The sequence below is a fragment of the Pseudophryne corroboree genome, chromosome 7 (assembly GCF_028390025.1).
Source record: "Pseudophryne corroboree isolate aPseCor3 chromosome 7, aPseCor3.hap2, whole genome shotgun sequence".
NCBI lineage: Eukaryota > Metazoa > Chordata > Amphibia > Anura > Myobatrachidae > Pseudophryne > Pseudophryne corroboree.
In genome coordinates, this window is record NC_086450.1 from 441,525,558 (window position 1) to 441,669,736 (window position 144,179).

At 47.7% G+C, this 144,179-nt stretch overlaps 1 long non-coding RNA gene and 1 pseudogene across 1 annotated transcript; one reads left to right on the forward strand and one right to left on the reverse strand.

The window, feature by feature from the left end:
- The first annotated feature begins 26,933 nt into the window (after positions 1-26,933).
- LOC134943844 (uncharacterized) lies at positions 26,934-89,701 on the forward strand. The gene is made up of 3 exons (XR_010181783.1): positions 26,934-27,135; positions 89,030-89,109; positions 89,490-89,701. It is a non-coding gene; the product is annotated as an uncharacterized LOC134943844 (long non-coding RNA).
- On the reverse strand, positions 73,197-73,316 carry LOC134946349 (5S ribosomal RNA; annotated as a pseudogene).
- Positions 89,702-144,179: the final 54,478 nt, after the last annotated feature.

Genomic DNA, 144,179 nt, shown 5'->3' on the forward strand with positions numbered 1-144,179 from the left:
ATATCTTTTTTATGTGAAAACTATGTAAAAAATAATTTTTAACACAGTGTTCAAACTGTGATATTAAATCAATATTTTTTTACTAATTGGCCTTGGGCCTCTTGTTTGGGTGACTTTCTGGCATGGCCGGATTGGCCATCTGGCACTTCTGGCACATGCCAGAAGGGCCGATGGGCAGGTGGGCCGAATCGGTCGCTCAGATAGCCGGGAGGGCCGCGTGCAGTGCTGCCTCCGGCTCCCTGGTTCCATGGTCTCCATGGAATTGGGGGCATGCCGCGAGTCCACGCCCCTGGACTCGCGGCACGTCCCGCCCCCCAGCAATCTTTGCCATAGTAATGGTGGCGTGCCACGAGTCCACGCCCCCATGACTTGTGGCACGCCCCCATACGTCATGCGGCACCCCCCCCCTCCCCGAGACGCGCTTGCGTTCACATATGCCAGGGCCGCATAAAGGCCCCAGTCCGTCACTGCTTTCTGGTGAGGGGTTGACTGTTCCAGGTCCCCCAGGAACCATTATCCTCCAGTGCTTAGTAAACATCCACTTGGATTTAGTTTGAAAAATCGTTATAACTACCACAGCGCACTTGGGAACTGTGTTTTATATTGTTTGTAATTGAGCGCTATCAACAGAGATCTCTTCTGTAGCGCTGCTCCTGTACAGGCGCAAAATAAGGGTACTGTTGGTCTTTTTATATATATATATATATATATATATATATATATATTACATTTTATTTATAAGGCACCACATGTGTTTCGCAGCGCCGTACAAAGGACAGTACAGGGGACAAAACATTGCATTACAGTAAATAAATAACAGAAATAGAGTACAGGTAACAGAGCACCACACATTCTCAAGACATAGTACAGCTAAGATGTAAGTATTGAGGGAGTGATCATCGTACTACTAGAGGCTGGTGGTCATAGATGGAGATGAGCCTTTACTAGCAGGATAAAGATGGTCGTTGAGTAGGGGAGAGCTGTGAGTGAAATGTGCTGAGACGAGGGCTTAGATAACAAGAGGAAAGAGGGCCCTGCTCTGAAGAGCTAACAATCTATTGGGGAGGGGCGACAGACAGATGACAAGAGGTGCAGGCAAGTGGGAGGTAGCCTGATGGCAGTATGCAAGCAAAGCGGAGATGTTCACGGCATGAGGCAGGGGGGGTGGAGGCGCGGCTTCAGCTCTGGGTTATGCATCAGAAGGGTACGCTTTGATGAATAGGTGGGTTTTTAGTGCCCGTTTAAAGCTTTGCAAGGTTGGGGAGAGTCTAATGGAGCGGGGGAGTGCGTTCCACTGAAGGGGTGCAGCACGGGCAAAATCCTGAAATCGTGCATGGGAAGCAGTAACCAAGGCGGTGGAGAGGCGACGGTCATTAGTCGACCGTAGGGGGCGGGAGGGAGTATGAAGGGAAAGGAGGTTGGAGATGTAGGGAGCAGTGGAGATAGAGATGGCCTTGTATGTAAGGGTGAGGAGTTTGAAGAGGATTCTGTAGGGGAATGGGAGCCAGTGTAGATTTTGTTGAAGGGGAGTGGCAGATGTGGTGCGGCGTGAGAGGAAGATAAGCCTAGCTGCGGAGTTCAGGACAGATTGGAGGGGAGCAAGATGGGAGCAAGCGAGGCCAGTGAGGAGGACATTGCAGTAGTCAAGTCGTGAGATGACCAGTGAGAGGATGATGAGTTTAGTTGCACTCTGGGAGAGATATGGCCTGATACGAGCAATGTTGCGTAGCTGGAAACGACAGGATTGTGCCAGAGATTGGATGTGGGGTGCAAAGGAGAGGGAGGAGTCGAGAGTGACGCCCAGGCAGCGGAGTTGGGGAACGGGGGAGATGGTGGTGTTGTCAACAATGATGGAGATATTGGTCGGGGGTGTTGCTCTGGATGGGGGGAAGATGATGAGTTCCGTTTTTTCCATGTTGAGCTTTAGAGAGCGTTCAGACATCCAGGAGGAGATTGCAGAGAGGCAGCTCGAAACCTGAGAGAGGACAGAGGGGGACAGATCAGGAGATGAGAGGTAGAGTTGTGTGTCATCAGCATAGAGGTGGTATTGAAGGCCAAATGAGTTAATGAGCGCACCCAGGGAAGAGGTATACAGGGAGAACAGAAGGGGTCCAAGGACAGAACCCTGAGGGACACCAACAGGAAGGATGGAAGGGTGTGAGGTGGTGCTTGAGGCAGACACAGAGAAGGAGCGGTTAGTGAGGTAAGAAGAAAACCAGTCAAGGACGGTGCTAGAGAGGCCAGCGTTTTGGAGTGTGCCGAGGAGGAGCGGATGTTCTACGGTATCAAAGGCAGCAGAGAGGTCCAGAAGGATGAGCAGAGAGAAGTGGCCCCTGGATTTGGCCGAAAGCAGGTCATTGGTGACTTTCACCAGGGCAGTCTCAGTTGAGTGGAGTGGGCGAAAGCCAGATTGTAGTGGATCGAGGATGGAGTTGTCAGAGAGGTAGCTTGTGAGATGGCTGTAGACTAGTCGTTCAAGTAATTTGGAGGCGAAAGGGAGAAGAGAGATGGGGCGGTAGTTAGTGGGTGATGAGGGGTCAAGGTTGGGTTTTTGAGAATAGGTGAGACCAGAGCATGTTTGAATGGTGAGGGGAAGATGCCGGTGGAGAGGGACAGGTTAAAGAGGTGAGCAAGGTGGGAGCAGGCAGTGGGGGAGAGGGAGCGGAGAAGACGGGAGGGGAGGGGGTCCAGGGGGCAGGTGGTGGGGGGGGGGGATAAGATGAGGGAGTGGACTTCCTTTTCTGAAGTCGGATGGAAGGAGGACAGGGTGGGATAGATGGAGGGGAGGGATAGAGGGGGCAGGGGGGTAGCAGAGGGGTGACGGCGGGAGATGTCGATTCGGATATCTTCAATTTTGGAGATGAAGAAGGAGGCAAAGTCAGTGGCAGTGAGGGAGGATGGGAGGGGAGGAGGAGGGGGGCGAAGGAGAGTGTTGAAAGTTTCAAAGAGACGGCGTGGACAGGAGGACTGAGAAGAGATGAGTGCTTGGAAAAAGGATTGCTTGGCGAGGGAAAGAGCAGAGCTGTAGGAGGAGAGAATAAACTTGAAATGGAGGAAGTCCGCCAGAGAGTGAGATCTCCTCCAGGAGCGTTCAGCGGAGCGTGAGCATTTTTGTAAGAAACGTGTTAATTTGGTGTGCCAGGGTTGGGGTTTGGAGCGTCGGAGGGGGACAGAGGAGAGGGGGGCCACAGAGTCGAGAGCAGTGGTTAGGGAAGAGTTATAGAAGGTGGCTGCCTGGTTGGGACAAGTCATAGTGGAAAGAGGAGAGAGGAAAGTCTCGAGGGAGGACATGAAAGTGGGGATGAGAGACCCAAGATTGCGTCTGGTGGTGGTGGGTCTGGGCGTGGAGAGGAGGAGGGAGGATGAGAGGGTGAAAGAAAGCAGATGGTGGTCAGAGAGAGGGAAGGGAGAGTTTGAGAAATCAGAGAGATCACATCGGTGGGTGAAGACAAGGTCGAGGGAGTGGCCGAGATTGTGAGTAGCGGTGGAGGTCCATTGAGAAAGTCCAAAGGAGGTGGAAAGGGCGAGAAGATTAGTGGAAGCGGCATTAGTGATGTCAATAGGGATGTTAAAGTCTCCGAGGATGACAGAGGAGAGGTCAGAGGAGAGAAAGTGGGGAAGCCAGGCAGCAAAGTTGTCAAGGAAAGGTGAACAGTGGCCAGGGGGGCGGTAGATCACTGCCACAAGGAGGTGAATGGGGTAGAAGAGGCGGATAGTGTGGACCTCAAAGGTGGAGAAGATGAGAGAGGGCTCAGGTGGGATGACACGAAAGGTGCAGTTAGGGGAGAGAAGGACGCCCACGCCTCCACCCTGGCGACCATCAGTTCTGACTGTGTGGGTGAAGGAGAGGCCTCCGTAGGAGAGGGCAGCAGGGGAGGTGGTGTCAGAGGAGGAGAGCCAGGTTTCAGTGATGGCGAGAAGGTGAAAAGAGTGGGAGATAAAGAGGTCATGGATAGTTGGCAGCTTGTTGCAGATTGATCTAGCATTCCAGAGTGCACAGGAGAAAGGAAGGGAGGGGACAGGGGAGATAGGGATAAGGTTGGCTGGGTTCTGAGTGTTTGTGGGTGATTTTGAATTTGGGGGGTGAGACCTTGCAGTGAGGATTGGTATGTGACAGGATCGAGGAGCCATAATTTGGTACAGTAGTGTTAAGGGGAATAGAATGGTGTAGGTGTAATATAGAATGAACAAGGAGAATGTGGGGTGTAATGTAAGCAAAAGACCCAAAAATCGGGTGACCCTCCCGGCCCCCCGGAAGAGCAGGCAATTCTCCCGATTACAGGGGTCCCCCCCTGCCCGGCCGCCCACTTAGCGAGTAAAGTGGGCGGTCCGGGCAGGCGATGACGCGATTCTTGTTGAATCGCGTCATCATAGCCACGCCCCCTGCTGTATAATGCCGGTAATAGCGGCATTACACAGCGGGGGGCGGGGCTTACAACCGACGAACCCGTAGTCACGCCCCCGACCCGCCTGCGCCACGCCTCCTGAGCACCGGCGCCACGCCTCCGGCCTGCCCCCCTCTGCTCGCACAACGCAGCCCGCCCCCCTGCCGAGCCGACCTGGCTGCTCTCTCCCGGAGAGAGCAGCCAAATAGTCGGTAAGTATGGTGCAAACAGTATTTTAAGAAATAATGTTAGGAACGGAAAGGCTGAGATGGATACACAGTGGTTGTAGATTGTGTAAATGAGAGTGTGAGCAATGTGTGAAAGCAGTAGGGCTGCTACTCCTACCCCTTTTCCACTAGCTTAAAAAACACGGGTAAATGCACGGGGGCGCGCATTTACCCGTGTTTTTTGCAAGTGGAAAAGGGTAAACCCGGATCAAGTGACCCGTGAATCCTACCCGGCTATTTACCTGGGTAGGACACGGGACTGATCCGGGTAGGGTTGTAGTGTAAACGGGAGCCGTGTCGATGCGACACGGCTCCCATTTACACTGTATGGAAGGGCGGCGCTGGGAGATCATGTGATCTCCCTGCGCCGCCCCTGCCGCGTCACTAGAAGCGTCACCAACCCGGCATATGCCGGGTTGTGACTGCTGATGGGAAAGGGGCCGAGCACGGGTCGCAGCAGGGGGCAGCTCCCGTGTCAGGCTCCCGGCTGCGACCCGTGCTCGTAAGTGGAAAAGGGGTACTAATCAGAGAGGTTGTTCAGTGTCCAGGCTGTGCAGGCTGCAGGCATTACTGGTAGTGGTATGGGAAACTCACTGTAGTCTGTTGGTTGCAGTTCTTTTGTGGAGGTGGGGGGAGGTAGTCTGCTGTCCCTCTGTTTCTCTCCTGTTTATCTCCGTATATCTCCATAGATTATATCATCATACTTTGTACTAACATATTTAGTAACTAAAATGCTTGCAGCCTTGGTCAATACTAGTTAAATAACCATGCAGACATGGATGCAGGGTTAATTGATAGCAGCCCCCACCCTCTGAAAACTCCACCCACATCAAAAGGTTGCATCAAGGTGTGAACAAATCACTATACCCCCACTAATACATAGTGAGAACAGACTATAGTCTGGCCCAGAAACAACTAGCAAAATACAAAATTGTCAATACCTATCATAGTACAAAAAGCATGTAATGGGTGGATGTCAAAGTTGCAGCAGTGAGAGATTGTCAATACCTGAGGAAGACAAAGAGAGGGCAGAGGTCACATCAGCTGAGGCATCTCCGTATATCTCCATAGATTATATCATCATACTTTGTACTAACATACTTAGTAACTAAAATGCTAGCAGCCTAATATATATATATATATATATATATATATATATATATATAAAATGGAACCGTCACTCTGCGCTGGAAGAGTGAGATGGGTGCCTTCAGTAGGTAATTAACATAGGAAGACAAGAGAAACTGTGGCACTCCAGAGTAATATGAAAAAATGCTTTTAGTGGATTACATCCATGAACAAAAAGGCCCCTCTGGCCGACGTTTCGGTGCCGCAAGCACCGTTTTCAAGGCAGGCAATAAAACATACACAAGAAGGTTCATGTAGATCTTTTGATCCTGTCGACTTAATGTCTGCCTAACATATGGTGTCTATTGACTGTCTAACTAGACACTACCTCTCTATCTATCATCCCACACCCGGGTAATAAGAGGCTCTCACTCTGTATACAGTATATTAGCAGAGTAGCGATGATTCCGAGTTGATCACTAGCTGCCGCTGTTCACTGTGCAGCGATCATTTAATTAAACGGCACACGCAGCATACGGGTACAAAGAGCATCGTTGTTTTGCACTGCTCCTAGCGACGATTCCATTCGCACAGCCAATCGCAAGGAGCTTGACAGGAAGTGGGAGTGCATGGGTGTCAACTGACCATTTTCTGGGAGTGTTTGGGAAAACGCAGGCGTGTCCAGAGCGTTTGCAGGGCGGGTATCTGACGTCAATTCAGAGACCTTCGTCGCAGCAATCATCGCACAGAATAAGTAACTACAGGGTTGGTCTTGTTTTGCACAAAATGTTTTTGTAGCCGCTCGGCTGCACATGCGATCGCACTCTTGCAAAGCGAAAATATACTCCCCCGTGGGCGGCGTCTATGCGTTTGCACGGCTGCTAAAAGAAGCTAGCGAGTAATCAACTCGGAATGAGGGCCAAGGCATAGATTATCATAACGATATAAGGGGCTTATTCAGAGTCGCATGTTGAAATAATATGATGGGTGTCTAGACCTGCAGTTCCACCTATCCACCCCACAACACTTTCATTAATCAAGTACCCAAGCCGAATATGTTAAACTATGTGAATTTTCTTAATTTTGTGCTCAACTTCCTGTCATTATGATGGAATTCTCTAGCTTTCTATGCAAGGGCAGATAGCTCAATGAATAGATTGTCTGTCTGCAATGCCACAGGTAATGGGTTTGAATCCCGGGTATGTCAGCATCTTGAAACGTAATAAAGGACAGGGTGACTGAATAACAAAGAAATCTCAAGTTGATTTCATGAATGTTGGATAGGTATTAGCGACAGAAGGGGTCAGGGTAGGAGCAGTGCCGTTTCTAGCGGCGGGCGAGCCGTGCAACCGCACGGGGCGCCCGCCGCGGCACTTTGTGACTGCTTATCTCCTCCCTCTCTCTCCCCCCGAGCGCTCCTGCTCGGGGGGCGGGGCTTCGCGGAATGACGCGTTTGCGTCGTGATTTCACGACGCAAACGCGTCATTCCGCGAAGCCCCGCCCCCCAAGCAGGAGCGCTCGGGGGGAGAGAGAGGGAGGAGAGGAGTAAAGCATCGAAGGAGGAGGCGGCCGGCGCGAGGGACGTGAGTCGGCGGGACCTGAAGAGCGGGAAGATGCACGTATTCTCTCTCTCTCTCTCCCTTCCTCCCCCCCCCCCCACTTGACACCTGCCTGCCGCACTGTGTAAAATGGGGGCACCTGCCGCACTGTGTAAAATGGTATACCTGCCGCACTGTGTCAAATGGGGATACTTGCCGCACTGTGTAAAATGGGATACCTGCCGCACTGTGTAAAATGGGATACCTGCCGCACTGTGTAAAATGGGGATACCTACCGCACTGTCTAAAATGGGGATACCTGCCGCACTGTGTAAAATGGGGACACCTGCCTGCGTACTGTGTAAAATGGGGACACCTGCCTGCGTACTGTGTAAAATGGGGATATCTGCCTGCGCACTGTGTAAAATGGGGATACCTGCCTGCGTACTGTGTAAAATGGGGATATATTTCTGCGCAATGTGTAAAATGGGGATACCTGCCTGCGTACTGTGTAAAATGGGGACACCTGCCTGCGTACTGTGTAAAATGGGGATATCTGCCTGCACACTGTGTAAAATGGGGATACCTGCCGCACTGTGTAAAATGGGGATACCTGCCGCACTGTGTAAAATGGGGATACCTGCCTGCGTACTGTGTAAAATGGGACACTTGCCTGCGTACTGTGTAAAATGGGACACTTGCCTGCGTACTGTGTAAAATGGGGGCACCTGCCGCACTGTGTAAAATGGGGATACTTGACGCACTGTGTAAAATGGGGATACCTGCCGCACTGTGCAAAATGAGGACACCTGCCTGCGTACTGTGTAAAATGGGGACACCTGCCTGCGTACTGTGTAAAACAGGGACACCTGCCTGCGTACTGTGTAAAATGGGGACACCTGCCTGCGTACTGTGTAAAATGGGGATATCTGCCTACCGTACTGTGTAAAATGGGGACACCTGCCTGCCACGCTGTGTAATATGGGGACACTTGCCTGGTGTAATGTGTAAAAAGGGGACTTTTTTATTTTTTCCCCCTGTGGTGGGTGTGATGATATCAGACGCCCACTTTAATGAGGCCACACCCATTTTAATCAGGCCACACACCCTTGTCGGGAGCGCGCGCGCCTTAGGCGTGCGCATGCTTTTTCTTTTTCTGGCTATATGGGGGGGGGGGTGGCACGCAATTTTTTTTTTAGAGCAATGGAGGGGGGGGGGGGCGCATTTTGAAATCTCGCACTGGGAGCCAAATTGTCTAGAAACGGCCCTGGGTAGGAGACAGTGTGGTCAGGAGATGCTTGTCTTCAAACGTGGGGAAGCTGCAAGTGAAAGTAATTAAAAAGGATAATTGACAAGTTCCACCAACAGCGCCCCCTACCCTTCATCGCTATGTGCAGTGCTCCCTCAGCAAACACCTAGTAATGGCCCTGGTATTAAGACTGCATGTCACATACATATCTAAGGCATACTTGCCAATACCAAGCTGCTGGAGACTCCCGCTTTTTCAGGTAGTTCCCCCCCCCCCAGCCCCGGAAGGGTAGGTGGCTCTCCCACAGCTTCTGGAAGAGTAGGCAAGTATGCATAAAACCAATTCTTTCATTTGTTAGCTAGTATACATTTTATTATGTTCAGTCTCTGTGCCTGGAGATGGGAGCACGTATGGTTTTGGCTTCCGACATCCAACACAAAGTGAAATGTTTATCTCATGACTAAGAAAAGAAAAATGGCTAAGAAACGAGGAAGTGCAGGTCAGCTTCACACTGGCAAGCGAGGTCATTGTTCAGCTATCTCTCAGATACAGTACATAATGTCGGTCCTTAATGGCTTCATGTAAACCCAGGCTGGGTGCATTGGATTTTCTAACACAAGGAAGTGGATGTGATATTTAGCAGGTGGAACAGCAAACTCCTGCTGCCTTAAGCAAACACTGCCCGGTCTTTTATCTACGAGGAAGCAAAAAGTTCCAAAAATAAGAGGTGCATTGGTGAAGGGATGCCGGAATGTATTATTTTGAGGTCCAGGGTAACAAAAGAACAGAAAAACAACAAAGGAGGCTTTGTGTGATCACAGAGCAGAGGCCAAAATCTGTCTTCAGGAAGGAATATTAATATTAGAAGATCCTTACCAGAAGTGACTGCTGATGATATTTGATGACTTCGTTCCATTGTTATAGTACTCTAGCCAGCTTAAAGGCCAATCCTTATTAAACATCTAATACATAAATGTTTTAGCTACATTCAAATTCAGCAGTACGACACTGTTCCTAAATCGGAGATGTACATAATCTGATGGTCTGCGTATATTTCCAATGGTGGGGCACCTGCGCCTGCGTACCGTGCAAGACCTGTTCTACGCATGTGTAGAAGGCTCCTGAGTCATCACATACAGTCTCCCTTAGCTGCAGCCTGATTGACGTTTGGGGGCGAGGAGTGGCATGAGCTGGGCAGCATTCCCAAAAGTGGGAGTACTGAGGCAGAAGTGGGAGTGCCAAGGCAAACGAGGCAGAAGTGGGAGTGCAGAGGCAAACGTGGGAGTGTAGAAGGGGAGTGTAGAATTGGGAGTGCAGAGGCAAGTGTGGGAGTGCAGAGGTAGAAGTGGGAGTGCAGAGACCTTTCGTGGGAGTGCAGAGGCAAACATGGGAGTGCAGAGACAAACGAGGCAGAAGTGGGAGAGCAGAGGCAAACAAGGCAGAAGTGGGAGTGCAGAGGCAACGTGGGAGTGAAGAGGCAAAAGGGGGAATGCTGAGGCAAAAGTGGGAGAGCTGAGGCAAAAGTGGGAGTGCTGCAGCGGAAGTGGGAATGCAGAGGCAAACGTTGGAGTGAGGAGGCAGAAGTAGGAGTGCAGAGGTAAAAGTTGGAGTGCAGAGACAAATGGGGCAAAAGTTGGAGTGCAGAGACAAACGAGGCAGAAGTGGGAGTGCAAAGGCAAAAGTGGGAGTGCAAAGGCAAAAGTGGAAGTAAGGAGGCAGAAGTAGGAGTGCAGAAACAAACGAGGCAAAAATTGGAGTGCAGAGACAAACGAGGCAAAAGTGGGAGTACATATGCCGGGGTCTGCGTCTTCTGAGGCAAATTTTCTGGCCTCTATTACAGAGCTGCAAGGGCAAACCTGAGTAACCTCAGGGTTATCCAGGTCGCTGATGGTCTTGCATATGATTCAGTGCTGCGTCTTGGGGCTCAGTGGGATCTGCGATGCCTCAGGAGGCGTCTTGTCTCCCTCAGATGCCTTCTGCAGTATTAGCATATTTTCACATTGCTGCTTTGTCCACAGATGCAGCAGCGATGTCAACTGCATCCATCTCTGAATCAGCCAAACTGTTGTTACCTAGGAGCTGACACTTCACACCTTGGGGATAATCATTCTCAATATTTTGCTGTATGCTGTCATCTGCATCAGCAGCGTCCTCATCAGCAGCCGTCGCCCTGGTCTCTCTATCAGGTCACTTACAGTGTAATGTATCTCTCTCATCCAGCTCACTGCTTGGGGCACTTTACTACTTTCAGCCTTAGCTCACTATTGGGCCCAACATGCCTTTAAATGCACTCAGTAGGCTTGAGTCAGATGTATAGGTGCCCTTCCCCTGATGTACACCCAGGGCCGGCGACAGGGGAGTCAAAGGCGACACCTGTACCGGGCCCCAAGGATCACTGTGTCCCCAAGGATATGCCGCTTAGTGCGTGTATATATATATATATATATATATATATATGTGTCATGGACTGGCACACCCTCCCTCACGTGATCTTCAGAATGCTCTGGTGCCCTCAGTAACAAGTTGAATATCAGTCAACAAAGACAGCAGTGGCACTCAGAGTCTTAAATAAGTAACGTGTATTTCAAAGCATCACAGCTTTATCAAGGTGAAATAACAAAACAATGAGTGTGTAACTTACCTAAATACCTGGAGAAGCCCGCCAGCGCTCAGTGCCGCTCGGCATCCAGCTCCCTGGTCGTGTCATTGGAAATGCGGCTCCGGGTTGTCATTGAAACCCAGATGCCCGTTGCCACTACAACACCGTGCTGGAAGTGAAGAAACAAAGTGACAATTTACAGTATCCCAAAACCAACTCAGTCCAGGCGCCAGCACCGAGGAGCCTGACTGCCAACGGGGAGAGATGGTAAGTATCTATTTATCTGTCTCTATATCTCTCTCTCTCTATTCTGTCTGCCGCAATGTGTACGGGGACTAACTGCCGTAATGTGTAAAAGGGGGACGCTGTCTGCCATAATGTGTAAAAAGGGGATGCTATCTGCCGTAATGTGTAAAAAGGGGGACGCTGTCTGCCATAATGTGTAAAAAGGGGGAAGCTGTCTGCCATAATGTGTAAAAAGGGGGACGCTGTCTGCCGTAATGTGTAAAAAGGGGAACGCTGTCTGCCGTAATGTGTTAAAGGGGGATGCTGTCTGCCGTAATGTGTAAAAAGGGGATGCTCTCTGCCGTAATGTGTAAAAAGGGGGGCGCTGTCTGCCGTAATGTGTAAAAAGGAAAAAGGGGGTCGCTGTCTGCCGTAATGTGTAAAAAGGGGGACGCTGTCTGCCGTAATGTGTAAAAGGGTCTCTACCTGGTGTAGTGGCGCTACTGTGCAGTGTCATTTGAATAATGGAGACTACTGTGCACCGTAGTGTGAATTGGTATTATATTGTGGCCACGCCCCTTCCCCGTGAAGCCATGCCCTTATATATTTGCATGGGGGGGGGGGGGGGCGCCAATGCCGCTTCTTGCACACAGAGCTAAAATGCTTAGTTACGGCACTGTGTGTACCCAACCACTTGCGACCACTTGCAACAGGGCCGCAACACTCCCATAATACTCCCATAAAATGCAGCATCTGAGGGGTAAATGTAATAGCTGGCACGATGTAGGCGTTGCGAGTTTCTAGATGTAATAGTCTGCTTGATGTTTTAAAGGGGCAAACGTTTAAAAGGCAACTCGCTGGATGCCTGCAGCAATCACATTTACTCGACGATGCCTGCAGCAATCACATTTACCCCCGAATCATCACCACTCTGTCACCTTCCAGTCACCACCCAATATATTTCTAATGCCTTTCAGAGCCCGTGCTTCTCAGTCAGTGCTACAACAATCAGGATACATGATGCACATGGGTAAGGCTGTTTCGGAGACTGGGCTCGATTCGGACACTGGTCGCTTCCCTCACTTTGTTCTTGTGCCTCAGTTGAAGATGAGCAGTTGGATCATTCATCTCAGAACTCCGTAATATCAGCATTATATTTTATTTATAGCGCACAACACTGTACCATGAGACCATGAGGGAAACACAACACAAACACATAATTAACATGACACGGAAGATAAAATGCTCATGCCCAGATGGCCTTACAATCCAAGGGGTGTTGGGATGGGAACACTTGACACATAAGGTAGCAGACTAACATTTGTAGCTGGTGGTGAAGAAATCCCATAGTTCTGCGGTAAGTCAGCAGCATCTGTCATTGCGGACTTTCTGCGCAGCTACCACCACCATGGGAGGTACAGAGATGGCAGCAGCTCTGAGTTGTTGCTATATATTGGGTGGCATCATGCAGGCAGTGGAGGCCAGCAGAGATGGCATAGCACTGACAATAAGTCTCTTTGGGTCCAGTAGCTGAGTGGAGATTGAAGTTCAGTAGACTCTGCATTGGCACACAGACACTGCTCTGAGCTACCACGTAACTCTGACCACTTTAAGGGTTCTTTGACAATCTGTGCAGCTTTTTAATGCATCATACAATAATGGGAGATAAACATCATTAAAACACACTCTCCTATTTGAGTAAAAACATTCATTAATTTCCAGAAGGACGATTAATCTAATCTCCTGAAGGCACAGTTTACGCCCGGGATAATTACTGCAATATAAATTACACATTTAACACTGTTATAAAAATACAGTACAACTGTGCATATCATCACCATAAATCACTTCCTGGGATTCCCTGGTGTTACAAACACTCCCTCTGACACTCCAGGGGGTAAATTTACTAAGGTGGGAGATTTTTAGAACTGGTGATGTTGCCCATGGCAACCAATCAGATTCTACTTACCATTTATCTAGCTGCTTCTAGCAGATAATAGATATAATCTGATTGGTTGCTATGGGCAACATCACTAGTTCTAAAAATCTCCCACCTTAGTAAATTTCCCCCCAGCTAGGGTGTAGGTGGAAGGAGTTGGCCACACTGTTTTGATAATAGTGGACACTGGGGGGTATATTTAAGTGCAGCATTTTTAAAGGTGGAGATGTTGCCAATATCAGCCAATCAGATTCAACTTATCATCTATCTAGCGCCTTCTAGAAGATAATAGCTAGAGTCTGATTGGAGGTGATTTTTGACATGTGAGAACCCTTCCCAGTGCATCAGAGGTCCCTCGGAGTCTTGATTTCTTTTGCATGCCGGGTCGACCTCAAGGAGATTTATTTACAATGTGCCGGGTTGTAAAACGGCCTAAAATTTAAAAGGGCAATTATGTTACTAACAAAACAGTAAAATCATTGCCTTTTTTAAACATTATTATTATCAGCAGTTTCTTATATAGCGCAGCATATTGCGTTGTAGTTGGAACATGGTCAGAAGTTCCCGGTTTTACAACCTGATGCTAAGCAAGTAAACCCCATGGTCTGCGCAGTGTTGCTTTTCTGGATCTTTTGCATGTACTTACTAAGGGCTGATACACAGAGGGACACTATAGCACAGCTGCTGCCACTTTGTAGGCAGCAGCTGTGCAATAATATGCTAATTCCGCAGGAGGTGTCTTGTGTAAATAGAGGTCTCCTGACGCATTATTTGATCTGCTCCTGCTTCCAAAGACATAGCATCGGGTTATCTGAGGGTAGTCAGTGTTCTCACGCTGACAGGACTGGCTTCTACACCCATGTCTCAGTTGAAGATGAGCAGTTGGATCCTACACCCATGTACCTTCTCAGCAATGGCTTTTGTGGTGGTTTGTGGTGGCATTAGGTGATTTGCCACCACAAATCTGTACATACACACTGCCGCTATATATAATGGCTTCAAAAAACGCCATCTTGGTATAAGGATAAAAGGATAGTCCTCTCTTTGCCGTAGGATTGACTGATGGCATTTTTCCGCTGAGGCCATCCAACCAGTACTGAAGTATGTCTGATGGTAGTAAGTAGTCCTCTGTGGCACTCTGGTGGTTACCAGGTAGGTGACCTTCTAAGGTGTGTCTTTCTCTGTCCGCTTGTGACGCTATGACAGGGTAAGCACACGGGGTACTTTTAGGCTAGCTCATATTATTCACATCCTAAGCTTTGTGGTAGATAAGGGGCAAAGCACGCTTAGAAACTGGAAGATATCGGACTATAGTGAGTACATCAGTACAGCTCACAGTATAGTTGGTATAACTATGGGCCCACGTCAACTGTCTCTATTAAACACATGCTGGTTACTTAAGATGAAACTGAATAGTACAGTATACCAATGCCAAAAGCTGACACTTCATTCCTTAGGATAATCATTGTCACTGTCATCCATAGCTCCGCCCCAGCACTCATGAAGCCCCGCACCCGGTCTGTGATCGTCCCACAGGTCATTCACAGACATAACAGAGATGGCCATCGATGAGTGAAACCATCGATGGTCTCCCATAGCATAGTTAGTGACCATCGATGGCCACTCACAGTTTCGCCGTTGGTGGTTGCCATCACACTGATGGCCATCCCTAAAATATGCAGATGTGAGCGTGTGTATAGCATGTACTTCTGTTTTCCTTATAGTATTTTTTATCCTGCACCAGACCTAAAGACTTTTTTTTATTGTTTTTTTTTTAATAGTTAAAAAAGAACCAGCCGTCGAGATTCAACTCTTCCAAATAGTATTACCGTATTGTGAGGCTGGCGGGGCTCCAAGAATCATGAACTCGCCTCATTTTATCAAGATATTGCCTGCTGACAAAAAGTTGATTGCTTTTTTGTAGCACTATTTTATCATATACTGTATGATACAGTATCAGTATTTCAAAATGGTTATTACGTAATATTAAAACGTAACTTTTAATTTTTCTCATAGAACAGACGGGGTAAAGAGAAATATATCTATCATGTGACTCTGAAGAAAATTCAATGTTGGTCACCCCCTTAGTACTATAAATAAAACACGGGTATGGGCAGTGTCGGACTAGGGCATGAAGGGCACACTGGGGGAATGCAGTGATAGGGGCCCATACTTAGGGGTGTGGCCAGCCTACAAAGGGTGTGTGGCCAGCCTCCACAGAAATGCACGATAGTTTAGTGCAGTGTAATGCAACATATCTACCACGTACAATACAAGTGCACAGTCTGGAACCTGATCCCTAGAGGAGGAGGGCCCTCAGGCAGTGGGGCCTACTGGTGGGTTTCCCTGTACTCCTGTGGGCCAGTCTGACCCTGGATATGGGTCATTAGGTCAACCACACTTAGGTCGACAGTCATTATGTCGACCACTATTGGTCGACATGCATTTGGTCAACATGGTCACTAGGTCGACATGATCATTAGGTCAACTTGAACAAGATCGACATGGAAAAAGGTCGACATGAGTTCTTTTTACTTTTTTCTTCGTAAAGTCGACCTAATGGCCATGTTGTTTAAACATGGCCATGTTGACCTAATGCATGGCGACCAATAGTGGTCAACCTAATGACCGTATCCCATAAAACACATACATCATAGACATGCTATGTCTCTGTGTTCATGCTATGTCTCTGTGTTCATGCTATGTCTCTGTGTCTCTGTGTTCATGACTAAAGGACCCTGTACACTATAGCGACATGTAGAACCCTCATGTCTCATAAGATTTTCCTTGAACCGCCCGGCAGCCTCCTGGGTGGCAGGATCGTATAGGATACATCGTATGCGCTCCTTTTGCATACGCTGTATCTTATGCAATCCCAACCATACCTGTGGGATCCGAGAAATCATGAGTGCAGCACTAACGACCTAGGGGCTCCGATCCGATGCTTACGGGAACACGCATCAGATCGGATTGGATGTAAAACAAGTCCGATTTGCCACTTTCCATCCGATTTATGAAATCGGAGGAAATCTGGCATTATCGTTATAGTGTATGGGGCCCTTTAGGAATTAATTAATCAGTCATAGGACTTAAGAAAGAATTTATTCATACACTAAAAATTCACCACAGGACAAAGCTTGTCTATAATGTATATGATACCCCTTTTCCACTAGCTCCTTAAAACATGGATAAATGCGCGGGGGCGTGCATTTACCCGTGTTTTTCCCTAGTGGAAAAGGGTCCCCTTGCAAATTCCCGGATCAAGTGATCCGGGAATCCTACCCGGGTAGCTTGTCGGGTTGAACACGTGTTCAACCCGGCTAGCTGTCTAGTGTGAACGGGTGCTGTGTTGAGGCGACACGGCTCCTGTTCACAGTGTATGGGAGGGCGGCGCTGGGAGATCATGTGATCTCCCAGCACTGCCCCTGCCGCGTCACTAGCAGCGTCACCAACCTGGCATATTGCCGGGTTGGTGTGCGCTGTGGGAGAGGGGACTGTAGGACGGGTCACAGCCGTGTCAGGTGACACGGCTGCGACCCGTGCTACAGTGGAAAAGGGGTATAATTTATAATACTAAGGGGGTGACAAACATTGAAGTTTCTTCAGTGTCACATGATTGATATATTTCTCTTTCCCCCGTCTGTTTTATGAGAAAAATTAAAAGTTCCGTTTTAATATTAATAACCATTTTGAAACACTGATAACATATATGATAAAAGAGTGCTCCAAAAAAGCAATAATCTTTTTGTCAATTGCCAGTATTTTGATAAAGCTTCTGTTTCCTGTAAGTTGATGCATACATCTCTGTAGATTGGTGAGTATACACATTATTGTCCTTTACACATTTTTTTTAATGCGCAATTTACTTCCAACTCCCCATTGCCGCATTGTCTCTGCAATGCCCTCCTAGTTCTTGCTAGCCCCTTCCCCCCCTCCAACACTGCCTGACGGTCTTCGGCACACTAACAGTCAGCTTTCCAGTCAGCGGTCACGTTAGGATCATGTTTTGAGTGTAGTCCTCAGCTTCTCAGTATAAAGGCCCGTACACACTGGTCGATATATCAGCCGTTCTCTTGAACGGCCGATACATCGCGGGACCGTCGGCCAGTGTGTACGGGCGATACGTCTGTGAACTCCGTCTTTCACAGACGTATCGCGTCGGCTGCACAGCACAGCCGATGGCCAATATATCTAACGATATATTGGCGCGTCGCTGTGTGTGTACGGGGCGGTCGTCCGACCGCCCGTACACAAGCTGCGGCGGCCGGCGGTGATTGACAGGTGAACTGGGCGGGCGCCCGCCCGCCCAGTTCATGACGTCAGTCCCCCGGCGGATCGGGCAGTGTGTATGCACATCACACTGCCCGATCTGTACATAGATATATCTGCAGATCAATTGATCTGCAGATATATCTACTAGTGTGTACCCACCTTAACACACTGAGATAAAACACAATTAGAGTGACACGTGCCAGTATCCTTTGATTACAAGGAAATATTCTCATAGGGAAATGCATTTGTTTACGTAGGTAGGGCTGATTGTCAAGTAACAGAATGTATTAGTTTTTAGTCACTTGTGTTTCCTAACCCTGGAGAAAGCTGTAATTGGGTAATCTGGCTCTACATTACAGTATGACTTTCTGTAGAGATGATCATTATTGATTCCTTTGAAAGTGACACAATCCTGTAACAAGTTCATAAACTGATAAACACTAGGATTTAGTAAACATTTGGCTGTAGATTGTTTTGCACACAAATGCAATTTGTCTGTGAATTGTTACATTAGAGGACACGTAAACCTGCTATACGTGCCCTTTAATAACTTTATGGTATTCATTTCGTTTATGTAGTATTGGGTAAACAATGTGGCCCACGTAGATAAATTTAATGCTTGGTTTTAATTGGTTTATTAATGCAGGAGGATATTTATGACTCAGAGTGGAGCGTCCTATAGGGACCCATTTACCATGGATTGCATATTGAATCTTACAATGCGATCCTTTCGGGTGACTGTGTAAGAGGGGCGGCGGTGCGTGTGGTGGTGCCTGCTGCCGTGCAGGTGTAGTTTCGGTACTCACCAGGCACCGCTCTCTCTCACCTTCAGGTACCGGAACCTTCAACGGACCTGGCAAATCTTCCGTCGGACCCGGACACGACGACCTAGGAGGAAGGAGATTGCTGAGTGCCGTCCTCCTAACTGTGGACCGAAACGCCCTCCGGAGCCGATGAAAATAGTGCTTTTGGGCTAGGTGAGGGTCATCCCAGGCGTCCGCCTCAGAGCCCGAATTTCACCTATTGGCACTCTCGCACCAGGTGGAAATTCTACCTTGCACCGGCGTGCAAGGCTCACCGTTCGCCCTGAAGGAAGGGAGACAGATAGGGACACACACAGAAGGAACACACAGACCGATGTTACTCACCGTCCTACGTCTTGTACTCCGATCTTCTCCACTTACAGGTCCCTGTAAGGAGGCAAAGAGAGAAACAGCCGTGTAGGGCCTCACTCTAACCTAGTGTGCATCCGCCACACTAACTACATAAACAAAGCCCTCAAACTGGCTCAAGTGTGGGTGGTGCAACACAAACTATGCACAAACTCTAAACAACACTTTGCCCTGCACGGTAACAACACACATATCAGAGTACAACATCAAACGGTGCGGTTCCTTTAGATCACTACCTGCACTCTGGGGGGTGGACACCGCACAGCCTACCCACCTCCTGTACCCTCCGGGGGCTCAGGTTAAGCAGACCTGCCTACCTAATCACCTCAGGGTGGCCTGGACCTAGTGCCCAGTGCCACCTTTATTCACCTCGGGGGAACACTTCTTCACTGGGCCTAGCGCCCCCTGACTGCGCACAGGCCGTAGGCCTGACTTCACCCACGGGCCTAGTGCCCGCCTAACTCGTCACTCGTGGGTGACCTGGGCCTGGTGCCCAGGGTCACCTTATGTTACCCTATTTGGCCAAAGTACACTAGGGCCTAATGCCCTCTAATGTCCTACAGGCCTATTGCCTGATGTGCCCCTCGGGCCTAATGCCCGCCTAACCGGTGCCACAGGCCGGTGGCCTGACTATCCTTACGGGCCTAGTACCCGCTATGTGCCCTCGGGCTTAAAGCCCGCCTTCTGCGCCGTTGAGAGGGTGGCTTGGGCCTAACGCCCAAACCACTGTGACAGAGAATGACCCCCAAACTCCTATCTGCGCTCGGGCCTATTGCCCACCCGGTGGTCTAGGGAGGAAAAGGGAGGGGGGTGTAAGTTGCCTCACTGAGGCCTCACTTGCACCGGGGGTCTCCGGCGCCCTTTTCTGCCGCTGACCCGTCCTGACCAGCGGCGCCTCCTCCGCGTCCAGCCGCCGCTGGACAACTTCGTTCAGGAGCCCGACGTCTTCTGGCCTCTTCAGCGGCCACCGGAGCTCTTCTCCCCATGGCCGCCGTCTTCTTCTCCGCGCCGGACTCTCTTCTGCGCTCCGGCGCGCCGACTCCTCTCTCCAGGTCCCGGCTGCTTTCCTCGCGCTCTTCCGCGCGTGCGGTCTCTTCGGCTCCCGCCCGGCGTCTGACGTCAGACCCCGGGGGCGGGGCCTATGACGCGGCCAGCGCCGATTGGCTCACCACGCCCCTCTCTGATTGCCCACCGCTCCGGGAGCCGCGATTGGCTCCTGGAGGGCGCCAACATTTAAATGCCCCTGCAGCCTCCGGTCCGGTGCAGGGAAAAGGGTAATCCCTGCACCAGACACCCGCCGCCGCCACACACTGACAGGCGCTGGGGACAGACAAGCTGTCCCAGCGCTGTCAGAGACGTTGTCCCGCAGGGGACACAGACTCCCTGGCTGCCGCAGCTGGAATGTGTCCTGTAAAACAGGACACATCTCCACATTTCCCCCCCCTTTTTCCTTTGTAGTCCCTACAAAGGTCTGCACGGCGTCCATCGTCCGCGGGTCAGGGAATTCCGAGGTCCCTCCGGCGAGGTTGTGTTCGAGGGTCCAGCCCGGACAGACCGTGATCCCACACCTTTCCACCTCCGGGTTCCTCTTCTTACCTCCTGACCTCCGTTGGCGGATCCTCTGGGGGAGTGGCATCTCCTCACGGTCGCTCGACGTTGGCCACCAAGGGGAATCTTCCTCCACGGGGACAACAGTCACCCACTCTTGACCTCCCATGTCGTCTGTGGCATCGTCCCTGTCTTCAGGGTGTGGTACCGACCACCACCCAACAGCAGAATCCTCCGGGGCATCAATTTCCACCCGGGCAACAACCACCATCTGTCGCATCTCCGCGTGGGGCATCTCCAAAGGTCCCATGTCTTCCTCTGGAACGGGTCCTCCCATGGCATCTCGATCCTCTCCCCGTACGTCCGTCCATTTCGGCACTCCCAGCAGGTATTCTTGCTCCAGGACTATCTCCTCCGCTTCACGGAGGGCATTCAACTGGGAGCACGACTCCACCCGATCCTGCCAGTCACTCTCGTCGGCGCTTCCGATGCCAGAGTCGTCCTCCATCTGTTCTTGGAGGGATTCGTCGGCGGACAGCTCACCGTAGTCCGAGTCCTCCTCCGATATCTGGACTGGGGTATTATTTTCCTCCTCAGCATACTTAGTCTCTTCCGCTGGTATCTTTACTTCCTCAGCGTACTCCTTCACTTCCGCTGGCATCTCCAGGTACCCAGGACACATCTGTTCCGCATGTCCTGGACGTGGACGGTTCCATCGCGGGGAGATTCCGGACGTCTCCGTCACTGGGTCTTCACGCTTTTCTTCACAGCGTGGTCTCTTCACCTCCCAGTCGTCCACCTCCGCCTTATGCGGGAAAGGATTCTGCCTTACTGGGGTCACTTTCTTGGGACAAAGTACTGTAGGTCCGCGGCATCGTCCCAGGGGCACTCACTGGCCGCATGTCCTGGTCGCCGACACTTCCAACAAGGGAGGGCCACTACCACCTTCTCCAAGACGGGTTCTTTGTCCACCTCCTTCGCTGAGGAATCTTCACCCGTTGGTTCCGGCTCAGAGGAAATGGGCACCTGCGAACTAACTTCAAGCAGGGTCTTCCGCTCCATTTCCCTTGTTTCCTCCTCCCATCTCTGGGCACGACCATCCGCAATCATCCGGTCTTCATTCCACGGACAATCGGGAAGCGCATGTCCTCTCGCCTTGCAGAGCGCACACACGGGCTCTGCAGCAACCCGGTTCCAAAGTTGCTGACGAGACTCCGTCATCTGCTTCACCGTGGCCTCGTAGTCCGTCCTGTCTTCAGTCCATGGACATTCCAGGAGCCGATGTCGGGGATCTCCACAGCTTTCACACCAGGAATCAACCTCATCTTGGCTCAACTCTTCGTCCCAGGGACAACTGTTATGCTCATGCCCGTAGTTTCCGCAGAGCAAACACCAGGACTCCTTCGCTTGGCCCTTCTGACGTCTTCGGTCCGCTTCTTGGACCACCTTTTTTGGAGACGTCTCCCGCCAAGTACACTCGTCGGCAAAGTGCCCTGTTTGCCGACATTTCTTGCAGGGCGTCACAGCGGCCTTCTTGCGCCCCTTCTCCCGGCGCTCTTCCTTTTCACGCTGGACCGACCGCTGCACCATCTTCAGGAGGTCTGCCCCAGACACCGTCACCCAGTCGCTCTGGTCCGCATGCGTCCGTGGGTGAGTCTGTTCCGGAGCCGTCCGCAGGGAGGTCTTCTTGGTGGCGTTCCACATCGTGTCCGTGATTCGGTATCCTTGATTCTGCCGACTACGCCAAAATGTAAGAGATGGGGCGGTGCGTGTGGTGGTGCCTGCTGCCGTGCAGGTGTAGTTTCGGTACTCACCAGGCGCCGCTCTCTCTCACCTTCAGGTACCGGAACCTTCAACGGACCTGTCAAATCTTCCGTCGGACCCGGACACGACGACCTAGGAGGAAGGAGATTGCTGAGTGCCGTCCTCCTAACTGTGGACCGAAACGCCCTCCGGAGCCGATGAAAATAGTGCTTTCGGGCTAGGTGAGGGTCATCCCAGGCGTCCGCCTCAGAGCCCGAATTTCACCTATTGGCACTCTCGCACCAGGTGGAAATTCTACCTTGCACCGGCGTGCAAGGCTCACCGTTCGCCCTGAAGGAAGGGAGACAGATAGGGACACACACAGAAGGAACACACAGACCGATGTTACTCACCGTCCTACGTCTTGTACTCCGATCTTCTCCACTTACAGGTCCCTGTAAGGAGGCAAAGAGAGAAACAGCCGTGCAGGGCCTCACTCTAACCTAGTGTGCATCCGCCACACTAACTACATAAACAAAGCCCTCAAACTGGCTCAAGTGTGGATGGTGCAACACAAACTATGCACAAACTCTAAACAACACTTTGCCCTGCACGGTAACAACACACATATCAGAGTACAACATCAAACGGTGCGGTTCCTTTAGATCCCTACCTGCACTCTGGGGGGTGGACGCCGCACAGCCTACCCGCCTCCTGTACCCTCCGGGGGCTCAGGTCAAGCAGACCTGCCTACCTAATCACCTCAGGGTGGCCTGGACCTAGTGCCCAGTGCCACCTTTATTCACCTCGGGGGAACACTTCTTCACTGGGCCTAGCGCCCCCTGACTGCGCACAGGCCGTAGGCCTGACTTCACCCACGGGCTTAGTGCCCGCCTAACTCGTCACTCGTGGGTGACCTGGGCCTGGTGCCCAGGGTCACCTTATGTTACCCTATTCGGCCAAAGTACACTAGGGCCTAATGCCCTCTAATGTCCCACAGGCCTATTGCCTGATGTGCCCCTCGGGCCAAATGCCCGCCTAACCGGTGCCACAGGCCGGTGGCCTGACTATCCTTACGGGCCTAGTGCCCGCTATGTGCCCTCGGGCCTAAAGCCCGCCTTCTGCGCCGTTGAGAGGGTGGCTTGGGCCTAACGCCCAAACCACTGTGACAGAGAATGACCCCCAAACTCCTATCTGCGCTCGGGCCTTTTGCCCACCCGGTGGTCTAGGGAGGAAAAGGGAGGGGGGTGTAAGTTGCCTCACTGAGGCCTCACCTGCACCGGGGGTCTCCGGCGCCCTCTTCTGCCGCTGACCCGTCCTGGCCAGCGGCGCCGCCTCCGCTCCTCCGCGTCCAGCCGCCGCTGGACATCTTCGTTCAGGAGCCCTACGTCTTCTGGCCTCTTCAGCGGCCACCAAAGCTCTTCTCCCCACGGCCGCCGTCTTCTTCTCCGCGCCGGATTCTCTTCTGCACTCCGGCGCGCCGGCTCCTCTCTCCAGGTCCTGGCTGCTTTCTTCGCGCTCTTCCGCGCCCGCGGTCTCTTCGGCTCCCGCCCGGCATCTGACGTCAGACCCCAGGGGCGGGGCCTATGACGCGGCCAGCACCGATTGGCTCGCCGCGCCCCTCTCTGATTGGCCGCCGCTCCGGGAGCCGCGATTGGCTCCCGCAGGGCGCCAACATTTAAATGCCCCTGCAGCCTCCGGTCCGGTGCAGGGAAAAGGGTAATCCCTGCACCGGACACTCGCCGCCGCCACACACTGACAGGCGCTGGGGACAGACAAGCTGTCCCAGCGCTGTCAGAGACGTTGTCCCGCAGGGGACACAGACTCCCTGGCTGCCGCAGCTGGAATGTGTCCTGTAAAACAGGACACATCTCCACAACTGTATCATCCGGAACCCAAATGGACAGGGTTTCCGAAAGGAGTCCATCCCTGTGATGTGCTCTGCAGGCTGCCGAGGCTCCTGCCCGCGTGCGGTCATGTGCTATGAGGCCATATCTGGTGGAGGGTACGGGGAACCCAGCCGGAACTTCTTTCCCTGATCCGTAGCCCATGGGCTACAATGGGCTACTGCACACTGGTGTCACAAGGTGGGTGCGGGGGGTGTGGCCCGCACCCGGGTGTCATCCGCCGAGGGGTGAAACCAAAGTGCCGGCTCCTGCTCAGTGACAGGAGCCGGGTGCTGCACTGTAACATTACGTGCAGCAACCCGGCTCCTGTGACCATGTAGGAGCTGGCACTGCAGACACGTTAGTATCCGGGGGCAAGCAGCAACTCCCGGACCACCAGAGTGGCGAAAAATGGGGTCGGGGCGCCTAGCCACACACCCTCCGGAAGCCATGCCCCTCCCACGGGTCACCCCACGGAGCCACACACCCTTTGCGCCCACTGCCGCACCAGGTTCAGAAGAGGTGAGTGACGCCTCTGCTACTGCAATCAAAAGAACAATATCGTGAATGCGAATCGACACATCGGACAGCAGTTCATACCCCATAGAAACCTATGGGGATGCGGTTTCAGGCAGAAGTGAAGGGATCACAGCAGGTACTGGAGAGATCTGCTGTGATCCCTCCTTTATACATTCCAGGGATGTTAAGAGAGACAGGACCAGGTCTCTCTATCACAGCTGCAGACACGGCATACAGCATTTAATATTGTTGAGACCTCTGGATCATTTCCAGATAATTTATGATCCACCTCCTTTAGGGATCCATATATTACTTGATTATATTCTATATTGTTTTTTTCTATTTATTAATGTGATATTTGAATGAATGACAACCGGTTGTTACTATGTAAATTTTGTTTTTTATATATTTATAGTATGCTTTCATACCAGTACTTTCTCGTTAAAACAGCGCAGAGTTCCTAGTTGATTGATTTATTATACCCATCAAAAAGTATAATTATTGGTATGCAACTACAAGCATACTTATACTCTGCTGTTTGAAGGTTAAAATTGGTTATTTTTCTGATAAATATATTCAATCAATCAGCACCTCAAGAGTCTTTGCTTTTACTGACTGAAAATTGCATTTTTGTATATGAAGTGACTTTAGTCCAAATATCTCTATAAATAGCAAAAGCAGTGGTGCTACTGCCCATTTCTGATCTTTTCTTTTACTGGTGAAGACAGTGACATGATCTACAGTATGAGATACTTTTAGTTAGCAATGAAATGTTATAAAGCTAGCACAATTCAATTATCCGTCCAATCTGCCTGGTTGGAATGAAAATCTGGTAATATATGGGAGTAAGTGACAATCGATCATTTGCTCCCAAACACTGGAAAATTAACAAAAATGGTCGTTCAGGTCAATTGGTTAAATCAAATGGATTTGACCAATTTGTCTGAACAACTGTTTGACTGTTTTCCACTCTTTGGGGTACATTTACTAAGCAGTGATAAGAGCGGAGAAGTGAGCCAGTGGAGAAGTTGCCCATGGCAACCAATCAGCACTGAAGTAACATCTATAATTTGCATACTATAAAATGATACAGAGCTGCTGATTGGTTGATGGGGAAATTACTCCACTGGCTCACTTCTCCGCTCTTATCACTGCTTGGTAAATGTTCCTCATTAAGAACAAATGGTCAATTGTCACCGATACTGGCCATACACCAGAATGACCAGCATCCGATCTGATTACAGGCTCGATTTCCCTTCATTTCTCCCAGCAGCTCTGGATATATGATTTGATACTCTGGACACATAACGGGTCGTTAAATGATCAATGATGTGCCTCACCAAAAATAAAAATAAAATAAAAATCCAGGGAAATGCCACTCAAAATCGTACAATGCATCATATGTACATTAAACATGGTACAATGGGGGTAATTCAGGCCTGAGCGCTAGGCTGCGTTTTCTCACAGCCTGTGATGAGGTCCGAACTGCGCATGTGTATGCACCGCAATGGGTACAAAGCGGATCGCCATTCAGCGATGGGTTTGTGTGATGGATCCATTCGCACAGGCGATCGCAAGGAGATTGACAGGAAGAAGGCATTTGTGGGTGGCAACTGACCGTTTTCAGGGAGGGGTTGGAAAAATGCAGGCGTGTCCATTCATTTGCAGGGAGGGTTCCTGGCGTGAATTCCAGTCCCAGACAGGCTGATGTGATCGCAGCGGCTGAGTAAGTCCTGGGCTGTGCAGAGACTGCACAAAATCTGTCTGTACAGCTCTGCTACACATGCGATCGCACACTTGCACAGCGAAAATACACTTCCCTATGGGCGACGACTATCTGATCGCATCAGTGCAAAAATCACCTGCTAGCGATCAGGTCTGAATTAGGCCCAATGTGCATACGATTACGACGGATAATATGGGCTGCACGTATGATCATCTGATGCAATATGCGACCTGCGCACACAATGCGCCAATTGATGTGTCAATATTGTGTATTCGTACACAATATTGACCTGATGTTTGGCCAGCATTACTCCCATACATTATCAGATTTTCATTCCAACCAGCCAGATTGGACAGATAATTGTACAGTGTGTACCTAGCTTTATTCGGGAGAAAAAAAAGTAATGATGCTGCAAAATATTATAACAATATTGAAGAAGGAAGGTCTGGCAATGTTTGTGCAGCGGTTCTTGTAGTAGTAAGTGGTGCAGGGTACATACTTTTACATTAGCAGGGCAATACGGGAAGGACTTCAGAGTAGAAAGTTATAGTTATATAGGTGCTGTATACTTATTTATTATTTATTACCAGTTATTTATATAGCGCACACATATTCCGCAGCGCTTTACAGAGAATACTTAGCCATTCACATGAGTCTCTGCCCCAGTGGAGCTTACAATCTATTCCCTACCACATGTACACACATTCACGCTAGGGTTAATTTTGTTGGGATCCAATTAACCTACCAGGATATTTTTGGATTGTGGGAGGAAACCGGAGTCCACACAGTTACAGCCATGGTGGGAATCGAACCCATGACCTCAGTGCTGTGAGGCAGTAATGCTAACCATTACACCATCCGTACTGCCCCAACCGGTCAGGCTCCCTATGGACGGGATCCCGGCTGCTAAAATACAGATGCCGGGATCTCGACACAGCTAAGAAGACCAGCACCGGAATACCGGATGGAATCAGAATCCCGACACCCGGAATCTCAACACCCAGAATCCCGATTGTTTTATTCCTGACACAAAAGTCAGGTAATCCGCGGTGGTGTGTGTGTGGGAGGGGGGGGGGATCGGGAGGGAGAGTTAGGTTTAAGCTGTGGGAATGTAGGGGGTTAGGCACCCCCGGGGAGGTTTATGGGTAGGCTGCGGGGGAGGGAGGGTTAGGTTTAGGCTGCGGGGGAGGGTTAGGTTTAGGCTGCGGGAGGGGAGGTTTATGGGTAGGCTGCGGGGGAGGGAGGGTTAGGTTTAGGCTGCGGGGGAGGGTTAGGTTTAGGCTGCGGGAGGGGAGGTTTATGGGTAGGCTGCGGGGGAGGGTTAGGTTTAGGCTGCGGGAGGGGAGGGTTATGGGTAGGCTGCAGGGGAGGGAGGGTTAGGTTTAGGCTAAGGAGGAGGGTTAGGTTTAGGCTGCGGGGGAGGGTTAGGTTTAGGCTGCGGGAGGGGAGGGTTAGGGATGCATTGGTGGAACGTAAATATACTTACGTACTCCCTGTCAGGATTCTCACTGCCGGAATGCCGCAGTCGGTATTCTGACCACCGGCATCCCAACCGCCGGCATTACAAACCCAACCCGCTGTATACATAGATATAACATAGGCTAGTTACAACACTGCAGTTCTGTTGTTGCAGGGCCTTATGTATGAAAACACAAACGCTGGTGGTGCAATAAAGAAACACAATAATATTTTTATACCCTATATAATAAAAGGCTAATGCTGCTCCTCACCTCTATGGGGGATGTGGCCGGAGACCCTGGCGGCCACATGGTTAACGGCGGCCACTGCATGTAAGGGGTTAGCCCTTAAGTGCCCAGCGCCATGTTAAGGTCAACTGCTGCTAGGCACCATATTTGAAATGTTTCAAAATATGTTTAATGATGTGTTTTAACATGTCATATGTAGTGCTCTGCGCACAATTGTAGGATTGCATGTTTAAATGTATTTATATTTAAGATGTGCTCACATGTATTTTAAAGGGAAAAATGCACTTACTACTGTATATACGTCTGAATAAGCATACCCTATCTTCTGTGACTAGGATATGGCATGCTAATCGCCCTCTCCTAGCAGATCTGTGAATGACAAACCCTTTTGATGTTGGATAGTGCCTGGCAGGTAAATTCTGGTAGTGGGAGTTCCTCAGGGAAAGATGTTAATCATGGGGGATTTCCTTATTCCATATGTAAAGTGGTATGGATTGGTATGGGTTTGGAACCTGTATTTATTTATGTAGATGGTTCAGTTGATATACGAATCCTGAATGGTACATGCAGGTAGAAGGAACATTTGTTTGGGAAATCAAATACAAACCGTATTTTGAAGCTATGTAATAAATGTATATCAATGGCGAAGTGTAAACTACCAGGTGTAGAAATCGGAGCTTAAATGACACCAAACTTTGTGTGTGACAGGAAGGAGGAAATTGCTTCATGCACTTATATCCTTTTAAAATGTAAATGATTTATTTATATTTTGTAAGATATCCTGATTGGATGGAAAGGACTCAGGAGGTAAACTACCCCCTGAGAGTGTGGTTTTACTGTATAAAAAGAGGAGGCCTATAAGCTCCAGAGTTGTATTATACCAACTACTTTCTGCCGTAACATCTTGCTGTATTGCTGTTGCCCCTAGCAATAGGGAAGAGTCTTTTTGAATGCTATTTGAGCAAAAAAACATCATCTGCCTCAAGATGTCAGCTTCATCTTGTGACCTGCAGGGCTAGGCGAAACCTAGCTGTTTTCCGGCTGTCCGGGGTGTACCCAGCATCTCCAAGCTCTGCCTCCAGCCAGCTACCAGGTAGAGGCCAAGTGGGGATTCGTCAACACCACACAGGTGTGGTAAGGCGGCGTGTCGACACATACAGAGCAGAACCGTGTTTCCAGATGCTACAGCAGGTTAGGAGTTTGGTAGTAGCAGCATAAACCTGCCCACTGCACAGTGGGTGGAGTCAGTAAAAGCGGTTACTGACGGTAAGCAGGAATCCCCTTTGTGGCCAGGTCCCGTGTGACTTAAAACTCCCTTCTGTGTACTGGGGACAGGACGCGAAAGCTTTGGGGGCTTTTGTACGGGACTGTCCGGACACAGGGAAATGCAAGTGTTTTGCGCCTCTGGCGGCCACAAGATGGCGCTCAATGAAGCTATTCAATTGTTACTCCATTCGGGGCGTGCACAGCCACCGATGCTGACATTACTGTTATGGCGACTAGTAAATTTCTATCTGCCCCAATAATCCAGTAGTGCAAATAGGGTAGGAGGGGCAAATCCGATGACAACTATACAATTCACAGGGCATACAGAGAAACTTCATACAGTACAAAGAGTAGAAATCAATCCAGTGACCACCATACAACACAGAGGGTATCCCAGTGACTACCACACAATACACAGTGCACCCCATTGACTGGCATACAATACACAGAGCACCCCAGTAACCACCATACAATTCACGGAGCATCCCAGTAACATATATATATTACACAGAGATTCCCAGTGACCACAATACAGTACACAGGGCACACCAGTAACAGCCATAGAATCAGTGCCGTAACTAGACATTTTAGCACTGTGTGCTAGAAACAGCATCGCCCCCCCCCCCCCCCCCCCCCATATGGAAATAAAGGCCGGTGTGGGCCAGAAATATAGGGCCGTGGCTTCATGGGGAAGGGGCTTGGCCACAGAGCTCCCTTTTACACATCACAGCAGGCATAGCTCCCTTTTATACATTGTGGCAGGCAGAGCCACCTTTTACACAGTACGGCAGGCAGAGTCCCCTTTTACACAGCACGGCAGAGAGAGCTCCCTTTTATACATGACGGCAGGCAGAGCTCACGTTTGCACAGCACTGCAGGTAGAGTCCCCCTTTTTCACATTAAGCAGGTAAAGTCTCCCTTTTACACATTACGGCAGGCAGAGTACCCCATTTTTATACATTAGGCAGGCAGAATCCCCTATTTTTACACATTATGGCAGGCAGTCCCCCTTTTATGGGAAGGAGGGAGGGAAGGAGAGAGAGAGAGTTATACTCACCTGTGACCTGCGATCCGGCATCCATCTGCTGTGTTAATTCCGATGGCGCACATAAAGACAGGCAGTCAGGGTGAGTAAAAACATTGGAGCTGGGGAGCGATCTGGCATCCAGGGCAGATTGCAGGCAGGCTAAGTGTCAAGCCAGAGACCCCATGAGTTGGCGGCTGCTGCAGCGTTCCCGAGTCCCCTGCAGAGGCGGCGGCAGGAGACAGGTGGTGGGACTCAGAGACCTGAGGTTGCGCAGTACGGGGGAAATGTGGTGCTCGGAGTCCCTTTGACGGCTCTGGCAGGCGGTGGGAGACAGGCAGCAGCGCTGGACTCTATAGTGAGTACTGTTCTGACAGTGGCTGCGGATGTGTGGGGGGTGGAGTAGTTACTACCCTGCATAGAATACATGGGGCATCCCAATGACCACCATACAATACAGACAAGACCCACTAACATCCATATGATACAGAGAGCATCCCAGTGTCTTCCCTACAATATATAGGGCATCCCAGTGACTACTATAAAATGTGCAGCACATACTGTACCAGTGAAAGTTATAAAGTACACAGAGCATCACACAGGGGTACTTTTATCTCAGCATCAGCTTCTATATACTTAGATTGTAAGCTTTCAGCCAACTTATATCTATCTACAGTATGTAATATGCCAGAACTCCAGTACTTTCCTTACCAATGGCTAACACAGCACTGTGCTGCTGCTCACAAAGCCAAACCTGCTGGGCGACTGCTACTCACAGGATTTGGGTTTTTCGGAATTTCATGTGACCAGTCCGTATTGTTTTAGAACATCTGCTGTAATGGAAAACATTGCAATGTGCCTGTCACTTACTAAACGCCACGGAGGTCTCTGAGATGAAGGATGCAGCCTATCCGCTTACCAGGAAACAGGGACATTGTTCCCCGGTAATATCATAGAAGTTATTTGTAATTACAGCGTAACTTTAACACTGCAGATGACTGCCAAATGATCCACTGAGATGGTAGTGTGCACGTATGCTGGTATTTAATTACAAAAGCCAATTGTTTAATATCCTAAATGAATACGGTTCTTTATACTAAGCAGATAGGGTCAGTGGCACCTGTAGCTTTCATTATAGGTGCTGAAATGAGCGCAGTGACATCTCCCATAGCCCTGGGCTGATTAGCGCATCTGTCATGTTCTGCTGTTATCCACCCGTCCGCTCCCAAGTTCAAATATTATCCTATGTGTAGAATGAATGATGAATACTGGTGCAGGCCAGGGTGTCCGGGCTATAAAGCTACACTAACAAGGACTACAATCAATAGGCCTACCACTAATGGTAGACATGCATTAGGTCGGCAGGGTCAAAGGGTCGACAGGACAATGGTCTACACACATATGACAGACACAAGTTTGTTTTTTTAATCATTTTTTCAACTTCTTCATACTTTACCCTCCACGTGGACTACAATGGGAATAGTAACCTTGCCTGAAGCGTCCATACGAGGGGACGCAGTATACTAATGGGGCTTGTTTGTGGCAGAAAAGTGTCTACCTTTTTTGTGTCTACCCTTTCCATGTCAATCTTTTGTCCCTGTTGACCTTTTGACCCTGCATGCATGTCTACCATTAGTGGTAGACCTATTGACTGTAGATCCCTTGTTAGTGTAACTCTAATAATCCACACCTGCAGGCCAGTTGTGGTGTGACCAGGGGTGTAGCGAGGGTGGCTCAGGTGGAGCGCGAGCTCCGGGTGCGGTAAAAGTTAGTGGGCAGGCAGCCGCCTGCCCTACTCCCTCCGTCCACTGTACCGCGCGCCGCTGTACAGGCAGCTGCAGAGCAGGAGAAGGAGAAGCAGAAGGGCGCACACTGACTTGGACTCGGAGACTACAGTATGTAGGGAGGCGCAGGCCATAGGCGACAGCAAGAGACACTGGCAGCCAGCACATGCCAGAGCTCTGCCGCCCTCTTTATACAGTATGTCTCAATGTTTGCTTGTAGCTGTGCAGCAGGGTTACTTCTGTTCTTCTACACTACTCTCTGCTCCTGTTGCTGCAGCACTTCTTTCTTCTGCCCGGCTGCTGCAGCACCTCTCTCTGTCCCAGCTGCTGCTACTGCAGCACGTCTCCCTGCATTAGAAGCTGCAGAGCAACATGTATAAGTGGCTCTACTGTGGCATAACGTGTATAAGGGACTCTACTGTGATGTGTATCGTGTATAAGGGGCTTTACTGTGATGTGTATCGTGTATAAGGGGCTTTACTGTATGGCATAAAGTGACTAACGGACACTATTTTGGTGTAATGTGAATAACGGACAATAGTGTAAAGTGCAATCTGAATTGGAACTATTCTGTGGCCACACCCATTTCCCATGAAGCCAGGCCCCTATATTTTTGTTGCGCACGTTAGGTACGTACTGTCCCTATTTTAAACATGGGGGAATCTTTTGCCCTGAGCTCCACAAGGTCTAGAACTGACTCTGTCACCAATTTAGGATTTAAACAAAAATAATAATTTCAAATGTAACATGTCCACAATTCAGTACAGGGCAGGGGGTGCCGAAACATACCCTTGCTCCGGGTACCATGGCACCTAGCTACACCTCTGAGTGTGACTGTGGATATAAATAAAATACAGAGAAATATTGATATCAGTAAGTTTCATTTGAAGGGTGGTCTTCAGTATGCCGAATGTCGGGATCCCAGCGCACAGTATACCGGCGCCGGGATCCCGACACGCGGCATACCGACAGCTATTCTCCCTCGTGGGGGTCCACGACCCCCGTGGAGGGAGAATAAATAGTGTGACGCACGTAGCGTGCCACCGTGCCCGCAGCGAGCTCGCAAGGGTCTCCTTTGCGCTCGCCACACTGCCGGTATGCCGGCGGTCGGGCTCCCGGCGCCGGTATGCTGGTCGCCGGGAGCCCGGCCGCCGGCATACCATACTACACCCTCCTTTGAAGACTGACCTGTGTTTTGTTCTCTCTGTGTTATGTAGTGGATAATATGGCCTGATTCGTAGTTGTACACAAATCTGATGGTTTCTACGATGCTATCAGGAGTAATCTTTTCTCCTCAGACACCTCTCCTGCATCAGCAGCAGCAATGCTTTTAGCGTTCACCGCTGGATCAGGCCCTGTATGCACAGAAGTATTATTTTCTCATTTCACATAATACTGCAGCTATAGACTATGGAACGTAGGGACTAATATGTAGGGAGCATGTCTTGTTTCACTGTTATTTGAAAGTAGCAATTTTGGGGGTAATTCAGAGTTGATCGCAGCAGCAAATTTGTTAGCAGTTGGGCAAAACCAGGGGGGGTCATTCCGAGTTGATTGCTCGCTAGCAGTTTTTAGCAGCCGTGCAAACGCATAATCGCCGCCCACTGGGGAGTGTATTTTAGCTTTGCAGAAGTGCGAACGCTTGTGCAGCAGAGCGCCTGCAAAATCTTTTTGTGCAAAACAAGACCAGCCCTGTAGTTACTCTTCGTGTGCGTTGATTCTAATGACGGAGGGACGGCTTTTGACGTCACACACCCGCCCAGCCACGCCTGCGTTTTTTCTGCCACACCTGCGTTTTTCTAAGCACTCCATGAAAACGGTCAGTTGACACCCAGAAACGCCCACTTCATGTCAATCTTCCTGCGTTTAGCCGGGCGACAGGAATGTTCGTTACACTCTGTGCAATCCCACAATACTCATTGTACCTGTATGACGCCCTTGTGCATTGCAGTGCATACGCGTGTGCAGAAACGCCAATTTTTAGCCTGATCGCCGCGCTGCGAACAACAGCAGCTAGCGATCAACTCGGAATGACCCCCCATGTGCACTGCAGGTGTGGCAGATATAACATGTGCAGAGAGAGTTAGATTTGGGCGGGTTATTTTGTTTCTGTGCAGGGTAAATACTGGCTGCTTTATTTTTACACTGCAATTGAGATTTCAGTTTGAACACACCCCACCCAAATCTGACTCTCTCTGCACATGTTACATCTGCCCCCCCCCCCTGCAGTGCACATGGTTTTGCCCAGCTGCTAACAAATTTGCTGCTGCGATCAATTCTGAATTAGGGGGGTCATTCCGAGTTGATCGCTAGCAGCCGTTGTTCGCAGCGCAGCGGTCAGGCCTAAAAACGGCTTTTCTGCACATGCGTATGCACCGCAATGCGCACGCGCGTCGTACGGGTCCAAAGCCCGTTGTGGTTGTGCACAGGCTCTAGCGAAGTTTTCCCTCGCACTGATGGCCGCAAGAAGATTGACAGGAAAGGGGCGTTTCTGGGTGTCAACTGACCGTTTTCAGGGAGTGTTTGCAAAAACGCAGGCGTGGCTGGGCGTTCGCTGGGCGGGTGTATAACGTCAAATCCGGACACGAATAGGCTGAAGTGATCGCAAATGCTGAGTAGGTTCAGAGCTACTCAGAAACTGCATAAACTGTTTTTGCAGAACCTGGCTGCACAAGCGCTCGCACTTCTGCTAAGCTAAAATACACTCCACAGTGGGCAGCGGCATAGCGTTTGCACGGCTGCTAAAACTAGCTAGCGAGCGATCAACTTGGAATGACCCCCAAGGCCCTTTGTTGTGCAATTAGGTGACACACACAGTATGTTGAAATATATGTGATTTCTGAAAATCAACACTTTTTGGCTACAGAGGTCCTGATTGGCTGTTTCTTATCTTGAAAATAAGATATAGCACCTGATTAGCTGCCTGGCTATTAAATAGCCAGGCACCTTGATTTTAAATTACTGCATGGCCAGAGCTTTGTGTTTCCTTTTTCCCTTCCTAAGTCACATCCAGCCAGGAAAACATGCTTTTTAATTATTATTCTTTGTTTTTTAAAGAAATGGAATTGCAATTTTTTTTTTACCTTTAATAATAAGATTTTACTTACCGGTAAATCTATTTCTCGTAGTCCGTAGTGGATGCTGGGGACTCCATAAGGACCATGGGGATAGACGGGCTCCGCAGGAGACATGGGCACTTTAAGAAAGAATTTAGGTTCTGGTGTGCTCTGGCTCCTCCCTCTATGCCCCTCCTCCAGACCTCAGTTAGAGAAACTGTGCCCAGAAGAGCTGACAGTACAAGGAAAGGATTTTGGTAATCCAGGGCAAGATTCATACCAGCCACACCAATCACACCGTATAACATGAGTTTATAACAACCAGTCAACAGTATGACAACAACAGAGCATCAGGTCCAACCCTGATGCAACAATAACATAACCCTTATTGAAGCAATAACTATATACAAGCATTGCAGAAGAAGTCCGCACTTGGGACGGGCGCCCAGCATCCACTACGGACTACGAGAAATAGATTTACCGGTAAGTAAAATCTTATTTTCTCTAACGTCCTAGTGGATGCTCGGGACTCCGTAAGGACCATGGGGATTATACCAAAGCTCCCAAATGGGCGGGAGAGTGCGGATGACTCTGCAGCACCGATTGCGCAAACACAAGGTCCTCCTCAGCCAGGGTATCAAACTTGTAGAACTTTGCAAAAGTGTTTGAACCTGACCAAGTAGCCGCTCGGCAAAGCTGTAATGCCGAGACCCCTCGGGCAGCCGCCCAAGAAGAGCCCACCTTCCTAGTGGAATGGGCCTTAACTGATTTTGGCAGCGGCAATCCAGCCGCAGAATGAGCCTGCTGAATCGTGTTAGAGATCCAGCGAGCAATAGTTTGCTTTGAAGCAGGAGCACCAAGCTTGTTGGAAGCATACAGGAGAAACAAAGATTCTGTTTTCCTGACCCTAGCCATTCTGGCTACATAAACCTTCACAGCCCTGACCACATCAAGCAACTCGGAATCCTCCAAGTCAGTAGTAGCCACAGGCACCACAATAGGTTGGTTTATATGAAAGGATGAAACCACTTTAGGCAGAAATTATGGACGGGTACGCAATTCTGCTCTATCCGCATGGAAAACCAGAGAGGGGCTTTTATGTGACAAAGCCGCCAACTCTGACACACGCCTAGCCGAAGCCAAGGCTAATAGCATGACCACCTTCCATGTGAGATATTTCAACTCCACCGTTTTGAGTGGTCCAAACCAGTGGGATTTCAGGAACCTCAACACCACGTTAAGATCCCAAAGTGCCACTGGAGGCACAAAAGGGGGATGAATATGCAGCACTCCCTTTACAAACGTCTGAACTTCAGGTAGAGAAGTCAACTCCTTTTGAAAGAAAATGGATAGGGCCGAAATCTGGACCTTAATGGAACCCAATTTTTGGCCCAAATTCACTCCTGACTGTAGGAAGTGAAGGAACGGCCCAGCTGGAATTCCTCCGTAGGGGCATTCCTGGCCTCACACCAAGCAACATATTTTCGCCATATACGGTGATAATGTTGAGCTGTTACGTCCTTCCTAGCCTTTATCAGCGTAGGAATGACCTCATCTGGAATGCCTTTCTCTGCTAGGATCCGGCGTTCAACCGGCATGCCGTCAAACGCAGCCGTGGCAAGTCTTGGAACAGACAGGGCCCCTGTTGCAACAAGTCCTGTCTTAGAGGAAGAGGCCACGGGTCCTCTGTGAGCATTTCTTGCAGATCTGGATACCAAGTAATTCGTGGCCAATCTGGAACAATGAGTATTGTTCTCACTCCTCTTTTTCTTATTATCCTCAGCACCTTGGCTATGAGAGGAAGAGGAGGGAATACATAGACCGACTGGAAAACCCACTGTGTCACCAGGGCGTCTACAGCTATCGCCTGAGGGTCTCTTGACCTGGGGCATTACCTCTGTAGCTTTTTGTTGAAGCGGGATGCGATCATGTCCACCTGTGGCAGTCCCCACCGACTTGTAATCTGTGCGAAGACTTCCTGATGAAGTCCCCACTCTCCCGGGTGGAGGTCGTGTCTGCTGAGGAAGTCTGCTTCCCAGTTGTCCACTCCCGGGATGAACACTGCTGACAGTGCGCTTACGTGATTTTCCGACCAAGCGAAGAATTCTGGTGGCTTCCGCCATCGCCACTCTGCTCCTTGTGCCGCCTTGTCGGTTTACATGAGCCACTGCGGTGGTGTTGTCTGACTGAATCAGAACCGGTTGGTCGCGAAGCAAGTTCTCCGCTTGACGCAGGGCGTTGTATATGGCCCTTAGTTCCAGGATGTTTATGTGAAGGCAAGTCTCTTGACTTGACCACAGACCTTGGAAATCTCTTCCCTGTGTGACTGCTCCCCACCCTCGGAGGCTTGCATCCGTGGTCACCAGGACCCAGTCCTGAATGCCGAATCTGCGGCCCTCTAGAAGGTGAGCGCTCTGCAGCCACCACAGAAGAGACACCCTGGCCCTGGGGGATAGGGTGATTAACCGATGCATCTGAAGATGTGATCCGGACCACTTGTCCAGTAAGTCCCATTGAAAGGTCTTCGCATGGAACCTGCCGAAGGGAATGGCCTCTATGATGCCACCATCTTTCCCAGGACTCGAGTGCAGTGATGCACTGACACCTGTTTTGGTTTTAATAGGTTTCTAACCAGTGTCATGAGTTCCTGAGCATTCTCTATCGGGAGATAAACCCTTTTCTGGTCTGTGTCTAGAATCATGCCAAGGAAAGGCAGACTTGTCGTAGGAACCAACTGCGACTTTGTAATATTTAGAATCCAGCCGTGTTGCCGTAACACTTCCAGAGAAAGTGCTACGCTGATCTACAACTGCTCTCTTGATCTTGCCTTTATGAGGAGATCGTCCAAGTATGGGATAATTGTGACCCCTTGCTTCCTCAGGAGTACCATCATTTCCGCCATTACCTTGGTAAATATTCTCGGTGCCGTGGAGAGACCAAACGGCAACGTCTGAAATTGGTAATGACAATCCTGTACCACAAATCTGAGGTACGCCTGATGAGGTGGATAATGGGGACAGTTTAAAGAAAAAAGAGGAAGAAGGAATTCTGTATTGTCGACGCACAGGAAAAAACTAATTCTAAAATATAGCCTTTATTAGATATGTATTAAAATATGAATATGGTTAATTCATTCCCAACTACAGTGAAACATAGAATTAAAATCACAGACAAACAGGTAAGTGAATCTAGACAAAAGATTGAAAATTTGTGAATAAAGACTTTAAAAAGCGTGTCCACGTGTGTTTGTAAATATATCCTTGTATTCGGGGTTACTGTATTGGTGTAAATACCATCAATGTTTCTACATCCATCCAATATTATTCGACTACTATCAACATCAATAGTGTCGGTACATACATATAATGTCGACCACTATTAGTATCTATGATGTCTATATCAAATATTCTGAGTTCAAATACTTAGGGATCGTATATAATATAAATATTCAGGTTACTCAATTTTATTGATTATGGTGACTATAAATCATCTATAGATGTATTCACAGATCTGATTCCCTCTAAATTTATTTCTCATATATTGAGAGCCTCTCACACTGGCTATCAATATTATTGGAGTATCAATTTCTGCATGGAAACACGTTGCTTCAGAGGGTGTAGTATTCCCTGCTTACATGGAAAGCAACTATCTTATACAGTGATGAAGTTTAAATATATGGTGTCCAACTGTATTGCACAGATTTCAAAGATACTGCTTATATTAGGGGTATTGCAGCCCCAATTATACTTCCAAAGCAGACTGTTTATCAATACGGTTTATTCCTTATACATCAAATATTAGCCATACCATTAGTTGCCATAGTTTATCTCCTATCTATGGCAACAGAATAGGTTCATCTATGCTATGTACTCCTACATAACATAGACTTGTATATATCATAATGAATTACTTACTTAGTTGGCTAATAATGTTATTTATACTGTATAATGATCTCAATTTTTAAATAAGGTGATCCACATGCATAGTACTCTCAATTAACAGTGAGGGATAGATCCTATTTACCCATGTGGGTCAAAGAGTAATCGAAAATTATCAGAAAATAGTCAAAAAATATAGTAACCCATATACATGTTCATTAGATCCAAATTTATTAGACTCAGAATAGTGTGTGTTTTGTTACAGATATTTATTATTGGATAGAGTTTTGGGTTTACACTGTTCCCCAAATTCTAAGGTATCTGTAGTTGCTGGTAGTTATTGCATCACAATATGTTTAATATATATTGATAGAATTTGTGAGCTTCTCATACACTGCTTTAACAGTAGTTACTTCAGGTTACTAAGTCTGTCTGTTGATATGACAGACTTTTTTTGCTACAATGTATGGCACTTGATATATCTTATTCAGAGCATGCAGCTGCTATGCTCCTGAATGTTGCCAATTGTTGCAATGTAATACTTTGTAACATAGACTGCTTTACCAGTACTTGCTTCAAGTTGCTATTAGAGCCTGTATTTCAAAGTGGCTGACTTCTTTACTGCAACATATAATCTTTGATATATCTTATTCCGAGCATGTAGCCACTATACTGCTAGATGTTATCAATTGTTGCAGTATAGTAATTATTGCTATTTCTATTACAGCCACACTATTATCTATATAGATTGCAGTGATATGAAAGCGCTTTAGTATTCACAGTGGTTTGCAGCTACACATATACACTCTATCCTATAGCTCTGACTGTCTTTAATCATAACGGTCTGTGTAAACAAGTCTAGATGTGACATGCAGATATGAACATATGTCACTCTACTTAATACAGATGGCTACAATCTATTGTGACTAATTTGCTTTATCACTAAACTACCAGCTAACGTCTCATATTGATTTATGTATTTGCATCATAGCTTCAAACACTGTCCACGCGTTTTCAGTGTTTGAAGCTATGATGCAAATACATAAATCAATATGAGACGTTAGCTGGTAGTTTAGTGATAAAGCAAATTAGTCACAATAGATTGTAGCCATCTGTATTAAGTAGAGTGACATATGTTCATATCTGCATGTCACATTTAGACTTGTTTACACAGACCGTTATGATTAAAGACAGTCAGAGCTATAGGATAGAGTGTATATGTGTAGCTGCAAACCACTGTGAATACTAAAGCGCTTTCATATCACTGCAATCTATATAGATAATAGTGTGGCTGTAATAGAAATAGCAATAATTACTATACTGCAACAATTGATAACATCTAGCAGTATAGTGGCTACATGCTCGGAATAAGATATATCAAAGATTATATGTTGCAGTAAAGAAGTCAGCCACTTTGAAATACAGGCTCTAATAGCAACTTGAAGCAAGTACTGGTAAAGCAGTCTATGTTACAAAGTATTACATTGCAACAATTGGCAACATTCAGGAGCATAGCAGCTGCATGCTCTGAATAAGATATATCAAGTGCCATACATTGTAGCAAAAAAAGTCTGTCATATCAACAGACAGACTTAGTAACCTGAAGTAACTACTGTTAAAGCAGTGTATGAGAAGCTCATAAATTCTATCAATATATATTAAACATATTGTGATGCAATAACTACCAGCAACTACAGATACCTTAGAATTTGGGGAACAGTGTAAACCCAAAACTCTATCCAATAATAAATATCTGTAACAAAACACACACTATTCTGAGTCTAATAAATTTGGATTTAATGAACATGTATATGGGTTACTATATCTTTTGACTATTTTCTGATAATTTTCGATTACTCTTTGACCCACATGGGTAAATAGGATCTATCCCTCACTGTTAATTGAGAGTACTATGCATGTGGATCACCTTATTTAAAAATTGAGATCATTATACAGTATAAATAACATTATTAGCCAACTAAGTAAGTAATTCATTATGATATATATAAGTCTATGTTATGTAGGAGTACATAGCATAGATGAACCTATTCTGTTGCCATAGATGGGAGATAAACTATGGCAACTAATGGTATGGCTAATATTTGATGTATAAGGAATAAACCGTATTGATAAACAGTCTGCTTTGGAAGTATAATTGGGGCTGCAATACCCCTAATATAAGCAGTATCATTGAAATCTGTGCAATACAGTTGGACACCATATATTTAAACAACATCACTGTATAAGATAGTTGCTTTCCATGTAAGCAGGGAATACTACACCCTCTGAAGCAACGTGTTTCCATGCAGAAATTGATACTCTAATAATATTGATAGCCAGTGTGAGAGGCTCTCAATATATGAGAAATAAATTTAGAGGGAATCAGATCTGTGAATACATCTATAGATGATTTATAGTCACCATAATCAATAAAATTGAGTAACCTGAAGTTTCATATTATATACGATCCCTAAGTATTTGAACTCAGAATATTTGATATAGACATCATAGATACTAATAGTGGTCGACAATATATGTATGTACCGACACTATTGATGTTGATAGTAGTCGAATAATATTGGATGGATGTAGAAACATTGATGGTATTTACACCAATACAGTAACCCCGAATACAAGGATATATTTACAAACACACGTGGACACGCTTTTTAAAGTCTTTATTCACAAATTTTCAATCTTTTGTCTAGATTCACTTACCTGTTTGTCTGTGATTTTAATTCTATGTTTCACTGTAGTTGGGAATGAATTAACCATATTCATATTTTAATACATATCTAATAAAGGCTATATTTTAGAATTCGTTTTTTCCTGTGCGTCGACAATACAGAATTCCTTCTTCCTCTTTTTTCTTTAAACAGTCTTGACATACTGTAGTTGACTGCACCCCCTAATTAAATTAACACTGTGTACAATATTAAATAGGGGTCATATAAGTGAATGTATGGTGATGAATCATATACATTCACCTAAGATCATTACAATACTGATTTTCCGAGTGTGCAGATATCCAGTTCTGTGGATAATGGGGACATGAAGGTATGCATCCTTTATGTCCAGAGACACCATAAAATCCCCCCCCTTCCAGGCTTGCGATGACCGCTCTCAGCGATTCCATCTTGAACTTGAACCTTTTCAGGTATATGTTCAGGGATTTTAAATTCAATATGGGTCTGACCGAACCGTACGGTTTCGGGACTACAAACATGGTCGAATAATAACCTCTTCCCTGTTGAAGGAGGGGAACCTTGACCACCACCTGTTGAAGATACAATTTGTGAATTGCAGTTAACACTATTTCCCTCTCGTGGGGGGAAGCTAGTCGGGCCGATTTGAGGTATCGGTGAGGGGGCATCTCTTCGACTTCCAGCTTGTATCTCTGAGACACAATTTTTATTGCCCAGGGATCCATCTGGGAGTGAACCCACTTGTGGCTGAAATTTCGAAGACGTGCCCCCACCAGGCCTAGTTCCGCCTGCGGAGCCCCAGCGACCTGCGGTGGATTTTGTAGAGGCCGGGGAGGACTTCTGTTCCTGGGAACTAGCTGTGTTGTGCAGCTTCTTTCCTCTGCCCCTGCCTCTGGCAAGAAAGGACGCACCTCGGACTTTCTTGCTTTGTGATCGAAAGGACTGCATTTGATAATGTCGTGCTTTCTTAGGCTGTGCGGGAATATAAGGCAAAAGATCAGAATTACCAGCTATAGCTGTGGAGACCAGGTCCGAGAGCCCTTCTCCACACAATTCCTCAGCCTTGTAAGGTAAACCTTGAATATGCCTCTTTAAGTCGGCATCACCTGTGCATGTTCCACAGGACACGTCTAGCAGAAATCGACATAGCGTTGACTCTAGAACCCAGTAGACTAATGTCTCTTTGGGCATGTTTTATATATATATATATAAGACAGCATCTTTTATATATATATATATATATATATATATATATACATATGTATACACATACTAGGGTCTCAATGTGCACGCTGCTACAGCGCTATAACCCCATGCCGACACAATCGCCGGTCTGAGTAGTGTACCAGCATGTGTGTAAATGGACTTCAAAGTACTTTTACTGCATGCTATCTGCAGGATCCCTGAGGATAGCTGTTAAGTCAGCGCTACCATCATACCCTCCAACTGTACCTTTTTAATAGGTACAGTACCTTTTTTTCATGGTCTGTACCGATTTTTGCCTCTCCAAACTTCCATTGAAAGTATAGGAAAAGGGACGTGGCCACGCCCCCTTTACACGTGGCCACGCCCCTTTTTCAGCGTTGTACCGATTTTTCTGTGTAAAATGTTGGAGGGTATGTACCATTTGGGTAAACGTGACAAGCTTTGTCCACCCTAGGGGAAGATTCCCATCGTATCCTGGCCCCAGTAGGGAAAGGATACTCCCTGAGAATTCTTTGTGGGAAGCTGCAGCTTCTTGTCTGGAGATTCCCGCTCTTTTTCTTCATGAGAGGAGGGAAATTTACCTCAGCTTTCTTCCCCTTAAACATGTGTATCCTTGTGTCAGGGACAGATGAGTCATCAGTGATATGCAAAACATCTTTCATTACAATAATCATATATTGAATACTTTCCCTGCCATTTTGGCTGTAACTTTGCATTATCGTAGTCGACACTGGAGTCAGACTCCGTGTCGATATCAGTGTCTATTATTTTGGATAGTGAGCGTTGTGAGACTCTGAATGTCTCTGCGACATAGGGACAGACATGAGTAGATTCCCTGTCTGTTCTCTAATCTTTTGTGCAATAAATTTACCTCAGCACTTAATTTCACATATCCAAGCAGGTGTCGGCGTTGTCGACGGAGACACCACACACACACACATTTGCTCCATCACCTCCTTAGGAGAGCCTTTTACCTCAGACATGTCGACACACACGTACCGACACACCACACACTCAGGGAATGCTCATCTGAAGATAATTCCCCCACAAGGCCCTTTGGAGAGACAGAGAGAGAGTATGCCAGCACATACCCCAGCGCTATATGACCCAGGAAAAAACACAGCAATTTAATGTTTACCCGGCTTCTGTCTTCCGGCTCTGCGAGGGGGACGGCGGCGCGGCTCTGGGATCGGACGGCGAGGGTGAGATCCTGCGTACGATCCCTCTGGAGCTAATGGTGTCCAGTAGCCTAAGAAGCAGGACCTAGCTTCAGAGAGTAGGGCTGCTTCTCTCCCCTCAGTCCCACGATGCAGGGAGTCTGTTGCCAGCAGAGATCCCTGAAAATAAAAAACCTAACAAAATACTTTCTCTCAGCAAACTCAGGAGAGCTCACTGAAAAGCACCCAGCTCGCTCTGGGCACAGTATCAAACTGGAGGAGGGGCATAGAGGGAGGAGCCAGAGCACACCAGAACCTAAATTCTTTCTTAAAGTGCCCATGTCTCCTGCGGAGCCCGTCTATCCCCATGGTCTTTACGGAGTCCCCAGCATCCACTAGGATGTTAGAGAAAATATGTTGGCGCTATTTGAACACTTTTATTAGGTTTTTTTTCAAGCTAATGACCACAAAAGTACTTTAACAAACAGGTCCCTTAGAGAGATTCTGTATATAAAGCATACCTCCCAACTTTGTGAAGGCTGGAAGAGGGACACACGCGCAGCGAAGCCACGCGCGTGCTCCCGAAAAGGGGGCGGGGTCAATGAAAGGGAGCGTGGCTTCACGGAGGACCCGCGATTGTGAGCCACGCCCCCGTTTTCATCACTGAGGAGGCATGCCCAGCGCTCTGTGAGCCGCTGGCATGCCCCCTCTCCCTCTGAGTCCAGAGAATAGACGCTGTGCGCATGCGCACAGCGTCTATTCACCGCTGCTCTGCTAAGCATGGCAGCGAGAGACAGATCCTCCCAACTGCCCCCCCCACCGCGGGACATTGCGACCCGCGGGTGTGACAGCGGAACAGTCCCCAAAAAATGGGACTGTCCCACGAAAATCGGGACAGTTGGGAGGTATGTATAAAGATTCCCAAGAAGAACATATAGAGGGGCACATTTATTAGGCCTGATGAAGTGATAAAGTGGAAGGTGATAAAGCACCAGCCAATCAGCTCCTAACTGTCAAGTTCCAGGCTGGGTTTGAAAAATGACAGTTAGGAGCTGACTGGCTGGTCCTTTATCACCTTCCACTTTATCACTTCATCAGGCTTAATAAATCTGCCCCAGAGTGATAAATGATATTGGAGGCTTTGTGATTGCTCTTATTATTAGGGCCTTATTTAGATTTGTACATAAGCCTGCGCATGTGCAGAACGGGTCTTGGGATATCACTCACAGTCAGCTGCAGCACGATTGACATGCTGCAGCGTTTGGGGTGAGGAGCGGGGATGGCACCCAGTATCATTCTTCAAAAGAACTCCTTGAAGGCAGAGGCATTTCTATAATGGGTGCACACACTGCACCCATATAGTATACTTACCCCTCCGGAGTCCAGTGGCAGTGAGGGCACAAATCACTTGGAAAATGGTCACCTCGGCTATTTCCGAGTGATTTGCACATGCACACTGAAGATGTCCCCAGGAACAAGGCGTGGGCGCCATGTTCCCGGACACCTGCGCATGCGCAGTAGACGCTCGCATTATGCCAGAGTCCACTAGCTGCCGGAGAGGAGGGGGCCCACAACGGATGCACGTGGGTCCCCAACTCTCTTAAAACGCCCCTGTTTGAAGGAGTGACGGGTCAAGGGTCAGACTTACTGGACCTTGGTGTCCGGATCCGATGGCCTGCCTGAGTAAGCTTCAACTTATGCAGGCTGACCGGGGCATAAAAACATTGTGATTCAGACGCAGCACTCGGGTCTTGCAGATGTATGCAGGAGGCAGCTATCTCCTATGATGCCTTCTACTGTATTTGCATTTCTCTGACGTCCTAGTGGATGCTGGGGACTCCGTCAGGACCATGGGGATTAGCGGCTCCGCAGGAGACAGGGCACAAAAATAAAGCTTTAGGATCAGGTGGTGTGCACTGGCTCCTCCCCCTATGACCCTCCTCCAAGCCTCAGTTAGGTTTTTGTGCCCGTCCGAGCAGGGTGCAATCTAGGTGGCTCTCCTAAAGAGCTGCTTAGAAAAAGTTTTTAGGTTTTTTATTTTCAGTGAGTCCTGCTGGCAACAGGCTCACTGCATCGAGGGACTTAGGGGAGAGAAGTGAACTCACCTGCGTGCAGGATGGATTGGCTTCTTAGGCTACTGGACACCATTAGCTCCAGAGGGAGTCGGAACACAGGTCTCACCCTGGGGTTCGTCCCGGAGCCGCGCCGCCGACCCCCCTTGCAGATGCCGAAGATGGAAGAGGTCCAGAAGCAGGCGGCAGAAGACTTTTCAGTCTTCCTGAGGTAGCGCACAGCACTGCAGCTGTGCGCCATTGTTGTCAGCACACTTCACACAGCGGTCACGGAGGGTGCAGGGCGCTGGGGGGGCGCCCTGGGCAGCAATGTATAATACCTTTTTATGGCTAAAAATACATCACATATAGCCATTGAGGCTATATGGATGTATTTAACCCCTGCCAGATCTCACAAACTCCGGAGAAGAGCCCGCCGAAATAGGGGGCGGGGCTTATTCTCCTCAGCACACAGCGCCATTTTCCTGCTCAGCTCCGCTGTGAGGAAGGCTCCCAGGACTCTCCCCTGCACTGCACTACAGAAACAGGGTAAAACAGAGAGGGGGGGCACTTTGTTTGGCGATATTACTATATTTAAGCTGCTATAAGGATACAACACTTATATAGGGTTGTTCCCATATATATTATAGCGCTTGGGTGTGTGCTGGCAAACTCTCCCTCTGTCTCCCCAAAGGGCTAGTGGGGTCCTGTCTTCAATAGAGCATTCCCTGTGTGTCTGCTGTGTGTCGGTACGTGTGTGTCGACATGTATGAGGACGATGTTGGTGTGGAGGCAGAGCAATTGCCGGTAATGGTGATGTCACCCCCTAGGGAGTCGACACCGGAATGGATGGCTTTGTTTATGGAATTACGTGATAATGTCAGCACATTACAAAAATCAGTTGACGACATGAGACGGCCGTCAAACCAGTTGGTACCTGCCCAGGCGTCTCAGACACCGTCAGGGGCTGTAAAACGCCCTTTACCTCAGTCGGTCGATACATACCCAGACACAGACACTGAATCTAGTGTCGACGGTGAAGAAACAAACGTATTTTCCAGTAGGGCCACACGTTATATGATCACGGCAATGAAGGAGGCTTTGCATATCTCTGATACTACAAGTACCACAAAAAGGGGTATTATGTGGGGGGTGAAAAAACTACCTGTAGTTTTTCCTGAATCAGAGGAACTGAATGATGTATGTGATGAAGCGTGGGTTAACCCAGATAGAAAAGGGCTAATTTCAAAAAAGTTATTGGCATTATACCCTTTCCCGCCAGAGGTTAGGGCGCGCTGGGAAACACCCCCTAAGGTGGATAAGGCGCTCACACGCTTATCAAAACAAGTGGCGTTACCGTCTCCTGATACGGCCGCCCTCAAGGATCCAGCTGATAGGAGGCTGGAAACTACCCTAAAAAGTATATACACACATACTGGTGTTATACTGCGACCAGCCATCCCCTCAGCCTGGATGTGCAGTGCTGGGGTGGTCTGGTCGGATTCCCTGACTGAAAATATTGATACCCTGGATAGGGACAGTATTTTACAGACTTTAGAGCAATTAAAGGATGCTTTTCTTTATATGCGAGATGCTCAGAGGGATATTTGCACTCTGGCATCGAGAGTAAGTGCGATGTCCATATCTGCCAGAAGGAGTTTATGGACACGACAGTGGTCAGGTGATGCGGATTCCAAACGGCATATGGAAGTATTGCCGTATAAAGGGGAGGAATTATTTGGCGTCGGTCTATCGGATCTGGTGGCCACGGCAACGGCCGGGAAATCCACCTTTTTACCTCAGACCCCCTCCCAACAGAAAAAGACACCGTCTTTTCAGCCGCAGTCCTTTCGGTCCTATAAGAACAAGCGGGCAAAAGGACAGTCATATCTGCCCCGAGGCAGAGGAAAGGGTAAGAGAGGGCAGCAAGCAGCTCCTTCCCAGGAACAGAAGCCCTCCGCGGGTTCTGCAAAGCCCTCAGCATGACGCTGGGGCTTTACAAGCGGACTCAGGAACGGTGGGGGGTCGACTCGAGAATTTCAGCGCGCAGTGGGCTTGCTCACAGGTGGACCCCTGGATCCTGCAGGTAGTATCTCAGGGTTACAGGTTGGAATTCGAGAAGTCTCCCCCTCGCCGGTTCCTAAAGTCTGCTTTGCCAACGTCTCCCTCAGACAGGGCGACGATATTGGAAGCCATTCACAAGCTGTTTTCTCAGCAGGTGATAGTCAAGGTACCCCTCCTACAACAGGGAAAGGGGTATTACTCCACGCTATTTGTGGTACCGAAGCCGGACGGCTCGGTAAGACCTATTCTAAATCTGAAATCTTTGAACCTGTACATACAAAAATTCAAGTTCAAGATGGAATCACTCAGAGCAGTGATAGCGAATCTGGAAGAAGGGGACTTTATGGTGTCCCTGGACATAAAAGATGCTTACCTGCATGTCCCAATTTGCCCTTCACATCAAGGGTACCTCAGGTTCGTGGTGCAAAACTGTCATTATCAGTTTCAGACGCTGCCGTTTGGATTGTCCACGGCACCTCGGGTCTTTACCAAGGTAATGGCCGAAATGATGATTCTTCTGCGAAGAAGAGGCGTATTAATTATCCCTTACTTGGACGATCTCCTGATAAGGGCAAGGTCCAGAGAACAGCTGGAGGACGGAGTAGCACTAACCCAAGTAGTGCTGCAACAACACGGGTGGATTCTGAATTTTCCAAAATCTCAGTTGACCCCGACAACACGTCTGCTGTTCCTGGGAATGATTCTGGACACGGTTCAGAAAAAGGTGTTTTTTCCGGAGGAGAAAGCCAGTTATCCGAACTTGTCAGGAACCTCCTAAAACCAGGAAAAGTGTCTGTGCATCAATGCACAAGAGTCCTGGGAAAGATGGTGGCTTCTTACGAAGCAATCCCATTCGGCAGATTCCACGCACAAACTTTTCAGTGGGATCTGCTGGACAAATGGTCCGGATCGCATCTGCAGATACATCAGCGGATAACCTTATCGCCACGGACAAGGGTGTCTCTTCTGTGGTGGTTGCAGAGTGCTCATCTGTTAGAAGGCCGCAGATTCGGCATACAGGACTGGGTCCTGGTGACCACGGATGCCTGTCTGAGAGGCTGGGGAGCGGTCACACAGGGAAGAAACTTCCCTGGAGATGTCTCTTCACATAAATATACTGGAGCTAAGAGCGATTTACAATGCTCTAAGTCTGGCAAAACCCCTGCTTCAGGGTCAGCCGGTGTTGATCCAGTCGGACAACATCACGGCAGTCGCCCACGTAAACAGACAGGGCGGCACAAGAAGCAGGAGAGCAATGACAGAAGCTGCAAGGATTCTTCGCTGGGCGGAAGATCATGTGATAGCACTGTCAGCAGTGTTCATTCCGGGAGTGGACAACTGGGAAGCAGACTTCCTCAGCAGACACGATCTACACCCGGGAGAGTGGGGACTTCATCCAGAAGTCTTCCACATGATTGTGAACCGTTGGGAAAAACCAAAGGTGGATATGATGGCGTCTCGCCTCAACAAAAAACTGGACAGGTATTGCGCCAGGTCAAGAGACCCTCAGGCAATAGCTGTGGACGCTCTGGTAACACCGTGGGTGTTCCAGTCAGTGTATGTGTTTCCTCCTCTGCCTCTCATACCCAAAGTACTGAGAATTATAAGGCAAAGGGGAGTAAGAACGATACTCGTGGCTCCGGATTGGCCAAGAAGAACTTGGTACCCGGAACTTCAGGAGATGCTCACGGAAAATCCGTGGCCTCTACCTCTAAGGCGGGACCTGATTCAGCAGGGACCGTGTCTATTCCAAGACTTACCGCGGCTGCGTTTGACGGCGTGGCGGTTAAACGCCGAATTCTAAGGGAAAAAGGCATTCCGGAAGAGGTCATTCCTACACTGGTTAAAGCCAGGAAGGAGGTGACTGCACAACATTATCACCGCATTTGGAGAAAATATGTTGCGTGGTGTGAGGCCAGGAAGGTCCCCACGGAGGAATTTCAACTGGGTCGATTCCTGCATTTCCTACAAACAGGATTGTCTATGGGCCTCAAATTGGGGTCCATTAAGGTTCAAATTTCGGCCCTGTCGATTTTCTTCCAGAAAGAATTGGCTTCAGTTCCTGAAGTCCAGACTTTTGTTAAAGGAGTACTACATTTACAGCCCCCGGTGGTGCCCCCTGTGGCTCCGTGGGACCTTAATGTAGTTTTGGATTTTCTCAAATCCCATTGGTTTGAGCCACTCAAATCGGTGGATTTGAAATATCTTACGTGGAAAGTAACCATGCTACTGGCCCTGGCTTCAGCCAGGAGAGTATCAGAATTGGCGGCTTTATCGTATAAAAGCCCATATCTGATTTTCCATTCGGACAGGGCAGAACTGCGGACGCGTCCTCATTTTCTGCCTAAGGTGGTGTCAGCGTTTCATCTGAACCAGCCTATTGTGGTGCCTGCGGCTACTAGCGATTTGGAGGATTCCAAGTTGCTGGACGTTGTCCGGGCATTGAGAATATATATTTCAAGGACGGCTGGAGTCAGAAAATCTGACTCGCTGTTTATACTATATGCACCCAACAAACTGGGTGCTCCTGCTTCTAAGCAGACGATTGCTCGTTGGATTTGTAGCACAATTCAACTTGCACATTCTGTGGCAGGCCTGCCACAGCCTAAATCTGTCAAGGCCCATTCCACAAGGAAGGTGGGCTCATCCTGGGCGGCTGCCCGAGGGGTCTCGGCATTGCAACTCTGCCGAGCAGCTACGTGGTCGGGGGAGGACACGTTTGTAAAATTCTACAAATTTGATACCCTGGCTAAAGAGGACCTGGAGTTCTCTCATTCGGTGCTGCAGAGTCATCCGCACTCTCCCGCCCGTTTGGGAGCTTTGGTATAATCCCCATGGTCCTGACGGAGTCCCCAGCATCCACTAGGACGTCAGAGAAAATAAGATTTTACTTACCGATAAATCTATTTCTCGTAGTCCGTAGTGGATGCTGGGCGCCCATCCCAAGTGCGGATTGTCTGCAATACTTGTACATAGTTATTGTTACAAAAAAATCGGGTTGTTATTGTTGTGAGCCGTCTGTTCAGAGGCTCCTACGTTTGTCATACTGTTAACTGGGTTCAGATCACAAGTTGTACGGTGTGATTGGTGTGGCTGGTATGAGTCTTACCCGGGATTCAAAATCCTTCCTTATTGTGTACGCTCGTCCGGGCACAGTATCCTAACTGAGGCTTGGAGGAGGGTCATAGGGGGAGGAGCCAGTGCACACCACCTGATCCTAAAGCTTTATTTTTGTGCCCTGTCTCCTGCGGAGCCGCTAATCCCCATGGTCCTGACGGAGTCCCCAGCATCCACTACGGACTACGAGAAATAGATTTATCGGTAAGTAAAATCTTATTTTTAATTACATGGAATTGCACAGCAGCTTCCTTGCAGCTGTTAAAATCCTTGAATTACAGTAGGCCCTTATTTCTCCCAGGGGCGAGTACACAGTTTATGCTAGCTGCAAATATAGCGATCCTGCCACCAGGTGGCGTCGGCTTTGTTATACACATGACTAGTCAGTTGGATGGAACTCGGCCAATCCCTTCTGGTGATATTGGGGCCTGTTAGAGCCATCTGTAGATCACACTCAGGCCTACAACGATCATGTTCCATCCTCTCATAGTACAACATATACCTCTTTTCCACCAAAATCCCAGGTCTGGCCCGAAATCTGGAACACGGTTATAATCCGATCAAATCTGAGGCATACTCCTTTACACTGCGGCGCCGGGTTATTCCTAGGTCGGCGCCATTCACACTGCACACAGGTAGAGTACTGGTGCTTGGAGATGACATCGGCCAGGAAATCTGTTTCTCCCCATGCTGTAAATGGGTCCTAGGTCGGATGACCCAGGTTACCCGTTTACACAGCGGTTTACCTGGGTCCTTACCGGATAAAACCCTGCTAGTTACCTGAGAAGGATTGTCGGGTTACAAGACCCGGGTTTTTTTTGTTTGGGACTCTTTTCCACTGACAAAAACCCGGGATTTTCATGTCAGTGGAAAAATAAGATTTTAAACCTACCGGTAAATCTATTTCTCCTAGTCCGTAGAGGATGATGGGGATTCCGTAAGGACCATGGGGTATAGACGGGCTCCGCAGGAGATAGGGCACCTAAAAAGAACTTTGACTATGGGTGTGCACTGGCTCCTCTCTCTATGCCCCTCCTCCAGACCTCAGTTAGAGAACTGTGCCCAGAGGAGATGGACAATACAAGGCAGGATTTAGCAATCCAAGGGCAAGATTCATACCAGCCCACACCAATCATACCATGTAACCTGGAACATACATAACCAGTTAACAGTATGAACAAAAAACAACAGTAACGGTCCAAGACCGATGTCAACTGTAACATAACCCTTATGTAAGCAACAACTATATACAAGTCTTGCAGAGTTTCCGCACTGGGACGGGCGCCCAGCATCCTCTACGGACTAGGAGAAATAGATTTACCGGTAGGTTTAAAATCTTATTTTCTCTTACGTCCTAGAGGATGCTGGGGACTCCGTAAGGACCATGGGGTTTATACCAAAGCATCCAATCGGGTGGGAGAGTGCGGACGACTCTGCAGCACCGACTGAGCAAACGCTAGGTCCTCTTCAGCCAGGGTATCAAACTTGTAGAATTTAGCAAAAGTGTTTGACCCCGACAAAGGCGCCGCTCGGCAAAGTTGTAAAGCCGAGACGCCTCGGGCAGCCGCCCAAGAAGAGCCCACCTTCCTAGTGGAATGGGCCTTAACCGAATTTGGTACCGGCAATCCAGCCGTAGAGTGAGCCTGCTGAATCGTATTACAGATCCAGCGAGCAATAGTCTGCTTTGAAGCAGGAGCGCCAATCTTATTGGCCGCATACAGGACAAACAGAGCCTCTGTTTTCCTAATTCTAGCCGTCCTGGCTACATAAATTTTTAAGGCCCTGACTACGTCCAAGGATCTGGAATCCTCCAGGTCACCGGTAGCCACAGGCACCACTATAGATTGATTCATATGGAACGACGAAACCACTTTAGGCAAAAATTGCGGACGTGTCCTCAATTCAGCTCGATCCACATGAAAAATCAAGTAGGGGCTCTTGTGTGATAGAGCCGCCAATTCTGACACTCGCCTTGCTGATGCTAAGGCCAACAACATTACCACCTTCCAGGTAAGAAATTTCAACTCAACTTTGTTAAGCGGTTCAAACCAGTGTGATTTTAGGAACTGCAACACCACGTTCAGGTCCCATGGTGCCACTGGAGGCACAAAAGGGGGCTGGATGTGCAGCACTCCCTTTACGAACGTCTGGACTTCTGGAAGAGAAGCCAATTCCTTCTGAAAGAAAATCGAGAGGGCCGAAATCTGTACCTTAACAGAGCCTAATTTCAGGCCCATATCCACTCCTGTCTGTAGGAAATGGAGAAAACGACCCAAATGAAAATCTTCCGTAGGTGCATTCTTGGTCTCACACCAAGACACATACTTTCGTCAGATACGGTGATAATGTTTTATCGTCACCTCCTTCCTAGCCTTTATTAAAGTAGGGATGACCTCTTCCGGAATCCCCTTTTTTGCTAGGATTCGGCGTTCAACCGCCATGCCGTCAAACGTAACCGTGGTAAGTCTTGAAATACACAGGGACCCTGCTGCAACAGGTCTTCCCTCAGAGGAAGAGGCCAGGGGTCTCCTGTGAGCATCTCTTGTAGTTCCGAGTACCGAGCCCTTCGAGGCCAGTCTGGGACAACGAGTATCGTCTGTACTCTTCTTCGTCTTATGATCCTCAACACTTTCGTGATGAGAGGAAGAGGAGAGAACACGTAGACCGATTCGAACACCCACGTTGTTACCAGTGCGTCTACTGCTACTGCCTGAGGGTCCCGAGACCTGGCGCAATACCTCCAAAGTTTTTTGTTGAGGCGTGACGCCATCATGTCTATTTGAGGAGTTCCCCAAAGACGTGTTACGTCTGCAAAGACTTCTTGATGAAGTCCCCACTCTCCTGGATGGAGATCGTGTCTGCTGAGGAAGTCTGCTTCCAGTTGTCCACTCCCGGAATGAAGACAGCCGACAGAGCGCTTACATGATTTTCGCCCAGCAAAGGATCCTTGTGGCTTCCGCCATCGCGACTCTGCTTCTTGTCCCGCCTTGGCGGTTCACATGAGCCACTGCTGTGACATTGTCTGATTGAATCAGAACCGGAAGGTTTCGAAGAAAACTCTCCGCTTGTCGAAGGCTGTTGTAAATGGCCCTGAGTTCCAACACATTGATGTGTAGACAGGACTCCTGGTCTGACCAAAGACCCTGAAAAGTCTTTCCCTGTCTGACCGCTCCCCATCCTCGGAGGCTCGCGTCCGTGATAACCAGGATCCAGTCCTGAATCCCGAACCGGCGACCCTTCAGCAGGTGAGCACTTTGCAACCACCACAGGAGGGACACTCTGGTTCCTTGGGACAGAGTTATTTTCTGATGTAAATGCAGATGGGACCCGGACCACTTGTCCAGAAGGTCCCATTGAAAAGTCCTTGCATGGAACCTTCCGAAGGGAATGGCCTCGTAGGCCGCCACCATTTTCCCCAGAACTCGAGTGCATTGGTGAACTGACACCCTTTTCGGTTTTAGCAGGTCTCTGACCATGTTCTGGATGTCTTGGGCTTTCTCTATTGGGAGGAAGACCTTAATTTGTTCCGTATCCAGTATCATACCTAGGAACGGTAGTCAAGTTGTCGGGATCAACTGTGACTTCGGTAAATTTAGAATCCAACCGTGTTGCTGGAGCACTCTCAGAGAGAGCGCCACACTGCTCAGCAATTTCTCTCTTGACCTCGCTTTTATCAGGAGATCGTCCAAGTATGGGATAATTGTGACTCCATGCTTGCGCAGGACCACCATCATTTCCGCCATTATCTTGGTGAAAATCCTCGGGGCCGTGGAAAGTCCAAACGGCAACGTCTGAAATTGGTAATGACAATCCTGTACAGCGAATCTCAGGTATTCCTGATGGGGGTCATATATGGGGACATGAAGGTACGCATCCTTTATGTCCAGAGACACCATAAACTCCCCCTCCTCCAAGTTGGCTATTATTGCTCTGAGAGATTCCATTTTGAATTTGAATCTTTTTATGTACAGGTTTAGGGATTTCAGATTCAAAATCGGTCTGACCGTACCGTCCGGTTTCGGGACCACAAATAGGGTTGAATAGTAACCTCTTCCCTGCTGGTGCAGGGGAACCTTGATTAACACTTGCTGTAAACACAGCGTTTGAATTGCAGCTAACACTACATCCCTTTCCGATGTGGAAGCTGGTAGGGCCGATTTGAAAAATCGGCGCGGGGGCACCTCCTCGAATTCCAATTTGTAACCCTGGGAAACTATTTCCAACACCCAGGGATTCAGGTCCGAACTGACCCAGGCCTGACTGAAAAGTCGAAGACGTGCCCCCACCGGTGCGGACTCCCTCACGGGAGTCCCAGCGTCATGCTATGGGTTTTTGAGCAGCCGGGGAGGACTTTTGTTCCTGGGCACCTGACGAAGCAGGTGATCTCTTGCCTCTGCCATTACCTCTGGCGAGGAAAGAGGATCCCAGACCTCTTTTGGACTTGTGCGACCGAAAGGACTGCATCTGATAGGGTGTTGCTTTCTTTTGCTGTTGGGGAATATATGGTAAAAAATTTGATTTACCTGCTGTAGCTGTGGATACCAGGTCCGTCAGCCCATCCCCAAACAATACATCACCCTTATAGGGTAGTACTTTCATATGTTTTTTGGAATCCGCATCACCCGTCCATTGGCGAGTCCATAAGGATCTTCTCGCTGAGATAGACATGGCATTGGCCCTAGACGCTAGCAAACCAATGTCCCCTTGAGGATCCCTCATAAATAAGACTGCGTCTTTTATATGGGCTAGAGTTAGGAATATAGTATCCTTATCCATAGTATCAAATTGATCTGTCAGCTCATCCGTCCAAGCTGCAATTGCGCTACACACCCATGCCGACGCAATCATCGGTCTTAACACAGCACCCGTATGAGAATAAATACCCTTTAAGGTAGTTTCTTGCCTGCGATCTGCAGGGTCCTTAAGGGCCGCTGTGTCAGGAGACGGTAGCGCCACTTTCTTGGACAAGCACGTAAGGGCCTTGTCCACAGTGGGGGGTGATTCCCAAATCTCCCTGTCCTGCTTAGGGAAAGGGTATGCCATAAAAAATCTTTTGGGGATCTGCGGTCTCTTATCCGGAGTCTCCCAAGCTTTTTCAAAGAACTCATTTAATTCATGAGATGTGGGAAAATTAATAATCTGTTTCTTTTCCTTAAACATGTGTACCCTTGTGTCGGGGACCGAGGGTTCATCCACAATATGCAACACATCCCTTATTGCCACAATCATACACTGAATGGTTTTAGTCACCCTAGGGTGCAATTTTACTTCGTCATAGTTGACACTGGAACCAGAATCCGTGTCGGTAGTAGTGTCTTGTGTTAAGGGACGCTTTTGAGACCCCGACGGGCCCTGTGAGTCGGTCCAATCTGAGGACTGACCGCCTGATGTCCCCCCTAAACCAGCCTTATCAAGCCTTTTATGTAAAGATGCCACACTTGCATGCAACGTATGCCACATGTCCATCCAATCTGGAGTCGGCACAACCGACGGGGACACACCACTCATTTGCTCCACCTCCTCCTTGGAGAAGCCTTCCGCCTCAGACATGTCGACACACACGTACCGACACCCCACACACACAGGGAGTTACCTATAAGGGGACAAAACCCCAACTAGGCCCTTAGGAGAGACAGAGAGAGAGAGTATGCCAGCACACACCCAGCGCTTAAAAACACTGGAATATATGACCAGATAGCGCTGTTATATGTATATAATTGTAATCTCCACTCACTGTGTCGCCAAAGTGCCCCCCTCCTCTTTTTTCCAACCTGTGAAGCTCAGCAGGGGAGAGAACAGGGAGCCAGCGTTTCCTCGTGCAGTCTCTGTGGAGAAAATGGCGCTGGTTAGTGCTGAGGATCAAGCCCCGCCCACCCGACGGCGGGCTTCGGTCCCATCAACTTTCTATAGAAAAATGGCGGGGGTTACCGGATTTACTGTGCCACAGCCTAATCCATGCTTATCAATGCCAAATATGAGGAATATTGCTGCACAGGGAGCCCCCCCCCCTCCTGCGCCCTGCACCCTTCAGTGCCTGCTTGTGTGTGTGTGACTGGGAGCAATGGCTCATGAAGATCTGATGTCTTCTGCCGCCTATGATGTCTTCTGCCTTCTCATACTCACCCGGCTTCTATCTTCGGCATCTGTGAGGAGGACGGCGGCGCGGCTCCGGGACGAACCCCAGGTGAGACCTGTGTTCCGACTCCCTCTGGAGCTAATGGTGTCCAGTAGCCTTAGAAGCAGTGCCCAACTTAACAAGCCAGCCCTGCTTCTCTCTCCTCAGTCCCACGATGCAGGGAGCCTGTTGCCAACAGGACTCCCTGAAAATAAAAATCCTAACAAAATTCTTTTTCCACAGAAAACTCTGGAGAGCTCTCTGCAGTGCACCCATTCTCCTCTGGGCACAAGATCTAACTGAGGTCTGGAGGAGGGGCATAGAAGGAGGAGCCAGTGCACACCCATAGTCAAAGTTCTTTTTAGGTGCCCTATCTCCTGCAGAGCCCGTCTATACCCCATGGTCCTTACGGAGTCCCCAGCATCCTCTAGGACGTAAGAGAAAGAGGTAATAGTTGGTAATATGACTGGTTTCCATTAGATTATTATTGCGCACTTTACACGTGCCATGCAGACAGTGGGCGTGACTCAGAGACAGCGGCAACCACCTTCACAGCTGCTGATTTGTGCACTGTGGCTGTGGGAAAATATGCAAATGTCACTGCCGACGGTATTTGTATTGAGGCGGCCACTGGTGGCATCTATGAACCGTGCAAAGACACAACCATCGGAAGCACATCAGGCAAACGTCAAACTCCCGACTAACGGTATGGTCATGTGGTATTGCCGCTGGCAGTAACTCGCCGCAGCCATTGTAACTGCGTACAGGATCGCAGCCCCAAACTGTGACACTCCCCCGCGATGATCACACCTCACCAACATTACAGTCATCGCAAGACCACCATGTCACCTGCGCAGTGCAGCTTATATGCGTGCGCAGTGGCAAAACATTGCTCCACTGCGTACAACATTGCCATTGCGCCCATCTCTGAGTCATCCCTGTGCTGAACCAGTGGTCCTTTTGCCTCTTTCCTCATATTCCATATACATGGAACATAGAGCATACTTGGCAACTCTCCCTGAATGTCAGGGAGATTCCCTGAAATACCAGCCAGTGCCACCATCAATGGAGGCGGGAACTGCAGGGACTGGAGTACCGGGCCTGGACACACAGAGGGCCAGCAGCAGGTCATGGTCCAGCAACTGCTAATAGGACTTCACTATTTACTGTCACTTCTGCTGCCGTTGCGCTCGCTGTGTGGCATGGAGGACGGCGGTCACATCGTAGGATCTCCTCCCCGTCTGCCCGTGTCACAGCGACTCACACAAGTACAGTACCAGCGCCGGAATATCTCAGTCCAGCACCATCCAGGATGCTGTTCTTAGCTGCTGCCTGAGAGCCCTGTGCGGACAAGAAGAGAGAGAAAGCAGCTTTGTGTTATTGTATCTCCTGCTGCCGCTCCTCTACCGGCCGGGGCAATGCGGGTACTGTGGAGGTCATTCAGATCTGATCGCTGGGCTGCGTTTTTTGCAGTCCTGTGATCAGATAGTCGCAGCCTGCAGGGGGAGTGTTTTTTCGCTGTGCAAGTGTGCGATCGCATGTGTAGCAGAGCTGCACAAACTGATCTTGGGGGTCATTCTGACCCGTCCGTGCGCATTGGTTCTTCGCTGCGGTGCGAACGGGTTGGAAGTGCGCATGTGCGGCGCACGCAATGAGCACGTGCGTTGTTGCCCAGCGACAGCCGTCGCCGGGCAACGACCAGAAGAGAGAAGAAAGTGATCGCTCGCGCTATCGCAAGAAGATTGACAGCGGGGAGGCGTTCCGGGTCGGATACTCGCCGTTTTCCGGGCGTGGAGATTTGAACCCAGGCGTGTCCAGGCATTTGGAGGGCGGATGTCTGACGCCAATACCGGGACCTTCGTCACTGGATCCGTTGCACGGGGTAAGTAACCTGGTTTTGTTTTGCAGGAAACTTTTTAGCATAGCAGGGCTGCACAAGTGATCCCCGTCCTGCTATGCTAAAATACACTCCCTCATAGGCGGCGTCTAGTTGATCGAACGAGCAGCAAAAGTTGCTACGTGCGATCAACTCGAAATGAGGCCCTTTGTGCAGTCTCTGCGCAGCCCAGGACTTACTCTTCCAGTGCGATGATAGCAGGCTGATCGGGGCCGGAGCTGACGTCACACACCCTCCCTTGAAAACGCTTGAGCCCACCTGCGTTTTTCCGGACACTCCCTGTAAACGGTCAGATGCCACCCACGAACGCCCTCTTCCTGTCAATCACCTTGCGAACGCCCGTGTGAATGGATTCTTCGCACCATCCCGTCGCAGGGCGCTGATGCATGTTGCAGCCGCGCGATGCGCCGGCACAGTGCGGTGCATACGCAGTTCGGATCTGATCGCCCACTGTGCGAAAATTCACAGCAGTGATCAGATCTGAATGACCCCCTGTGTGTCCAGGACAGGCTAGAAGCAGGGACAGGTAAGCAGCCCGTGTGTGGTGTGAGTAGTGGGCGCTGAGTGGGGATGGTTGTAGTAGGACCCTAGTGGTAAGGTGTTCGATGGTGATGTGTGACGTATCTGTTTCCTCCTTGCTGTGACTGCCTCAGCTTCCTGGGTTCTACCTGATCCCGCCTCCTTGGTTGCTAGGCAGAAGGATGAAGACCCCCACACACCAGTCACTACTTGTGATGACAGTGACTAAATATCTATTATTCTGGACCAATATAAATACAATGTGATAAATTTGTGCTGTTGTTTATTCCCTCCAACTCCAGGCACACTGCACACTGGACCACCCACTTCCCAGCATCCCCCTGGTCCCAGGGACCATCACTGAAGATTCAGGCTTACACAGATCAGTAAGGGAGTGTCTTCAAATATTAAGCATTCTAATACACTAACATCACATCCTCTTTTCTTTAAAGATAAGCCCTGTACGCTTCAATGCAACAATTAACAACGTCATATTAAGAACATCATCTAACACGTTTCAATGAGTCTCTCAGGTCTGCGTATTTCTCTTTTGGGTCTTTCATACACAGTCTGTGTTTCATCAACCATGTTAGACCTTTCTAGAATCGTGGTTTGTTCACCATTATCAGGATCATCATACATGTCAGATGATGGGTTTTCTTCAGTCATGTTGTCTTCATTATGGTTAGGTTGAGATCTTAAATCCACCCGATTTCTTCTTACTTCCATTCCACGCTCTGTACGTATAGTATAAGATCTTGGTGCTACTTGTGCTTGCACAATACCTTTCTGCACCCAAATACCTTTCTCGTGATCTCTGAGACGGACTTGGTCACCCGATTTTAGATCAGATAAGCTTTTTGCTCCCCTGTCATGGAACAGTTTCTGTTTCGCCTGTTGACGTTCCTTACTCAGTCTGACCAACGCTGAGTTATGTGTATTAAGCAGTTCATCATGTATCGGGAGATTTGCTCTAATCCTCCTTCCCATCAGCATTTGTGCAGGAGAAAGTCCATTCTGTAAAGGTGTACTGCGGTAGATTAAAAGACTTTTGTAGAAATCTTCTTTACCTTCTTGAGCTTTTTTCATGAGACTCTTCACAGTTTTTACTGAACTTTCCACCAACCCATTTGAGCGTGGATAGTGGGGACTTGACGTAGTATGGACAAATTCCCACTCATCAGCAAATTGTCTAAATTCAGCACTGGAAAACTGAGGACCATTGTCAGTGAACACTTCCATTGCAAAGATTGACTTCATGCAATTGATTACGGCTTTAATAGTAGTTGTATGTAGTGTCTTCACCTCAGGGTAGAGTAATAATCAGTCACGACAATGTATGTTTTCCCATTACAATCAAACAAATCTGCGCCAACTTTCTGGTACAGTCTCTCTGGCACTGCGTGAGGACTCAGTGGCTCGACTTGTTGTTTCGGTCTATACGTAAGACATAATTCACATGTAGCTGTAGTCTATGCTATGTCTTGGTTCATTCTTGGCCAATACATAACTTCACGCGCTCTCCGCTTACTTTTTTCTTCTCCTAAGTGGCCTTCATGTATCTTGCACAGCATAGTTTTTCTTAGTCGTGCAAGTATGACAAACCTATTGCCTTTGTAAATAATACCATCGACAACTGTAAGGTCACTGCGGTACATCCAATAATCATGGATAGACAGCGGGCACGCATGTTTTTCTGCTGGCCAACCTTTCAGAATGATACCTTTCAACACTTTCATTGTGTCATCTGTCTCAGTTTCTTTCCTAATCTGTTCTTGTCTTGCAAGAGACACTGGTAGAGAAGCTACGATCAAATTAACATAGGCTTCTATCTCTTCATCCATCAGACTTTTGGAACCTTCACTTTTGTCCACAGCACGAGAAAGTGTATCAGCAATGTACATGTATTTGCCGGGACAGTACAGCAAGTGTACATCATATTTCTGTAGTCTGATAAGCATTTGTTGAATTCTCATGGGACAGTCATGTAATGATTTAGTCATGATAGCTACCAATGGCTTGTGGTCAGTTTCCACTGTAAATGTTTGACCATACACAAACTGATGAAATCGCTCACATGCATATGTGATCGCTAGAAGTTCTTTTTCTATCTGAGCATACCTTGTTTCAGCACTTGTCAGTGCTCTTGATGCATAGATTACTGGTTGCCATGTATCCTCATGTTCTTGTAACAGCACTGAGCCTAGGCCAAATTGCGAAGCATCTGCTGAAATTCTTATTCTTTTCGCAGGATCAAAGAATTTTAGCACTGGTTGCTCTGTAATGATCTGTTTCAAGTTTTGCCAACTTTCTTCTTGTTCATGTGACCACATCCACTCGTTATCTTTGGCCAACAACCATCTAAGAGAGGCTCAACCAGAAACAGTGGAACGGCTCCCAAACGCTGCTTTATATGTATACACAGGTAGCTTCTCTTAGAACTCCACAGACAAATCCTCAAAAGAAAGAAAAGGACATATTCATGCAATGTAACTGTCCATATATGTGTTATTCATTCGTATAGATGATCCTCAACTGACCTCTGGGCAATGCCCTATGTTCACATCAAGGTTTCTTTATCTTTCCAAATTTCATACAATCACTTCTTAACTTATTGGTATATGGCTCACCTTCGGTAAATACCCTATGTGCATCAAAAGGTTTCTTTCTAGTACCCCATTCATCTGGATCAGGCTGGGCGATATCTGGCTCTTATACCATCATGATATATGGAGTATATCAGAACCGAAAGTCCATGCAATGTTAGGTATAAACCTATTTATTTGTAAAAAATATAAAAATATATATACATTCACTGTATCATAGGTCACCAAACGTACACAGTATTCCCAACCGGCAAGATCTATATCACCGCACACTCCTCAGATGGAAAAAACGAGGGAAGAAAAAAAGGGAATAATGCGTGGGTAAAGCAGATGTAACCAAAAAAGGTCTTTACCAATTCCTCACGGTAGGTGACGTGGTGAACCTATGAAGAGTGTCGCAATTACACCGACGCGTTTCGGAAACACTGTTCCTTCGTCAAGGTGTGGGGTGATAATGGACCCTGCCGGTCATTTTATCCTCCCTAACATGGTCACATGTCTTTAATAAAACAACCAAAATTTATATAATATAAATAAGCCATAAACACATAAACCACATATTAAAATGCACTATTATTCTATGCAGAAATTAATATATATAAACATCAGCACATACAAGATTCATATATCATAAGACGATTTCATAAAATAGTATTTTTCATAAATTGGGTATGATCAAAAATATGTAGTGGATCCATACATTTTAATCCTAATGGACAATCAGTGCTTTAACTAACCCGATCCCTCTAATTAAAAACCACATATTTCATCCAACTAAAGACCCATGATGCAGCATAATTATTCCCATAATGCAATGCAGAATTTAGAGTCCTGAATTGTGCTTGGTTACCATGGTGACCGCACGTATTTTTCCTCCAGTAGCCTTCCTTAATTAGCACGGCACCATGAACTCTTGATCCTCTTGAGTTGTGTCCTGTCATGTCCCACATTACTTCCGGAATGTGTGGGAAACATCATAAGCGTTCTCTTGATCCCACCATCATATTTTAAACTCCGATCCAGACACTCCGGCCGGACAGGAAGTAGCGATGACGTACTTCCGATCTGTGAGACGCAAACTCACAGGATAGTTCCGGGGGTCGTGGAACGCATCACTTCTCGTTTCTTTTTCATCATCTAACATATATGGTGCCAAGACGTAATACACCCGCTTAGAAATAAGACCCATTGGTACCATTCCGAAAAGAGAAAAAAAACAGAGAACAGGGAATACTGTGTACGTTTGGTGACCTATGATACAGTGAATGTATATATATTTTTATATTTTTTACAAATAAATCGGTTTATACCTAACATTGCATGGACTTTCGGTTCTGATATACTCCATATATCATGATGGTATAAGAGCCAGATATCGCCCAGCCTGATCCAGACGAATGGGGTACTAGAAAGAAATCTTTTGATGCACATAGGGTATTTACCGAAGGTGAGCCATATACCAATAAGTTAAGAAGGGATTGTATGAAATTTGGAAAGATAAAGAAACCTTGATGTGAACATAGGGCATTGCCCAGAGGTCAGTTGAGGATCATCTATACGAATGAATAACACATATATGGACAGTTACATTGCATGAATATGTCCTTTTCTTTCTTTTGAGGATTTGTCTGTGGAGTTCTAAGAGAAGCTACCTGTGTATACATATAAAGCAGCGCTTGGGAGCCGTTCCACTATTTCTGGTTGTGCATTGTGTGAGGAGTGTGACCCGAGTGCAGCTTTTTAGGCGCAAGTTAATATTATCCTTTTGTTCTGTAATCTAAGAGAGGCTGTTCGTTCAGAGAGTTGAGAAATAAACTTTCCTAAGTAAGTAATCATTCCTTGGAATCTTCTGACGTCGTCTTTGTTGTTAGGATGTTCCATGTTCACTATGGCTGATATTTTCCTTGGGTCTGGTTTTACACCTTGAGCCGAGACCACGTCGCCCATAAAGGTAAGTGTATTCACGCCAAATTCACATTTGTCCTTGTTTAGCTTTAGATTCACTTTCTTGACAAGTTCCATTACTTGTCTCAATCTAGAATCATGTTCTTCCTTTGTAGATCCCCAGACAATAATGTCCTCCATCATTGTTTCAACACCTGGAATATGTTCAAAAATCATGTGTATCTTTTTGTGATATACAGTACTTCTGGAGCAGACAATATTCCATATGGTAGTCAAAGAAATCTGTATCGACCTTCTGGTGTATTAAATGTACAAAGCTTTGAGCTTGCCTCATCTAGCTTCATTTGCCAGAATCCTGAAGACACGTCCAATTTACTGAACCATTTTGCTCCCACAAACTGCGACATGATTTCATCTCTGGTTGGTAGTTTGAAATGTTCTCGTTTAATAGCTTTGTTTAAATCTCTGGGGTCTAGACATATTCGGAGTTGTCCATTTTTCTTTTCAACAATTACTAAGGAGCTTACCCATTCAGTAGGCTCATCAACTTTCTGTATCACACCCAAGGCTTCCATGCGATTTAACTCTTGTTTCAGTTTTTCTCTCAGCGCAAACGGCACTTTTCTACAGGGGTGTATCACTGAAGAAACTTGCGTGTCTATATTTATTTTATGCTCTCCAGGCAAACAACCTAGACCTTCAAACAAGTCTCTGTATTCTGTAAACATCGATTTGCAGTCATCTTTTACTTGTGATGTCACCATAAAAACTTTCTTTAGCAAGCTTAGTTTCTCACAGGAACTCAATCCTAGAATCGGTTGCACATTTTTATCCACAATCAGTAGAGATGTTTTAAACTGTTGTCCCTAATATTTCAGTGTAACTAAGCATGTACCTTTCACAGGAATTTCCTCCCCAGTGTACCCTGTAACTTTCACTTTGGCTGGGTGAATTTTAGGTTTTACTCTAAAAGTCTTATAGTCTTGAAATGATATTAAATTCACCTGCGCACCAGTATCAAGCTTAAAGGGAATGACAATCTCATTCACACTCTCTGCACATGTTATATCTGCCTCCCCTACAGTGCACATGGTTTTGCCCAACTGCTAACAAAAATCCTGCTGCAATCAACTCAGAATTACCCCCAATGTCTCTAGCATCCAATAAGTGGTAGAACATGAAATCAGTTTATATATATGTACAAGCAATAGACGCAGTCCTCCCTGTAGTATGAAAGGACTATGCGGTTTCCCTTAACTGAGTGCTATGAGACTGGAATAGCACAGTTTCCATCACCATCTGCAGTATGAAGTAAACAATACAGTTTCCCCCATGGGCTTACTGGCCGGTGATGACAGTCTCTGACCGGAGTCTCCCTGGCTGCCTGTCACTGTGTCACTGCGCTGGCTGCCTGTCACTGTAGCTGCCTGTCACTGTGTGACTGCATTGGCTGCCTGTCACTGTAGCTGCCTGTCACTGTGTGACTGCATTGGCTGCCTGTCACTGTAGCTGCCTGTCACTGTGTCACTGCGCTGGCTGCCTGTCACTGTAGCTGCCTGTCACTGTGTCACTGTGCTAGCTACCTGTTACTGTAGCTGCTTGTCACTGCGCTGGCTGCCTGTCACTGTGTCACTGTGCTGGCTGCCTGTCACTGTAGCTGCCTATCACTGTAGCTGCCTGTCACTGCTTCACTGCGCTGGCTGCCTGTCACTGCGTCACTGCGCTGGCAGCCTGTCACTGTGTCACTGCGCTGGCTGGCTGTCGTCTCACTGCACTGGCTGCCTGTCACTGTGTCACTGTGCTGGCTGCCTGTCGCTGTAACTGTCTGTCACTGTGTCACTGCGCTGGCTGCTTGTCACTGTAGCTGCCTGTCACTGTGTCACTGCACTGGCTGCCTGTCACTGTAGCTGCCTGTCACTGTGTCACTGTGCTGGCTGTTGTCTAACTGCGCTGGCTGCTTGTCACTGTGTCACTGCGTTGGCTGCCTGCCACTGAGTCAATGCGCTGGCTGCCTGTCACTGTAGCTGCCTGTCACTGTATCACTGGGCTGGCTGTCATCTCACTGCGCTGGCTGCCTGTCACTTTGTCACTGCACTGGCTGCCTGTCGCTGTGGGGCTAATTCAGACCTGATCGCTCGCTAGCAATGTTTGCAGCGCTGCGATCAGATAGTCGCCGCATACAGGGGAGTGTATTTTAGCTGTGCAAGTGTGCGATTGCATGTGCAGCCGGGCGGTACAAAAAATATTTGTGCAGTTTCTGAGTAGCCCAGGACTTACTCAGCCGCTGCGATCACTTCAGCCTGTTCGGTGAAATTGACGTCAGACACCCGCCCTGCAAACGCTTGGACACGCCTGCGTTTTTCCAACTACTCCCTGAAAACAGTCAGTTACCACCCACAAACGCCTTCTTCCTGTCAATCTCCTTGTGATCGGCTGTGCGAATGGATTCTTCGTTAAAACCATCACCCAGCAACGATCTGCTTTGTACTCGTGCGAATCACGTTCGCATTGCGGTGCATATGTATGCGCAGTTCTGACCTGATCGCAGCGCTTCACAAAAAGCTAGCATGCGGTCAGGTCTGAATGACCCCCAGTGTTACTGCGCTGGCTGCCTGTCACTGTAGCTGCCTGTCACTGTGTCACTGCGCTGGCTGCCTGTCACTGTAGTGGCCTGTCACTGTGCCACTGCGCTGGCTGCCTGTCACTGTAGCGGTCTGTCACCGTGTCACTGAACTGGCTGCCTGTTGCTGTAGCTGCCTGTCACTGTGTCACTGTGCTGGGTTCGGTATGAAATACCAATGGCCGAGATGCCAGCATTCAGTATACCGACAGCAGCATCCCGGTCACCAGTATGACGGCAGCGGGGCGATCGCTAGTAAGCCCCTTGCAGGCTCGCTGCACTCGCCACACTGTCATGGATACCCGTAGAGGGAGAATCACCTACCTCGCCGGTATTCCGGCACCGGCATTGTACTGCTGGGTGGGATTCGAGCGTTGGCATTGTGATCGCTGGGATCTTAACCACTTCCCACTGTGCTGACTGCCTGTCACTGTAGCAGCCTGTCACTGCGCTGACTGCCTGTCACTGTAGCGGCCTGTCACTGTGTCACTGCGCTGGCTGCCTGTCACTGTAGCGGCCTGTCACTGTGTCACTGCGCTGACTGCCTGTCACTGTGTCACTGCGCTGGCTATACAAGCAGTAAGTAAGGGATACAGTTACATTGCCGGTAGCCGGGACCCCGGTGGTCAGGATACAGATGCCGGAATCCCAACCGCTGACAATGCCGTATGCCGGAATGCCGGCTAACAGGGGCTATTCCCACTCATGAGTGTCCACAACACCCAACGAGTGGGAATAGAATATGTGGTGAGCGCAGCAAGCCACCGAGCCCGCAGAGTGGCGAGCGCCTCACTCCCCGTCCCCAAAGCTGCGGTTGCCAGACAACGCTCCCCTTGCACAGTCAGTACTTCTCCGGCAGAGCTCTCTCACTCTCCCACGCAGCTCCCCACTCCTCACAGCGCTCTGAGGGATCTCTCTTTCCTGCCCAACAGGCCCCTCCTCCCAGTTCAGGGGTCAGCAATCGTGGGACTCCGGGCTTCCTGCTCTCAGAGTGCTCTGGCTAAAATCCTCTGGGTCCTTGTGCTATCTGTGTTAAGCCCCTGACATCATCAGGTGAAGGGGGTTGTTAACCCATGCAGCGCCAGTGTCTCTGTATCAGACTTGCCTACTCTCCCGGAATGGCCGGCAGGCTCCCGAAAATCGGGTGACCCTCCCGGCCCCGCAGAAGAGCAGACAAATCTCCCGATTACAGGGGTCCCCCCCTGCCCGGCCGCCCACTTAGCAAGTAAAGTGGGCGGTCCGGGCAGGCGATGACGCGATTCTTGTTGAATCGCGTCATCATAGCCACGCCCCCTGCTGTATAATGCCGGTAATACACAGCGGGGGCGGGGCTTGCACGGCACGATCCTGTGGTCACACCCCCAGCCCGCCTCCGCCATGCCCCCGGACCGCCTCCGCCATGCCCCCGTCTCGCCCCCCTCTGCGCTCACAGCGCAGCCCGCCCCCCTGCCGAGCTGACCTGGCTGCTCTCTCCCGGAGAGAGCAGCCAAAAAGTCGGTAAGTATGCTCTGTATAAGAATCCCCTGAGTGACTGATATGTCACAGTGCACAGGGGTCCCAAACGGGGTATCACATGGGGACTGTGTATCTGGGACAGGAGAAGGGCCAGGGAGGCAGCCCTATGTGATGTGAGGACTGGGAGCCAGAGTAGGCGCTACACTGGGTGTTACTCCGGGAACAGGGAAGGGGACTGTGTGTCTGGGACAGGGCAGTTGCGGGTTTGTCACTGAGACACAGCTGGGTGGTGGGATGCGGGCAGCTCCGAGAGACTTGCCAACCTTCCTGGGGGGCCAGCCTGCCAGGAACTCCACATGATTTTCAGGAGCCTCCCAGCTGTTCCAGAAGAGCAGGTAAGTACGTGTTAAAGTGGACGTATACTGCCTGAGAGGCGTGTCATAAAACTGAGTGGCGTCCAAATGTAAATAAGCTGCTAAGCAGTTATAGTTTGGCACATATATACTGTATATTCTCATGTGGCCATGAGAAACCTTTAGGTAAATGTATGAAGCAGTGATAAAGTAGAGAAGTGATCCAGTGGAGAAGTTGCCCATGGCAACCAATCAGCTGCTCTGTATAATTTTATAGTATGCAACTTATAAATGTTACTTCAATGCTGATTAGTTGCCATGGGCAACTTCTCCACTGGCTCACTTCTCCTCTCTTATCACTGCTTCATACCTTTACCCCCTTATTTGAAAATGCATAAAGCCATAGGGATTATAATTATTATATGGGCAGATGTATTAAGGCAGGAGAAGTGATAAAGTAGTGATAATGCAGTGATAAGTGCAAGGTGATAACGCACCAGCAAATCAGCTCCAATATGTAAATTGACAGTTAGGAGCTGATTGTGCATTATCACCTTCCACTTATCACTGCTTTATCACTTCTCCAGGCTTAGGGGGTCATTCCGAGTTGTTCGCTCTGTAAATTTCTTCGCATCGCAGCGATTTTCCGCTTAGCGCGCATGCGCAATGTCCGCACTGCGACTGCGCCAAGTAAATTTGCTATGCAGATAGGAATTTTACTCACGGTTTTTTCCTCGTTCTGGTGATCGTAATGTGATTGACAGGAAGTGGGTGTTTCTGGGCGGAAACTGGCCGTTTTATGGGAGTGTGTGAAAAAAACGCTACCGTTTCTGGGAAAAACGCGGGAGTGGCTGGAGAAACAGAGGAGTGTCTGGGCGAACCCTGGGTGTGTTTATGACGTCAAACCAGGAACGACAAGCTCTGAACTGATCGCAGATGCCGAGTAAGTCTCGAGTTACTCAGAAACTGCACAGAGATGTCTTATCGCAATATTGCGAATCTTTCGTTCGCAATTTTGATAAGCTAAGATTCACTCCCAGTAGGCGGCGGCTTAGCGTGTGCAAAGATGATAAAAGCAGCTTGCGAGCGAACAACTCGGAATGACCCCCTTAATACATCTGCATTGTGTTAGCAAGCGATAGTAGGGGAAACCACACTGGTTTGAGAAAATGTAGTGTATATCTGATGATTATCCTCTGAAAAGACTGATTTAAATAAAAGAAATTGCTTCTTATTTAGGTAACCATACCCATAAGACCTTGGGCCTAATTCAGACCTGATTGATGCTGTGCGTTTTCGCACAGCAGTCGATCAGGTCTGAACTGCGCATACACCGGTGCTGCAGTGCGCCGGCGCATGCCAGACAGCCGACGGCTGTCTCAGCCCTGCGATCGCCTCTGCCTGATTGACAGTCAGAGGTGGTCGCTGGGCGCGAGGAGGCGGGCCGGCGGCATTTGGCCGCCGTTTAGGGTGCGCAGTCCGGGCAACGCAGGCATGCCCGGACTGTTGGGGGCGCGGGCCGCAGCGGCTGCGTGACATCACACCTCACAGAGACGAGTAACTCCCTGCCAGCGCGCAAGAGCTGCACTGGTAGGGAGCTACTCTTCCAGTACAAAAGCATCGCCGCTGTGCGATGCTTTTGTAATTGTGCAGCGAGGCAGGGCCTGACATGCGGGGCGGACTAGGTCCGACTAGCCCTGTGCTAGGCGTCCCGGCGCATGTCAGAGAAGCTGATCGTAGATGTGCTAAATTTAGCACATCTACGATCAGGTCTGAATTGTCCCCATTGTTTGTGTCTGGATAGTGTATATAGGGTTACTATCAGTGGTGCTCTCCTGAGTCAGAAAGTATCAATATGACCACAGATAGAGTAGAAAGTAGAAGACTCTTGGTGGGGGGCACTCTATTTCAGATGGACTAATACAGTAATCTCCAACCGGTAGCTCGCCGTAGTATTTTCGGTAGCTCACAGAGCGCACGGCCTTGGGCAGTCACTGGCACTCCTCCTTCCTTCATTTTTAATATGGTGCCGGCCGTCAGCCAATCAGAGCTCATGGACCAGCAGTGGCGGCACCAGATTGGCTGCCGGACTGCGAGTTTTGATTGGCTCACTTACTGGCACCATATTTTAAATTCCCGCCACCGCCGGAGACTCTGTCACCCTCACCGCAGCCGCTCTCCGGACTTCACAGGAGAGGCGTGCACTGCGCTCTCCTCCCCTTCCGTCCCTCATACAGGAGGAGCAGCACCGGCGGCAGTAGAAGAAGCCAGCAAGGGTTAGCGCTGTGTGGGGCACTGTATCAGACACTGCGGGGGGCATTTTATCTGGCGCTGCGGGGGGGCATTTTCAATGACACTACGGGGGGAATTGTATCTGACACTGGTGGGGGCACTGTATCTGGCACTGCTGGGGGGCATTATTTGTGTATCTGGCACTGCTGGGGGCATTATTTGTGTATCTGCCACTGCTGGGGGCATTATTTGTGTATCTGACACTACGCTGAGGGGGCTTCACTTGTAGTTGTGAGGCCACACCCACTTTCACAGGAACGAATGCGCATAAGGGGGAGGGGGTAGCTCCTTCAGAGGTTTTATTTTCCGAAAGTAGCTCACACCCCAATTAAGTTTGGAGACCACTGAACTAATATTTTCAAATACTGTACATGCAGCTGATAAGGATCATTAGGGGCCTATTTATCACCATCCGCATCCAGGATGCGGATGACGGGTGATAAAATCACCCCAACTCGCACTGCGATAATTGATTACATCGCAGGGATGTATTAATTATCACATGCAGGAACAGAGCTGTCCTGCTGCGCATGCGCTGCCCCCGACGACATCGCCGCTACCGCCCCCACCTGGTCGACCCCCCCATCGCGACTACCCCCACGCGCCGCAGACACGCCCCCAACAGGATAATATACTCACCTGTCCAGTGAGCCGGTCCGCGCTGCTTCAGGAGGCTGCCGGCCACCGGGTCCTTCTCCTGCGCTGTGACCCCCAGTGCTGCAAAGTGCGTTGCCGTTTTGCAGCATCACTTTACTGCACCGGGGTCACATTGCAGCATATGGGGGACCCGGCGCCCGGCAGCGCTCACCGGAGCAGCGGACACCGGCTCCCAGGACAGGTGCGTATGTTTGGGTTTTTTTACTTTTATTTTTGTTTTTTTACTTGTCCATTGGACACACATAGCTGATCACTCTGCTGGGTCCCTGCTCAGAGAAAGCTGGGCAAAAGGGTGCTTATCTCAGTGCTGCCCTGTAATCTCGCCAGCCTGAGCTGGTGAGATTATCACAGGGCACACTGAGGTATTTTTTCATTTTTTTTTTTTTTTAGTAAATTTGGCCACATCACATTTCCCATTATAAGTATGGGGAATGTGACATGGGTTACTAAAAAAAAAGTGAATTAAAGGGTTTGGAGCAGTTTTTCATGAAAACTGCTCCAAATGCCCTTTAATACATTCAGGTGATACTAAAATAATGTGAAAAGGGTGTGAGAACAGAAAACACCCCTTTTCAGATTATTTTAGTAAAAATAATGTTAATAAATAGGCCCCTAAGTATTTTATTAATCTCACATTAAAAATAAAAGGAGTTCCAATATTCGCACAGCAGCAATCAGGTCTGAACTGCGCATGCGTCTGGTGCATGTCTGCTCCACAGTGCGCCGGTACATGCCAGACAGCCGAAGGCTGTCCTAGGCCTGCGATCGCCTCTGCCTGAATGACAGGCAGAGGTGGTCGCTGGGCGGGAGGGGCAGGGACGGCGGCATTAGGTCACCGTTTAAGGGGCGCAGTCCGGGCAACGCAGGCGTGCCTGGACCGTTGGGGGGGGCAGGCCGTGGTGGCTGCGTGACATTACACACAGACACTGCGACCCGGGAAGCACTGGAGCTGTGCTAGTAGGGAGTTATTCTTCCAGTACAAAAGCGTCACTGCTGTGCGATGCTTTTGTACTTGTGTGTGTGCGGGGGGGGGGGGGGGGTCGGGTCTGACATGCAGACGGACTAGCCCTGTGCTGGGCGTCCCCACGCATGTCTGAAGACTGATCATAGATGTGCTAAATTTAGCACTTCTACGATCAGGTCTGAATTAGGCCCATTGCTGGTACGTATCAACAAATAGCAAAGCGAAAATATAAATTGAAATGAATAATTTTATAGCTAAATGTTATAATAAATGATCGGTCGGAATGTAATGATCAATATAAGGCCATAATGTGGGATTTTTTGAGTGGTATCCTTGTATTGTGAATATATATGACCATCATTTGTCCTGCATAAATCCTTTAGGGAAGATTTATTGCAGGGGATTGAATCATAGGTCAAAAACCAAGGTGCCAATTGCGTTAGCCTTCTTTGTGTTGTTCTCTATTAGTCACATATAAGTATAGCAGGCAGCGATAAATTGCAGTACCTGGGTCTTGTGTACAGAGGGAAAAGGTAGCAGGTGCACTATCTCACACTAGCTCAACCTGTAGTAACCAGAGGCACTTAGCATATTCCTGGCCAGGGCTATGAGCTTACCCAACCTTTTCCCTCTGTACACTTTACTAAGTCTCAAGCAGAGTAGCACCTCACTACCTAATTAAGGTGTGCAAATTAGGGCCCTTTTCCCTCAGTACCTGGGTCTTCCAAGGTGGTCTCCCCTCCAAGTACTGACCCAGCCCTCCACTGCTTGGCTTCCAAGATCAGATGAGATTGGGCATCTCCAGTGGGGTATGTCTGCAAGTATTATGTTTGCCTCTATTGTCACTGTTCCTTAATGGGTGATGAACATTTGAAGGAAGGCAATGTATGTTCACAGATGAACCAAAAAGCATGAATAATTAAAGCAGTGGCGACAAGGATCACAAGAATTAGGGATGGATTTCACAATGAAATAAATAAAGTAGGAAAATATCACAGTTAGTGCCACAAAACAATAATTCTTTAAGGAACCACTCATATATTCCCATAAATACAAGATCCGGTTAATCCGCCGATCTAGGTGACAGGTAACGAGAAATGTCATAAGATATTTTCTAGAAAGCTTAGAGTGCAGTCATATCTTATGACTTTTCTCGTTACCTGTCAACTACATTGGCGGACTAACCGGCTCTTGTATTTATGGAAATATATGAGTGCGAGGGGCGGGCCGCGGCAGCTGTGTGATGTCACACGCAGCCACTGCGACCCGGGAAGCAACAAGTGCTCACTGGCTAGCTCTGTGCTGGGCGTCCCCCCGCATGTCAGGGAAGCTGATCGTAGATGTGCTAAATTTACAATCTACAATCTACATCTACAATCAGGTCTGAATTAGGTCCACAGTCCTTTCATTGTTTTATACCTACTCATGCCTGGTTACACTATCACAACTTAAACACACAGTACACTAGGGTTTACAGTATCAGTGACACAAATATTATTATGCATTCCGTTTCCGGCAGCGTCATTTCATTGACAGCTCGCTCTATGTCACGTACATTATTTTGAAATGTTCTAATCTTTATTGACCTCATTGATCAGTAATGCCAGATTGTGAAATCCTGTATGACGGATTGCCACCTAGATGCGGAGGCTAAACACAGGACCATCAGCTTTCTTCTGGCGTACCAATCAATGTAATGTAGCCAAGGGCATAACTATAGTGATATAGGGGGTCATTCCGACCTGATCGCTCGCTGCAGTTTCTCGCAGCGCAGCGATCGGGTCGAAACTGCGCATGCACTGGCGCCGCAGTGCGCCTGCGCATGGCTAGCGTCGTTACCTAGCGATCGCCTCTGAGGCAGAGGCGGTCGCTGGGTGGGGGCTGGACGGCGGCTTTTAACCGTCATTTAGGGGGATAGGTCCAGCCGGACCATTGGGGGGGGGGCAGGGGCGCTGCGTGACATCAAATGCAGCCGCTGCAGGCCGGGGAGCGGCGAGTAACTCCCGGCCAGCACGCTAATGCTGCGCTGGACGGGAGTTACTCTTGATAGTGCAAAGGCATCAACGCTGTGCGATGCCTTTGCACTTCTGCGGGGGGGGGGGGCGGCACTGACATGCGGGGCGTACTAGCCCTGTGCTGGGCGTCCCCCCGCATGTCAGTGTGAATGATCGTAGCTGTGCTAGATTTAGCACAGCTACGATTAAGTCGGAATGACCCCATAGTTCCATGTTAATGCAGCAAACGCAGGTGGGACAGACATACCTCCCAAAACAGCAGGCATACGAATCAGGGGCATAGCGGTGTCACAAGGAGGTTGTGACCCCAGAAGCATGCATAACGCTCTTGAATCTACAGTAGGTAGCCCTTAAGCCGCCTCTCCTCCTCATACCACTCCCCGGAATGGGCTATGCAATACCGCTCTACTTCCCCACCGCGGATCACACACATCTGCGGGCAGAGCATAGTCAGGGTCAGACTGGCCCACTGGGGTACATGAGGAAACCCCCGGTGTGCCCAACTTTGGGCCATGGTGCGGATCGACCCCATGATCTCAGTGCTGCAAGGCAGTAATGCTAACGATTACACCATCCGTGCTGCCCATATGACTTATGTCCTTTATAGAAAGCCAGCAGGTCTCGTATGGAACAGACTGCGAAGAGGAAGAAATGTACCATCACGTCTCACACTGCACTGACCTGTTATAATTGTAAATGGTTAAAATAAAGGCAAGGGGGGGCGTGGTTTGGCTAGCAGAGACGGTGGCTGTGTTTCACCTCAGCTCCTCTGGTGAACACGATAAAACAGCCTTTATAACCCCTCTACCTATCCCAATTATAGCCAAAAGACAGCCCAGCAGACCCAGTTACCCGGCTGCCACAACCTGGGGAGTCCCGCGGAGTCGGGAAGTGCTTTTAAGCACTTTTGCGGACTGCGGCCTTCTCCCCGGACGGAAGCCGGGGCCTAGAGTTTACAGAGAAGCCCGGATTGCTCCAGCAAGAAGAGGTCCGTCGCTACGTGAGGGCGCCCGGCGGCTCCCACCACATCATCCGGACTCACCAAGCCTCGGCCGAGGAGTGGAGGACGAGTCCGGCATCCGGGGGTAAGTCCGCTCCACGCACGGAGCTCGGACTGTGACCGGAGTGACGATCCTCGACGGAAGGGACCCCCGCGATCCCGCGATTACATCTGCGGCCCTGCAGCGCAGCACTGTGCGCTCTCCCATACGGACAACCCGGCGGCCTCGCAGACGGCTGGCAGCACTCGCTCCCCTCCCCACCCCGCTGTTACAACCACGGCCCTGCAGTGCAGCACGGTGCGCTCGGCTCCACGGACCGCCCGGCGGCCTCACAGACGGCTGGCAGCACTCGCTCCCCCCTCACGTCTCACAGGTACCAGAGCTCTCCCCTCTCTCTTAACCCAGACACCTGAGGTAGAAGCCTTGGTGGGACTGTTACCATCCACATTCCCTCCACTTACCCCAGTGCCCACTCATACCCCACTAATATATACAGGTTGCGACCTATCCTTCCCTGTGAAGCCAGGGACTAGAGTGGAGACCCCCCTCCCGGAATAGCTCCGACACTTGGCTAAGTGATACACCCTTGTTGGAGACTTGCCCACAGCGAGAAACAGCGGCAGGGGAGGAGGGAGACCGCGGGATGCGGAGACACAGGCCCATCTGATTCACGCTACCGAGGCGCGACGGCGGTGACGGAGGCCCAAGACACCCGCGGACCAGACGGGGGCGACGGCTGGTAGGTCTCTTTGTTGGCCTGCCAGTCCCTCGTTCCCCGACGGCTCAGCGGCATTCACTGCACCTCTCCCGCCCACCGTGTCCCCGTCGAAGAGGCACATAGCTTGACCTTGGCACCCGAGGCCTCCACTCCCTGCATCCGCAGGCCGGGGTCTGAAGTTTAGAAGAAGCCCGACCGTGAGTTCCGGGATCGGAACGTGGACACGGCGGCCCACAAAATACTCGCCTGCAGTCGCCTCCTGCGGCCATAAGTCCCCTCCCCACTTGTAGCAGGCCTAACACCTACAGTTCGGATATTATACATATTGAGATCAGGGGGCTTAGGGCCTAAATTTCAGTGGCAGTGCCCTTTTGAGATCCATATCTTGAGCTGGAGCACCCTCTAGTGGCCTACCCATATGCAGAGTTATACATAAGCCACTTAGATCTCCTCATACTTCTCTGATAGAATCTTCAAAGGAAGTGGGTCGCTCCCTGGGAGCCGGCAATGCAGGTGCCCTATATCTATCTCCACATTACCGAAGAAGCGGGATCTGAAGCCCACTACGTGCCTGCTACTGTAACAACGATCACCAATTAATGACGTGCTAGTGCCATTCCATTGGGAGTCATCATGCTATAGGCACTTCACAGCGCACCAAACAATGCTAACTCTATACTCATGATATTTTCTGCAATCAAGTATCCATCCAATCATTTATAAGCATGGTTGGATCCGGGAAAAAGAAGGGCAACACCGCACAACCTAAAGAGACCGCGACCCAACCGGGAATGAGATCGTTCCTGCAATCTACACCTGCAAGGCTATCCGGAAATCTCTCTCCCTCCAGCCCGTCTTCCTGTCATTCTGCTTCCTCTGCCTCCCCGTTAATGATGGAGCAGCCCACCTCACACACCCACAGCGACACCACTCTTCAAGATATCCTGCAATTTATGAAAACACTTCCTACTAAGAAGGACATCCAAGATACCATACGAAAAGAGCTGGCATCAATCAAACAAGACATCTCCCAGCTTTCTGATAGAGTTGACTCCCTGGAGGATCACAGAGCCTCCACTGTCAACTACCTGGGATCCTTAACAGACGCTATCAAATCCCAATCAGATGAGATCAGATCGCTACGATCCCGCGTACTGGATTTGGATAACAGAGGGAGGAGGAATAACATTCGGGTGAGAGGCATCCCAGAGGAAGTTCCCCAGACGGGCATAGTGGATGCTTTGACGACAATCTTTAACACGATTCTGGGCAAAGATCCAACTGCCACCATAACATTTGACATCGCGCTCTAAAACCAAGAGGGCTTCCCTCAGATCGACCCCGAGACGTCATATGTCGTCTGCATTACTATTCCCAAAAGGAAGAAATCATGAATAAAGCGCGACATATTGACGACTTGAAACACAACGGTGACCCTATTTCCGTCTTTCAAGATCTCTCCTGGCACACTCTGCAACAAAGGAAGATTCTTCGCCCCCTGACGGAGGAACTCCGCAAGCGACAGCTGAAGTACAGATGGGGGTTCCCTTTCAGCTTACAGGTATCCTCCTCAGGCAAGATATATTCACTCCACACTACATCCGACCTTCCCACTTTCTGCTCAGGACTCGGTCTCCCACCCTTAAAGGTCCCAGACTGGGACTTTACCTTCCCGGATCTACAACCACCACAGCCTTCGAGAGGGGGAGAGTCATGGCAAGTGGTCACCAGTCCTCAAAAGAAAACCTCAAAACCACTTCCTGCACACCAGGATCATCCCCCCACCTGAAGAATCTGATTTCCATTACCCTGCTGAATGATCCTTGCTGTTTTCTCTAGGTGGACTGAATACCCTGACTGTGAGAAACCGGGTGAGACACGTTACACGCGGCCTAGGGCCAACTTAACCTCGTTTTATTATGTCCCCCTTTCCTTCTCGCCCCCCCCGGTTTCATTTTTGGTCCCGGAATTCAGCAATGGGACATTGACAGAAGATGGTTACTTGTTTTTACCGATTTACACTGTTAGTCACTATAAGTTTTACTAAGTTAAAATTACACTATTACAACATTTAAGCTAAAAATAAGTGCCTGTAAGGGTGACTCCCTTACCCCGATCCCGCACACGGCCATTGTGCCACATGGAGATGCTGGTTAACAAACCTACCTGCTTCTCCATTGCGGATGTTATTATGTTTACGATGTTTCTATTATTTGTAACTTGCTCTTTTCATCACTCTTTTTCTTCTTATAGTTTTTCTATTTCTTTGGGTGAACTGTCCGAGTGCTACGCCTCACTGTGCTACGATACAATGTGATGTCTTTTTCAGGGGTAATCAAACTCACCTCGATTAAAGCAAAGGGTCTTAACACCCCTGAGAAAAGATCCCATTTACTTCGGACACTACGATCCGACAAAGTGGATGTGGCTCTAATCCAGGAGACACATTTTAAGATCTCTGCTCGAGGCCCCTCATTGGTGAATCCAAAATATCCCCTGGCTTTCTACTCTAACAACCCTGAAGGTAAATCTAAAGGGGTTGCTATAATTTTCTCCAAGGCCCTCCAGGTATCTAATGTCTCGGTCCATAAACTTGTCCCTGGGAGGTTACTGGTAGTCCAATGTAATATATTTTCCCAGACATACACCCTCATATCCCTTTACGCTCCAAATCAAGGACAAATCCCCTTTTTTCGATCCTTCCTTCCCCGGCTTGAAGCCCTAGCGATGGGTATAGTGGTTTTGGGTGGCGACCTCAACTGGTCCATGGACCCCTCCATCGACACCTCCCCCCCAGCCCCTAGATTTTCCGAACACAAGCATAGACAGGTCAGGAAGATTTTCCACGAACTTCAATTTGCTGACACCTGGCGGGTCACACATCCCACTGATAGAGATTTCTCTTTTTTCTCACACCCACATCAGGTTTATTCACGCCTTGACTACATGTTCTTAAGCCATAGACACCTCCCCCTAATCGTAGATGCCTCTATTGGCTCCATCACGTGGTCGGACCATGCCCCAGTATCCTTGTCTCTATCGGCTCCATCTCGTGCCCTCGGCCCTTGGACATGGCGCCTTAATGAATCGCTCCTATATGATGCATATTGTAAATCAGAATTGGATGGGGCATTGTCCGACTACTTTGATATCAATGACACAGGAGGAGTATCCGAAATTACGCTCTGGGAAGCCCACAAATGTGTTATACGAGGTAAACTGATCCAACTAGGTTCGTTTGTGAAGAAAAACAGTCAGGCCTTGATCACTACATTACTACACAAAATTCACACTTTAGAAACCCGCCACAAATCCTCCCTGACCCCATCGGATTTGATGGAGCTGTCTGCGGCCCGAACACAACTCCGAACAACCCTCAATAACAAAACCCAAGCCTCCCTACGTAGATGTAATAGTAAATATTATAAGTGGGGAAATAAACCAGGCAGACTCTTAGCCCAGGCACTTAGAACCCAGAGATTGGCCTCCTTCATCCCATCGATGAAAAACAACATGGGCTCCACATGCTTTAAATCCCCAGAGATAGCAGCATGCTTTAAAAGCTATTATAATACTCTATATAACCTGGGTAACCCTTCCCAGACCCATGATCCTCTCTCCAATATGTTAAGAGCCAGGAAATATCTAGCCGATGTGGCATTTCCTCAACTATCAAAGTCTGCCCAGAAATCTTTAGAAGCACCCTTTACTTTGGCCGAGATGGACCATGTTATCTCTATCGCTCCCCTACGTAAAAGCCCGGGCCCAGATGGCTTCACAGCCACCTACTATAAGATGTTTAAAGAAATGCTGGCTCCCAAATTATTGCGGGCCTTTAATTCCATATCCGCCGAGACCCACTTCTCTAGACAATCACTTGAGGCCCATATTACAGTGATCCCTAAACAAGGAAAGGACCCCTCAGTATGCTCCAGCTACAGGCCAATCTCCTTGCTTAATTTAGACCTCAAATTCTTTGCGAAGCTAATGGCTCTTAGACTGAATGAATTTCTCCCGTCGCTCATCCACAACGACCAAGTGGGTTTCGTACCCGGTCGGGAAGCGAAGGATAACACGACTAAACTCCTCAGTCTAATCCATTTGGCCTCCAGCAGTAAGATATCCACTGTATTACTGTCCACAGATGCCGAAAAGGCCTTTGACAGGGTAAATTGGGATTTCATGAGAGCGGTGTTGGAGCATATTGGGTTGGGCCCACGAGCTCTCCATAGAATATTATCTTTGTATACACAACCATCAGCTAAGGTACGAGTTAATGGGACTCTCTCTGATAACTTTCTAATTAGTAATGGAACGAGGCAGGGCTGCCCCTTATCCCCCCTGATCTTTGTCCTCTGTATTGAAGCCCTAGCCAGAGCAATTAGAGCTAATGACAAGATTAAGGGACTACAAGTAGGGGATATAGATTATAAACTTGCTCTATTTGCAGATGATCTCCTGACGACGGTCACAGACCCCGCACACTCGCTCCCCAACCTGATGAGCGAATTAGACATTTTCAGTTCACTATCAGGTTTTAAAATCAACACATCCAAATCCTATGCCCTTCATATCTCAACCCCCCAGTCGGTTCTAAGTGGCTTGAAAGCTATGTTCCCTTTCCAGTGGAAGGACTCCCACATTACATACCTGGGAGTTCAACTATCCAGCGACTCCTCACGCCTACTGTCCTTGAATTTCCACCCCATTCTCCAAGCCATTAGAAACGACTATTGCAGATGGCAATATCATAATCTTTCTTGGCTTGGTAGAATCAATGTTGTAAAGATGAATACACTACCCAAACTGCTTTATCTCCTTCAGACCTTACCGATTCAGATCCCTGACTCCTGGTTCCGGACCGTGAGATCCTTGATCCAGCAATTTATATGGTGTCGTAAGAGACCCAGAATCAAAAGGTCAATCCTGACTCGACCTCCCCAGAAAGGGGGCTTTCTATTACCAGATATTGAAATCTACTACCAAGCAATCCTCCTGAGCAGAGTCTTGGATTGGACCAGGAGCCGGGAGATCAAACAATGGGTGGTCTTGGAAGGTACATACATGCAATTGTTCCCAGAAATCTTCCCATGGCTCCCGACCCTGCCCAAATTAATACGACCTCACCCGACCATTTCTCCTACACTTTCTTTATGGAAGGGGACACGAAGAAGATCGTGCATTTCTTCTGTTTTTGGCCCCCTAACCTCTTTTCTGAGTAATCAGACCTTCCCACCGGGCCTCTCACTAGGATATTATCAAAACTGGGCATTAGAGGGACTCTTTAGAGTGGGGCAGTTGGTCCACCCATCCGGAGTTAAACAGTTCTCGGAGATACGAGAGAAATGGGAGATCCCACAAAGAGATTTCTGGAAATTCCTACAGATCCGTCACTTCCTACATACAAATAATGCATACCGTGAAGCATCAAGGGAGATGACCACGTTTGAAAAAATGTGTGTGGCCCCTATGAATCCAATACACATTATCTCCACCCTGTACAAGCTTCTATGTGCATCTAACTCCTTGATGCCTCCCCATTTTATTCAAAAGTGGGAGAGAGATCTAAACATCTCACTCTCAGATAAGGAATGGGACTCTATCTTTCTTAAAACACATAAGAGCTCCATATGTATCCAAGTTAGAGAAACGCAATATAAGATCCTAATGAGGTGGTACAGACACCCCACTCTCTTACACGTCATTTCCCCATCCATCTCACCTATCTGCTGGAGATGTCATAGAGACCTAGGCTCTCTGCTACACATCTGGTGGACCTGTCCCCTTATTAAAAATTACTGGGATGACGTAATCTCAACCTCCAGCGCCATTTTACATACCTCCGTCCCGTCTGACCCAGCCTTTTGGCTACTAAATCATTCCACTACCCCAATCTCTACCTACAAGTCATCATTAATACGACACCTGGGCAATGCCGCACGAGCAGTGATCCCCACAATGTGGAAATCTGTCAACCCCCCCACAAGGAATACCTGGTTTTCCAGATTAGATTATTATATGAACATGGAAGATGTATTGATGAGCGCAGGGGACAGGCGTCCCGAATTTTCTGCTATATGGTGGCCTTGGATAGATTACAAGACATCCGAACCATATACGACTTACATTTCTTCTACAAAATAGAGTAAAGGACGGGAACTGGCTTTTGACTCAATTGGTAATGGGATCTTAGATGAAAAAGCCTAACGCCTGAATCACTACACATGTCTTACTCTCTTTGCTTATCATACTCGGTTCAGTCACCCCAATCTTCTAATGTTTTCTTTCCCTTTTTCTTCTTCTTGTTACATATCTATCCATTATTAGTTTCTCTTAAACCAAAATGTTAATGTGGACTGCAACTATCCAGAACATGCGATTATCGATCTATATACGCTCATGTTGTCATACCTTTCTGCCTTCGATTGATACCCAGATATGTTTGCAATTTGTTGTAAGTCTATATTATTACAATAAAAACAGATTATATAAAAAAATAAAATAAAGGCAAGATACAGATTAAAAGTCTGTCTGTCTCGTTGCTATTGTAATCATTAATGAATAACGACAACATCGTAAATAAATGTTATCTCTCCAGCCTTTATGTACATAGCGCAAATAAAAAAATAAAAAAAACGCAGGCTGACTCATATAAAGCTTTGTTACCTTTATACAAATCTGCCTTATTCACATACCCTAACTCCACCCCCGCCCCCCACAGAGAAACAAAAAAACAACCCTTTATGTTTTTTAATCTCCTCTTGGACTCAGTGGTGCTGATCGGTGAAGGTGTCACCAATTGGCAGTGGAGGAGGAGCTACTGGTAGAGGGGTCCGTCCAGTGGTGCATCAGGTCCTAAAACTAATAACCCAGCATACCCAAGGAGTAAGGCTAAATATAGAGAGCCGCCAAAACACGAGAGCTTCCAGCCAAGGTGAGGAGAGGAAGCACAAGAGTGCAATCGTGGAGGAGGAAGGTGCGGCCTTTACTGGGAACTTCATCATACTCTGAAGAGATGATTGAAGTGAGTGCTGTAGATCCATGCAAAGACAAAGAGTCTGATTCAGAGATGCACCACTGCATTTCACATATCGACATTTACAATGTTGACATTGTAAACAGGTCGACATTTTGCAAATGCTGACATGTTAGCTTTCAACAATGATACCCAGAATGGAAGTTTATTAGCCCACTAAAGGTGTGTGCAAGGTAGGGGTTAATCTAGACAAGAAAAAACTGATTCCCCCCCCCCCCCCCCCCGGCACACTGCATATAGGCCCGTAAAAGTGACTTGCATCCCACATGATAATAGTTACATATATTGGCAAATATACGGTAAGCCACCAGGCACGTCAAGGTGTCTGTGCTCTAGTGGTCCCTACGCTACATGAGAATAGCACCATTATTGGGTCATACTATTTTTAAAATCTTTTTTTAAATTAAGAGCCAACTTGCCTGGAGGTAATTCAAGATACCCCAAAATGGCACTACAAGGATCAGCATACCCTCCAGCTACTGATCCCATACATGCCTCCCAGAACAGTGATATACATAATGCAAGTTGCTCAAATCAATCCATTAGCCCGCCACAGGTACATGTAAGGGAGGGGTTAATCAAGACAAAAAACAAAAGAGAACAGATTCCCTCAGATTCAACAATATCAACTTCATAACTGTCGACATTGTACTGTTGTGACCGTCAACATGCTGACCGCATCCCACCCCTGCCCCTCCCCCTAGGTGCCACTGTACTCCCGGAAGGGAGAAGGGTGTTTTAATTTTTTTGTGGGGTTTTTCTCTCCATGCTGTGCCTCTACCTAAATCAGGTTTCACTCTTCAGGTTGTGGAACTTTGTAGGGCCCAAATAGGGTGTGACTCAGCGGCAGTGTTCGTAGTCTGATGCCCGCTGTAGTGTGCGCATATGCAGAAGCCGCACTGCGCGTGCGCACACAGTGAGATGCGACGGCATCTCACTTGTGCGATCGCCTCTGCCTGATTGACAGGCAGAGGCGGTCACGGGGCGGGAGAGGGTGTGTCCGCATTGCGTCGGCATTGGGGGGGTGGGGGGGGAGGGGCTCGCTTTCTCAGCTAGGCTGTGTAGGCAGGGAGCTATACGTCTGCAGCCTGGCATGCGGAGCGGACTAGCCCTGTGCTGGGCTTCCCTCCGTATGTCAGAGCTTTTGATCGTAGATGTGCTTTTGCAATAAGGGGCGGGATGCATCACATGTAATATATGATGCATTATACATCCTGCCCTGTATCATTTAAGACCACATTCAACCAATTCAACCAATTTTGACCCTTTTTGTACCCTATGAAAGATTTTAGCTGGTGTTCATTAATTTGTAGCCAATCATGTGTACATGGGTCACCGTGACATCACACGCAGCCGCTGCGACCCGGGCAGCAACGAGTAGCTCCCTGGCAGCGTGCAGGAGCCGCGCTGGATAGAGCTACTCTTCCAGTACAAAAGCATCGTCGCTCTGCGATGCTATTGTACTTGTGCGGGGAGGGGAGGGCCTGACATGCGGCATAGACTAGCCCTGTGCTGGGCGTCCCCCCGCATGTCTGAAGACTGAACATAGATGTGCCAAATGTAGCACATCTACGATCAGGTCTGAATTAGGCCCACTGCCGTGTATGATTGTCTCTCTCATATGTCATTTTCCACTGCTATTGTTCAGATCAACTTTAACCACAATGCCATTGTATAATTGTTACTGTATTTTCATCTTACAATGACATTGATCTCCGTCACTAGATCCTTTTCAGAAATAAAACGTGTTACCCACTATCAGGTCACAGGGCTCTGAGTTACCCGGCCTTTCAATAAATGTGCCAAGCGGCTTATATTTTAATCCTGGAGTGTGAGTTCTCGCAAATCCTTTGTAGAGAGTTGGGCAGGGAGTTTCCCGAGTCAGCCACAAATATAGCTTGCCAAGAGCCACATCGGAACTGAGAACACGACTTGTATGGAACAAGGCTCAGGCTGCAGCATGGTATGAAAAGAAAAGCTTGATGACCCAATTTATATCATTTATTGGGCAGTGCCAAGTATGGGAGGATGCAAATGTCCTCATTATGCTCCTGGAGTGACTGAGGAGGGTAAGATTTGATTAAGTGATTACCCACACAAGGATGGCCGTAACTAGGGGGTATGCAAGCAGTGCTGTTGCCCAGGGCACAGCCAGGGCCAGCTTAACAACATTGTAGACTCAGGGTAAAGCAATGCACTGGGGACTCAGGGCCTAATTCAGACCTGATTGCAGCAGCAAAACGGTTATCTAATGGGCAAAACCAGGGCCCTCATTCCGAGTTGTTCGCTCGCTAGCTGCTTTTAGCAGCTTTGCACACGCTAAGCCGCCGCCCTCTGGGAGTGAATCTTAGCTTCTTAAAATTGCGAACGAAAGATTCTCAAAATTGCGATTACACACCTCTTAGCAGTTTCTGAGTAGCTCCACACTTACTCGGCATCTGCGATCAGTTCAGTGCTTGTCGTTCCTGGTTTGACGTCACAAACACACCCAGCGTTCGCCCAGACACTCCTCCGTTTCTCCAGCCACTCCCGCGTTTTTCCCAGAAACGGTAGCGTTTTTTCGCACACACCCATAAAGCGGCCAGTTTCCGCCCAGAAACACCCACTTCCTGTGAATCACATTACGATCACCAGAACGAAGAAAATACCTCGTAATGCCGTGAGTAAAATACCTAACTGCATAGCAAATTTACTTGGCGCAGTCGCAGTGCGAACATTGCGCATGCGCACTAAGCGGAAAATCGCTGCGATGCAAAGAAATTTACCCAGCGAACAACTCGGAATGAGGGTCCATGTGCACTGCAGGTGGGGCAGATGTAACATGTGCAGAGAGAGTTAGATGTGGGTCGGGTGTGTTCAAACTGAAATCTAAATTGCAGTGTAAAAATAAAGTAGCCAGTATTTACCCTGCACAGAAACAAAATAAACCACCCAAATCTAACTCTCTCTATACATGTTACATGTCCGTCCGTCCCCCCCCCCCTCCCGTAGTGCAACATTGTTTTGCCCATTAGAGAACAATTTTGCTGCTGCGATCAGGTCTAAATTATGCCCTCTGACCACCCAATCATGAGAACCAATTAAAATGAATCCTAACTTACCCCTACTGCAGACAGCTCCGCACTGTCTCTCCTCATGTTTCCATACAGTGAATGGCTGTCAGCACTCTGATTGGTGGATAGCTCCAGCCATCCACCAACCAGCATGCTGACAGCCATTCAGTGTCTGGCTGTAGGCTGGGAGGCAGGTAGAGAATGCTGCACTCTGCTCCACTCTGATTGTTTGACCACCACATGCAGTATGTGGTGGGCGTGGTCCGGACAACACAGGCATGTCCGGACCGTTTTCAGGGCGGTTGCGTGACATCACACGCAGCCAGTCCTAGAAAAGAAATGGCGCCAGACCGCCTGCCAGCACAGCCAGGCTGCACAGGCAGGGGTCATCCTCAAATCGTCGCGTTCACAATTAAATTGCGAGTGCATTGTGGGGGGCGCAACACACATGCTGGGAAGCCTTGCCCCATGCTGGGCAGCCCCCAACATGTGAGTAGATGGATGCAGATCTTGCTGCGGAAGCAAGATCTACGCCCCATCTCTGAATAACCCCTTAAGTCGAGCAAAAATTAGTGAGATTTACATCCTGTAATTTCTCACAGTGGGTGTAGCCGCACATTGTGCAATGTCCTGATGGAACGCTTGGACTGATGTTAATGACTTAATCCTATGCAAAATTGCTGCCTAATATGCAGTGCACATAAAGAATAATAATGATGAGACAATTTGGTGGCATTATGGTGCCATTATGAGGCTTTACTGTGGCTTTATGGAAGGACTCGTAAATTGGGGTCACACAGTCCACCCCCTCCCCACTCCACCTCTCTATCCTTTTCCCAGAGCAGCGGTCCTCCTCTTCAGCTGGTCTGTCCGTGCACTGCAGGCGGTAGTCATTGGAGGGCGGGGCATGCTCCGCGAGCACATGGCCCAGATGGGACCGCTTATGCAATTAGATATTAGATATAAGGGAATATGGTGGCATAATGGAATTATATGGTGGCATTATTGAATTATATGATAGCATTATGAGGCTATATGGTGTCATTTTGGAATATTTGGCGCCGTTTTGGGGAATATGGTGGCATTATGGAATTATATGGAGGCATTATTGAATTTTATGCTTGGCAACTATGAGGTTGGCTATTACTAACCTTTATCTGGCAAAACACATGCCATCCCTTTCACTGCGCAATGCGAGAAAGCAGCAACAAGAGCCAATGTAAAAGCACTCCTGGGTGGCCTGGCAACGGAGGAGAACAGATGCAGCTTCCCTGAGCTCTTGCTCTTATCCCGCCTAAATCCTCCTCCGTTTGTACCCTAACCCTCTCTGACCTCCCAATTCTACCTTCTACTCCCCTGTACGTCCCCCCGCTGAACACAGATTGATGCTGCGGTACCCGGGAGCATTTTACACCCTCTTGCAGACTGCGGCCTACCTACTAACGGAAGCGAGGGTCTCGATTTTGGTCATTTCCCGCCTTGACTACCGGGAACTCCGGAGCCACGGAAGCTATTTCCTTACACCTTATCGGCGCTTCTTTCAGTATTTCAGCAGAAATCCACACTCCTTCTCACCATTCAAGTTATTTGATTGTTGAGCTCGGTAAAGGAGGAAATATATATGGTGTATAGCGAAGCACAATTTTTAATACCACATAAATCACACATAAAAAACGTAAAAACCATTTACAATGCTAACAGTATTGACATTGTTCACATGAAATGCATTATCCACAAGTGATCAGAATTAGCCACAATCACCGGGAACGATGTGAACTGTGTTGAAAAAACAGTTCAAATAACGTCTGTTAAGTGAGTTCCGGATCCTGCACTGCAGCACGCCCAAGACACCGCCAACGGATATTGTCTAAATCCAGCCACTGGTGTTTAGAGTCCGGTCCAACGCATTTCTACCCCTTCTGGGGTCTTTGTCAAGGTCCACAAATGCTGTATAGGCCATAGTCTGAAGAGTCTGATTAAATACCCTCCATTACCCATCTGCCCATGCGGCGCACAGCTGATTTCTATACAGAATCCAACTAATAGTCTATGTTCCTTCGTTGTGCAGCGTCGTTGGCATGGTAACTGTTCCACCACGTACGCATTCCATTCGTGCAGGCTAAGCTCCTGCTGCCTCCGGGATACTAGCTCCGATACGTCATATCTGGCATCGTCATGCTGTAACCAGGCAACCGGGGCACCAACTATTCAATCCTACTTCTGCACTTCGAAGCTACGATTGGGGATAATATGTTAGGCAGTCCTCGTTTTTGTTTTTGTTTTTTTCCAAATAATGTTTATTGAGTTTTCATAAATGAAGTAACAAACATTTGCAGTAGACAAAATATGGACCAACATGGTCAATCATGGGTAGGTATAATCGGGTCAGATAATGTGACATAATTGGAACATATAGTTATCTTATGGAGGACCCATGAACTTATTGTGTAAGATGCAAGTCCATACAGTCTTAGGGCTGACATCTAAATTTAACATAACAGAGAAGACAGAGTAAGAGAAGAGAAGAGGGGGAGAAAGGGGAGAGGGAGAGGTGGGGTAGGAGTAGTCAATGCCTAGCTATATAATCACTGGGCGCGTGCATTCTAGTATAATTGATATCAATATGCATGGTAGACAGTTTAATGGGGGAGGGATATAGTGGCATAAATCGATATCTGGATATATGAGATTAGCAATTTTCTTATTGATACAGATCAACCGCCGGATACAGTACTCCAACATCATAACCCATCAGCACAGTATATAGTCAAGGCGTCATTTGCCCTTTCCGATGTAAGTACCAATCAGTGGAATCAAATCTGGAAAAGATCTGTTCTTGAGCTGCATGTGAAAGGGTGTTAATATAGGGGCTCCACCGTTTGTAACATTTTTTCACACCTCCTTCTGAGTCAGCTATAGTAGAAAAACATTCTATATATAAAACCTTGAGAAGTATAGTGTGTACTGCTGACAGAGTTGGGGTGTGTTTAGATATCCACTTCTGGAGAATAACCTTTTTTGCAATGGTTACTAGCATAGTTAGGAATGGGTGGAGGTGTGTTTGGGATATGTCTAAGTCCCATACCGAGAAGTTTGTCAGTAGTAATGCCTGTGGATGTAGTGTAGCTTTTATTCCAAGATTATTGTTAATATATTGTACTATTTTATTCCAGAACTTTTTAATGATACCACATTCCCAGAAGTTGTGGAAAAAGGTTGCCGAAGAGTGAAAGCATTTCATGCAACTTCCAGTCTCTTCCGCTACAAAATGTCGCCTCTGTGCCTGGGAGATATATGCTCTGTACACAGTTTTAACATGAATCTCTTGTAGGGAGGATGTCTTCAGTATCTGTAATGTTTTATTATAATGTTGGAATATGTATTCCGAATTTGTAATACTTGGAATAAATCTACACCAAGAAGTTGCAATTTTGTTTTGTAATTTGTCGCGTGTGGTATTGAGCAAGTCTTTGTATAAGTATCTGGTTTTGTATGGGCGGGAGCATGATATATTCAGCAATGGGAAGAGAGGGTCGGACAAGGTGGAGTCACTCATCGCTGGGGGCAGCGAGTTAATGTAGTGTCGCATTTGGAGGTAACTTTCGTGAGGGAACTTTCGTGTGAGACATTGAGCTAAATCTGGCTGCTACTTTTGCGCACACCTAGAGTCATCCAATCAAATTTACATATATTCAGTTTTTCCTCACTGGACAACTCAAGGAGTGCAGCAATATGTTCAAATGTCGCAAAAATAGAAAGTCAACATTTGACTATGTCTTTAGAGAAGAAGATTCCATAATGTTAATTGATGAGAATATATGATGAAGAAACTAGAGAATGTACTATTAAAGGAAATAGGTTATGGTGGGAGACAGAATTACTGGAGAAATAGCTGATAAATCAAAATATACCCAAAGGGTTAATTATTTAAAGACAGCATCATTTTCCACTGCGAGTGAGGGATTTAAAATGGTATGGGAGAATATTTTGAATACCTGCTCCATTTCCTTAATTAAATTCATTATAGAGGATAGGAAAAAATAAATTAGTAAATTAGAAACAGTCATCAACACATATAGGGAGATGATGGTACCATTTAGGGATTTACAAGAATATAGAGATCTGGAAAAGAGGGATGAAATAAGTATAAAGAAAAATGAAAAGATTTTGATTGATAGAGAAGTACTAAAATTCAATAGGGATAAAAACAGCCTTATTGCTGATGAAAATGATATTGAGAGTGATCCAATAAGGGAAAATATTTATGAGGTTGTAAAAGAAAAACCCTTTAAAGATAATCTAAATCTATTACAGCCAATTTGTCCGAGTACATTGACTACCATTTGCAACTGCTGGTGATACAGAATCGGTCTCACTTGAGACAATAAAGATTTTTTAAATCGGTTGGGTACTATCAAATAGGAAGAAGGGTAGATTTTAGTCATGGCGGATGTCCGCTCATTATACACTATCATAGGACACCAAGAGGAAATTGATGCGGTGACTAAGACTAAGAGGTTAGAAACTAGTGACTAAAGAACTTAAAAAAATTAATTCAAGAGGTTGTGGAATTTATTTTAACAAACAATTATTTTGTTTTTAACGGGGTATTTTATATACAAAAAATTGGGACCGCAATGGGCACCAGGTTCGCTCCAAGTTATGCAAATATCTTCATGGGACAGTGGTAAAATGCCACTATTTGGAATAATAACCCATTTGGAGCAAACCTGGTGTCCTGGTCCCAATACATAGATGATATATTTTTTATCTGGAATGGGGGAGATGAACTTTTCAAATATTTTTTTAATTATTTTAATTTTAATATTTTGAATATTGAGTTTTCTTTTAAAAGTAGTCAAAGCCAGGTGAATTTTTTGGATGTACTGTAACAGTATACATTGAACAGAATGAGATCCATACATGTAATTTCATCAAAGTTACTGACTCATGGACTTACTTGATGGCATCCAGTTGCCATCATCCAACTGGCTACATTCGATCCCTGGGGGACAACTCAAGAGAGTCAAAAGGTACTGTACCAACATTTAAATGTATAATAGAGAGGCTGAAAATATGAAGGGAAGATTCATCGCTTCAGGATACAATAAAAATAGTGTACAGGAATCTGTAGAAATAACCTCCACATTAAGAAGGGAAGATCTGCTAGAGGATAAAGAATGGGAAGGTCCCAAGAATTACATTTATGAATGGGCATTTATTACAACATTTAATAGTCAGTATAAAATATAAAAAAAACAATTAACAAACATTGGAACATTTTATGAAAAGACCTTGTAATAGGAGAACATCTCCCATGTAAACTAAGATGCATTTATAGAAGGGCACCGAATATTAACTCAAGTTTGGTAAGAAGTGCCCAACTGCTTACAAGTAATGGCCAGCAGATTTCGATCTAAGGGGTTTTATAGATACGGCCTATGTATAGGCTGCAAAAAAATTAAAGGAGACGGTAGCAAAACAAGTGAAGTAATGATCAATGGCAAAAAGTTAAAAATAGTGGACTTTATCACCTGCAATTCTAAGAATGTAGTCTATGTTATAGAATGTGGGTGTGGATTATGCTATGTCGGCAGGACATCAAGACCACTAAAGGTTAGGATTGCAGTGCATATACGTAATATAAATAAGGGACTTATGACTCATGCGTTACCCGATCACTTTAGAAAACACCATAAGAGCTGCACAACAGGAATCAAAAGATTTTGCAGCTTAAAGTGGGTACGGGGGAAATGGCGGCATAAAGATGACGCTAGTCAGCTAGCTAAAGCTGAAATGCAAACTATATTCGAACTGGGGACACTCAAACCGGGTGGTCTCAATTCAGGCTTCGAAAGAAAATGTTTTTTTTATAGTCACTGCACGATGTCACTTTGCCATGTTAGATGCACTTTCAGCACCCACCGTAAAATAAGAAGAGTAGTAAGAGATGGAGGGTGGTGTGACTCTGTTCCTGGCACTTTCCCTTTTTTTCTGTCTCTCCCCCTAATTCTAATATAAGAAATACTGTGTATTTTAATGTATTTAAAACTTATTACTTGAGAAGAACCATGTTTTAATGTGTGAATAATTGATTTGGTTCAAGGTTTTCTCTATCGTCCTAGTGGATGCTGGGGTTCCTGAAAGGACCATGGGGAATAGCGGCTCCGCAGGAGACAGGGCACAAAAAGTAAAGCTTTACGATCAGGTGGTGTGTACTGGCTCCTCCCCCTATGACCCTCCTCCAAGCCTCAGTTAGATTTTTGTGCCCGGCCGAGAAGGGTGCAATCTAGGTGGCTCTCCTAAAGAGCTGCTTAGAAAAGTTTAGCTTAGGTTTTTTATTTTACAGTGAGTCCTGCTGGCAACAGGATCACTGCAACGAGGGACTTAGGGGAGAAGAAGTGAACTCACCTGCGTGCAGGATGGATTGGCTTCTTTGGCTACTGGACATTAGCTCTAGAGGGACGATCACAGGTACAGCCTGGATGGTCACCGGAGCCTCGCCGCCGGCCCCCTTGCAGATGCTGAAACGAGAAGAAGGTCCAGAATCGGCGGCAGAAGACTCCTCAGTCTTCTTAAGGTAGCGCACAGCACTGCAGCTGTGCGCCATTTCCTCTCAGCACACTTCACACGGCAGTCACTGAGGGTGCAGGGCGCTGGGAGGGGGGCGCCCTGGGAGGCAATGTAAACCTATTTTTTGGCAAAAAATACCTCACATATAGCCTCCGGGGGCTATATGGAGATATTTAACCCCTGCCAGAATCCGTTAAAGAGCGGGAGACGAGCCCGCCGAAAAAGGGGCGGGGCCTATCTCCTCAGCACACAGCGCCATTTTCCTCACACAGCTCCGCTGGTCAGGAAGGCTCCCAGGCTCTCCCCTGCACTGCACTACAGAAACAGGGTAAAACAAGAGAGGGGGGGCAAAATTGTGGCAAAAATATATATATTAAAGCAGCTATACAGGGAGCACTTATTATAAGGCTATCCCTGTCATATATAGCGCTTTTGGTGTGTGCTGGCAAACTCTCCCTCTGTCTCCCCAAAGGGCTAGTGGGGTCCTGTCTTCTTTAAGAGCATTCCCTGTGTGTCTGCTGTGTGTCGGTACGTGTGTGTCGACATGTATGAGGACGATATTGGTGTGGAGGCGGAGCAATTGCCAAATATGGGGATGTCACCCCCTAGGGAGTCGACACCAGAATGGATGGCTTTATTTATGGAATTACGGGATAGTGTCAACACGCTAAAGCAGTCGTTTGACGACATGAGACGGCCGGACAATCAATTAGCACCTGTCCAGGCGCCTCAAACACCGTCAGGGGCTGTAAAACGCCCGTTACCTCAGTCGGTCGACACGGACCCAGACACAGGCACTGATTCCAGTGGCGACGGTGACGAATCAACCGTATTTTCCAGTAGGGCCACACGTTATATGATTTTGGCAATGAAGGAGGCGTTACATATTGCTGATACTACAGGTACCACAAAACAGGGTATTATGTGGGGTGTGAAAAAACTACCTATAGTTTTTCCTGAATCAGATGAATTAAATGAGGTGTGTGATGAAGCGTGGGTTGCCCCCGATAAAAAACTGCTAATTTCAAAGAAGTTATTGGCTTTATACCCTTTCCCGCCAGAGGTTAGGGCGCGCTGGGAAACACCTCCTAGGGTGGACAAGGCGCTCACACGCTTATCAAAACAAGTGGCGTTACCCTCTCCTGAGACGGCCGCACTTAAAGATCCAGCAGATAGGAGGATGGAAAATATCCAAAAAAGTATATACACACATACAGGTGTTATACTACGACCAGCTATAGCGACAGCCTGGATGTGCAGTGCTGGGGTAGCTTGGTCAGAGTCCCTGATTGAAAATATTGATACCCTGGATAGGGACAATGTTTTACTGTCTTTAGAGCAAATAAAGGATGCATTTCTTTATATGCGTGATGCACAGAGGGATATTTGCACACTGGCATCACGGGTAAGTGCTATGTCCATTTCGGCCAGAAGAAGTTTATGGACGCGACAGTGGTCAGGTGATGCGGACTCAAAACGGCATATGGAAGTTTTGCCGTATAAAGGGGAGGAGTTATTTGGTGTTGGTCTATCGGATTTGGTGGCCACGGCTACAGCCGGGAAATCCACCTTTTTACCTCAAGTCACTCCCCAACAGAAAAAGACACCGACTTTTCAACCGCAGCCCTTTCGTTCCTTTAAAAACAAGCGAGCAAAGGGATATTCATATCTGCCACGAGGCAGAGGAAGGGGGAAGAGACTGCAACAGGCAGCTCCTTCCCAGGAACAGAAGCCCTCCCCCGCTTCTACAAAAGCCTCAGCATGACGCTGGGGCTTCCCAAGCGGACTCGGGGGCGGTGGGCGGTCGTCTCAAGAATTTCAGCGCGCAGTGGGCTCACTCGCAGGTAGATCCCTGGATCCTGCAGATAATATCTCAGGGGTACAGGTTGGAACTAGAGACGGATCCACCTCGCCGTTTCCTGAAGTCTGCTTTACCAACGTCCCCCTCCGACAGGGTGACGGTCTTGGAAGCCATTCACAAGCTGTACTCTCAGCAGGTGATTGTCAAGGTACCTCTTTTACAACAAGGAAAGGGGTATTATTCCACTCTATTTGTGGTACCGAAGCCGGATGGCTCGGTAAGACCTATTCTAAATCTGAAATCCTTGAACCTGTACATAAAAAAGTTCAAGTTCAAGATGGAGTCACTCAGAGCAGTGATAGCGAACCTGGAAGAAGGGGACTTTATGGTATCCTTGGACATCAAGGATGCGTATCTCCACGTTCCAATTTACCCCTCACACCAGGGGTACCTCAGGTTCGTCGTACAGAACTGTCACTATCAGTTTCAGACGCTGCCGTTTGGATTGTCCACGGCACCTCGGGTCTTTACCAAGGTAATGGCCGAGATGATGATTCTTCTTCGAAGAAAAGGCGTATTAATTATCCCATACTTGGACGATCTCCTAATAAGGGCAAGGTCCAGAGAACAGCTAGAGATGGGATTAGCACTGTCTCAAGAAGTGCTAAAGCAGCACGGGTGGATTCTGAATATTCCAAAATCCCAGTTAATTCCGACAACACGTCTGCTGTTCCTAGGGATGATTCTGGACACGGTTCAGAAAAAGGTTTTTCTCCCGGAGGAAAAAGCCAAGGAGTTATCCGAACTTGTCAGGAACCTCCTAAAACCAGGAAAGGTGTCTGTACATCAATGCACAAGAGTCCTGGGAAAAATGGTGGCTTCTTACGAAGCAATTCCATTCGGCAGATTCCACGCAAGAATTTTCCAGAGGGATCTGCTGGACAAATGGTCAGGGTCGCATCTTCAGATGCACCAGCGGATAACCCTGTCTCCAAGGACAAGGGTATCTCTTCTGTGGTGGTTGCAGAGTGCTCATCTATTGGAGGGCCGCAGATTCGGCATACAGGATTGGATCCTGGTGACCACGGACGCCAGCCTGAGAGGCTGGGGAGCAGTCACACAAGGAAGAAACTTCCAGGGCGTGTGGTCGAGCCTGGAAACGTCTCTTCACATAAACATTCTGGAACTAAGAGCAATCTACAATGCTCTAAGCCAGGCAGAACCTCTGCTTCAAGGAAAACCGGTGTTGATCCAGTCGGACAACATCACGGCAGTCACCCATGTAAACAGACAGGGCGGCACGAGAAGCAGGAGTGCAATGGCAGAAGCTGCAAGGATTCTTCGCTGGGCAGAGAATCATGTGATAGCACTGTCAGCAGTGTTCATCCCGGGAGTGGACAACTGGGAAGCAGACTTCCTCAGCAGACACGACCTTCACCCGGGAGAGTGGGGACTTCATCCAGAAGTTTTCCACATGCTTGTAACCCGTTGGGAAAGACCAATGGTGGACATGATGGCGTCTCGCCTCAACAAAAAACTGGACAGGTATTGCGCCAGGTCAAGAGACCCGCAGGCAATAGCTGTGGACGCGCTGGTAACGCCTTGGGTGTACCAGTCGGTGTATGTGTTTCCTCCTCTGCCTCTCATACCAAAAGTATTGAGAATTATACGGCAAAGAGGCGTAAGAACGATACTAGTGGTTCCGGATTGGCCAAGAAGGACTTGGTACCCGGAACTTCAAGAGATGATCACGGAGGATCCGTGGCCTCTACCTCTGAGAAGGGACTTGCTTCAGCAGGGTCCCTGTCTGTTTCAAGACTTACCGCGGCTGCGTTTGACGGCATGGCGGTTGAACGCCGGATCCTAAAGGAAAAAGGCATGCCGGAAGAAGTCATTCCTACCTTGATTAAAGCAAGGAAGGAAGTAACCGCGCAACATTATCACCGCATTTGGCGAAAATATGTTGCGTGGTGCGAGGATCGGAGTGCTCCGACGGAGGAATTTCAACTGGGTCGATTCCTACATTTCCTGCAATCAGGATTGTCTATGGGTCTCAAATTGGGATCTATTAAGGTTCAAATTTCGGCCCTGTCGATTTTCTTCCAGAAAGAATTGGCTTCAGTTCCTGAAGTCCAGACCTTTGTTAAGGGAGTACTGCATATACAGCCCCCTGTGGTGCCTCCAGTGGCACCGTGGGATCTCAATGTTGTTTTGGACTTTCTCAAATCTCATTGGTTTGAACCACTAAAAAATGTGGATTTGAAATATCTCACATGGAAAGTGACCATGCTACTAGCCCTGGCTTCGGCCAGGAGAGTGTCAGAACTGGCAGCTTTATCTTACAAAAGCCCATATCTGATTTTCCATTCGGACAGGGCAGAACTGCGGACTCGTCCACATTTTCTCCCTAAGGTGGTGTCAGCATTTCATCTGAACCAGCCTATTGTAGTGCCTGCGGCTACAAGCGACTTGGAGGACTCCAAGTTGTTGGACGTTGTCAGAGCTTTAAAAATATACATTTCAAGGACAGCTGGAGTCAGGAAATCTGACTCACTGTTTATACTATATGCTCCCAACAAGTTGGGCGCTCCTGCGTCTAAGCAGACTATTGCTCGCTGGATTTGTAGTACGATTCAGCTTGCACATTCTGTGGCAGGCCTGCCACAGCCAAAATCGGTAAAAGCCCACTCCACAAGGAAGGTGGGTTCTTCTTGGGCGGCTGCCCGAGGGGTCTCGGCATTACAACTCTGCCGAGCGGCTACGTGGTCGGGGGAGAACAGGTTTGTAAAATTCTACAAATTTGATACCCTGGCTAAGGAGGACCTGGAGTTCTCTCATTCGGTGCTGCAGAGTCATCCGCACTCTCCCGCCCGTTTGGGAGCTTTGGTATAATCCCCATGGTCCTTTCAGGAACCCCAGCATCCACTAGGACGATAGAGAAAATAAGAATTTACTTACCGATAATTCTATTTCTCGGAGTCCGTAGTGGATGCTGGGCGCCCATCCCAAGTGCGGATTATCTGCAATAATTGTACATAGTTATTGTTACCTAAATCGGGTTATTGTTGTAGGGAGCCATCTTTCAGAGGCTCCTCTGTTATCATACTGTTAACTGGGTTTAGATCACAGGTTGTACGGTGTGATTGGTGTGGCTGGTATGAGTCTTACCCGGGATTCATAAATCCTTCCTTATTGTGTACGCTCGTCCGGGCACAGTATCCTAACTGAGGCTTGGAGGAGGGTCATAGGGGGAGGAGCCAGTACACACCACCTGATCGTAAAGCTTTACTTTTTGTGCCCTGTCTCCTGCGGAGCCGCTATTCCCCATGGTCCTTTCAGGAACCCCAGCATCCACTACGGACTCCGAGAAATAGAATTATCGGTAAGTAAATTCTTATTTTTTGTATCAAAAACAAGGACTGCCTAACATATTAGGCGGGGGGGAGGGTAATTCAGACCTGATCGCTGGGCAGCGATTTTTGCACTGCTGCGATCAGACAGTCGCCGCCTCCAGGGGGAGTGTATTTTAGCTGTGCAAGTGTGCGAACACATGTGTAGCACAGCTGCACAAACTGATTTTGTGCAGTCTCTGCGCAGCCCAGGACTTACTCAGCCGCTGTGATCACATCAGTCTGTCTGGGACCGGAATTGATGTCAGGAACCCTCTCTGCAAATGCTGACACACCTGTGTTTTTCCAAACTCTCCCAGAAAATGGTCAGTTGCCACCCACAAACGCCTTCTTCCTGTCAATCTCCTTGCGATCGCCCGTGCATTCAGAAATTTTGCACAATCTCGTCGCTGGGCGGCGATCCCCGTTGCTGCGGTCTGTTGTGTCTGCGCATTGCGGTGCATACACATGCGTAGTTCAGATCTGATCGCAGGCTGTGAGAAAACGCAGCCTAGCGGTCAGGTCTGAATCGGCCGCTAGGAGTGAATAGTTAATACCCGGTTGCCTGGTTTTGGTATGACGATGCCGGATATGACGCATCAGAGCCAATATCCCTGGAGTAGCAGGAGCTTAGCCTGCACGAACGGAACACGGATGTGGGGAACAGTTACCATGCCAACGACGCCGCACAGCGAAGGATCATGGACTATTAGTTGGATTCTGTATAGAGATCAGCTGTGCGCAGCGTAGGCAGATGGGTAACGGAAGGGTATTTAATCAGACTCTTCAGACTATGGACTATACAACATTTGTGGACCTTGACAAAGAGCCCAGAAGGGGTAGAAACATGTTGGACCTGACTCTAAACACCAGTGGCCGGATTTGGACAATGGGGGTAATTCCAAGTTGATTGCAGCAGGAAATTTTTTAGCAGTTGCGCAAAATCATGTGCACTGCAGGGGGGGGGGGGGGCAGATATAACATTTTCAGAGAGAGTTAGATTTGGGTGGGTTATTTTGTTTCTGTGCAGGGTAAATACTGGCTGCTTTATTTTTACACTGCAATTTAGATTGCAGATTGAACTCACCACACCCAAATATATCTCTCTCTGCAAATATATCTCTTTCAAGGTCCACCAAGATGGAACCCCGTCAGGATAATTTCCAAAAAACCCTAAATGACACGGGTCGCGACCTGGATCATACTGTAGCGGAATTTTCCGAACTTCGCACTAAATATTGAGATATTAAAAATCGTGAACGTAGAAATAACCTACGCCTACGCAACGTTCCCGAAACCATCAACGGGGAATATTTGGAACCCTCCCTCCACACACTCTTTTCTTTCCTCTTGTCGGACTTGGGGGACAGACCGTTACCCTTAGAAAGGTCCCATCACGCACTCCGCCCTAAGCCTAGAGACGGAGACCCTCCTCGGGGCGTGGTTCTCCATTTCCTCAGCTTCAAGGATAAAGAAAAGATCCTAACCTCTACTCATGAGAAACTGCATATCCTTTTTCAGTCGGTGAAACTCCAAGTTTTTCAAGATCTTGTCCCTTTGACCATCGCAAAAAGGAGAGAATTCCATGACCACACCAAAGCCCTGCATTACAGGAATATCCATTACCTCTGGGGATTCCCCTTTTATTTGCTCATTGACCTGCACGATAAAACTGTCATCATCAGAGACCCCCGTGAGAGCAAAGATTTACTTTCGCATATAGAAGAATCTGGACCCCCCCCACTGCCGATGATCACACAGCTTAATACTGTTCTCACACCGGGAGAAGATCTCCTTGAGCCCTTTCTCTCTGTACGCTTTATCAGTTTCTGAACGGGTAACATGGTGGCACATTTTTTGTCTCTATTTTTATGCTTCTCCATGAGGTCGTCACCTGTTGTAAGTATGCTATTTATACCAAAACTTTGGAGACGCAAGGTTATTGACTTGTCACTGTTTGCTACAGTGCCCCCCATTATAATTTGCTGTATGTCCCCTCTGGACATTCTGCAAGACTGGTCGCACCTGTTACATGCCTACATTTAGTTCGATGGGTCGCAATGACTTTTGATAACTTTTCCGGTTTGTAACATTTGGGGGTTTGTTCATTTCTAGTCGGGGTTGCCGTCTGGTCGGAGGGACAGCAGTTTCCAACTTTTTTAAATCGAATCATGATTCGACCTATTCAATGGAACTGCCGTTTTTCTGACTAGTTGGAAAACACGTGGATCGGCGGATTATCCGCGGATCCACTTGTTTTGTCCGATTTGCGGCTGGGTCTGGCAGGTTTTTGGTCCATTTTCGACGGTGTCAATCCGACTTTAAAAAGGCTCGGATTGACATTGTCAGAATCGGCCAGAGCCTGTTGGATTTGGCCTCAAATTGAATACTGAGCTGTCGGTTCCTTTCCATCGGAAAGGATCCGACATCAATTGAATAGACCCCTTAATGTGATTATGTTTTCTTCCAGTTCTCCCTGATACCTTGACTTCATTTATGTTGCTAGCTTTATCGAAACTGGGAGAACACTGGTACTGCTTATGTGTCTCTTTTCTTTGAAATGTCAGCTTTTTTTTGTGTTATATTGGCAAAACTCGGTCGCTGGGTACAGAGGGCTCACCCGGTTTGAGCATTGGAATGCCTTTTAAAGCAGATACTCTGTGCCTATCAACAATGTTGGTTATCATGTCTCTGGATTTTGGTTTTTTTTTTGTATTACTACTACTGGCGCACTTACTGTATGTCTTATTCTTTTCATGTCAGGCCCGTTTTTTTCCCCGCTAGTCATCCATACTAATGCTCATTTATTGTTGCCTAGTTTTGTGCTGGCACTTCCTACTGTTGCATCTTCCCTCATGATATCACTCTGTTTGGCTAAATATGTACACACTAGAAAAGAGGAGACTAAGAGGAGACATTATTAATATCTTCAAATATGTAAAGGGTCATTACAAGGAGCTAGCAGCGGATTTGTTTATTAAAAGAACTCTGTATAGGATGCGTGGGCACTCACTGAGGCTAGAAGAGAGAAAATTCCTTACACAACGTAGGAAAGGGTTCTTCACGGTAAGAGCAATAAAGATTTGGAACTCACTGCCGGAGAAGGTAATAATGGCAGACTCTGTAAATGCATTTAAAAACGGATTGGACAAATTTCTAACTGGAAAACGTATCCAGGGCTTTAGCACTTAGCATACTGACATTCAAATTATCTGGGAGTGGTAGGAATCATTGCTGTCAATCGGTACTAAACCATTAATTCAGCAGGCATATTATAATATGAACAGATTAACGCAGAATACAGGTTGAACCGGATGGGCTTAGCCTCTTTTCAACCTCACTGACTATGTAACTATATGTTTCCAGTTAGGGAGATTGGTGCTTTTGTTTGGTTTCCATTGCTATAATCACTGCTTATCGCATAGTTGGATACTCCTGCTGACATACTTTTTAAAAGTTTTACGTGTTTCATGTTATAGTTGGGTCCATGTGCACGGAGGTCTCCATGGTTCCAGCGGCTTTTGCTTGGGCTTCCTCCCAATTGTATTTCTTGATCATATGAAATAATGCAGACCCTGGGGCGGACCCTCTGTGCTTATCGACCATATATCTACTGATGTGTTTTTACTTCTATGCACTGAATGATTCATAGACTATTCTGGTGATATATATATATATGTATATATATATATATATATATATAAATAAAAAATGATTTTAACAAAAAAAATCTCCTCCACCCAGGGAAACCAACCCTTCTCTTGTATTCTGTATCCTTGTCCCCATTTTATTTAGCATAACATTTCTCCTCCTGCTAAGCTGTTACTCTATTTTGTACTCCCCCCATGTGATATTTTTCACGTTTGTGTACTCACCACCTCTACTTTCACCCTTGTTTCCTTGCAGTGACTCGGATCTCTGTTCCCTCACTCATTTGGACCACTAAGTCCTAATTATCGAGTACCTGCCCCTTTTTGTGTTGAGTAAATTATTCTTCTTTTCCATTAACTTCCTGTATTTAGCTCAACCAAGGTTGAGTACTCTGTCCCTTTTCTTTAACTCTCTGTATTGAGTGAGTCAATCTTTCTACTTCATTTCCTGTTTCTGTTCTTCCTCTTTTCCTCTTCACTCCTCCCTCTCTCAGCGTCATGCCATTTACTATTGCCTCTATGAATGTCCGGAGCCTTAACACGCCCCAGAAACACTCTCACCTGTTCTGTACAATCCGCACCTCACGTGCAGACATAGTCCTGCTTCAGGAAACTCATTTTAAGAATCCGGGGCATCCCACTCTGTCTTCCAAACACTTCTCCGCTGTGTTGTACTCCTCAAGCAAATCCAAGCATAATGGAGTCACTATTTTGATAAGCAACAAACTCCCCTTCATTCAAACCTCGGTTCCTATTGATGCGGATGGGTGGTGTATAATTTTAGTTGGCAGGCTGGGGCACCTGGAAGTGACTATAGCTAATATCTATGGACCCAACTCGGGCCAATAGCGCTTCTTCAAATCCTTCTTCACAGCTCTCCAAAAACATAGAGCAGGATATGTATTCTTGGGAGGGGATTTTAATGCAGTTTAAGATACTCTACTGGATAAGTCCACTCCCCAGAAAAATTCCCGTACCTGCCCTATATCCACTGCTTTCTCTAAACAGATTAAAGAAGTGTCTCTTTTTGACACATGGCGCGCCCTCAATCCGTCCTCTAAGGACTACACTTTTTTTTCCACCCCCCCATCGTTCTTATTCCAGAATCGACTAACTGTTCTGCGGCCCCCGGCATCTATTCTAAACACATTCTATCTTCCTCAATTGTTCCTAATGTTTGGTCGGATCATTCCTCTGTCACATCCACATTTGATCTGTTGATGTGCCAAATTCCCGCCCCTCCTGCGCTTGAACGAAACCCTTCTCAAAATTCCGTCCTTCAAAGCCAAAATAGGTTAAATACTTACTGTCTGTTCAACACTAGTCTAGGAAGCTCATAAGGCTGTCCTTAGAGGTCATGTAATTAGTTTTGTGTCTCACCGCAATAGGGAACATAGGTTAATCCTCAGAACCCTTACTGACCAAGTCCACACTTTAGACTCTCTTCACAAGTGTAATCTCATGGACTCTAATTATAAGGAGCGTATTCCCAGCTAGAGCAGCTCTCAATGCACTATTAACTGAAAAAATAGAAAAGTCTCTTCGATGGCTCAATCAGCGCTTTTATTAGAAGAGCAACAAAGCTGATACTCTTCTTGCAAACAGATTAAAAGCATGCAAAACCCTTTCTTCTATAGTCTCGATCAAGGACTCTAACGGTAATACTCATTACAAACCCTCTGACATCAACTCTATCTTTAAGGAATATTACACTCACTTATATAACTCTCCAGACATTAAACCCACATTAACTGATCCATACACGCACAACTCAGAATATCTGACCTCATGTTCTCTGCCGCAGTTGGATTCTCCCTCATCCACTGCATTATGTAAGCCTATGTCTGATGAGGAGGTATCAGCCGCCTTTAAACTACAAAAAACATCTAAGGCACAGGGACCGGACGACATACCCTTTGCCTACTAGAAAGCGTTCAAATCTACTCTCGTCCCTCATCTGACCTCTGCTTTTAATAAAGTTCTTAAAGGCGACTTTTTCCATACCAAAACTACTAAAGCGTTAATTACAGTTATACCCAAACCAGGTAAAGACCAACAAATAGTCTTTAATTACCGCCCTATCTCCCTCCTAAACACCGACTTAAAACTCTTTGCAAAGATGCTGGCCTTACGCCTCAACTCCCTCCTTCCGTCTCTCATACATCCCAACCAAGTCAGATTCGTCCCCTCTCTTCAAGCTCTGGATAACACCAGATGCACCATTAATCTGATTCATCATACTGATACAGGTTGAGTATCCCTTATCCAAAATGCTTGGGACCAGAGGAATTTTGGATATGGGATTTTTCCGTATTTTGGAATAATTGCATACCATAATGAGATATTATGGTGATGGGACCTAAATCTAAGCACAGAATGCATTTATGTCACATATACACCTTATCCACACAGCCTGAAGGTCATTTTAGCCAATATTTTTTATAACTTTGTGCATTAAACAAATTGTTTGTACATTCACACAATTCATTTATGTTTCATATACACCTTATGCACACAGCCTGAAGGTCATTTAATACAATATTTTTAATAACTTTGAGTATAAAACAAAGTTTGTGTACATTGAGCCATCAAAAAACAAAAGTTTCACTATCTCAGTCTCACTCAAAAAAGTCCGTATTTCGGAATATTCCGTATTTCGGAATATTTGGATATGGGATACTCAACCTGTACCACTAAACTCCCTTTTCTTCTGCTGGCCTTAGATGCGGAGAAAGCCTTTGATAGGGTCTCCTGGGTTTTTCTCAATCAAACTCTCCGTAGCTTTGGTTTTCAAGGGGAATTCCTCCAAGCCATTACAGCACTTTATTATAACCCTCCTACTTCGGTCCTAATGAGTGGAATTCTTTCAGACTCTTTCGCTATCACCAATGGCACACGGCAAGGATGCCCCCTGTCGCCCCTTATATTCGCTTTTATAATCGATCCTCTTGCCTGTCGTATCCATCTTGATCCGGATATTACGGGTATTTCTGTTAAAGATTCACAATATAAACTTTCCCTTTTCGCAGATGACATCCTCCTTACTCTTTCTAACCCCTTAATTTCCCTGCCTAAACTTTTCAAAGAATTGACTCTCTATGGGGACTTCTCCGGCTATAAGGTTGACAATGACAAATCAGAGGCTCTCCTCCTACATAACTCAACCAACACACTGAATCTTCTTAAAACCAACGTTCCTTTTACTTGGCGCCATACCTCCATTAAATACCTAGGTATCCATATTAACAAATCTTACCACTCTCTATACGAAGTGAACTACCCTCCCTTATTTAAGGAGAGATCTCAAAATATCCTGGGCTGGAAGAAACATTTTATTTCCTGGAAAGGCAGAATTAATGCTATTAAGATGACTGTTCTCCCTACTATATTATACCTTTTCCAGACTCTCCTGTCCCCGTTCCTCTCCGGATTTTGAGATCCCTTCAGACTCAATATGGTAAATTCATCTGGAATGACAAAAAGCCAAGATTACGTAGGGATATTCTCCAGAGGAGTGCTACATGTGGTGTTTTGGGCCTTCCCTCCCTGCCGAGATATTATTATGCCTCTGTACTCAGCCAACTAGTCGCTTGGCATTCTCCAAGACATATGATGAGATGGGTTGACTTAGAGAGTGACCTAGCTCAGGTTGATTCTATTTCTCACCTTCTATGGCTCCCTCGCACTCACAGGCCTAAAACCATTTAGTCAGTGCCAACAGTCTCCCTAACGCTGTTGGTATAGGACTCACTACATGCTAAACTTTCACTTCATACATTCCCCTGACCCCTGACTCCCATTTGGAGTAACCCCTCCTTTGCCCCGGGCTGATCCTCTCATTTGGCTTGCAACTGGTCAAAGGCAGGTATCACCTGCTTCCATTATATACTTCATAATAACATCCCATACTCCTTTGCAGACCTTCAAATGAAACAATCCCTCCCGGCTTCTTATTTCTATCAGTATCTTCAAATCCGAAATTTTGTCATGTCCTCTACCAGGAAAACGCCTCTTCCTAAAGTCCCAACACCAATGGAACGCATCTTTAGAGATGTGCGGCGGACACTTTTCGGGGTTTTGTGTTTTGTTTTGTATCTGGATCCCGACTCGTGATTTGGATCTGGATTGGTTTTGCCAAAATCACCCTTTCGGGTTTTGGTTTTGGATCTGGATGATTTTTGAAAAAAACATAAAAAACAGCTAAAATCACAGAATTTGGGGGTATTGGGCCTAATTCAGCAATGATCGCAAAGCAGCAAAAATCGCTAAATCTGCACCATATACCACAAAAACGGCGAAAAAAATTGCAACTTCTGCGACAAAGCAAAAACTGCGTATGCACTACGAAAAGTAGGCATGTAGGGGGCGTACTAAAGGGCTGGACTCACAAAAACTACGCGTGTTGTTGGGCATATGCTGATGTGCAGTAGGCGGTGCATACACAATTTTTACAACTGATCGCACATTTATGTTGTGCAGTTTCTGAGTGACTACAGGTCTACCCTAAAATCTGCACAAGCTGACCTCAGTTGTAGACTGTTCGATGTATACGGCAATCATTGCTTCATTACACTCAGCTGAAGAAACTCACACCTCAGACCACAAATCACTTCATTCAGCTGTATTGAAACTTCTAAATATGTAAGGGAGCTTTAAACTCTGTAACACATGTTTCTTTATAAAATATATGTTAGTAACCTAATTGTTTTTACACTTACTAACAATCGAGGCTTGACAACCAAACTATTTTTTAAAAGCAAACATTAATTAACATTTCCAAGCATTTTGTTTTGTAGGATCTGCTTAATGTCTTTTAGCCTCTTAACAGTTTTTTTAATGCTTTTTAAGCAACCAACATGTTTTTTGTTAACAAAACATACCCACATACATTTGGTTAGTTTGTTGTTGTTTTTTTTTATATTGCTACACACACAAACATATGTTCAAGAACAGCAACACTATTTTAATTTATTTTGGCCAGGAAAGTAGGTAGTGCAATATTTGAGGTTAAAACACAGTTGTTTGCAAAAATTGCAACATCAGAAACATGTAAGCAAAAAATGCGTAAACTTATAAATTTATGTGCAAATAATGCGTATTTTTTTAGGTCTTCGCAATATTTGCACATTTCACAAGCCCACCTTGTTTTTGTAACATTAAATTAGTGTTGCAGTTTTTCCGTTTGGGCGTGCTTTTGCAATTTTGCGAATGGTCGCAATTTTTTGCAAATTTGTAATTTTTACAATCCTTACTGAATTGGCCCCATTATTAACCTCAATAACATTAATTTCCACTCATTTCCTGTCTATTCTGAACACCTCACAATATTGTTTTTAGGCCAAAAGGTTGCACCAAGGTCGCTGGATAACTAAGCTAAGTGACACAAGTGGGCGGCACAAACATTTGGCCCATCTAGGAGTGGCACTGCAGTGTCAGATAGGATGGTAGTTTTAAAAACTAGGCCCCAAAGAGCACATAATGCAAAGAAAAAAAAGAGGTGCAACGAGGTAGCTGGATGACTAAGCTAAGCGACACAAGTGGGCGGCACAAACACCTAGCCCATCTAGGAGTGGCACTGCAGTGTCAGATAGGATGGCAGTTTTAAAAACTAGGCCCCAAAGAGCACATAATGCAATGAAAAAAAGAGGTGCAATGAGGTAGCTGGATGACTAAGCCTTGCGACACAAGTGGGTGGCACAAACACCTAGCCCATCTAGTAGTGGCACTGCAGTGTCAGATAGGATGGCAGTTTTAAAAACTAGGCCCCAAAGAGCACATAATGCAAAGAAAAAAAAGAGGTGCAAGATGGAATTGTACTTGGGCCCTCCCACCCACCCTTATGTTGTATAAACAGGACATGCACACTTTAACAAACCAATCATTTCAGCAACAGGGTCTGCCACACGACTGTGGCTGAAATGATTGCTTTGTTTGGGCCCCCACCAAAAAAGAAGCAATTAATCTCTCCTTGCACAATCTGGCTCTACAGTGGCAAGATGTCTTCCTCATCCAGACCCCCCCTTCAGTGTTTACATTCTCATCCTCACAGAGAAATAATATTCAAACAAAACCACATCATTTAGGTGTCAGTGGACTGCTTACGCTATTACCCAAAGTTTCTGAACTTGACAATGACTTATGATGAATGCCCTGCAGGTGATGTATAAGGGAGGATGTTCCTAGCTGGTTAACATCCTTACCCCTACTTATTATGGATTGACAAAGGCAACAGATGGCTTGACACCTGTTGTCTGGATTTATGGAGAAATAATTCCACACTTGGTATTTTGTCCAGGCATGACAATGGCCAACAACTGTCTCCACTGGGACTTTATTAAAACAAACCACATCACCATCAGAATCCTCATCGTCAAATTCCTCCACAGCACTAGCTACACCCATATCCTCCTCATCCTGGTGTACTTCTACAGTGACATCCTCAATCTCAATATCAGCAAATGGACTGGCGTTGCTCCTACCAGCACTTGCAGGTCGCGTTCAAATGGTGGTAGGAGCCTCCTCTTCCCAAACAGTGTTGTCAAGGTCAGGCCTAGACATCACAACCGCAGCAAGTACCCCTGTATTTTCACAACAACCCTGTAATTTTACAGTTTACAAGATAGTGCCAGTGTACATTGATTTTCACTGCACCCTATAATAATTACAGCATACAAGACTGGGCCAGTGTACATTGATTTTCACTGCAAGCCCACAAGGTGCTTCATTACGCTCACCTCCCCACCGGCATTCCACCGCTCGGGATGCCGATGACAGTATGCTGACCTTCGGCATCCCGTGCGGCGGGATACCATACTGAACCCATACATGTATATACATATATTTAGGGCTGCAGGGGCAGGCAGAGAGAGAGGGAGACCGGGGCAGAAAGAGAGACCAGGGGCAGAGAGAGACCAGGAGCAGCGAGATAGAGAGAGAGACCGGGGCAGAGAGAGAGAGAGAGACAGAGGGAGAGACTTGGGGCAGTGAGAGACACAGACCAGGACAGAGATAGACCAGGTGCAAAGACAAAGGGAGAGACCAGAGGCAGAGAGAGAGGGTTAGACCAGGGATAAAGAGAGTGTGAGAGGATGACCAGGGGCAAAGAGAGTGTGAGATACTGACCTGAGGCAGAGAGAGAGTGAGAGACAGACAAGGGGCTGCGGAGTGTTTGAGACAGATCAGGGGCTGAGAGAGAAAGAGTGAGAGACAGACCAGGGGCTGAGAGTGAGAGAGGTAGAGACCAGGGGCAGTTAGAGACAGACAGAACAGGGGCTAAGATAAAGAGCAGATGAGAGCAGTGGCATAGACAGATACAGACCAGGGGCAGAGAGAGAGAAACCAGGGCAGACTGAGAGAGAGAGAGAGATAAGGGGCTGAGAGCGTGTGAGAGACAGACCAGGAGCTGAGAGAGAGAGAGTGAGAGGCAGACCAAAGGCTGAGAAAGAGAGACAGGCCAAAGGCTGAGAGACAGAGGGGGAGAGGCAGACACAGACTAGGGTCAGTGAGTGAGATAGAGGGAGAGACATGGGGGTATATGCAATTCCGGGCGAATTGCGGCTTTTTTTCGCCCGTTTTTAAATTCAACACAATTCGACCGTTGAATTATGGCCGGCGGGTAAGTATGTGTGTGTCGGCATGTATGTAATAAAGTTTTACTTTCACGGTGTGTGTGTCCTGTTTTTATTTGGGTATTTTTTTTGCAGAAGAACTAAAGGTACCAGCGGGCCCGTTTTACCCCCGCATGCTGGTACTTGTGGTTCTCCAAGTACCAGCTTGTGGGGGAGGCTTGCTGGGACTTGTAGTTCTTCTGCAAAAAAACAATATTCTTTGATTTGTCACAAGGCTATCAGCCCCCCATCCGCAGCCCATGGATGGGGGGGACAGCCTCGGGCTTCACCCCTGGCACTTGGGTGGCTGGAGGGGGGGGACCCCTTGATTTAAGGGGTCCCCACTCCTCCAGGGTACCCCGCCCAGGGGTGACTAGTTGGGGATTTAATGCCACAGCCGCAGGGACCGGTACAAAAGTGTCCCCCGGCTGTGGCATTATCTCTCCAGCTAGTGGAGCCCGGTGCTGGTGTTAAAAATACCCCTACGCTTTTTGTCCCCTGTATTTTTTGCACCAGGACCGGACGCAGAGCCCGGTGCTGGTTCTAAAAATACGGGGGATCCCCAGTCAATATTTTCCTGGTTATGCTTAGGAGGGGGGACCCCACGCATTTTTTTCTTGATTTTAACCCATTCCCACCCCTTCCCACTGAAAACCATGCTCTCTCTATTTTAGTCAGTTAAAAAAAAAAATTATTATTTAAAAAAATATATAAATAATAGTTGTGTCTCCTAATAGACAAACCAAGTACCTAATCCCTTCTAATATAAATAGATATGCTATTAGCAATAAAAAAAAACACTAAAAAAAAACATGTTTTTAAAAATTTTTATTAGATTCCGCCAGCAAAGTGAGGCGGAAGGAAATTGACGAAATTACTGTCGAAAAGCACTGTTGTCGAATCGACATTCTTCAATTGAATATACTTTTGTCGAAAAGCCGCATTTTTACCATTGCAGACATGTCAAATTTGTCAACTGTCGAATTTCAAAAAGTCGAATCTGAAAAGTCAGTTTTTTTGTCGAAAAGTACTGTATTGCATTGTCGAATATTTTTTTGTGTCGAAAATGCCCCGTTTTTCGACATTTGCGGCAATTTGACCGCAATTGCATATACCCCATGGTGAGAGACAGACCAAAGGCCGTGGGGGGGGGGGGGGGGGGTAGAGACCAGGGACATAGAGAAAGAGGGGGTGAGGCCAGTGTTTTCACACTTTCTATTTACTAGTGAGGCTGAGCACCTCACACAGCTATTGGGAAAATTTTATTTACTCTTGTAATCATCCAGATCCCTTTTAATACTACCTGGTCTGGGACTCTGCTACCTCTGGCTGCTACTGCTAGGGATGAAACGGCTCCTCCTACCAGTGGCGTAAGTTCGTCCCAGTTGCCCGGAGGCAAGATAAATATTGGTGCCCCCCTATTTCCTATATTAAGATAAGTGTGTGTAGTCATACCCAGTATTAGAACCCATGACCTGAGACACTAACAGCAGACACTTTACTGATGGAGCTATTTGCTCCTGTAGAGGAAGCGTGAGAATTCTAACTATATGAAGTTAACGTGTAATTGTCATAGAAGTATCTTCACATAGTTAAAATTCTCATATTTCCTATACAGGAGCGAACAGCTTCATCAGTAAGGTGTCTGTTTCCAGTGTAATAGGTTGTGGTTTCTAATCCTGGGTGTGATACTTGTAAAATGTGTATATTCAGTATAATAAAGAGGGTGTGATTTGTAAGGTGCAGGGACCAGTAAGGAAGTCGGCCAATGAAAAGACAGCGGCAGCTATCAAATCAATTAACTTAATTCAATGGTGTCACAGAATTGGAGGAGAGGTGCCCCCTTCAGAGCAGGAGCCCGGCGGCAGATGACTCCGTTGCCTCCCAGAGTTCTGCCTCTGCCTCCTACTGAAGGCATGCAGTCTGTTTCCCCTACTGTGAAATGTCCTTCATAGAGAACAGCCTCCAATTGGTCCAAACCCATGTGCTGTGCGGTCGCTGGGTCCTAGCTCCTGCACTGTTCATTGCTGGGTGCCGGGCTCCCTTTGCTCTTCACATCGCAGCTGCACTGTTTGATGGGGAGAGAGCACTGATGATCACACTGATCTGCTCCGGTCAGCACCCCCTCTGCCCCAGCACCCAGGCCACACACCCTGTCCATCCTTTTTGCTCTGCTCCCCGGCGGCAGATAGAGACATACAAGTGCAGCGCACATAATGAATGACGTAGCGATGGAGGCGGGGCCAGTGGGACTGGACCAAGTGACAGGGTAAGGGGGAGGGAGAGAAAGGTAGTTGCAGCCTGTTAATTTTTCTTTAGGTACTTAACTAGCGGGTGGGCGAAGCGGGCAGCGTTAAAACTATTAACAAGCATTGTGGTGCTGTTTTTTGTGCCTGTGATGCTCAGGGGCCCCTCTACACCTCGGGGCCCGGTAAGGCCAAGGCCAACAGTGTGACGGTCTTCCACGTAAGATATTTTACGTCAACCTCCTGTAAGGGTTCAAATCAGTCCGATTGGAGGAACTGCAGCACCAAATTAAGATCCCAAGGTGCAGTGGGAGGTACAAAGGGAGGTTGGATGTGCAGAACACCTTTCAAAAACGTCTGGACCTCAGGGAGAGAAGCCAATTGTTTTTTAAAGAAAATGGACAAGGCCGAAATCTGGACTTTTATGGAGCCCAGACGTAGGCCCACATTCACACCTGCCTGCAGAAAAAGCAGGAAAAGTCCCAGGTGAAAATCCACCGCAGAATAAGTTCTACTCTCACACCAAGAGGCGTATTTCTTCCAAATGCGGTGGTAATGTTTAGACGTTACCCCCTTCCTGGCTTGGATCATAGTTGGGATAACTTTATTAGGGATCCCTCTTCTGGCTAGAGTCAGCCATTCAACTTCCATGCCGTCAAACGTAGCCACGGTAAGTCCTGATAGACGAATGGACCCTGTTGCAGAAGATCCTCGCGAAGAGGTAGAGGCCACGGATCCTCGAGGAGCATCTCCAGAAGATCCGCGTACCAGGCCCTTCTTGGCCAGTCCGGAGCAATGAGTATTGCTTGAACCTTTTCCCTTTTTATTCTTTTGAAAATTCTTGGGATCAGAGGAAGTGGAGGAAACATGTACACCATCTGATAGACCCATGGATTCGTCAGAGCGTCTACCGCTACTACCTGTGGATCTCTCGCCCTGGAACAATACCGCTTGAGCTTCTTGTTGAGACGAGAGGCCATCATGACGATTTGTGAATATCCCCACTGATGTGTCAAGCACCTGAATATTTCCAGGTGAAGGCCCCACTCCCCCGGGTGCAGGTCGTATCTGCTGAGGAAGTCTGCTTCCCAGGTGTCTACTCCCAGAATGAAGACCGCCGACAATGCCACAGCGTTTCTTTCTGCCCAGAGGAGAATTCTTGACACCTCTGACATTGCTGCTCTGCTTTTCGTTCTGCCCTGTCGGTTTATGTACGTCACTGCCGTCACATTGTCCGACTGCCACTCTCCCTGGACGGCGCCTTTATCAGAAGATCGTCCAGGTACGGAATTATGTTCACTCCCTGCTTGCGGAGTATAAACATCATCTCTGCCATCACCTTGGTGAACATCCTCGTTGCCATGGAGAGACCAAATGGCAGGGCCTGGGACTGGTAGTGACAGTCCTGCAGTGCAAACCGTAGATACGCCTGATGAAGCGACCAGATCGGAATGTGAAGGTACGCATCCTTTATATCCAGAGACACTAGGAATTCCCCCTCCTCCAGATCTGAGATCACTGCTCTCAGAGACTCAATCTTGAACTTGAACACTCTTAAGAATGGGTTCAAGGCCTTGAGGTTCAGTATTGGTCGGTACTACAAACAAGTTGGTATAGTACCCCTTGTTGTGTATATGAGGTGGAACTGCAACAATGACTTGAGTCGGTACCAGTTTTTGGATGGCCTGCTGTAAAGTCATACTTGCCTCTTGTGAAGCTGGTAAGCCTGATTTGAAGAATCTGTGAGGTGGGAGCTCTTGGAACTCCAGTCTGTAGCCCTGGGAAATAAGATCTATTACCCAGGAATCCCGACACGAACTTAACCAGACGAGACTGAAGAATTGTAGTCGGGCTCCCACCTGACAGACCTCCAGGACTCGCAGTCCACCGTCATGCTGAAGGCTTTGAGGAAGCAGAGCCTGAGCTCTGTTCCTGAACATCTGCAGTTGCTGGTTTGCGTGGTTTACCTCCTCGGCCTCTGGAAGTCGTAGAAGCACCTCTGGATATTCCCTTAAACTTGGCTGTCCGAAAGCACTGTAAATTTGAAGCTGAATAAGCTTTCCTGGCTGGGGGAGTTGCGGAAGGAAGATACATAGACTTATCCGCAGTAGATTTGGAAATCCATTTGTCTAGTTTGTCTCCAAACAAGGCCTCTCGTGTGAATGGTAGGCCTTCCATGCCTTTCCTGGAGTCCGCATCAGCAGTCCAATGGCGTAGCCACAAGCCCCTGCGTGCTGACACTGCCAAAGTGGTGGTGCATGCATTAAGCAAACCAATCTCTTTTATGTCTTCCACCATAAAGTTCATAGAGTCCTGTATATGCTGCAGGAGTAAAACAACATCCCCCCTAGACAAGGAATCTAACCCCTCAATTAGGTTACCTGACCATTTAGCAATGGCTTTTGTGATCCACGCACATGTAATAGTGGGTCTCTGGGCCACCCTAGCAGCTGTGTACAATGATTTGAGTGTAGTCTCAGCTTTATGATTGGCCGTATCTTTTAGGGAGGCTGCACCACGGACAGGCAATACAATTTTTCTTGACAGCCTAGAGACTGATGCGTCCACTATCGGTGGATTTTCCCATTTTTACTATGCTCCAGAGGAAAAAAAAAGATGAGAGCAACCTTTTAGGGATTTGAAATTTCTTGTCAGGATTAACCTTCTTCAAAAAGGGTATTCAATTCCTTTGACGCAGGAAAAGTGATCGAGGACTTCTTTTTTAATTACAATAAGATTCCTGACACTCCTCTGACACTTTATCAGGAATTTGCAGAAAATCTCAGATAGCCTCTATAAGAGCCTCTATTCCCTGCGACAGAGTAGCACCCCCCCCCCTCCAAATCCACCTCACCTACCTTCATGTCTGACCCGTCAGCATCAGAGTCAGACTGCAGGATATGGGCCAGAGATCGTTTTTGCGGACACATAGGAGGAGATTGAGACGCTGGTTTGGGGACTGAGTCTCTGTTCATAAACTCATCTACAGTCTGTCTTAAGTATTGCGTCTCTTTCTCATTGCGGGATAGTTTTGTAGAGATATTTGAGATCATTCCCTTAATGGAATTAAACCATTCTGGTTCAGCCCCACTATTCTGGGAAGGTGCACTGCCCTGAGTACCCAGTAGTGAGCCCCCTGGTGAAGAGGAACACTCCGCTGTACAAGAAACACACTCTTTGCCTGACATAATGTAAATGTGACAGCACACACACACACACACACACTCACGAAAGGTTAAGCACAATTAACCCACAAAGAGCCCTTCAGGAAGACACAGAGTTAATTGGAGCCAGCCCCCACAGCGCCCTATCACTATTGCCAAGCTTAGCCGGGTCGCAGACTAAGTACCCTGATAGGGAACTTAGGGGGACATTTACTAAGCAGTGATAAGAGCGGAGAAGTGAGCCAGTGGAGAAGTGCCCATGGCAACCAATCTATAATTTGCATGCTATAAAATTATACAGAGCTGCTGATTGCTTGATGGGGCAACTTCTCCACTGGCTCACTTCTCCGCTCTTATCACTGCTTAGTAAATGCGCATCCCTGTCAGTCAGCGTCTGTGTCCACTGCAGAGGGAAAATGGCGCTGGTGAGCTGCTGGATCCTCTCATAGTGAAGCCCCGCTCCTTCAATGGTGCATGGTCTTCCCGATTTTTTTATACTGGCTGAGGTAATCTGTTGCTTAAAATGGAGAGAAAACCGTTTTAAGGCTGTTTTTGCCAGTGTGGGTACTGTGTACAGTGTAATGAGATGCAGCTGTGTACTGTGTCTGGAGATGCATTCCGCCCCGGTTAGAAGCCGTGCGTCCCCGTACCCTCATGTCGCCATAATGGGCGGCGACCCGCTAGTCGGGACGTCGGACGCCTAGTCACCACTCTTTATTCTTCTGGCTCTGTTAGGGGTGGCGGCGTGCTGCGGTAATATACACTCGCCGTGGTGGGGCTTGCGAATAGTTCCCTCAGGAGCTCAGTGTCCTGTCAGCGGGAAACGGGACCATTAACCCTTCAAGAGGTTGGGCCATTTTCCCCTTAAGTCCCATGAAGCAGACAGGCTGGTGTCATCCAGTCCTGCCTGAAAATAACAAACAGATAAAATAAATGCAGAAAACTCTTCAGGAGCTTCCATAAGCGTGACCGGCTCCTCCGGGCACATTTTCTAAACTGAGTCTGGTAGGAGGGGCATAGAGGGCGGAGCCAGCCCACACTATCAAATTCTTAAATTGCCTATGGCTCCTAGTGGACCAGTCTATACCCCATGGTACTAAATGGAACCCCAGTATCCTCTAGGACGTAAGAGAAAAAGCACTTCTGGCAACCAGAAGATGACCACCTAACCATCTTAATGATCTGACTGGTTTCGGGCAGGATTCTATTGTGCAATGTGGTCATTTTTGGGCCATATGTTGCAATGATGGAATGTTTGCCCAATGTGTGCTCCAATATTGCAGCATATGTCTTTAGTGTTACATCTTGCATGATAATCATAAATTTAGTTGCACATTTTAGTAACATAACAAGGAAATGGTGGTGAGTACACAGAAAGGGAAAATCACCTTACCTTTTAAATAGTTTCAGTGTCCATAAAAGTATTAACTGTTAACAACACAATGTTTTAAAGTGTTTTTTATTGTATTTTATTTTACATGTTTTGTCTTCCCTGAAGTGTTATCACTCATCAGATTTCTGCTGGTGCTCCCTATCAAATAATCCCAACACCATGTTTTGTGATTATACATTATACATACTGTATATATATATATATATATATATATACCGTATATACTCGAGTATAAGTCGACCCGAATATAAGCACCTAATTCTACCACAAAAACCTGGGAAAACTTATTGACTCGAGTATAAGCCTAGGGTGGGAAATGCAGCTCTAGCCGTACACAGCCCTCATAGTGCCAGATATGCCCCACAGTGCCAGATATGCCCTCATACTGCCAGATATGCCCCACAGTGCCTGATGTGCCAGATATGCCCTCACACTGCCAAATATGCCCCACAGTGCCAGATGTGCCAGATATGCCCTCATGCTGCCAGATATGCCCTCATGCTGCCACATATGCCCCACAGTGCCAGATATGCCCTCATGCTGCCAGATAAGCCCTCATGCTGCCAAATATGCCCCACAGTGCCAGATGTGCCAGATATGCCCTCATGCTGCCAGATATGCCCTCATGCTGCCACATATGCCCCACAGTGCCAGATGTGCCAGATATGCCCTCATGCTGCCACGTATGCCCCTCATGCTGCCACATATGCCCCCTCCCCAAGTGCCAAATATGCTCCCCCAGTGCCTGTTAATTACCCCTCCGTCGATCCCGCGCTGTGTTCTGAAGGAGGGACACGGAGCGCACAGCGCGTGCCTCTCCTGTGTCCCTCCTGCATCTCCGGCGGCCGCGGCGGGTCTATTAAAGGAAATGCCGGTTCGTGATCAGAGGTCACGAACGGGTACTTCCTTTAATAGACCCGCCGCTGCCGCCAGAGATGCAGGAGGGACACAGGAGAGGCGCGCGCTGTGCGCTCCGTGTCCCTCCTTCACACTGCTCTGCCTGTCACACTGCACTGCCACTGACTCGAGTATAAGCCGAGGTGGCTTTTTCAGCACAAAAAAAAGTGCTGAAAAAGTCAGCTTATACTCGAGTATATACGGTATATATATATATATATATATATACATACATACATTCATACATACATTCATTCATTAATTCATTCATACATACATACATACATACATACATAGGGGTGAACCAAAAGTAGGTGGACAGTAAATGATAACATTTGCCATTATGAGTTCTCTGAACTATAGGAAAAGAAAAAAGAAAACATTTAAGAAAAAAAGATAAAATTTAAATAAATGTAGTTATAAAATTGAATATAATTTAACACATATACCATAGTGAACACCAATGTTATAGTATAACCCTAACACAAACCCCATTCCATCTACTGTCAACCTACGTTCGAATCACCTTGTGTGTGTATATATATATATATATATATATATATTTATATATGTATATATATATATATATATATATATATATATAAAAACCAAGAACACCCTTATCCTGCGCTGTAAAATTGCTGCCTTCTGAAACGATCCTACTGTTAGCCAGGACCAAACCAAACTACCTCCAAAACAATGTATCAGATGGCGCTAATAATCACTCCTTTACTTGACCTGCAAAGCAATTGACCACATCAATAAATAAATAATAACAATTTATTAAAAGCACATATTGCTAAAAGAGATGACCCTTTCACAAACACATAACATTGATGAGTGTCAGATGATAAAATGAAGGGTAAATATTCTCTCTTCCACCCTGACGCGTTTCATCCTTGGCGGACTTCTTCAGTGGGGTGATCAATACAGCTATAAACGCCAGAATTGACATTCAAAAAAATCTTCAGGTCCTTAGACCATTTACCAATACAGGTTTGTATGACAATTTTAAAAGTTTATGAGACCTCCGTCTTAATTCGTGAGGGTCAATTTATTAAAATCTGAAAAATAGCGCCACTCAGGGAGAAACTCAAAAAATTATCCGTATATATCCACAAAAGGACCACAAGTCCAAGTGTGCTCCTATGTGCTCTCCCAAAGTGCAAGTTATTCCCATTACACCACACATTGGTACCCCTTATACACGTTATGCGCCCAGTAGAGCCCCTTATACATGGTATACCACAGTAAGTGCCCCTTATACACATTACACCACAGTTCAGCTGCTTATATACATTACACCACAGTGCAGCTGCATATACATTACACCACAGTAGAGCCCCTTGTACACATTATGCCATACTAGAGCTGCTTATACACATTACAACACAGTTCTGCCGCTTATACATGTTAAGCTACAGTAGAGACCCTTATGCACGTTACACCACAGAAGAGTCCCTTATACATGCTACACCACAGTAGAGCTGCTATGGAAGTAACTGTGAGGTGAGGACAAGAGAGAGAGAGGTGAGTATGGGAGAGAGACAGAGAGAGGTGAGGATGGGAGAGAGAGAGAGAGAGAGAGAGAGAGAGAGAGAGAAGTGAAGTGAGGACAGGAGAGAGTGAGAGAGAGGGGAAGGTGAGCACAGGCGAGAGAGGGAGGTGAGGACGAGAGAGAGAGAAAGAAAGAGGGGGGTGAGGACGGGAGGGAGGTGAGGACAGGTGAGAGAGGGAGATGAGAATGAGAGAGAGAGGGAGAGGAAGGTGAGGATGGGAGAGAGAGGAGTTAAGGTGAGAACATGAGAGAGAAAGGAAGAGAGAGAGGTGAGTACGGGAGAGAGATAGAGAGAGGGAGGTGAGGACGGGAGAAAGAGAGAGGTGAGGTGAGAACAGGAGAGAGGAAGATAGCTAGGGAGGTGAGGACGAGAGAGAGAGAGAAAGGTGAGTATGGGAGAGAGACAGGGAGAGAGTGAGATAGAGAGAGAGTGAGTGTAATACCTGCACCAGTGTCGGACTGGCCCATAGGGGAACAGGGGAAACCCCCGGTGGGCCCCTCTGCCTGTGGGCCCTCCTCCTCCTTTTTGGATCAGGTACTGGACTCTACCTTGTGGACTTGTATTATGCATTATACATATGTTACATTATACACAAGAATATTTTTTATTATACTGTATTTTTATCAAGGGGCACAGAACATGTACACTGTAATAGTTAGCCAAACCTCTGTGGTGTCTGGCCACACCCTCAATGGAGCCTGGCCACACCCTTAAACATGGGCCCCTACAACAGCATTTCCCCGGTGGGCCCTTCATGCCCCAGTCCGACACTGACCTGCACTCACCCTGGCTGGGGCCAGTACACAGATCCTCCTGTCAGTGCTGATGCTGCAGCTTCTGTGTTGTGCTGCTGCCAGGGTCAGGATCCGGGACTGCCTGGGTGATGGGTCTCCTCCTCAGGGCAATAAGACTGCAGACCGGGTGGTAGGGCGTGCAGCCTCGTGTAGGACTATGCGTCATCACCCAACGATGTGCAGCTGATGCTGCTGATGCTCCTCTGTCTTCTCTCGGTTAGGTCTAAAACCTACAAGGCTAAGGGACCCTGTGACACGTGACACCTTTCAATAAATGGAAAATGCCTTACGTTTAAAAAAAAAACAGTGCTTCTGGCGCTGGTCCGTCCCTGCTTCGCGGTGGTGGCTCAGTGGTGGCACAGTGCCCGGAGTCTGACTGACTCTGCTCAGGCCCATGGGAGGAGGAGCTGCTGCGGCCAGGCATGCGCAGCAGCAAAACTGCAACTGCCTGCGATCGCATCCTGGGGGCCACCCAGAACAGGTCAAGGTCGCCAAGCATGCTTATGGCAGCCAGCGATGTGGTCGCAATTCAATAATTGCAGTCACATCACTAAATAAGGAAAGCCTCCTTGCCTCTGCAGCCTGGCTGCGAAGGCAGTCAGGCTGCCACCATGTTTCCCGTAGCAGCAGCCACTTGTACCCGCCCCTGAACGCGCCCCCATTTCCGATGCCATGTCCCTCCAAACGCTGAGTCACTACCACCCACAACTCTGCATTAACGTCCCCGACCGCCACTTTCAATCAGGCAGAGGCGTTTGCATGCGCAGATCAGCACTGGGCCTAATTACGGCATAATGCGGTCGCATCGTATTAGCGGCTGTTACTGAATAAGGCCCTAAATCCACAATGCGACGACCGTCGTAGGACCATTGCGGCACATGTGCAATTCAGCTCCGATACATGCACCGACTACAAAACTTAGGTCAATTGCGATTCAATCTAAACTGCATCATACCTCTCATTCAGGCCTACAGTCGCTTGCCCTCCCAGACAGATGGAAGTGGAATTTAATTATCTCTTATGTGCAACTCTAAACTGCTCCCAGAAAATCTTAAATTGTGCAAGAGAACGAGTGTAATGGTCGGATAATACAGAGTCAGAATATTTAAATCAACCCATTATTATATCGTAAGACAACGTTGATTTTAACTAACTGTTGCCAGGTGAATTGGTAGTCTGTATCCTCACTAATAAGTCATACTTCTCAATTACCAGTTGGATGATCAGTACAAATAATTTCACAGCCAAGAGCCAACCAGACCATGGCATGATCTGGCCACAGTATGCCCCTTTCCTGGTAGGCTGCACACCTTTAGCCTCCATACTGTATCTGTAGTCTTATACCCTTTTTAAATTAAAATGCTGGGTCGCACCTGGGATGTTGAAGACGGCACCAATCCGGATGCAACCCGACTGAGACCCCTTTCAGACTGGGGGCAGGATCCAGCTTATTGCCGTGCCATCACTTGGAGATGAGATAATCTCCTAGCGTCGGCTTTTCCTATGTTGTAAACGGGCCCCGGGTAGGATAGACCGGGTTTACCCATTTACACTGAGCCTTACCTGGGTCCTTCCCGAGAAAACCCTGCTCGATAGCAGGGTGGTATTCCTGGAACAATGGACCTGGGTTGCAAGGGCGTAGCTACCATAGGTGCAGGGAGTGCAGCTGCTATGGGGCCCAAAGTTGAGAGGGGCCTATCTTCCTTGCCAAAGTTACACATTTTATATAAATTTTTCGCCATTGGGTAGTATATAAGGGTCTTTATGAACTTTTGCTTCGGTGCCTACAATATATTTAATTATGCCCCTGGACCTGCTCATTGTAATGTGATATAAAATGAACAGGAGGGCACTATAATGTTACATAATATGAACTGCGGCACTGTAATGTGGCACAGTATGAAGTAGAGGGACTATAGTGTGGCATAATATAAACTAGGGGCACTGTAAGTCCTAATTTGAATTGGGTACCATGTGGCATAATGTGTACTGGTGGCCCTACAGTGTGGGGCATAATGTGAACTAGGGCACTATTATGATTCATAAAATAAACTATGGCACTACTATGGGGTGTAGCGTTAACTAAGGTACTTCTATGGTTCAGAAAATGAACTTGAGCACTATTATGGGGTAAAACATTAACAACTGCTGCAGGAAGGTGTCTCTCTAGAAGCAGGGACTCCAAAAAATTTTGCTATTGGACCCACAAAGTTCTAGCTATGCCCCTGCCGGGTTGAGCAGTTTCCATTAACAGAAATCCTGGGTTCATTCATGTGCAATAATCTGTGACTTTCTTGTCATTGGAAAAAGAGTAGAGGTAGGGCAGCACGGTGGTGTAGTGATTAGCATTGCTGCATCACAGTACAGAGGTAATTGGTTTGATTCCAACCAGGGCTCTGTCTGTGTGGAGTTTATATGTTCACTACTAACAGGTAGCTACCACGATTGGGCATAGATTGTACTTTATTTAATGGAACCTTTCTGGTGAATATAGTGGGGCTAGGCAGTGAAGGGAACATTTCAGTATTCCTCCTGAGGTCATATATACTATGCTGTACAGTATTCTGGGTTTATTCATAAAGCAGTGAAAAGTGTGGAGAAGTGGGCCAGTGGAGAAGTTGTCCATGGTAACCAATCAGCATTGAAGCAACATTAATCATTTGCATACTATACAATTGTATGGAGCAGCTGATTGGTTGCCATAGGCAACTTCTACATAGGCTCACTTCTCCACTCTTTTCTCTGCTTCATGAATATACCCCACTGTCACATTAAGGGGTCCGTCTATTTATTAAAATTATTTTTACTAAAATAATGTGAAAAGGGTGTGAAAACACCCTTTTTCACATTATTTTAGTATCACCTGAATGTATTAAAGGGCATTTGGAGCAGTTTTCCTGAAAAACTGCTCCAAACCCTTTAATTCACTTTTTTTTTAGTAACCCACATCGATCGCATACCCCATACTTATAATGGGAAATGTGATGTGGCCAAATTTACTAAAAAAAAAAAAAATGTGAAAAAAAAAAATACTGCAGTGTGCCCTGTGATAATCTCGCCAACTCAGGCTGGCGTGTTCACAGGGCAGCACTGCGATAAGCACCACTTTGCCCAGCTTTCTCTGCCCCTGGCAGAGAAAGCTGAGCGGGGAGCCGGCAGAGTGATCAGCTATGTGTGTCCGATGGACAATGCTGATCACAGTGTAAAAAAAAACACAAAAACATACTCACCTGTCCAGGGAGCCGGTGTCCGCTGCTCCGGTGAGCACTGCCGGACGCTGGGTCCCCCATGTGCTGCAAAGTGACCCCGTGCAGTAAAGTAATGTTGCAAACCGGCAGCGCACTTTACAGTACCGGGGGTCACCGCAGCGCACAGGATCCGGCAGCCCAGCAGGAACAGCGCGGGCCGGCTCCCTGGACTGGTGAGTATATTGATCTTCTGAGGGGGTCCGCGGCGTGCGGGGGTAGTCGCAATGGGGGGGTCGACCGGGCGGCGGCAGTAGCGGCGATGTCGGCGGGGGCGGCGCATGCGCAGCAGGACATCAGGGTATTTTTTCCGAAAAATACCCCAATGATGCTGCAGAGTATCATCGCAGGGACAGAGCTTGACCGCAAGCTCTGTCCCTGCATGTGATAATTGATACATCCCTGTGATGTAATCAAATACTGTATCTCAGTGCAAGTTGGGGCGATTTTATCACCTGTCATCCGCATCCTGGATGCGGATGGTGATAAATAGGCCCCTTAATCTGATGAAATCCAGATTTCTAATATCAGTAGTACAGAGTGTGTAATAATAGCTCAGTGGCCTATTTATCAAATTGACCCAAAAAGACTTATTCATCGCAGCAATAGGAAATCCTTTCCAGGCCGATTCATATATAAGAAAAAAGTCACCTTGGCAGCCGAGCTACACTGGCCGGCAGCAGTAAGGGGAGTCTTACCGATCGCCAGGCCAGTCTGATGTCTATAAATGCACGGGTGAGCGGGCTCCCACTTCCAGGTTCCACAAAAATTAGAATACTTTTTTTTTTTTTTTAGCATTATTTTTTTTTTGTGAGTAAAAACACATTAATGCACGCAGGTCACAAATGTATTAGGGTATCCAGTGCCTCGCAATCACTGATGGGTCAAGGTGTTGTCTTTGTTTCTTAGTGAATTGGCAGAAAGGAGGCAACAGGTGAACCAGCCAGGTCCCTTACCTACACTACAAGTGCTGCATTATAACTTCATCATGTCAGTGTCACGTGGCGCGCCTACCAATAAAACATAACCCATGGCAATACTTTACCTCTCACGGGATATTCCCAACTTACTGCATTTTATTTAACTCTATTTCCTCCTTCAGCAGCTTGCGGCCTGACTAAATATTGATTTTCTGCATACACAAAAGCATTATCTCAACGTCTGTGGTTTATATATATTTGTTTTCTGTTTTTATCAGTGAAGTACTCATTAACCATTGTACATCTCCAAAGCTCACATTTTGTGGTAACCAACTGTTTCTATTGTACAATGAGATCATGCCGGTCTGTCCTAGGTTACGGTACAACGTGAGCACAACTTGGACACTGTGTGATATAAACTTTGTTTAGACCATTGAACCCACCTCATGCAAATAACTATTCTGTATAATGCCATCGATGGTTTTACCATCGGTGTTTTCGTACATGCATAGCAAAACATTGTGTTTAAACCTAGCAGCTCTGTGCAGCAACTGCAACCCTATTTAAACAGCAAGGGGGGGAAAAACCCCATTGGGATTGATTCAGATATCATCCTGCTCTACAAAGTACCAATAGTTGGTACTTAGCGCATGCACAGAACCTGTTCTGCGAGTGTGCAAATTGGACCTGTGACACAGGACGCCGTACGGCAGCAGACTGCTGGCATTTGGGTACGGCGACGGCCTTCATTTCTCAAAAGGGAGACCTGTCGCTGCTATTGCGAGGGAGGGGCGAAGCCAGGACCTCTGTCAGAGGACAGAGATTTCTTGGCCTCTTGGTAGCACCTGCGGCAGCAAGCTTGCGTGACGTGACCCCATGGGTCAGCCAGCTGGACGATGGTGCCGGAGATGATCCTAATAGGCTGCTCGGATCAGTAATGCACGCCCCCTGCTGCATTACCGTATTAGTGCTATCACCTCTGCTTCTATGCAAGCAGCAGCGATAGCTACTCCAGCACCATCTAAATGAGGACTATTGTGCCTACAGCTACCATCGATAGTGGGAAACGCTCTGGTGTAGGACCCTCTGCATCAGAGCCAAGAGGATTATTAGAGCAAATAAACCTATAGTCAGTGGTTGAAGTGGGGGTATGGAAAAGTCAAGATTGTATTTATGCGCACGCTCCGGAAAAAGCGGGCGTGGTCACTCAAAAGGGGTCGTGTCCATAAGTGTAGTGTACCACACCATATATACATTATGCACCACAACAGTAGGACCCCTTATACTATCTAGTACTGGTGCCCCTTACACATTATCCCACACGGAATGAGCCAAAATTCACATTATGCCACTCTGAATGAGCCAAAATTCACAATATGCCACACAGTATGAGCCAAAATTCACAATATGCCACCCAGTATGAGCCAAAATTCACAATATGCCACCCAGTATGAGCCAAAATTCACAATATGCCACACAGTATGAGCCAAAATTCACAATATGCCATCCAGTGTGAGCCAAAATTCACAATATGCCACACAGTATGATCCACAATTCAGAGACAGGGAGAGTGACAGCAGTGACAGGGAGAGTGACAGCAGGGACAGGAAGAGTGACAGCAGGGACAGAGAGAGTGACAGCAGGAACAGGGAGAGTGACAGCAGGAATAGGGAGAGTGACAGAGGGACATAGGGAAGCAAGGAAACATTGCCTAATGAGATAAACAGTGGAGGTGCGGAAGGGTCTGTGGTCAGCGGCTGTGCAGAGGTGGTGGCGGAGCAGCCCATGGGCAGTGGCGGTGGTGGCAACGAGAAGGAGGCCTTCGGTGTGGCGGCAGTGAGAAGGAGGCCTTTGGTGCGGTGGTGGTGAGGTCCCTCTGACCGCCGCCATTTGTGGTCAGCGGCAGGCGGCTAGCGGCAGGTGGCTGTGAGCAGCAGAGAGCCTAGAGCCTCACAGATCCAGCTCTCTGCACAACCGCCTGTGGGCGCCAGGCAGGGACGGGAGCAGCATCCTTAGTGCAGCAGGCTGGCCACTTCCCTCGCATCCTGCTGCACACTCTTTAATTTAATTTTTTTAAAAATGACTTCTGGGTTCAGTGGAAAGAAGTGCCGGTATGCTATACCACCTCATACCGGCCCACTTAGACCACTGCCTATAGTACTATAGTAATTGAACAACGCATGAATGGCCACATTTTTTACACTTTTCAATGCAGCATTGAAGTATTAATTGATACATACAAGGTTACACACCTTGAGCAAATGTTAGTCATATTGGGGGAGTGTGAGCTATTAATATTAGGTATAACAATTACCCAAATCTTTACCATGGCTTAATAGCTGTCTTGACTTGCCAAAGGGGTGGAGAGAAAAAGGAAAAAGAGAAAGGGGAAGGGAGGAGGAAAACTCAAACAGAGCTATTGCATGTGCAAATCAATGATATGAATAGTGAAGAATGAATGGTAATATTGATTGAATAACAAACTGTCAAAGCTGTACATTCACACTTGTATATATTCCAGTATAATCCAGAGGTCATGAATTATTAACAATGAGGGATATGTGTAAGTAGCAATTTCCACTGTGCTCGAAAGATAAAACCGCCACACAGATAAACTGTTCAGTGGGGGTCATCCCGACCCGATCGCTTGCTGCAGTTTATCGCAGCGCAGCGATCGGTCGGAATTGTGCATGCGCCGGCGCCGCAGTGCACCGGCGCATGCCGGACGGCCGAAGGGCGTCATTCAGTAGCAATTGCCTCTGCCTGATTGACAAATAGAGGCGGTCGCAGGGTGGGAGGGGGCTGGACGGCGGTGTTAAGCCGCCGTTTAGGGGGCACAGTCCGGCCAACACAAGCGTGGCCGGACCGTTAAGGGGGCGGGCCGAGGTGACAGCGTGACGTCACATGCAGCCGCTGTGGCCAGTGGCAGCGAAGATCAACTCCCGGCCAGTCGCAGGAGCTGCGCTGGCTGGGAGTTAATCCACAAATACAAAAGCACCGCCGCTGTGCAATGCTTTTGTATTTGTGCGGGGCGTGGGCAGAATGACATGTGTGGCGGGCTAGCCCTGTGCTGGGCGTCCCCCCGCATGTCAGGGAAGATTATCGTAGCTGTGCTAAATTTAGCACAGCTACGATCAACTCGGAATGACCCCCAGAGTGCCATACGGTTCCACGCAGTGGTGGGATTCAAATAAATTAAGAACAGGTTCTATGTCCTAATGACCATTTTAAGTATACCAAAAGATAAACCGAAAGGTAGCTTAATAATTCATGCATTTAATACTCACAGAAGAACAATATTGTTACCCTCAGGCCCAGAATATTACATGGCCCCTGCAGCTGCTGTTTAGTAAGTTTATTTACTCACAGTTTAACATAACAGTTACTGTATTATAGCAGAACTTAGGTATGACTAGGGGATACGGTCGTTAGGTTGACACAGCTTAAGTCGACAGTCATTAAGTCGACCACTGAAGGTCGACATGCATTAGGTTGACATGGTCAATAGGTCGACATGTACTAGGTCGACAGTTCAAAAGTTCGACATCAGTATTTCACATTTTTTTATTTTTTTTTATTTTTTTAATACCTAACGATCCACGTGGACTACGATTGGAACAGTAACCTGTGGCACCTTGCTGACATGGTGCACTAATTGGGGTTCCCCATCACTTTACGAAGAAAACGAAGCCAAAAACAGTCAAGAAACCCATGTCGACTTTTTGACCTGCCGACCTAGTACATGTCGACCTAATGACCATGTCGACCTATTGTCTCTGTCGTCCTGATGCACGTCAACCTTCCATGGTCGACCTAATGACTGTCGACCTAAGTTGTGTCTATCCAACGACCCATACCCCTTATTTTCTCCTTGGCTGGCCTAGGAACTATGAAGAGCAGCACTGCTCCTCCACTCAGTCTCTGGTGCAGCACAGAACAGCCAGGACAGGGGCGGGTGCGTGGCGTGACGTCACATTGTACACGCTGCGAGGAGGATTGTAAGCCAGGGGTGGGGACACAGTCGCTCACACAGTGCAGTGCCAGTGCCGGTGGCGCGGCCCACGACCGCTAGTATTAGCGTCGCGCGGGTCCACGATAAGCAGCAGCACCACCAGTACTGTCCAGGGGCGGGCGGCAGGCGACAATGACAGGGACGGCAGGCGGCGTTGTGGGAGGTGGCAGGGTGAGGACCGTGTGCCGCGTGCACATGACGTCATGACATTCGCACCCGCTGCCCCCCTCCCCCCCAGGATTCTATGCTCCAGGCTTCAGCCTGATCGGTTGATCAGGCAGGCCCTGTGTGCGGGCGGTGCTCATTAGCAAACGGTTCTCAGAACCATACCTAATATTGGGTATCGGTTCTGTGGAACCGGTGCGAACCGGCTGAATCCCACCACTGGTTCCACGTCTAATGCTTATTATAGCCAAAAGGTCACAGTGTTGGAATAAAGCTGTAACATACTTGTCGACATTCGATTTCTCCTCTTGGGGAGAAGCTCGGATAGTACATGCAATTGACCACTTCGGGAGTGGGGCCGGGCTAAGTGGCGGAACTTGTGAGTGGTGGGCCCAGGTGCAAAAATATGCTTTGGGCCCCCCTCCTCCATTCCGTTCATACCCCTAGTTCATAATATGCCACACAGCAGAAGAAGGCAGAGGCAGAATAGACAGAACATCTGTTCTGCCGGCAGTTCCATCTAGCATCCTCCTGTCTGGGCAGTCAGTGTGTGCGAGAGGGGACGGGTGGCGGGGGGCGTCTGTGCTCCGATTGGCCGACAGGCTGAGTGACTGCCACTCAGCCAATCGGAGCACAGCAGACACTGCTGAGGAGTTCCTGCACTGATCAGGAATCTCCTCAACGTTACAGCAGGGAAGTTCACTGGGCGCAGCATAGGGGTGTGGGTCATTGGGTCGACCCTAACTAGGTCATAAGGTTGACCACTATTAGTTGACAGTGACTAGGTCGACACCTTGAATAGGTCGACACGGTCATGAGGTCGACAAGGAAAAGGTTGACATGGGAAAAGGTTGAGGTTTTTAACTTTTTTTGGTGTCGTTTTCTTTGGAAAGTGACCGGGAACCCCAATTAGTGCACCGTGCCCCCTCGCATGGCACGCTTACTATTCCCACTCATAGTCCACGTGGATAGTAAAGTAAGAAAAAGTTTAAAAAATGCAAAAAAAGAGAAAACTCAAGTCGACCTTTTCACGTGTCAACTTTTGCCATGTCGGCCTACTGACCATGTTGACCTAATGCATGTCGACCTAAGTGAGGTTGTCCTAAAGACCAGATACCGCAGCATAGAAAGCAGCTGCAGTACCGAGTGTTGTACTGTGTACAGCTTGTCTCAGTCCAGTCACCAGCCGATCCTGCCTTGGCCACTACCACAATGATGGTAGGCAGAGTTACAAAGCGGGAGGGGGGGGGGGGGGGCAATACTAGGTATTCATCCTGCAGCCTAGTCTGACTATAAATGAGGTAAGCAATGACTTTGGACAGGACAGGGGGCAGAGCTTTGGGTTGCTCCGGGGGCGGATTTGGGGCAGGCCCGGCTGGCAGCGTTTTCAGACAGGCAGGTCGTTCGGGGTCCTGTGGGCCTATTTTCAATGGTGGGCCTGGAGCTGCAGCTCCATCCGCTCCATTGTTAATCCAGCCCTACGGTAAGGCAGGCTCTTCTCTGTGCAGCTGCTTCAGCCTGCGCCCTCCACACTGCGCACACAACACACAGAGGAGGGAGGAGAGGGAGGCGTGTCTCAGCAGTCACACAGCATTCACTCTGTGCAGCCCGGCTCATCAGAGAGACGGCTGCAGTTAAACAGATAGATCCCTAGGAGATCCCCCTACTCTTGCAGGGGTCTGGGAGATTACCTGAAAAATCAGGAGTCTCCCACACCTATCCGTGAGAGTAGGGATGCATGAGCAGTAAGCTTCTATGAGTCTGCCAGCTCAGGAAAATATTCCCACTTAAGGAATAAATTTATATATAAATATAGTGGTGATGTCGGGTGCAGTGGTGAGGTGCAGTGGTGATGCCGGGTGCAGTGGTGATGCCAGGTGCAGTGGTGATGTCAGATGCAGTGGTGACTTTGGATGCAACACAATGTCGAACACAGTGGTGATGTCGGACGCAGTGATGTCAAATGCATCGTGCTACGTCCGACATCACCACTGCGTCCGACATCATGCTGCGTCTGATATCGCCACTGTGTTCGACATTACCACTGCATCTGACATCAGCACTGCATCCTAGATCGTGCTATGTCCAACATCTCCAGTGCATCCGACATCGTGCTATGTCCCACATCACTACTGCGTCCGACATCGTGCTGCGACTGACATCGCCACTTTGTTCGACATTACCACTGCATCCGACATCAGCACTGCAGCCTACATAATGCTACGTCCGACATTACCACTGCATCCGACATCATGCTGCATCTGATATCACCACCACTGCATCCTACATTGTGCTGCGTCTGACATCACCACTACGTCCAACATCATGTTGGATGTAGTGGTGATGTCGGATGCAGCACAATGTAGGATGCAGTGGTGATGTCAAACGCAGCACGATGTAGGATGCAGTAGTGATGTAGGATGCAGTGGTGGTGATATCAGATGCAGCATGATGTCGGATGCAGTGGTAATGTCGGACGTAGCATTATGTAGGATGCAGTGCTGATGTAGGATGCAGTGGTAATGTCAGACACAGTGGTGATGTCAGATGTAGCACGATGTAGGATGCAGTGGTAACGTCAGATGTAGCACGATGTAGGATGCAGTGGTAATGTCGGACGTAGCACGATGTAGGATGCAGTGCTGATGTCGGATGCAGTGGTAATGTCAGACACAGTGGCGATGCCTCCCAATCTTGTACAGGGTTGCAAGTTGAATGTGGATGCATGGTAAGAGCAATGTAAGGGGCGATCCTGGGCTGTGACTGGGAGGTAACGGGGCAGCTAGTCAGAAGCACAGAGACGGTGCATTTTATGGGAGAATCAGATGCATGCCGCAGAAAGTATGGCATACAAAGTCACTGACCACTCACATAGGAGCCATACTCAGACAGACAACCTGCATCTGCCATAGGGCTGGTGGAAGTATTGATGGTGAGACCGATTGTGGCATCTAAGGACGCACCAAACGGTATTACGGCAGGCACGGACACTGACAGTTGGCATCTCAGTCCCTGCACATTCGGGCGCACGGATGTACACCATATTTGCCTGCATTTAAAACATCTCCAGGAGAAGCCTAGAGTGCAGACACAGCTTGCCACTGCGGGGGCCGAGCTGCACATCACCAGGCCCCACCCCAAAAAAGGCACCATTCACGCATCTGTGTTAGGGAGCTGGGCTAAATGTCACAAATTTGCATAATTAACCCCACCCCTTCATACTGCAGCACTGCAGTTCCCTGTATGATATCCTCATATGGGAGTTCTGGCCATTCTTCAGTGGGTGCAGGGTCTGCCTGAAAAAATGAGCGCAGAACATGCTTGCCTACTTTTTGGCTGCTCCTTCCAGGTCACTCAGGAGGGGGCGTGGAGGAGGCGATACAGGGGCGTGGTGATGCGTTCACATCATCGTAGCCCCACCCCACTTTACAATGACCGCATTACTGGTATTGTAAAGTGGGGGGCGGGACTACAATGACGCAATTTACTGCAAATTGCGTCATTGCCCCGCTCCCTTCTCCTGTGCGAAGGGATGATGCTGGGAGCGGGTGGCGGTAAGAGGGGGGTAAGCGGCAGGGTGAGCGGCATGCAGGAGACTTGTCTACTTTCCTGGGGCGACTGGGAGTGCCACAAGATTTTCAGGGACCTCCTGGTCTTTCGGGAAGAGTGGGCAAATATGGTGCAGGTAGACAAGCTCTAGGCTAATACAAATTAGTATACATCAACATAGAATAGATGCTGATAGTAAAACATTACCATCTGGCCGCAAAACCACCAGTAATGTTATTTTTATTATGTCACGTTAGTAAATAAATAATGAACCCATTGCTTCATGTGTCCTGTGTATTACCTAATCAAAAATACAATAAAAGCAAAAGTGAAAGTAATTCTGCTCAACCTCTCCTGAGAATAATCGCTCATTCATAGTACGCCATGTACATGACTATAGAAGACATTATCCTATAGAAAATCACCCTATGTTTCAGTGTGCGTGAAAGTGACCTGTTGTGGAGTCACACACTTTCATTATGTCCATTTGTAAGGTCTCATCATGATGCTTGATATAAACGCCCCACTTGTAGAATTTATTCACACCAGTCTGGAAAGACGAAGCGCCTGTCAAAATATAGAAGTTCCCTCAATTGATTTTGGTTTTTAAAACGCTATGGGTCCTGACCTGGTCGCTGTGCTGCAAATTACACTGTCCTGCGATCAGATAGCCACCTTTTGAAGTGTGAGTCTGGGTACGCCCTTATCACTTTAACTAGCACTTTCTGAATACTTGAATCATGAAGAATTTATGGACACTTAAGGCCCATACACATTAGACGATGTCGCTCTGTGAGCGACGCCGTCTTATGTTTCCCCTCCCGAGCCGTCCGGCCGGCGGCCGACCGTACACACTGAGCGATATAACCGCTCATATCGCTCAGTGACGTCACGCCTCCGCCAGCCCTGCATGCAGGTCGTGGACGACAGTCCAGATCCTGCATGCATGCCCTACCGACAGCGATGATCGTTGCCGACTCGCGGGGCCACGCATCAGTCGTCGCTGGCGGCATACACACTTGCCGATAAAATTAGCGACGTCGCTCATTTTATCGGCAAGTGTGTATGGACCTTTACAGTATGTTTGAAAATAAAGACTGTTCTACACGTTTGTTTGTTTGTTTGTTTGTATATGGTATATGTTGTATCACATATGTTATATGTCCATCAGCGCCCAGGGTTGTGCTCCTCCAATTCGCTCTATATATGTCTATTTTGAAATGTGGTGACATTTCAGAAAGGAGCATAATGTAGGGCAGCTTTCATTGTGCGCCAGTGTAGCAGGGATCCTCTGCTCTCCTTTTTCTATCACTGAGGTGTAGTTAATCACAGAGAAATGTAGGGAGCTGTTCAAGGGTGCCGCGCCTGGGAAATCCCTGCTCCGGAGGTCCTTGGCAGGCTCCATCCAACACTCGAGATCCCGGCTTGGGGAGTGCAGTAAGGCCGCAACCCTCCGGAGCACCGCAAGCACCCCGCAGGTCCGTACACTGCTCTTGTCACTACAGGACAATCTGGTAAGGCTGTAAACGTTATAGCAAGGGATCAAAAGCCCCACAAAAGTGTCAAAAAGTTTTTTTTTTTATGAGGCCTGGCAGGAGCTCCTCAAAAGCACATCTGCCTCCTCTGATTGTCAGGCCACACCCCCTACTATATTACGTTTTTTACTACCTTTGTTTTATTTTCTTCTCATTTTTTTTATTTTATATAACACAAAAATTCTCTTCTTTTTGTTCTACTATCCGTATCCCTTGACACTTGTTTACACTCAGTTTCGCTGATACCTTTTTGTGTGTCTGGGGTACATTTACTAAGCAGTGATAAGAGCGGAGAAGTGAGCCAGTGGAGAAGTTGCCCATGGCAACCAATCAGCACTGAAGTCACATCTATAATTTGCATACTATAAAATGATACAGAGCTGCTGATTGGTTGATGGGGAAATTTCTCCACTGGCTCACTTCTCTGCTCTTATCACTGCTTAGTAAATGTAGGGGGGTTGTCATATAGTTGCACCTGGGCTCACCACTCGCTAGTTTTGCCTCTGAGGGGAATACTACTGTCATAACAACATGGGAAAAGACAAGGGTCATTTTTTAATGCATTTTCACTGATTTTGCCTGTGTGCGTTTTGTGTACGAGGAGGTATTACTAAAGTGTGTTTAGCATGCAATACATTTTGCAAGTCACAATCTTTATTTTTTTCCTCTTCCTCTTCTATTTGCTGATTCCTGGCAGCTCTCAGGGGTGTATGGGGAGGTCCTGCTTGTTGTGTCGGTGGGGAATACCAATGAGGTTTCTACCTGAGCTGTGCTACCTATTAGCTCGTTAATAAATGATCTGTATAACCTGTTCAGCGGTGTGTTCATTCCCTGAGCGGCGTACGCTAAGATCAGAAGTATAAAGTGGTAACTGAGGTAGTACAAAAAAATGGCAAACATGAAAAAAAAAATCACATTTTTAGAGAACCTGCCGCTGATATTACATTATTAGTAATTGCCATACGGTAGCTGCCAACTATCCAGATGTTATAGGAAACGAAAAAGGAGTTAAGGGGTCTATTTACTAAGCCCTACAGTCACTGTAGATAAAGCACCAGCCAATCGGCTCCTAAATGCTATGCCACAGGCTGTGTTTAAAAAATGACAGGTAGGAGCAGATTGGCTGGTACTTTACCTCCAGCGACTTTATCTCTCTCCAAGGCTTAGTATATAGACCCCTTAGGGGACGTGTACTAAGCATTGATAAAAGTGGAGAAGTGAGCCAGTGAAGAAGTTACCCATGGCAACCAATTAGCTGCTCTGTATACTTTTATAGTATGCAAATTATAAATGTTACGTCAATGCTGATTGGTTGCCATGGGCAACTTCTCCACTGGCTCACTTCCCCACTTTTAGCACTGCTTAGTACATGTCCCCCTAAGTCTTTCCTGAAATGTCCATAGACTGATCAAGGCTGTGCCCTAAATTACAATTGGGAATGTTGGCAGCCAGGGCCGCAGAGAGCGGAATTTGGCCCAGGTACTGGGGAATTTGTTCACACCCCTCAAAAACTATAAATACTATGGGGGTTATTCAGAGTCCGTAGTAGTTTTTACTAGTGATGAGCGGATTCGGTTTTACTTGGTTTTACTCGGTTCTCAAAACCGAATCTTATTGGCTATCCAAAACACGTGACATCAGTGAGCCAATAAGATTCGGTTTTGAGAACCGAGTAAAACCGAATCCGCTCATCACTGGTTTTTACTAAAAAAGCTAAATTTGCTATGGATAAAATGACATGCTGGGGGCCGCCCAGAAACCTTGAACTAGAGGTAGACACCTGTATACACAGCTAGGCTGCGTATATAGGCGCACCGCTGTCATGTTTCCTATTGCAGGAATCGCAGGCAATGTCATCCGGCCGCCCCAAAAATGGCAATGATCCGCACGCCGCCTGTCAATCACTATGCGATTGCATGCACAAATCTTTGGAAAAATAGGCGCCACATCGGCGGAGGACTCTGGAGTATTTAAAAAATGGGCACGGAGTGTGCGGTGTGGGCCCCCCCTGGACCTCGGGGGCCTTGTGTACACCACATACACTGCACCCATTTAAAATACGCCAGTGGTACCAATCTTGCTAGTTTCCGCCAGGCACATTCTCCTAGATGACTGCACGCATCTATGGGCGATTACAAGGCGTGGGCAACCCAGTGCAACCCACTTTCCTTTATCAGAGTAAATTCACCTCATTTTGGCCGTACCCCCTGAGAAGGTGAAAAGACAGGAAATATTTATTTTAAGGTAGAAATGTCAGGACTTGCTTCAGTACCCCTTGGGCACCCTCTCTAATTACTAATTAGGCATTTTGAAGTTTTCAATTAGCTTAATATGGCCAATAATTAGGGGAGCTCAGGCTGTGCGCACACCGGGATCATCACACACAACAGACAGCAGTTAATTCCCCTTTTCCACTGCAACCTGGGAAATTGCCGGATCTCAGCTCCGTGACCCTGGTTGGGACCAAGAGTTATGGGCCCTACACACTGGCCGATGTGTGCGGGCGATATGAACGATCTCGTTCAGTAAGGAACGAGAAATCGTTCACATCGCTCAGTGTGTATGCACCAACGATGAACGATGCACGGCCCCGCCGCCGTCCATCATTGGTTATCCGTCACTTTGCAATGCTAGTCAATTTGGACGATGATTGATCATCATTCAGATCGATCATCGTCAAAATTGAATGCATCGGCAAGTGTGTAGGGCCCATTAGTCCCTGGTCTGTTGCATTTACACTGACCAAAATCCCAGGTTTTGCACATTCACATCCACATATCCAGCGTCTATCTATTCTCTATGAACGGGAAGTGAGGTTATCCTCACCAAGGGAATCCATTCCACATGCCTACTTAAACAGGAGATAGAGCCCCAATACTTTCCTGGGTCTAACAGGCCAATCACTGCTCCCCTAACGCACAGGACAGCAGCAGTGCGGTAAGCAGCAGGGGAAGGGGGGGACGGCACTGTGAGGACATGTGTACCTGGCACTGGGGGCATCTCTGTATCTGGCACTGGGGGCATATCTCGCACTGGGGGCATATCTGGCACTGTGGGGGCATTTCTGTATCTGGCAATGGGGGGACGTGTATCTGGCACTGGGGGCATTTCTGTATCTGGCACTGGGGGCATATCTGGCACTGGGGGGACATGTGTATCTGGCACTGGAGGCATATATGTATCTGGCACTGGGGGCATATCTGGCACTGCGGAGACATGTGTATCTGGCACTGGGGGCATCTCTGTATCTGGCACTGGGGGCATTTCTGTTTCTGGCACTGGGAGCATATCTGGCACTGGGGGCATCTCTGTATATGGCAGGGACGTGCGGTGAGCTAAATGGATCAGGAGGCACTGGCTAGCACCAGAGCCTGATTTACATGCAATATATAAGCCGAAGGGTACATCTGGGCATTATACACATGTGCAGCATTATAAACTCCTGGAAATTTGGTGAGTTTTGATTAGAGATGTGTGGAAAGGATACACAGGTGAGGCACTGCCCCACCTGCCATAGACTTTTTACCCCAGAGTTTAGGCTATAAAAATTATTAGAATAATGCAAAGAAGATATTTCAAAAAAATTATTAGTATTTTTCATATACTTTAGTCAGTCAAAACTCTGGTAAAAAAGTAAGTATGACAGGAAAGGCTCTGGCTCACCTGCCTCACCCCACCGCACGTCACTGGTATATGGCACTGGGGGCATATCTGCCACTGTGGGGGCAATTCTGTATCTGTCAATTGGGGGACACGTGTATCTGGCACTGTGTGGGCATTTCTATATCTGGCACTGGGGGACATGTGTATCTGGCACTGGGGGCATTTCTGTATATGGCACTGGGGGCATATCTGGCACTGCGGAGACATGTGTATCTGGCACTGGGGGCATCTCTGTATCTGGCACTGGGGCATATCTGGCACTGTGGGGGCATTTCTGTATCTGGCACTGGGGGACATATGTATCTGGCACTGGGGGCATTTCTGTATCTGGCACTGGGAGCATATCTGGCACTGTGGGGCATTTCTATATCTGGCACTGGGGGACATATGTATCTGGCACTGGGGGCATTTCTGTATCTGGCACTGGGGGCATATCTGGCACTGAGGGAACATGTGTATGTGGCACTGGGGGCATTTCTGTATCTGGCACTGGGGCATACATGTATCTGGCACTGGGGGCATATATGTATCTGGCACTGGGGGCATATCTGGCACTGTGGGGGCAATTCTGTATCTGTCAATGGGGGGACACGTGTATCTGGCACTGTGTGGGCATTTCTATATCTGGCACTGGGGGACATGGGTATCTGGCACTGGGGGCATTTCTGTATCTGGCACTGGGGGCATATATGTATCTGGCACTGGGGGCATATCTGGCACTGCGGAGACATGTGTATAGGGCACTGGGGGCATCTCTGTATCTGGCACTGGGGGCATATCTGGCACTGTGGGGGCAATTCTGTATCTGTCAATGGGGGGACACGTGTATCTGGCACTGTGTGGGCATTTCTATATCTGGCACTGGGGGACATGTGTATCTGGCACTGGGGGCATTTCTGTATCTGGCACTGGGGGACATGTGTATCTGGCACTGGGGGCATTTCTGTATCTGGCACTGGGGGCATATATGTATCTGGCACTGGGGGCATATCTGGCATTGCGGAGACATGTGTATCTGGCACTGGGGGCATCTCTGTATCTGGCACTGGGGCATATCTGGCACTGGGGGCATTTCTGTATCTGGCACTGTGGGAGCATATCTGGCACTGGGGGCATCTCTGTATATGGCACTGGGGGCATATCTGGCACTGGGAGCATATCTGGCACTGTGGGGGCATTTCTGTATCTGGCACTGGGGGACATATGTATCTGGCACTGGGGGCATTTCTGTATCTGGCACTGGGGGCATATCTGGCACTGGGAGCATATCTGGCACTGGGAGCATATCTGGCACTGTGGGGGCATTTCTGTATCTGGCACTGGGGGACATATGTATCTGGCACTGGGGGCATTTCTGTATCTGGCACTGGGGGCATATCTGGCACTGAGGGAACGTGTATGTGGCACTGGGGGCATTTCTGTATCTGGCACTGGGGGCATACATGTATCTGGCACTGGGGGCATATCTGGCACTGTGGGGACATTTCTGTATCTGGCACTGGGGGGCAATGTATATCTGACACAGTGGAGGCATTTGTGTATCTGGCACTGTGAGGCAATGAATATCTGGCACTCTGGGGGCATTTGTGTATCTGGCACTGTGGGGCAATGTGTATCTGGCACTGTGGGGCAATGTGTATCTGGCACTGTGGGGCAATGTGTATCGGGCACTGTGGGGCAATGTATATCTGGCACCGTGGGGCAATGTATATCCGGCACTGTGGGGCAATGTATATCTGGCACTGTGGGGCAACGTGTATCTGGACCTATTGGGGTCATATGTGTATCTGCCCCCCCCCCCGTATGTGTATCACACCCCCATTTTCATTGGCCACGCCCCATTTTTTGGCGGTACAGTACCAAGACATTTTTTCTACTTATTGGTGTGTGTGTGTGTGTGTGTGTGTGTGTGTGTGTGTGTGTGTGTGTGTGTGTGTGTGTGTGTGTGTGTGTGTGCTGTGTAGAAGTAGTGGAGGAGTGTGTTTTGTCTGTCTTTATTTTTCATTGTTCTGTGTTGTTTGTTGTATGTCCCAGTCTGAGGTTAGTGAGGTGGGGGAGGTTTAGTGAGGTAGGGGAGGTTAGTGAGTTGGGGGAGGTTAGTGAGTTTGGGGAGGTTAGTGAGGTGGAGGAGGTTAGTGAGGTGAGGGAGGTTTAGTGAGTTGGGGGAGGTAAGTGAGGTGCGGGAGGTTATTGAGGTGGAGGAGGTGACAGAGGAGGCACCACAATCTTCAAGTGTGAGCGATGAAGCTTCACAGATACGCACAAGGACCAAGAAGGGTCGCAATGCTAAATTTACATTTGCAGAAAACATGGCCCTGGTGCAGGCAATTATGAAGTACCATCGCCTGCTATTTGGACAAGAGTCTGCCAAGGTGTTGTCCCGCAAAAAAAAAGCCATCTGACAGCAGGTGGTGACTGCTGTAAACTGTGAGCGATTGGTGAAGCGCACGGGGGGCACTTGCCAAAAGCTCTAATACGATATCAAGCATCGTCTCAAAGCCAACATGGCCAAGTCAGCACACCAAATAGGAGGTGGGCGCCATTTTGAGGTGGTGAGGGCAACTTATGTCCGGGACTCTGATTGGCCAAGGAAGGCTGGTAAATGGTCTTTTTTACATTTATCATTTTTAAGCTGTTTTAAAAATGAATCATACAGTATATTCATATGTGTTGTATTATGATATAATGTAATGTAGTGCTGACTTCTAATCCTGCATGTGTTTTGAGGATATGTTTGTTATCAGATGGTAATGTATTGTGTTTTTTCGCTTATTTTTTTTTTATCTTCGCCAATAACTAAGTGGAGATTTGTGTCATTGGTTTCATGTAAGTTTTGTGTTTTTATGGGCCCAAATATTTAGTGTCTATATTTGTTGCTTCAAATTTTTTGTTTGGTGTGGTGCTTAAAAATATTTATTAAAAACTTTAGAATGTAATTTGGCCTGAAACTGTCTGTCTGTTTCCACCATGCCTACATGGCATTGTCCTTACCCCCACTACTTCTTACAATAGGGTCTTAAACATTGTATGGACCATGGGGCTAATTCAGACTGGATCGCTGCAGCGGCAGCGATCGCAGTCTGAATCTTTTTGTGGAGTGCACACGTGCAGTGGCCGCACTGTGCGTGCGCACCCCGGGAGCCAGTGAGAAGCTATGAGCATCTCTGTACTGTGATCACCTCTGCCTGATTGACAGGCAGAGGCGGTCATGGGGCAGGAGGGGGCGTGCCAATGGCGTTAGAACGCCGATGGCAGGGCGCAGTCCGGACAACAAAGGCGTGTCTGGACCGTTGGGTGGGCGGGCCGCAGTGGCTGCGTGACATCACATGCAGCCGCTGCGACCAGGGATGTGGCCAGTAGCTCCCTGCCAGCGCGCAGGAGGTGCGCTGGCAGGGAGCTACTCCTCAGGTACAAAAGCATCGCCGCTATGCAATGCTTTTGTACCTGTGCGGGGTGGGGGGATCAGACATGCGGGGCGGACTAGCCCTATGCTGGGCGTCCCCCCTCATGTCTGTGTAACTGATCGTAGATTTAGCACAACTCTGAATTACCCCCCCCATGAGCATGAGTCCCTTACTGCTCACAAGACTTACATGTCTGTTGTCAGTGGTCTTTTGATGCATGTATCATGTGGTATTTGTACTTTGCAGATAAAACTAGGGCCTTCACCTACGTACTGTGACCCCTTAAGCTCCAATTTTGCAATACTTGAATTTGAAGTACACCTACATCACCTCTAATAACTTGTGAGATGTTTGTCAGCATTTCAGTATGGTAAAGGCACTTACTAAATCAGTGACATTGGTTATATTGATGGGTCATGCTGCAAAGTCTATTTTCACATAATTTGTGAGTGTGTAGGTTGTGTTTTGCAGCCTTACTGTGTTGAAAGATGCGTTGTATATTGTTAAATGTTTGATATGTGGTACTCCAATAGTGAACATGCATTCTTTTTTTATTTTTTAAACCTAAAAAAATTATACTTTAAAATAAATGCTTTATATCCATTTACAGTGTCCAAACAGACTGCTACAACCTGGGCCCGTCTCCACTCCTGCTGAAGCTGAGGATGATGAAGAATGTGGCATGTTCATTATCATTATGTGTTTGCATACCTCCCAACATGACCCTCTCCAGGAGGGACACAATGCTCTGCTTCTGGACTTTTCTCTTAATGTATGATTGACATCACCTGTGTTGAACAGGGTAATGGATACTAAAGGTGTTACAGCACAGGTGAGGGCAATCATACATTAAGAGGGAAGTCCTGGACCAGAGCATTCTGTCCCTCCTGGAGAGGGTCCTGTTGGGAGGTATGTGTTTGTAGTAGAGTAAATACCATGCTTGCCTACCTGACCCTCTCCATGAGGGAGAAAATGCTCTGTTCCTGGACTTTCCTGGTAATGTATGATTGCCATCACCAGTGGTGAAACACCTTTCTTATCAATTAACTAGCTCACCACAGGTGATGCCAATCATACATTACCAGGAAAGTCCAGGAACAGAGCAATTTCTCCCTCATGGAGAGGGTCAGGTAGGCAAGTATGGTAAATACTGACAAAGGACTAAATGTTTTTTTTTCATTTGGTAGGCCCATCCACACACGTGTCTCCACCACAAAGACACATCTCTGAGGTGTAATCTAGGCCAGCAATGCAACGCCTGGTAAGTCCCCTGCCGATGTCTCCACATTCACCACACGTGCCTGGTAAGTAAAATTATTACACACACATTAGGATCCATACTGTCACACACCCACTTTAACGAAAGTGAAACTATGTAATAGGTAAAATCAGGAAAGCAGCTTAGTCACCATGTGGTGATGTAATAATACACCACAAACAAAGGTAACATTATGTGTATGAATACCGTACTTTACCACAAATCACAAAACTAATTTCCTGACACTTTTAAAAAAAATGATACAACATACATACCAACCTGTGGAACTGTGTGTGCAAGCCAATACACTTTTAGGAGGATATCCAATTACCAGTGAATTAACATCAGGTCCGAAAAACTGCAATTTTTCTGACTTTTTTCAAATGTTTCACCAATTTTTTTTTACAGGCTATCCAATATGGATGGCCCGTAAAAAAAAAAAAAAAATCTGACCTCCCGAAAACACACAGGTTCAGGGAAACCTGCGAAGTGAAATCATGCGAAAACGGGATTTGGTTAACTGCAGCGACCTGCAGTGTCCCACGCCCGCTGCAGCTGCGGCAGGCTGGGACTGCAGGGAGGGCGCCGCAGCCCGGGAGCCTGTACTCAGCACTGACCCCCAGAGGGGAAGCTGGGGCACTGCCGTGACCCGAAGGTTATGGCAACCAAGTTGACCCGAATCCCCCTGTCCCCGGTCACATGACAGGAGAACGGTCATGTGACCGGAGGGTCCAGAACTGCAGCGCTACACCGTGAGCTGTTAGGAGCCGGCACCCAGTGTAGAATCAGGTAACCCCCGATAAGCTGCCGCTCGTGTCGGCTTATCAGGGCTAATAGGATAGCCCCAAGCGGGACAATTAGCCTCGGTAAATTACTGGGGCTAATTGGATATCCCCCTTAGTGTTGCTTACAGAGGTATGTCATGTAGTGACTTAAAAAATAACCAACATTACACTTACTCATGTTGGTGGCCATATCCCTCGGCCTCCTCTGTCTAACTCATTTGAATATAAAATCTTAAGGCTACATTTATGAAAGGCATAACAAAGGATTTCATTGTGGTTTTAAACATACCACACATCCATGTTTGTGGAAAACATTGTAAACACACAAAAGCAAACTGAGTAAATGTCTTAGTTTGCTGTCACCAACACAACTACTTCACATTTAAAGATAGCTTAATAAATCTAGTTATGTTGATTTCTAAAAACAAAACAAAACAGTATATTATTATTATTATTATTATTACATTTAATTTATAAGGCGCCATAAGTGTTTCGCAGCGCCGTACAAAGGACAGTACAGGGAGACAAAACTTGGCATTACAGTAAATAAATAACAAAAATAGAGTACAGGTAACAAAGAGCACCACAATTCTCAAGACATAATACAGCTAAGATGTAAGTAGCGAGGGAGTAATCATCATACTACTTGGGGCTGGCGGCCATAGATAGAGATGAGCCTTTACCAGCAGGAGAAAAAGCTGAGTAGGAGAGAGCTGTGAGTGAAATGTGTTGAGAAGAGGGCTTTGACAACAAGAGAAAAGAGGGCCCTGCTCTGAAGAGCTAACAATCTAGTGGGAAGGGGCGACAGACAGATGACATGAGGTGCAAGCAAGCGGGAGGTAGCCTGATGACAATATGTAAGCAAAGCTGAGATGTTCAAGGCATGAGGAAGGGGGATGAAGGAGCAGCTTCAGGACTAAGTTATGCATCGGAAGGGTACGCTCGGGGAGAGTCTAATGGAGCGGGGGAGCGCGTTCATAGAAACAACTTCATAGCAGTACAAAAATATATTTACACACAACTGGTCTCTGATTTCAGTGGACCCCATTCTTGAAGACACTCAGCCTGCTCAAGGGGTGGAATCTGATAGGGAGGAGACATTTGTATTAAATTTGTCTGCAATACCTCCACCTGTGACAACTCCTACCACTCAGAGAACACCTCAACCCCACATGAGTCCAACATCTCCACAACCACAGTCCCAGGAACAGGTGATTTGGGGCCAGTTGGACCACCCAGCAGGCAAATAATCTTGATTGTCTTTGGAGGCAGACATAATACATTGAGAGTCTGACCCATTACATACCCAGATTAAGCTGTAACGTCAGCAGACAAAATACACAACTGTGTCGAATGGATACAACTATGGAATTAATGAGGGCTGACAATAATAGAATGCTAGACATATTTGTACGAATAATGGATGAGGATCATAAGCTCCATCAAAGCTACCTCCATATATTGGACGGGTGTGTATCGATATACCGGCGGCCGGGATCCTAGCAGTCAGCATCCCGATGCCGGGATCCCGGCCGCAGACTGCCGGTGGAGGGAAGGGGCGAGTGCAATAAGCCCCTTGCGGGCTTGCTGCACTCACCATGCTGCGGGCTCAGTGGCAGCCTGTGGTCGTCACGGGTTCTATTCCCACTATATGGGTGTCGTGGACATCCACGAGTGGGAATAGTCCTTGTTAGTCGGCATGCTGACCGTCGGGATTGTGAAGGGGTGGGATGTAGGGGGAGGTCTCCTGACCGCCGGTCACATAACTACATCCCTATTGGACCGGGTTGGACTGGCCCACAGGGGTACAGGGGAAAACACCGGTGGGCCCCATTGCCTGCAACAGCAGGGGGCCCTCCTCCTCCTCTAGAGATCAGGTTCCAGACTGTGCACTTGAATCATACTTTATAGATATGTTACCTTATACTGCACAGGACTATGGTGTTTTCTCTACAGTGCGTTGCTGCTATTAATCTGGTAGATTATCATGCCTGCACTGGCAGTATTTACTATATATATTTATCAAGGGGCCCAGACCATGCACTAATGGTTAGCCAAGCCTCTAACCATGGGCCCTGTAATTGAATTTCCCCGGTGTGCCCTACATACCCCAGTCCAACACTGCTATTGGACAACAACCAAGCTACACAGCAGAGCATGGTACGCATCACGGAGACTCACTAAGCAGCCACTAGAGATTTAAATGCTACTCTGACAAATCTGACCCAGCATCTAATAACACAACACACCGATC